This window comes from Pristis pectinata, chromosome 1 (genome assembly GCF_009764475.1).
Source record: "Pristis pectinata isolate sPriPec2 chromosome 1, sPriPec2.1.pri, whole genome shotgun sequence".
Classification (NCBI taxonomy): Eukaryota; Metazoa; Chordata; class Chondrichthyes; order Rhinopristiformes; family Pristidae; genus Pristis; species Pristis pectinata.
In genome coordinates this window covers 34,850,202-34,972,847 of record NC_067405.1, presented here as the reverse complement: position 1 = coordinate 34,972,847, position 122,646 = coordinate 34,850,202, and the positions used below count along the sequence as shown (strand labels likewise).

Sequence of the window (122,646 nt, the reverse complement as noted above, 5' to 3'; positions counted from 1 at the left end):
TGTTCTTGTGAATGCTGCTTATATGATGCTATGTGCCTGTAATGCTGCTGCAAGTAAGTTTTTCATTGCACCTCTGCATACATGTACTTGTGCATATGACAATAAACTCGACTTTGACTTTGGAACTAGGGTGGGGCAAATGATCACATTATTCACTGCGATAAGCCTAATTCAGTTAATTTGTTGTGACTCCATTTTAACACCATTTTCTACAAGTGATCTTATATGGAAGGACTACATCCAATTTTATGAGGCACTTCTGGCAGTGAAATATTATTGCACATAAGGCCCAAGGTGTTGAGTGTGATAGAAAAAGTTTTGCACATTTTATGCAAAGAATAACCTTTCCTGTTACTGCCTGCTGCCAGATATAAGAACAGTGTCTCTAAGTACAGCAACAGGGAGGTGGATGGTGCAGAAGAGGGAGGAGTGTGAGAGTGGGGTGAACAACAGAGACATTTTGTAATAAAAACCCAATCCCTCAGATTCTACAGCAGCAGAGTCAGTTTCCATTAACACCCAGCTCTCCAGTTAAGGCCTACTTCACTGTGAGTGACCACGAAGGAATGTTATGCAAATAGCTTCAAACTGTGTGTTGCTTGCTATTTAATGAAACTACAGATGCTTGATGGTCTCAATGAATATGCATGTTATGTGCCAAGTGAAGCCAGGTTGAATTTGTGAACGTATGCTCTACATATGTTTCTGATAAAATTCACTCACATAATATGCAAACACATCAAGCTATGCTGCAAGATTTCTGGTTCAATGTTTCACATTATGATTAAATACCTGGGAGCAACACACAGGAAATCTGCCCTCCTCGTGTTTCCCATGCATGCACGGTGCTCTGTGAGTTGCAGGGAGACTAAAACAATACCTGACAGAAGCAGCAAACAAGGTGACCATCAGCTTCTTTCTGTTTGTGGTGAGAAGAAGAGAAGAACGGTGAGAGAAGATGGCAGAGCTGGACCTAGAAATTCCTTTGCACAACTCTGATTAAGAATGGTGAAGCCCGATCTACCATCTGGAACTACCTGTCCTGAATGCAGAAGAACTTTCAGAGCCAAGATTGGACTCATAAGCCACTTGAGAGCCCATAAATAGATCAATGGAACGAAGACCATCATCCTCGACCTCGAGGGATAGCCACGACAACGATATTGAAAATCAACTGAATCCAGAGTAGAACAATATTGCTCTCATTTCTGAGTATCTTGGCACCCCCCTTGGGAAATACAACTCCTGACTTTTTGCAGGACTTTTATTTTCCTTAATTCTTCCCCAGTTTAAAACCCCCCAAATGACATTAACATTAGTGTGACATGCAAAATTTGTTTCCCATGTGATTCTCTTTCTCATTGATCTGAAAAATGTAAGTTCTTCTTTAATCTAGAATAACTCTAGTTAACCTATTCTGTTCTGCTGAAACAGTGCTACTTAAATGACTGATACACAAATGGGCTCTCTGTCCTCACTGAGGTCAGTGACCTCCTGTGACCTCAAACACAGCCTCACAAGTGTGCTTGAGCTGCTTTGCCTGTGGTGATCAAGGTTCTGGTAGCTCACAGCTTTCTAGCCTCAGGATCAAGGCAGACTGCTGTTGTTGACCTCCATCTCATCTCACGGTTTGTTCCTCATTGCTCCATGGGGGACGTCCCCAAACTCTATAATCAAGGAGAAAATTTCATCTGAAATTCAATAAAGACTGCAGATGCTGGAACTGTGAAACAAAACCAGAAAATGCTTGAAACACTCAGCAGATCAGGCAGCACCTGTGGAAAGAGAAACACAGAAATAACATTTTAGGTCAGAGACCCTTTGTCAGAACTGGGAGAGATAAAAGGAGTAATTTTAAATTGCAGTGAATGTGATGGGAGGTATGAAAAAGACAAAGGGAGTATCTCTACTAATATGAGAACAGGTTTGAATAGTCCTGTGATCTTAGGGAGGTCAGAATTATAAAGGGTGGAACATGAGTTGAAATCCAAGTGGGCCTCACAGGTGGATAGAGCAGTTAAGAAGGCCTATGGGATGTTAGCTTTCATAAGTCGTGGGATTGAGTTTAAGAGCCGCGAAGTGATGATGCAGCTTTACAAAACTCTAGTTAGACCGCACTTAGAGTACTGTGTTCAGTTTTGGTCGCCGCATTATAGCAAGGATGTGGAGGCATTGGAGAGGGTGCAGAGGAGATTTACCAGGATGCTGCCTGGATTAGAGCGTATGGAATATGAGGAGAGGCTTAAGGTGCTAGGGCTTTATCCACTGGAAAGGAGGAGGATGAGAGGAGACATGATAGAGGTGTATAAAATATTGAGAGGAATAGATAGAGTAGACAGCCAGCGCCTCCTTCCCAGGGCACCAATGCTCAAGACGAGAGGGCATGGCTTTAATGTTATGGGTGGGAGGTTCAGAGGAGATGTCAGGGGGAGGTTTTTCACCCAGAGAGTGGTTGGTGCATGGAATGCACTACCTGGGGTGGTGGTGGAGGCAGATACATTGGACAGGTTCAAGAGTTTGTTGGATAGGCACATGGAGGAATGTGAGATAGAGGGATATGCGGGAGGAAAGGTTTAGATAGTGTGAGGGTGGTTTGATGGACGGCACAACATGGTGGACCGAAGGGCCTGTTTTGTGCTGTATGGTTCTATGGTTCTATGGTTCTATGGTGAGTTGGAGCAAGAGACACTTACTAAGGAAGGAGATATGGCTGTGGAAGCGAGTTTTGGTCAAAACCTTATTGAACAATGGAAGGGAAAGAGAATCAATTGAGGGTGAACAAGGCAAAAGAGACAGATAGAAATCCCAAGGGAGAGCAGAGGCGAACTTTTTCAAGGTTAGCATTTTAAAGATTCCTAGATCATCGATGGGTTCATTTTGAACATACCTGTGTTCCTGGGTGCGTCTGTTTTTGGCAATCTGTGATCCCAATATCATCCTTGACACTTTCTCTGCTTTTCGGCCTACCACAGCAGGCAGAGCATTTGCCTATATTGCAGGCTCCCCTAAAGTACAGGCACTCATAGACTCTACTTGCAACCTTAAATAGACCTTTCTGGCAACCTTCTTCCGGAAGGACCTGGCTTTAGCCCTGGAGGACCTCTGTTGTGCTAAAACACACTGGAAACATGTTCTTTCTGCACTGGTTTTCATCAACCTGTCTATATTCCTCTGGCCTCCTGTGAGGATCTCCCTCTGCAGAGATGACATCTACAAAGCTAAATGACAACAACTTTGAGAACGTATAACAGGTCAATAGAGAATGGCTCTGAAGATGACTGTGTCAGTTTCAATATGGCATTACCAAGACATATCCAACTATGCTGTTCTGTGAACCTCACACTTATAGATCCTGATTTTTAAGTGATTTCCACAGATAGTGTTAGAGTCTTAAAGTTGTCTTAAAGTTATTAAAAAGTAGTAAAGCAATTTCTAGCCCCTTAGAGTTCACCAAAAAATGCTCTGGCAATTTTTATAAATTGTTGCACATATGAGGTTAAACCCACAGAGTTCCCAGATTTATCAGCAATGATCCTAATTGAACTATGTATCTTGTCCGCAGTTTCCAATGATGAACAGACCATACTTACATTAACACTCTGAGCTCTTCTACTGCATCTTGTCTGTTCAGTAAGAGTAATACACAGTAGTAGTCCTGATGAAGGGTCTCGGCACGAAACGTCGACTGTTTATTTCCCTCTGCCTGACCTGCTGAGTTCCTCCAGCACTTTTTGTGTATTGCTCCAGATACATCTAGCATCAGCAAAATTTCTTGTGTCTCTGCTCAGTAAGAGTATAAAGGGCTTAGACACAAAGTAAGATAAGGTACAGACCAACTATTACCTGCTTGTATGGTGGAATATGGTCAAATGGCTGAAGACTCTAATCCTATTCCTACTGCCTACAACTTTCTTTAGAGTAGCTATTCTTGGATAAGCGATAATTTCAACTTACTAAACTTCAGGAAGGATAAATGAAGAATAAAACCTTCATTTCTGGGCCCTGTCACAAGCCTCAAATCCTTAACGTTTTACCCTATCCAGTCATGTCTTAGGCTGATCTGGACAATCCATAATATTGGAATCTTACTTAGGCTCAAGCAGAGATTCTCTCCTCCATCACAAAGACTGCCCCTTTGTAACAACACAAGCCTTCTCTCTGACTTCAGCTCGTTTGCTGCTGGAACCCTCAGCCCTGCTACTTTTAGCCCCAGATACAACATTGCTCTCCTGCCTACACTCCCATCTTCCTTTTCAGATCTCACAACACTTTTCTGCCCAGAGCTAACCAGACACCAAGTCATACTAAATTATTCCTTCACTCTTTCTCAATTTAAATTGGCCACTGTCCCCATGGCACCACTTTCCCTACACCCAAACCATGACTCAAAGAATTCTAATTCTCATGCATAACTTCCTTCATGGCCTTATTTCTCCTCACATCTGTAAGCTTTCCCAGAACATACATCCCCTGAGTTTTCTATTCCTCTGACACTTGTCTTTTGTACATTTCTTATTCCTTTTGCTTCATCGTTTGCTGCCTAGAATTTCCTTTACTAATGCTCCCACCATGCTTCCCTCCTTTAGGACCTTCTTTAAAATTTACTTCTGACCTAGCCTTTGCTCACTTACAGTATCTCCTTGTTTGGCCCAGCAGTCACTTCTGTAAAGCTTTTTGAGATAATGTTATGCTGAAAGCATTTAAGATGCTGGTGAAATATGAAATATCTTTGTAAAAGTGGGATAAATTCTAAGAAAGAAATAATTGACTGAAACATGCTGAAGTCAAATCTGAAACAAAGCTTCAAAACAAAGTCTCTTCCCCTCTGCAGAATGGACTATTTTCATATGTTCATAAAGCTTTTTGTGAGCCAAATAAATATTTCTTCCCAGCAAAATAACATTGACAATGGAGTTGCAGACTGTAATGGCCTTTTGGCAGCTACCAGTATCTAGAATTACTTCTGTTTTGTAGTTGTCATGTGAGAAACTTCCATCTTTCAAATATCTAAACCAAACTGCTTTTACTGATGTTTCCAGCTATGCCTAGTGCTTCTGGCAATTAAATATTTAATGCTTTAAAATCACTTGTGGTGGGTGGATGTGGCGGAGACTTGTAAAACAAAAACAATGTGAGGGAGCAATAGATGTTTGGATATAAAGAAAATCAAGGGATTAGTGTAGGAATGGGGCACTGAGTTGGAAGGTCAACCATGGTATCGATGAATTTCTGAGCAGGCTTGAAAGGCCAGATGGCCTATTTCTGCTCCTACTCTGGTAGAGCAAGTGCAAGGGGCTAAATGGCCTACTCTAGCTTATCCTTCCTATTTCTTATTTTTTGTCCTTTTTAGATGCAGTTTAACTTCTGCATTGTTGCTTTTTTCCCCCGATTACAAGCCTTTTGCCATTGTTTATAAAGCCTTGTCACACTGATTTCTAACCTGCTAACAATCTTTCATACGAGGAGATATTGTGTAGGCTAGGCCTATTTTCTCCAGAGTTTTGAAGGATGAGAACAAACCTTATTGAAATGCATAAGATTCTTAGAGGGTTTCACAGAATGGATGTGGAGAGGATGTCTTCCCTGGTTAAGCAGTCTATAACTAGCCGTCACAATCCCAAAATTGTGATAGGCCATTTAGGACTGAAATTGAGGAGAAATTTCTCCACTCAAGAGGGTGAATTTCTTTACCTCGAGAGGGCGTGGAGGGTCAATTATTGAATGTGTTCAAAAACAATCAGTAGGTTTGAGGGCATTAAAGAAATCAAAGCACATGGGAATAGGGCATTAAATGAAGCTTGAGGTAAAGGATTCGCTATCGGAGAGCATGCTTGGGGAACCAAAAGGCCTAATTCTTCTTCTATTTCTTATTTTCTTTTTACCATTGTCATAATAGCTATATTATAGATATAGGTGTACTCGTAAGTTTGCCTTTGAGTCTGGAGTATTATAGGCAGTGGGCAAAAAAGATAAAAATAGAGTAGAAACAGCTGGGACAAGTGAAGAGGGAAATTATGCATGGTCTCAGAGAGCATTTATCCCACTTAACTTACTGTGGAGTATCATGTCAACCACCTTCACTTTACCAGGGAGGCTATCATTGAATAATGTTACCTGCAGTTGTCACAATTAAAGCCTCAGATCACAGCATAAGTGCTGCCTTTGATTATCAAGATCGTTATAATTGCAGGCCTGAAAGTAGTTTAATGTTCCACACAGATATATTTGGTTGTGGCTAGGTGTCAAAAGTAGGAACAGCTCTTCCAGGAGAATTGTTGAAAATCATTTGTAGAGGTTCTTGGTAGTAGAAATGCTGCTTTAATTACCCTACAGCATTGCTGTCAGTGTCGACATTTCCAATATAAAAGGGAGAAGTGAGTGTCTGCAAATTATTATTTCTTTTGAAGAAATCAGAGATGGATGAGTCTGTGTTTTATTGGCCTCAGAGCTCACACAAATGGAACCACAAATATTTCAGACTTTGGCTCCAATTTAAGGTTATGACTCTTTCTTCTGAAAAGTTACACAATTTTGCTGCAATCCAAGAAGTCATCCTTAAAGAATTTCAATTCTTACGTTAAATGGAAAAAAAAAATCAGAAGGTGGTACAAGTGGAACAAATGACTGAAACACTTTTGCTGGAAACAATTTTCCAGTCAGGCTTTCTAAAATTGTTGTAATTTCCAAGCAATGTTGACTGTTCAACCTTCTTTTTCTTTTGACTAGATATGATATAATATTTTAAGTTATTATTATATATAATATAAACTGCATTCCTGGTGACTGATGCAGTCACAATGACAACATGTTTGTTACCTTTGAATTAATGAGTGAAAATGACTAACTACTTTTTGGTGTAGTGTATAGTATTTATATTGTGTAGGTTTGTCACACTTTTTAAATTGATCAATTTGAAGGTACATGAAATTTAAGAATAAGATTTACAACAAGGAAACGGAACATTTGGCCTAATAGTTCTACACCAGGGTTAAGTATGACATGTGCCCTCCTCCCTTTCTCTCTATAACTCCCACAACAATTTTTTCTGCTTTAATAAAGCAGAAAAATCTGGATATATTCGGCAGATCACACAGCAACTGTGGAAAGGAAAACAGAGCTCACATTTCAGGCCAATGATCTTTCACTAGAATTGATTCTTTTCTTTCTCACCTCGTTTCCTCCTATGTATCCAAACTAATGGTCTCAACTATTTATTGTGGTCGTGAGTTCCACATTCTAATTGCCCTCTGGATCTCTTCTATAGTTATGGTCTTTGGTTCTAGCCTCGCCTGCAAGTAGATACGTCCTCTGTATTTCTGTGATATCAAACTTGGTCAGACATCCAGGAGTCACCCTTCAGTTTTTTCTGTTATCAGACACTCATTAAAAATTATGGTACTGAAGAGGCTCACAGCAGGAAATATGGTTCAGGTCCACTGTGTCTGAAGAATCACTATTGATCCCATTACTACTTCCAAGCTCTTGGCCTGTAGTCTTGCAGATCACAGCACATCAAGCACTCATCCAGATAGGATTTCAATATTGTTAGGTTTTCTGCTTCTACTGCCCCTTCAGATGTTATGATCCAGACCCCCAGAACCCATGGTAAAATATAAAAAAAATGTTGGAAACACTCCGCTGATCAGACAGCATCCGTGGAGAGAGAAACAGAGTGAACATTTACCATGCACCACAGCCCTCAGGACTCCAGTCTGTATCGGAACTGAGTGGTTCTGATAAAAGTTTGTTGAACTGAAACACTTCTCTCTGCTGTGGGCAACATGAAATAGCAGAGTAGCCTTCTGCATTCCTCAAAGTCATCCTAACCCCCACGTATCATTCAGTTTCCTTGGTCTTCACCTATCAAGACCCTTCTTTATTCTCTGCATCTTCCCCCTTTTCTGCAGCTTAAAAGATGTTTGATTTCTAATCTTTATCAGTCCTGATTGAAAAGTCAATGTTCTCAGACATTGATCCTGTTTTTCTCTCTCTATTGATGTCGCCCGACATGCTGAGCTTTTCCAGTATTATCTTTTTATTTCAAATTTCCAGTATCTGAAGTTTTATTGCTTTTGAATTGTGAAATGAACTTCACATTTGTTCCTAATGGCTTTTGCTGCTGTGTTGGCTTTTGTCTCAAACTTGGCAAAGTGAGGAATTTTAGAGTGAAAAGGAAAGAGATTATGCTTTACTAACTCATTATGTCAAACTCTGCTTTTTTTCAACAGGCATATAATAATTGTTAGAGACAAATATTGGCCAATGTTGTATTGAGAATATCTCTGACATTGAATTAATATGTTCAAATGGCCTGAATGCCAATGTAAATGGTCCAGAAAAATATGAATGCCAAGATTGTTTAGTTGAAATGCAATACAAGAGCTAACAGGATAGAAGTTTTGGAACACTCCCACTTTTGAGGTTTTCAATATCATTCATTCACCGCTGGACATGTTGTCTTCAGCATAGTGCTCATTTGCTGCCTGCCACCAGACAGCTCCAGAGAGTAAAAATACATCTCTAGTGGAGTAACATATTTAATTATATTGCAAACAGCAGTTGAGTTTGTGCTTCTGAGAAGAGTCAGAAGCCACATCTGCAGAAGATACCCTCATCTCCAAGCAGCCATGTGCAGGGTAAAAGGGCGACATGAAGGCATCATGACAACAGTCACATCCCTGCATGAGGCACTGATAATCATCACGGTCGGAAGAACAGTCATAAGAGCATTGTACTTGCTGTTCACTAAAGTGCCAACCATGTCCTTATATTTGGGAATCCTGGGCACCACCCTGCTATTCCCACTTATGCTTTGGGTAAGTGATAAAATTGTTGCCGCCTGTTACCTACTGAATGAAAGCATACACTGCAGACTGAATCTGTTGTAGCTAGGAATGAACTGTTCATAAATAAATCAGGATTGCAGTCAATTTCACTGCAATTGGCTGAAGATTTTGCTGCAAGCAAGGTCATAAATCTGTTGCAAACTACCTGAAGGAGTACAGTCCCTGCACTGTTCTTATGACAAGTACATCACCTATAAGCACTCTCTCATTTGCTCTCCCTGCAGCTCTCCCTCCAACCTGCCTTCTTTTCCACAAGCTACACTTGAGAATCCTAAAATGAACCCCATCATGGCAAAATAAATCTCCAGAAGCCACTTATCATTGACAACATGGTGAGACTACCGGCAGTTGTCAATGATCTCACCCAGCTCACCAGAATAAAGGATTCTAGTTTTGGAGTGCAGCATCCTGGCAGCTGAGTCTTGTGGAGTGGTTAGGTTAGGCTGTGTAAAAGCCCAGTGTTGGGTGGATATAATTGGTTGTAACAGATGTCAATCAGAAGGAGTTGGGACAGGAGGTAAATGAGAAAAAGATAACAGTGTGATCAGGAGAAGAAGGGATGAATTCAGAAAGGAAGGAGGTCATGTGTTACACTATTTGTTTCATCAATTGAACAGTAAACATTGCCTGGATAGAACTTGAAAGGATAATATGGAAGGGGAGATTTGTAAACTGAATTTGCAGGTCTTCCTTTCCATTGAATCTAGTACTATTAGGGGTTTGTGAAGCTCAATTGCACTATCTGTATTCCGCACAAGGAATGCTTGATATTACTGACAATAAAGACAAAATTTCGCTTCAGAGGTTAGTTAATAGCCAACATTATTGATGTGTCTGCAGTTGTACATAGGCTCAGCCAAGCAAGAGCAACAGGCCCTGGGGACAATAGTGAACCAAATGGGCTTTATCGACAATCAGGTAGTTTCACAGTCATTATTATTGATGTTAATTTGAAATTTATTTTATTATTCAAATATAAATTTCAAGCTGGGATTTCAGCTACATGTCTTTCCCAGGTTATGATTGCCCAACTTATGGACAGCTCCTACGTACAAAATAGTGTTTGGGAGACAGGTGGAAAAGATGGAGATGGATTTGTTGGCTGCGGTGCGGCTGCAGACATCTTTTGCCAGGTGGGAAGGAGGCCTTCCTTCGTGCATTCTCTCCCCACCCCCGAGCCACGACTATCAGGGGCTGGGTTGAGCTGAGCAGAGCTGGGAGTGCTGAGCAGACTTGCTCACTCAACAAACGACCTGCTGGAGGAACTCAGCGGGTCGAGCAGCATCTGTGGGAGGAAAGGAATTGTCGACGTTTCAGGTTGAAACCCTGCACCAATCAAGGTTTCAACCAGAAACGTCGACAATTCCTTTCCTCCCACAGATGCTGCTCGACCCACTGAGTTCCTCCAGTAGGTTGCTTGTTGCTCCAGATTCCTGCTTCTGCAGTTTGTTTTTTCTCATCTCAGACTCGCTCACTCAGCGAGTCAGTGAGGCCAGCTGACAGCCACCCTTCCCTCGCCTGCTCAGTCTCCCATCACTGCTGTTTCTGTTTAGTTTCAACATGAGCGTTTCAGGTACAAACAGTTCTCAGGAACAGAACGCTGTTGTAACCCGGGGAGGACCTGTAGTGTCTTTGGATCAATATTACAGGTCATTAGATACTGGTCCACCGACCACAATCTGACTCTGACCTCACGATCTACCTTGTGACCTTGCACTTTATTGTCTGCCTGCACCGCACTTTCTCTGTAGCTTTGACACTTTACTCTGTACTGTTATTGTTTTTACCTGCGCTACCTCAATGCGCTCTGTATTATCTCAATGTAACTGCGGTGTGTAAAGAAATTACCTGTACGATCGGTATGCAAGACAAGTTTTTCACTGTACCTTGGTACAAGTTACAATAATAAATCAATATCAATACCAATACCTAACCACCATACCACTGTATTCCCATCCCTGCTCTTGGTCTTCTTCAAGTAAATTATCTGTTCATATAATTGCAAATGCGACATTTGGATAGTTAGACTATCTATGCTCCTTATAATTTTATAAACCTCCATAAGGCTATGCCTCAGCGTCCTATGTTCCAGTAAGAATAAGCCCAGTCTATCCAATTTTTCCTTATAATTGTAGCCTTCCATTCCAGGCAACATCCTGGTGAAGAGAAAAAAGAAAGGTAGGCTAGGAAAGGGAATAAAAGAAGAGGCATGGCGATGGGGGGGGGGTGCAGTTTGGTTTATTTAAAGTAGGAGAATTCTCTTTTTTTGTACCTTTCCTTTCCCCATGGGGTGCCTGCATCCATAACTGTGACCCATCCCCCGGTGGATCTGCTCTCCCCTCCTCCCCCGCATCTGCCTATCACTATCTCCTACCTGAACCTACCTATCACCAGCTTGTGCCCACCCCGCCTCTCCTTTTTTGTCCACCTATCACTGCTCTGTTTCTTCACCCCCCCCCCCACTATGTACTGGGCTTCCCCTTTTCCTATCTTCAGTCCTGAAGAAGGGTCCAGACCTGAAACGTTGACCTTCTGTTTTTCTCCACGGATGCTGCCTGGCCTGCTGATTTCCTACACCATCTTGTTACTTTTTTCATCTAGATTCCAGCATCTGCAGTCCTTTGTTTCTCTAGAATCCTGGTGACGCTCTTCTGCACTCTCTCCAATGCTACCACACCCTTCTTATAGTGTGGTGACCAGAAATGTACACAATACTCAAGTGTGGCCTAATCAATGTTTTGTACAACTGCAACATAATGTTCCAACTCTTATACCCAATGTCTCGGCTTATGAAGGCAAGCACATCAAATGCCTTCTTCACCTCCCTGTCTACTACTGTTACCACTTTCAGGGAGCTGTGGACTTGCACCCCAAAGTCTTTCTATACATCAATGCTTCTAAGACCCCTACCATTTACTCTATATGTCCTACCAGAATTTGACTTCCAGAAGTGCATTACCGCACACTTGTCTGGATTAAATTCTATCTGCCACTGATCTGCCCAATTTTCCAGCTGATCTATGTCCCACTGTATCTGTGGTCAACCTGCTTCGCTACCCAAGACTCCCATCAATTTTCATATCATCTGCTAGCTTACTAATCATTGCTGTGGTTCAAAGGTGTCTTTTGCTATGTAAAAAACATCTGTAATGAGTAAAGGATGTTTTCAAATATGTAGAGTAAGAATTGGAATAGTACTCTAAAGGGATGTATAGTCTAAAGGTTAACTTACTATACAAGTTATTCCCATGAGTTAACAAAATGTAGTATAATCATTTAAATCATTTAAATAATTAGCTTAAAATTAAGAATATGTAAAATGAACTCAAAAACAATTTAAAGGCACTCTAAGAGGGAGAAAGAAAGAAAAAAATAGCTGTTTTAATACAATTGTTATATTTTTCACCAGATGGAAAAGTGGATTTATTTTAGCAACATAGAATTAAAGATTGCTTCATTTTTCAGAGATCACATGTGCCTTTAAGTACACTAATCTTAGATGTCTGTGGTCTGTGGCCTCCCTCCCTCTCTACAGACTTTGCAAATTATGACTATTAATTGATTGAAAATATTTATTTTCTACAATTTTGTCAGTGTTCTTCACAGTTCAGTTGTACTTTTTCGAAGCTCATTTCACAATTTAGATGGAGATTCAGAAATTACAAATGGAAGTCATTCAGCTCATTGTGCATATGTTAGGTATTTGAAAGAGCTTTCTAGTCATACCATCCCGCTGCCACTTCCCCATACCACTGCACACAAATATTTAGCCAATTCCTTTTGGAATACTATTATTAAGTTGCCTTCTACAACTACTTTGTTCCAAGTCTTAACAAATCTCTGCATAAAAATATACTCCATTTTCCTCTGATTCTTTTACCAATGGCTTGAAGTCTTGTGCTCTCGTTACCAGCTCTTCTGCTGTGGGAAACAGTTTCTCTTCATGATTTTGAATGTCTCCATCACTTCTCCCCTTAGCCTCTGCTGCACTAGAGACATAAACACAATTGTAAGATGTGTTAACATAAAACCAGCCACTGCTGATCTGTTGAAATCCTGAAATCAAGTTCTTTATAAAATTCTGCTGGAAATAGCATGTCGTTTCTGAGCATAACTGTATAATGTAATTTTCATTTCTGAAGAATGTTGCCAACATGTCCAGCAAACTAATCTCTGTTTAGCTTTAATGGATACAAATTTGCAAAATATGCCTTAAGACAGATCACTTATGTCAAAGCTGCAAAAAACACATGGGTAATAACTATCCAATTGCAATTGGTTAGTTTCAATATCCTGGAGGTAAGCCAAGAGTTAAATAATACTTCAACCAATATTGCCTTTCACTCCTCTGGATCTTGTCTAACTGTGACTAGATATTTTGTTCAATTTGAATTGGTTACTGTGATATGATTCAAGAACCAGACTTGGTATGATAAAAATCTCTAGACAACATCTAAACGCCGATCAATTTTTTTTTTGCAGATAATTATAAAGAAATAGTTAAAGCACATGTAGAATCGTAATAGAATAAGCTCATCATAATATTATTAATAGTGGTTTGGTTACTGATGATTTAGCTAGTACTGAATAACTAAGCAACACATTTTTAAACCAAGTGTATTCTTATTTTCAGGGACTTGAAAAATTATACCAGGGTTTGAAGAGCTGCAAGCTGAGCACATAATCTGAAGTATGCAGACATTGGCTCTTTGCTTTCCCTTGGGGTCTCTTAAATAATGCATTGGTCTGAGCGGGATATTGGAGATTTTGTATCCTTCAGCTATCTGTTATCTGATGTGTGTCAGACCATCATGCTGGATGCTCATTAGTTTAATGAGTCCTTGGAAATAAATTTCTACTTTTATTCATCTCATAAATACCAGACTGCTTTTGTTGCAGTAGATATTGCTACAACATCAATAAAAGAATCATTGGTAAGAAAATACAAGAATTGTTAAACCATAGCTTTACAATTACAGTATTATGGTTAATTTAGTTATTTTCCTCAGATTTAACATAATGTTCAAATTAAATAAATTGTATAATCATTGCATTTTACAGCTTTTAAATTTGCTTGTTCAGTATAATTTAGCATCATGTATGAAAAATAATTTATTACAATGAACTAGAGTAAGGAAATAGTATTTATATTACACAATATAATCTCTGAAAATGGCAATGAAGTCTATTACTGAATATCTAAGAGACATAATAAAATGTCTATTTTGCTGTACCCTTATTAAAATTATTTTTTAAATTCAAAACAAACTCTACTGAGGAGCCAACCTACCCAAGGTTATTTGTTAACTTAGCACAATGGGAAGCAGTAGTGTGTGGAAATATTCACTGATTAACAGTGGGCTAGGTAAGCTCCAAATACATGCAATTTCCTTGTACAGCTAGTATGTTGTATTTGGATAACACTTTCTGTTCCAGTTTCATTTAGTTGGAAAGATACACCACCAATACATTACTAATGTGTATGCCACATATGTAGCATTGAATTGGCAAGGGACTCTGTGTATACATGATCTAGCTTTTCTCTGTAACTTAATGCTCAGAGAGCAAAGCTCTGCATTTATTGTAAATTCTAAAAAGTTGCAGAACTTTTCAGACCTTGGAAGAGGAGAGGTGCCAATTTGCAAAGCAACTGGTGGTTTATTTATTAAGTGTTATTTTTAAATGGACTGACGCCAAGGTATGTCTGCATTCATTTTTCCGAGCATTTACTTAACATAAAATTGGTTTCCAAGCAATATTGTTACGTGGCATTATTCCATACAAGGAAGTGATGGGATTCACTCTCTTCCTGATCTGGTTTCCGGCTAGCTGGGAATTTTCTCACTAAGTTCAGCAATGTTTGCTGAAACTCAGCTGTGTGCCTGAAGCAAAACAAGGGAAAAAGTCTTTTAGAATGACTGTTTTCACATGACCAGGAATTTAAACAAAGTCATGTTTTTGCGCAGCTGTGGTTTAACCATGAATAAGATATATTTTATAAATACATATTTTCCCAATGATGTTTCAATTGTCTGCCAAATGTTTTAACATTTTTAAATCTTCTGATTTGTAGAAAACTGAGTGTCTGGCAGAATGCCAAATAAAGAAGGGTTCACTGAGTCTTTTGAAGAAGAGGTGGGAGTCTTGTGATCCAATTGCATCGTTCTCAAGGAATGTTCTCAGAAGCAAGTCGTTTGAGTCTTTACTTCAGCCTCTTTCTAGTGCATTGAAGTTCCTGTTGAGCGAGTTGTTTTTGATATAAGGTTTTTAGACAGGTACTGAAGAGTATTTTACATCAGCCTTTCGACAGCAGTCTAAAGTCACCAGTCAGTCAATGCCTTCATCCCCAGAATATCAGTGAGTGTAATACGAGTACTAGAGCTGGAATTTCTGCGGTAACTTTACTGAAGACATCCTGTGTTCTGACACAACAGCTTACTTGCTGAAAATATTATTTGTACAAGAATGGAAAGTGATCTAGAAACCAGAATGATGGTGAGTGAAACACAGAAAAATGACATTTTAGCTTCACCTATAAACATACAAGAAACAGAATCAGCCCAAAATGAAGTTGTTAAGGAAGACCTACAAGCTGCTCGAAGGATTGAGAGATTTTCTATCCCACTGGATGACTTAAAAATGCTGTTTGAGAAGACAGGCACTCCAAGGAATTGCAAGAAGGTAATCTTCTTTGTAATGCATTATTTTCTTAAAGGCAAATGGATAATAATAAAATTTGTCATTTCAGGATATGTTTGTAAAATATAAAAATCAGGCATTGCAGATGCTGGAAGTCTGAATTAAAAACAGAACATTTCGGAAACACTCAGCAGGTCAGAAAGTGGCTGTGCGAAGAGAAGCAGTAAATGTTTCAGGTTTAGGACTCTTCATCAGAACTAACACGAACTAACATAAATTGTTTCATGTTAATTAGGATCTATAAATCTGATAAAAATAAATATCCAACCATCTCCTGATTCAAGAGATTGTCACCTGATGTTTTTGAGCAATGATGTCCAGTTAATACAGGGATAACCTAACTGTTCCATTGGCAGTTACTAAAATAAACATTATTTTCTCAATGTTGACTTATTGCTTGGAAAATAATGTTAATTTGGATTGATCTGGTTAGTAAGGCATTTCAAAACGGACATTGTCTTCTTCAAAGACGTGTAAACGGTTTTCAGGTTACAACTGTGTTTAAAAAAAACAAAATCTCACCTAAAACTTGAAGTAGCTAGAAGCAAACCTCTTTGTACTTCAATGGAATTAGAAGTTCAATAATGATGGAAGCTTGTTAGAACTGCAAACGCCCTAAAATTTACATATTGGAATGCATGAGTCATCTGATAAGCAGATCTTGGTTGACAGCATGTATAAATTCTCTGCTTGCATCAGACTATTCAGTTTCTTCCAAACATCAAAGAACATGTACAACATGTGCATGCCCCTACAGGCCAGGTTTTACAGATCAAGGATTGAGTCAGTGTTATTTGATATGTTTTAGCTTCTTCAAGTAACTGAGTACAAAATAGCATAAGCTACCTTCATAGCTGAATAAGGAAATTTAATGTCTGCTGTGATTATTTTATCACAAAGTAGAAGGGAAGGCCTGGATTCAATCCCAGGCGTCCGTTGAACAATATTACACCCATTTGGGTGGTGGGACAAGCAATTGCAGATGGTCTTAGACTAAGAAAAGGGAGGAAAATACAACTTGACTTTCATTCTTGTTCATTGTCCTATGACCCCTGCTGGAAAAGTCATGAGTTTATTAGGTAATGGCAGAGTGAAAAAAAACATTCAGGGAATTTCTGGGAGGTTTGTTCCTGGAAATTAGCTCATTGATACTTGTTCACACACAAAACAAGGACCATATATCCCAATTAAATAAAGGTTTACCATCAGCCGTGAAAATGTGCCAGTTGAATTTCTGGTCCAATAAAATAAATGTGTGAAGTATAGAAACAATGTCAATGTTGGCAAAGGGTGGGCGCAAGGGTAAAAAAGCATCAATCATGTCTGTGATGTGAATTTTATATTAAAGGGATTTTTATGAAGTTGATATGTGTAGTCGAATTACCAATATGGTAAATCAGTGGATGAAGTTGCGCTAGAAACTCAGTTTCATTCAATTACACTTTGAAGATGATTCAATATTATTTGAACTTTGTATAATTCATTGATGAAGTATAGCAATGAACATTTCTGAGCATCCTGTCTTCACTGAAAAGGGCTCAAAGAAGAGTGAAGATTCTGGTGCTCAAATCTGATACACGAAGAGACACACAGAACTGACGGTTTCCGTCATGGGAAATAGAAAAGAGACAAGATAAATGCCTTAAAAGTTGTGAAAGAAATGAATAAAGTAGATATAATTAGAATTTCCAGACTATTAGTCTGGAATTGAACAATTGTTTTGTAGCCACATTTTGTTTTGTTCATTCAGGGGATGTGGACATTACTGGAAAGAAAGGCATTTATTGACCATTCTTATTAATAATGGTGAGCTGTCAACTTAAACCACAGCAATGTGTGTAGTAAAAATGCTTCTGCATTGTTACTCAATACAAAGCTGCAGGATCTTTAAAACCGCAGCAATGAAAGAGTGGTACTATACTTGCACGTCAAGTTTTATAACTTAGGGTGAAGCATGCTGGTGGTGGTGTTCCACTTTCCTATTGCGTATCCTTTTAGATAATGGAGGTTATGAGGTGTGGAGGTGTCCTGAAAGAAATCTTAACAGGTTGCTGCAGCACATTTCAAAACGGAACAAACTACACCATGGTACACTTGTGAAAGGAGTGAATATTTAAGGTAATGGTTGGTGAGCTAATCAAGTAAACTTTTTCCAAGTTGGTGACATGCTTCTTGAGTCCAACTAGAACTTTCTCCCTAACAGCATTGTGGGTATATCCACATCTCAAGGACTACAGCAGTTTAAGAAGGTAGCTCAGCACCATCTTCTCAAGGACAATTAAATGCTGGCTCTGCCTGAAAACCCTATGTTCCTTGAATGAATGAAAAATAACTGGAGTTCTACTCATCCAGAAAAAATGAGGAGTTTTCCATTGGATTTCTGCCATGCTTTTGAGATAATGGAAAAGCGATTGGGAATTTAGGGAGTGAATCACTTGCTATTCATTCCCATCCTTCAAACTGCTCTTGTAGTCACCCAGATTGGGCCAAATATGGCTGGTCCTGTTGGCTTTCTTGTCAATGATGCCCCTTAGGATGTTGGTTGTGAGGGATAAGGTGATCAAAATACTGTTGAATATCAATGAAAGTCAAGTAAACTATCTTGTGTTGCAGGTGGACCTTGTCGACTACTTGTGTACTACAATTGTTACTTAAAGTGTATCAATTTCTTTTTATCTATCTATCTATCTATCTATCTATCTATCTATCTATCTATCTATCTATCTATCTATCTATCTATCTATCTATCTATCTATCTATCTATCTATCTATCTATCTATCTATCTGCCTATTTATTTATTTATTTATTTATTTAAAATTTACTTACAGCGTGGTAACAGGCCCTTCCAGCCCAACGAGTCCATGCCACCCATTTTAAACCCAAATTAACCAACCCGTACGTCTTTGCAATGTGGGAGGAAATGGGGAAACAAACATAAATAATTGTTTACCTATTTTAATAGACAGTTAAGAATCAATCACAGAGATGCAACAGTTAGTGCTGCTATATCACAGCTCCAGAGACCTGATCCTGACCTCGGGTCTGTATGTGTGGAGTTTCCACATTTTACCCCTGATTGTACAGAATTCCTCTGGTGAGTCATAAAGTCATAGAGTAAACAGTATGGAAACAGGCCCTTCAGCTCAACTCGTCCGTGCCAACCAGAATGTCTACTTGATCTAGTCCCATATGCCTGCATTTGGCTCACATCCCTCTAAATATTTCCTATCCGCATACCTGTCTAAATGTCTTTCAAATACTTTAATTGTACTCACCTCTACAGCTTCATCTGACAGCTTGTTCCATGTACCCACCACCTTCTGTGTAAACAAGTTATCCTTCAGGTCTCTTTTAAATCTTTCCCCTTTCACCCTAAACCTGTGCCTTCTAGTTTTAGACTCCCCTATCCTGGGGAAAAAAAAACTGCGACCATTCACCTGATCTATGGTCCTCATGATTTTATATGCCTGTATAGCCTCCTACACTCTGGGTAAAAAGTCCCAGACTTTCCAGCATCTCCTTATAACTCAAGCCCTCCAGTCCTGCTAACATCCTCATGAATCGTTTCTGCAACTTTTTCAACATCATGACATCCTTTATATAGCTGGGCAACCAGAACTGCACACAATACTCCAAATGTGGTCTCACCAATGACTTGTACAGTTGTAACATACTGCCCCAACTCCTGTTCTCAATGCCCTGATCGATGAGCACAAGCATGCCAAAAGCTTTCTCCACCAACCTGCCTACCCCTGTTCCCTCTTTTAGGGAGCTATGTATTTGTACCCCTAGGTCTCTGTGTTCTACAACACTCCCAGGGCCCTACCATCTAATGTGTAAGTTCTGCCCTGGTTTAACTTACCAAATCGCAACACCTCACACTTGCCTGAGTTAAATTCCATCTGCCATTTTTTGGATCACTTCCCCAGTTGATAACCCTCTTCACTGTCCATGATACCACCAATATTGGTGTCATCTGCAAATTACATTCTTGTCCAAATTGTTGATATAGATGACAAACATCAATGGACCCAGCACCAATCCCTGCAGCACACCACTAGTCACAGACCTCCAATCTGAAAAACAACCTTCCATAACCACTCTCTGACTCCTTCCACCAAGACAATTTTGTATCCAATTGGTCAGCTCACCCTGGATCCCATGTGATCTAATCTTCTGGACTAGCCTACCATGTGGGACCTTGTCAAAGACATTACTAGAGTCCACACAGACATTGTTCACTGCCCTGTCCTCATCAAATTCTCTTCATCACCACTTCAAAAAACTCAATCAAATTTGTGAGACATGATTTCCCAAGTGTAGCACCATGCTGATTATCCCTAATCTTTCCACATGCTGGATAATCCTCTCCCTCAGAATCCCCTCCAATAACTTTCCCACCACTGATGTTAGGCTCACTGGTCTATAGTTTCCTGGCTTAGCTTTACAGCTCTTTTCAGATTTGTTACCCTCCAGTCTTCTGGTACCTCACCTGTGACCTAAAGGTGATGCAACTATCTCTGCCAGGGCCTCTGCAATTTCTTCCCTAGCTTCCTACAATGTCCTGGGATACACTTGGCCAAGAAAGGTTATGGACCCATCTCCTCAAATTTGATGCCCACAATTTAGAGTCATAGAGTTACTCAGCACAGAATCAAGCCGTTCAATCTCACCAGGTCCATACCAACCATCAAGTAGCATCTATATTAATCCCATTTGCTAGTACTCGATCTGTATCTTCAATTATAGCAGAAAATACATTCAAATAAGGCCAACTTAGCAATCAACACTGCTGAGGAACTGCTAGGTTTTCCTTTTGGCAGAGGCAAAAGGTTATGAAGGACTTAATATGCAAACAAAGATTGTAACAAATCTCCCAGTAATTGCTGGTAGGTTATTAGCAGTGACCAAAGCTGGGTTCTTTGTATTCCAAAGGAATGAAGGATGCATTTCATAGCAAAACAGTTTTATGTTGAAACTCTAAATATTTGTCATGTGATACATTTCTATTATAGATCAAACTTTTTTTAAATTTCCTGTAAAAACATTGATTTATTTCCTTGCAGCACTGAACAAATGAGTTTATGTGTTTAAAACTCCAGCCTATAAAATTTCAATGTATATCTTGGTTGCCAGATATTACCTTACACAGCAGAACTGGTATTACATTAATCTTAAGTGAAATTTGCCTTCAGACATTTAAGGCAGTTACAATGCTTTTTGATTCATTGTGTGTTGCAAAATAGTTTCACAGAGAAGGCAGCATTAACCCTATCCACCTAAAGGAAGCAAGCTGAAATCACTCCGTTAACTTGCTGCCTTTGCAGCTGTGACTTTGCTTACTTTTCAGAGCAAAGCCAGAGGGTTTTATTTGACACAGTCATGTCTTTGGAACCTGATAATAAATTTCATTTGTCAGCCTGTATGGAAGCGTAGTAAGTTTCCTGCCAGGCCAATGCAGTGAGAAATCAAACTTGAGCCAGAAGAGACTCTTAAAAAAAAGGTAAGTCAAATTTCTTTATGGGGCCAGGAGGAGTGGGAGTTGGCATTCTGCCTTTGGGTCGTGATAAGTTACACCATCTTCCACCAATTTTTCTACCCAGATTGCATAGGAAGTCAGCTGACGATTTAAATGAAGCCAGACGCTGAAGTATTCTCAGCCCTTTTGAGTTGTTGCTCTAAGTTAGTTTTGAACCGAAGCCAAAAGCCAACCACTGAAAACTAGTCTGAACTAATAAATAGGCAAATGTTATCTTCTTGTATTAAAGTTTCCTGAAATTAAAAAGTATAATAAATGTGTATTATTCCTCTGGCTAATTTTCTCCATTTTATGAAAAGGTTGGAAAGCATTAATAGTAGGCACATTAAAACTGTTGACTTTGGCATTGCTAATGCTGTCCATCTATGCTACTGTGGACACTGGTTGATTAAACACAGCAAATGGTTTCTGATTTTCCTTCTGGGAAACTCTGGACTGAGATGCAAAGAAATTCACACTCATTTATCCATTTTTTTTCCACATGGTTCTTCTATACAACAATAAGAGCCAGCACAACGTTCATCATAAAATAAAAATAATTATCTCTCATATGTCAAGAATGACAATCTCTAAACACTGAGAAGGTAGTTGCTCTTCATGTTTCTGAAAAAGGAGTTTTCCAGTTATTTTCTAATTGTTTTACTTTTCCCATAACTGTCATCTATTTCACTTGGTTCAGTTTCTATAAATTTTAACGATGATAGACAATGCTACAAAATTAAAGAACCAAATTTCAATTCCAGAACTATCATTTGTGTTCAGTCCTGTGCTAGGTAGCAAGTAAACTCTGTGCATTTCAACAATTCCTCAGTAGCATTAACAATGTCTGACTTCTGTACTTCTGCGAATGAAATAGTGGAATCAATTTTTTAGGATGAGAGGAGATAAAGTTAACACATCAGAGAAAAAAATAACATTTTAATTCACTTACCTAAATCCCAGGTTTTAAGTGTATAAGAATAAACTTCCAAAGCATTGATTCCAACCCTAGCAGTTTAAAGCATCTCCCAAAGAATGTTTATCACATATTGTGTCCTAAGAATCCAGCATAGGTTCTGCATTTTGTATTAAAATGCCATCTGTGCTAAAATAATTGCACCACCAAATTTTAACCACTAATTATTTACTTAGACTTGTGCTATGTAAATACTGCTGAGATAAACACTTGATGAATACCATATGTCCATAGGTATCAGGCATTAGTGAAATTACATGTGTTTCCTCTTATCTATTCCTCTTCACAATGCTGTAACTTCAGGAAATATATTGCAAAAGGAACCTTGAGGCCACAGAGACTATGGTCTAGTCCATTGCTTCCCTGGATTTGCGCATAAAAGAGACATGGGCCCATTGGATAAAGCTATGTAGAAAGCCAACATCCTTTCCTTAATTCTTCTTCCTACCATAATTCCACCAAAATCTGACTTGCTTATTTAGCTGGGAGAGAAGCCTGCAATGGAATCTACACTGCAAGTACTGTCTTAAGGCTATTTGATACAACCATACTTGTAATAGAAGAACTCAAAAATAGACAGAAATAGAAAAGTTAATTTCACCTCAGAAGGCTGCACATTTAATTAGCATGTACTATTTTGTCTATGGCAGACTTGAACCAACATTCAGTTTTCTAGGGGTGAGACTATTGAAGTTTTTCATTACTTCTCAAGGGTAATTGGGCTAATTTCCACAGTCTCTGCTTAAATCTCAAATTTACTCGGCCTGGCTTATCACATGCTTGCTTTGGCATTTCTGTGTTTCCAGAACTGCAGGATCAATCATGGAGCAAATGAACATTTTGACTGCACATTGCTGAGTAAGATCCAATTATGATTGCGGGTGATGTGTTGCTCACTCCTATTAAATGACTTTCAAAAGCTCTTTGTTCCACAAAGAACTCATTTGGATATACATTCTGTTCTTAGTCAGGCCCTCTACCTAACTTTGAACATTTTTCCAGTGCCTTGTAATTCTTATTGGTGTGGTCTTTCCTGGCCCTTTGTGAACTGCTTTGACATGTTAAAAATGCTAAGATAGTGCAAGTGATAAAGCAAGCATTCATTAGTTTCAGTTAGCCCTCCATCAGAACTGGTCTAGATCTCGGGCTAAGGATCAAGAGGTGTGGACTTCAACCCTCATCAAGGGAATTAAAATTCATTTCAATAAGCATGGACTAAAAAGCTAAACTCAGTAATTATGACTATATAACGATGGATTGTTGTGTAAAAACCAGGTGGTTCACAAATGAAGGAAGCCTTTTATCCTTGTCAAATTAGCCTATTTGTGTCCAGACTGAAAGCCATGTTTTATCTTTTAACAGAACAGAAGTAGTCCCTTTGATCCTTTCCAGAGGAGCAATCTCAATAGTCCCATTTCTCCTCTCATTATTTCCCTGTACCCCTGCAGGTTAGTTCCTCCCACACACGTCCATCAACTCCCCTTTGATTATTTTTGCCTTTAACCTATTTACAGCAGATGTCTTCATGATGTGAAAGGAAATGGGAGCACCATCATCTCTCATCTGTATTTACCATGGAGAATGTCAAGGAAGCTAAGGAATTAAAGGAAATGAATAGTGCTATCTTGGAACATATCCACATTAAATATTGGTATTGGTATTGGTTTATTATTGTCTAGAAGTGTAGGGAAGGCTGGTTTGCCTGATAGACTGAGCTGTGTTCACAACTCCCTGCAATTTCTTGCAGTCTTGGGCAGAGCAGTTGCCATACCAAGCTGAGATGCATCCAGATAGGATGATTTCTATAGTACATCTATAAAAATTGGTAAAATTCATCAGGGACATGCTGAATTTCCCTCGCCTTCTGAGGAAATAGAGGTGCTGGTGTGTTTTCTTGGCTGTAACATCCATGTGTCTGGACCAGGACAAATTGTTGGTGATGCTTACACCTAGGATGCTCTCAACCATCAGCACCATTGATAAAGACAGGGGTGTGTACTCCACCCCACTTCCTGAAGTCAATGACTAGTTTTTTTGTTTTGCTGACATTAAAGGAAAGGTTGTTGTCTTGACACCATGCCACTAAACTCTCCATCCTGTACTCCACCTCGTCATCGTTTGAGATCCGACCACTACAGTGGTGTCACCTACAAACTTGTAAATTGAGTCAGAGCAGAATTTGGTCAGACGGTCGTGATTGTATAGGGAATATAGCAAGGAACTGAGGATGCAGCCTTGCAGGGCACTGGTGTTGTGGGTATTTATGGAGGAGGTGTTGTTGCTTATCTTTGCTGACAACCCAGGACACCTTATGTTTATAACTAATTAGCCACTGGATTCCCTGGTCATCCTCAACAAACCAGTCCCAGTTCCTTTTGATAGAGAAGTGCAATCTCTTCACAAGTGCCACTTATGGTGGACTTCAAAACAGTTAAGTTGATGTTGGATGCTCCATGTCTGCTCTTGGCTGGGAATCCACAGTTTGACTCTGAGGTTTTGTCTAAGAAGAGCTCCCTTTGAAGAGTCCTTGAGGGCTAGAGAACCACAGGACAATACAGCACAGGAACAGGCCCTTCAGCTCAAAATGTCTGTGCCTATATAAACTTCACTTCTGCCTACATGTGGTCAATATCCCTCGATACCCTGCCTGTTCATGTGCCTGTCTAAATGCCTCTTAAACATTGCTATCATCCACCTCCCTTGGCAATGTGTTCCAGGCATCTCCTACTCATTGTGTAAAAGATTTGCCACATAAATCTCCTTTAAACTTTCCTCTTCTCACCTTAAATCTTTGCCTTTTAGTATTTGACATTTCCATCTTGGGAAAAAGGCTGACTATCTACCATGTCTATGCTTCTCTTAATTTTATATACTTCGATCAGGTCACCCCTTACCCTCTGATGCTCCAGAGCAAACAATCTACATTTGTCCATCCTCTCCTTATAGCTAATCCAGGCAACCTTCTGGTGAACCTCTTCTGCACCTGCTCCCATACCTCCATATCCTTCCTGTGATGCAGCAATCAGAACTGCACACAATACTCCAAATAGAGTCAGAGAGCAATGCAGCACGGTTACAGGCCCTTTGGCCCAGCTAGTCCATGATAACCACATTGTCCACCCAGCTTGTCCCAATCTCCTATGTTCGGCCCATATCCCTGCAAGCCCCACCCCTCCATGTAACTATCCAAGTGCTTCTTAAATGATACTATTGTACCTGCCTCAACCACCTCCTCTAGCAGCTCATTCCATGTACTCACCACCCTCTGTGTGAAAAAAGTTGTCCCTCAGGTTCCTTTTAAATCTTTCCCCTCTTACCCTAAACCTATGCCTGCTGGTTTTGGAGTCCCCTACCCTGGGAAAAGACTGTTACCATCCACTTCATCCATGACATTGATCTTGTGGCAATGTTTCCATTGTTGCTGATGGTCTGGGACCAGGCTGACGGAGATAACAGAGTGGATTAGGCGCTAGTCAGTATCTGTTGTGGCACAGGTGATGAGGATATCTTTGTGGTCCCTTACTCAGATAACAATATGATCTAACAGCCTCCCTCAGATCCCCTCTTATTCTCTTAATCCTCACCTTAAACCTATGCCCTCTGATTTTAGCTGTCTCCATTATAGGCAAAAGTTTCTCTCTATCCACCCTATCAATGTTCCTCATAAATTTGTATACCTCTGTCAGGTCCCCCTCAGCTTCCTCCACTCCAAGGAAATCAATCTTGGCCCACCCGATCTCTTCTCCTAACTGAAATGTTCCATCCCAGGTAACTTGTAAATCTCCTCTGTACTGTCTCTAGTGCAAACACATCCTTCCTATAGTGTGGCAACCAGAATGGCACACAATACTCCAGCTGTGGCCAAACTAAAGGTTTATAATGTTGAGCCATGACCTTTATAGTCTTATAAAGGTGAGTATTCAATAGCCTTCTTTACCACCTTATCTTCCTATGCTGCTACCATTAGGGATCTATGGGTATGTACACCAAAGTCCCTCTGTTCTTCAATACTCCTTGTGGCCCTACCATACTCCCTAACCCTACGCTTAATTGACCTCCCAAAATTCATCACCGCAAATTTATTGAGATTAAATTGAATCTGTCTTTGTTCTGCCTTATATACCAGCTGATCAATATTGTTCTGTAATGTAAAACTAACCTCCTTACTGTCAACAACACCACCAACTTTCATGTCATCTGCAAGTGCTGTCAAATATGTAAGTCTGAGACTTACTGACAGATTCAGAAGGCAGCAGTATGAAGTGCTGATTAGATTTATGGAAAGGGAGTTAGTTTTGATTATTGGAGGATTGGGGCATCCATCAGGCAGTTCATGAGGAGTGTGGTGTTTAAGAACAGTAGGTAAGTAATGGGATTTGTTATAATGGAATCCCATTCTGGGATAAAAAGAAGATGATATTTGTTTCTAACTTCTCAGGCCCTTTCTCCACCATCCAGTACTGGGTCAGCAGAAGTTTCATCCCACTACTATTGGGAAGTCATAAGCTCTGTTCCCAAGCTACCAAAGCCATCCCTCTCCCTGACAACTACCTGAAGCTAAACGACACGGGCTTCAGCTGGGGTGTCACTTTTAATCCTGAGGCAGGCTTTGGACCACACATCTGTGCAGTCATTAAAATCACATATTTCCGACTCCATCAAACCTACTCAACTAATCCACTGCTGAAACCATCAACCAGACCTTTATTACTTACTTTTTACACACATTCCTGGTTGGTCTCTCGTATTCTACTCTCCATAAACTAGATCATTAAATGTTCTGCTACTCTTGTACTAACTCCCACCATTCACCCATTCTGGAGTATTTTTGTTATATTAAAGGAGCTAGATATATAAAAATTGCATGAATGCTGTTAACTCTACAGATTTAAAGAAAGGAGAGTGGCAGGAAGATGTTTGGTTTCAGCATAGTGATTCTGATGAAATGTGATACATTTTATTACAATGAGAAAATGGTTCTCTTTCAAATTACCTGGAACAGAATGTTTCATCAATATTAGAGGTCACATAATGCAGTTCTTAAATGTTGTACTCAAGCACCTTCCCCTCCAGCAGGGCAGTATGCCCTTGGAACTGAATGTGTTATTTGAACTTCGAGTTGATATTCTGGTAAGCAATCAATGTTTAAGCCATCAATTATCCTAAATGGTAGCAAGCAGTCACATTAAGTACCCTATATATGTAATAGAAATTGCAAATAAACCACATGACTTTGTGTACAGATAATCTCTATGCATGGAAGTTTCCAACAAACAGCTTGGACTTTGAACAAAGTACCTGATACTCAAATAATAGCTCTGAATAAATTAATGGCTGCATTTTTGTTCTGGAATTCCAAATGCAACATGTTTCAAGGTCATGAAAATATCTTGCATCATTATTTTTGAGTATACAGCTAATAGATTTTGAAGTAACATACTAACTATTGCACAAAGTAGCATTATTTTCCTAGTCTACCCATATTTTGACATTTGCAATTTGATAATTTCCATTTGCCCATGCTAGGCCAAATCACATTTGTACTGGTCTGCATAATCAAACACATTCCTTTCAGTTGAAAATATAGTCTGATTACTTTTAAAATGTTTTCCTACAACTGCTATGCATTTTGCATGGACACACTACTCTGATTTTTTTTAATAAATACTTTGTTTTATTGATGACTTACATTGCTATGTTTAACATTCTAATCATTATGTAATTTCACAGTTTTTCAGGTATCTTTTATCAGTAAATTCAGAACTTGAATGCAGGAAGTGTAATTATTATAGGAACAATAATTTTAACTGGCTGGATACAATAACTTTTCAACAATTAAAAAGGAAAGACTTTATTTTATCTATACACAGATATATATATATATATATAAATATATATATATATAAAACATTTCACAACCCCAGAATAATTCAGTATACTTCAAAGCCAATAAAAAAATCGTTTGAAGTGCAGTTACTGTTATATAGGAAACTTGACAAGCAATTTACATACAGTAATGCGATATTCAGATAGTCTACTTTCAAATGTGCTGTTTGAGATTTGAATATTGGCCTGGTACTGGAGAACTCAGATGGTCTTGTTTGAACAGTCCTGTGGGATCTTTTACATCTTACATGGCTGGGGGCTTGGTGTGAAAGAGCACTGCATGAAGTGCCAGAATAGAATGTGCACAAGTCTGTCGTATGGGACCTGAATCCAGGACTTTCTGACTCAGAAGCATGTGTGCTACCAACTGACACAAGGCTATCACTATGCTATGAGATGTTTACCTTGTCAAATCTAAACAACCAGCAGGAGAGTTAAGATGTTTTGTGATGGTCTTCAGAGATGGATATTGGCAAATAACATTGGTTTAAGATAATGAAAAGAATCCAAAATAGGTCAGTATTATAACATATCAAACAAACATAGTTGCAGTGTATAACCCAATAATAATATTACATTTGGAGCATAGAGGGGATTTACTTCAGACCCCGTTTCCTTGATGTTGTGTTTGTTTTACAGCTGACATGCCAATGAATATGGTGGATGGTGTGTAGATGCACAAACTGCACTGGAAGTGCTCTGAATGCCTGATGGGTAAAGGCTGAGATACAGGAAGGGATCCTTGGATTATTTAAAGAAAAAGCTTTCATGAAAAAAATGATACAGGGTTAAAAATGAAATTTGCAGTATGGTTACAGCCTTCACCAGGCATTTAGGCTTATCTTATTCAGCTTCAGTTGTTTTAGTTTAGAATTCCAATATTATTTGTTTAGAAAGAATAACATTTTAACTCTTTTCTGCCATTCAATCACCGCTAGGATGCACTTTACAAAACTTGTTGAAGGATTGTAATTTTAGCTTCCTGTGTTCTTTTGCCACTTGAGATAGATATAAATAAGAGGAGTCAACATCTTTTTTATGACCCCTCCCTATAATCTGGCTGTCCTTCCTCATGTTGTTTGGAATAGCCACATCTACTGACTGGAATTCTTTGAAGTGACACTAATATAAACAATGGATAATAAAAAAATATTTCGACTAATACTCATTTGAAGAAGATGTGCATATACAGATTAATGCTTTTTCCACGGTAACAGAGCTAGCCAGATAGTCAAAGCCACTTTTTTCCCCACAATTGTAGTAAATGATGACATGATTCCAAATAAAATGTAGGCCTCTGTCACTAATTTTAGATAAAATATTAAAAGTGCATAAAATTCTATCACATAACCAAATTAAATTGAGTGTAATAGGCCAGCTGGGTCAACGTAGAACTGCTCATTGCTGCCAAATATTGATGAGACCCTCTCCAAAATTTAACTGCCCAATTAAGTCTGTGTTTCTCATTATTTGTTTTTTTGCATTTTTTTACACTGATGACACAATCTCCTATTCCACATTAATTAATGGAATATTGGATTATTTAAAGAAAAGGCTTTCATGAAAAAAAGGTTACAGGATTAAAAATGAAATTTTCAGTATGGTTACAGCCTTCACCAGGCATTTAGGCTTATCTTATTCAGCTTCAGCTGTTTTAGTTTAGAATTCCAATATTTATCTGTTTAGAAAGAATAACATTTTAACTCTTTTCTGCCATTCAATCACCGCTAGGATGCACTTTACAAAACTTATTGAAGGATTGTAATTTTAGCTTCCTGTGTTCTTTTGCCTATTTGTAATTGCACACAACATGATGTGTTGTGTTTAGGTGGTTAAACTTTCATTGGTTAAATCCTAACATCTTCTCTCATGTTCCCTCTGACAAAACAGTATTCTAATCAATAACCAAATGCAATAAAAGGATTATGGATTTTAATTCTGGCTGGATATAATAATTAACTTTTTTTACAATTAAAAAGGAAAACACTTTCATTTATATAAAACTTTCCACAATCTTAGGATTGTGGAATTCCACTCCTGAGTACATTAAAGGCAATACAGAAAGATTTTAAAATGCTGTTCTTTTTATGCAGAGAATGCAGCAACTAATTTGCGTGCAGTAATGTAATCTTCAGATAATCTTCTTCCAACTACACAAATTAAGGGTTGAATATTGGTTTAGTACTTGATAACTCATCTGCTCTTCTTTGAATAGTCCTGTAGGATCTTTTACTTTTGCATAGCTGGGGCCTTGGTTTGAAAGAATACTGCACAAACCTGTGGATCTGAACCAGGACTTTCTGACTTAGAAGCATGTGTACTACCAGCTGACGAAAGGCTATCATTGTACTATGAGATGTTTACCTAGTTAAGATTAATACACTGGCAAGACATTCAAACTGGTTTGTGAAGATCTTCAGAGATGGATATTGGTAAATACTATTTAAGATAATGTTGAAGATAATGAAAAGAATCCAATATAGGTCAGCGTTATAACATATCAAAGATTATGGTAGCATGTAAGCCAGAAATATTATTATCTTTGGAGCATTAGAAGAGATTTACTTCAGACCCCAGTTCCTTGATGTTGTGTCTGTTTTACCACTGACTAATCATTGAACAGAGTGGGTGATGTATAGATGCACAAAACTGCACTGGAAGTGCTCTGTATGCCTGACAGGTAAAGGCTGGGAAAATGTTATGGAGTGTTTTGTTATGCACTTAAAATTTCATCGGTTAAATCCAGGGATCTTCTCCCATATTGCTTCTGACAAAATAGTATTCTAATCATTATCTAAAAATATTAAAAGATATATGGGTTATTGCATTTGTTTAGAAAGATAGAAACAGTATGAGACCATTCAGCCCTTCAATATGATCATGGCTGATTATCAAAACTGAGTATCCTGTTTTTGCTTTCTCAATATATCCCTTGATCTCTTTAGCCATTAGAACTGTTTCAAACTCCTTTGTGAGTAGATTTAACGATTTAGCCCCAATGCTTTCAATGGTTGAGAATTCCACAATTCACCACTGTATGGATGAAGAAATTTCTCTCAAGATCAGTCCTAAATGGCCAACCCTGTTTCCTCAGGCTGTGACCAGTGGTTCTGAACATCCCACCACTGGGAGCATCCTCCCTGCATCTATCCAGACCTGTCATCAGCCCTCTTTTGTCTAGTTCCAAATCACCTTCCTTACTTATCAGTCCAACACTTGCACCTTTTGTGCCTCAATGTATCACTCTCCAGCCTCTATCTCTACCTTTACCATCCCATCCCCCCATGGCCCCTTTTTACCCTGCCATGTCTGTTTCCACACAGCCTGAGCCCTAGCCTCCATTTCCCAGCTCCACCCCTCCACTTCCCCCACCTGGCTCTATCTGCCCATCGTCCCTCACTCCACCTATACCTACCCGTCACCTACTGGCCCCTGTCTCACCCCTCCCCTTCTTCCCTTTCTACTGGCTACACTCCCTCAATACTCTTAGGCCTGATGCAGGGTCTCGACACGAAATGTGAACCATTCCTCCTCCCCCCCCCCCCCCCCCCAGATGCTCTCTGGCCTCCTGAGTTCCTCCAGCAGTTTGATTTTTTGTTCCAGATTCTAGCATCAACAGTCTCTTGTGATCCCAGGAATCAGTCTAGTGAACCTTCACTGCTCTCCCTCCACAGGAAGAACATACTTCCTCAGATAAGGAGACCAAAAGTGCAACCAATACTCAAGGTGTGGTCTCACCAAGGCCCTTTAAAATCGTGATAAGATGTTCTTGCTCCTGCATGCAAATCCTCTCACTTCAAAGGACAATATACCATTTGCATTCTTAATTACTTGCCATACCCGCAGACTTACTTCCATTGGCAGGTCTCGATTCCCTTCCCTTTTTCATAATCTGTCACTGATTTTGCTACCGACGTGGATAACCTCACATATCCACATTATATTGCATCTGACCACCACGTAACCATTTGCTCAACCTGTCCGGATCACACTGGAGACTCCCTGCATCCTCCTGACAGCTTGCACTTGTTTTGTGTCATCTGCAAACTTACAGATATTACATTTAATTTGCTCATCTAAATTGTTGCTATATAATGTAAATAGACTCTTCAGAGACTCGTAGATTCTTAAAGGATTCTTCTTACTATATATTTTAATAAACTCTTGAAAGTTTAAACAGAAAGGAAGCTCTCCAAACTGTTCTGTTCTGCAACTGTTAAATCATGGCACCTGTAATTCAGGTCCATTAATCACCTTTAATCCATATCCCTTGACATGTCTACTAAAAAAAAGACCATCGATCTTGGCCTTGAGAATTTCAATTATTACTGCAAACATGGTCCATTGGGAGAAGACTAGAGTTACACTACAACTAATGTGTGTATTAGGATATTGTAATCAGATTTCACTCACAAATGGCATTGCTCCAAAATGCTGTCCTCTTGTTTTGGATTTTCCCAACAGACTAAAGTTTGTCTCTTTCTTTATTGAATCCATATATATCATTTTAAAAGCATCAATCAGATCATCATTCAACATTCTCAGCTCAAAAGGAGGGAAATTCCTGTTTACTTAAACCATTCTCAGTATAAACCCCTACAATCCTGGTAACAATTTGGTGAACCCATACTGTAACTTGTCCAAGATGAGTCAGACATGGCTGGGAAAAGGTATTACACAATGTGCCCTGTTAGTTACACTTGAAAGTCCATGTTTTTGAATCTTAACAGTTTAACTCCTAAAGTTGAAAGTGTGAAGTGATAACGGAGTAAGTGGGAAATTGGGAAGGTGAATGAACAATGAAGAGTGGAACAATGGAACAATGAATCTTAACAAATCCATTGAACTAAAAAGGAGAGTGAATTTAAATAGGTCAATGTCAAAATGGGTACAGGAGAAAAATATATGACGATGGGAGCTCAGGAAAAATTAAGCATAGAAAAACAAGATTCTAAAAATATCCTAAAACAATTCACAATGTGAGGGAATATTGCTAAGTTATAAGTTATTGACAATCATTGTTAAAACACCATTTATACTGAAACTTATTTGACTTAACTTTAGATAGCAAGTTTCATGGGAAATGAATTGGGAAGTGCACAATGAAAATCAGGAGGAGTTTAAGTGTGAGATGTTCTTTCAGGAGCCAATGGTAGTGTGTTCATAGCATCTTCTCCAATGAAGACTGTTGCAAGGTATCTATTTAACTCCTCTGACTTTTCCTTGTTTCCCATAACTATTTCCCCAGTCTCATTCTCCAAGAGGCCAATGTTCACCTGGACCTCTCTCTTCATTTTTATGTAGTTAAAGAAACTCCTGTTCTCAGTTTTTAAGTTCCTCAGTAATTTGCCCCCATAGTTTATGTTCCCTCTCTCTTTCTTATTCGTTTCTACTCCTTTGCTGGATTCTGAACTTACAGCAGTCCCCAGGTCTTCTGTTAACTTTTATCTCATATACACTTTCTCTTTCAACTTAATGCCCTCTTTAACTTCCTAAATTCACCATACTTGGTTCATCCCTCCCTGAAAATCTTTCTTCCTTGCTGGGATATATTTTTGCTGAGAGTCATGAACAACTTCCTTAACTGTCTGCAACTGCTTGCCTACTGTCCTTCCTGTTAATCTATCTGTTGTCCACTTTAGCCAACACAATCCTCATTCCATTGTAATTCCTTTTATTGAAGTTAAATACAATTACTCCAACCCAAGTTCTCCCACTCAAACTGAATATAAAATTCTGTCATGCTATGATCACTACTTTCTAGAGGATCCTTTACTCTGAGGTTATTTATTAAACCTGCCTCTTTCTTTTCCTTTTTCAATCTTTTTATTAATTTTCAGATTAATACAGATTAATACATATAACATTGGTAATTATACATGTAATACAAAGAGATCGGGAGGACAATCATGACATATATAATCATAAAGAATAAAAAAAAATTCTAGGCCCCACGGTTTCTTGGTAAATGAATATATTACAAAAAGAAAGTCAAAAGGAGAAAGAAAAAGATTTATTATATAAAAAAAGCCCCAAATTGAAAAAAAATTGTAAGTAATAAAACGAAACAAACTAAAACAAAAATTTCAAAAGAAAAAAAAAACTGGACTGATATTTCTCAATGAACAAAGAGCATTATTATGTCATCAAATCCACTCCTCTAAATTCAAAGATTATTGAAAAGGGATCTGTATCATATGAAAATATTGAATACATGGACTCCAAACTTCCTCAAATTTAAGCGAAGAATCAACAGTGCCACTCCTGATTTTTTCTAAGTTTAAACATGATATGGTTTGAGAAAACCATTGAAAAGTAGTGGGGAGTATTGGATCCTTTCATTTAAACAAAATGGATCGCTTGACCATTGATGTAACAAAGGCAATCACATGACAAGCAGCAGCAGATAGATGGCCAGATTCCATCATTGGTAATCCAAAAAGTGATTGGGTGACTTTGTAAATCAATATTCAATACAGTTGAAATAATGTTGAAAGTGTCCTTCCAATATTTTTCCAAAAGTGCCTCTTTACCTATTACCAGATTCAAGTTAACCTGTTCCCTGGTTAGCTCCAAAATGTATTGCTCTAAGTAACTATTCTGAGTGCACTCTATGCATTCACTTATTCCAATTAGATTAATCCAATCTAGGTGAAGATTAAAATCCCCCATAATTATTGCATTACACTTTTTACATGGTCCCACTAATATTTTTTCCGATAATGCAAAAACTGATTGGGGGTCTATACACTACTCCTTCCAGAGTGTTATTTCCCTTGTTTTGTTTTTACGTCCACCCAGATGAGTGTTAGATGTCTCTAGGGGTGCAGAACGATGAGGGGGGATCTCATTAAAACCTATTGAATACTGAAAGGCCTGGATAGAATATATGTGGAAAGGATGTTTTCCTTAGTCGGAGAGTCTAGGATCTGAGGGCACAGCCTCAGAATAAAGATACATCCCTCTAAAACTGCAATGAATTTCTTTGCCACAGAGGGCTGTGGAGGCCAAGTCATTGGGTATATTTAAGGCAAAGATTGATAAATTCTTGATTGGTAAGAGGGTTAAGGGTTACAGGGAGAAGGCAGGACAATGGGATTGAAAAATTCAGCTGTGATTGAAAGTTGGAGCAGACTCAATGAATTGAATGGCCTAATTCTCCTCAAAAGGAAACAGGTCTCCAACTTGTTAACACTGATTGAGGATTTTCCCAGACTTCCAGTAGCAAAAGAGCATGGCTTGTACCTTCAGATGAAATTATGTGAGGAAGGGACTGGGAGTAATGGAAATTCTTAACATGTTGCTGCACTTTCCATCCAACTAAGCTTACATGGGCAACCCAGCACAGTGACCCCGGGACAAGTCTGCTCCAGGTGGCTGCCAACCAATGGGCCCACAGGGATCCCAGTCACAGACTGCAGATCTCCAGGTAGATCTACTCTATTTTGTTAGCCACCAACTCAAATGTGGAACCTCTGCAGAAAGGTCACAAAGAACCAAAAAGCACAATTTTCAGTTAACCTAAAACATAACACAGAATGCTAAATGAAGATTGTAAAAATGTACATATCATTAAAACAGAAGCTGAAATAGCACAAATAATTTCTTAAAACTGGGAAGTTAAACATTCATAATGCTTTGAAATTAAAACGCAGACATATTAAATTTCAGAATCAAAGGTTTGTTAAGTCATAATTATGTCTTAGTACAGCATTAAAAACTCATTTAACATTGTGACTCATTTAACAGTGTAAGATTTTCAGGGTATTTTATGACAGGACAAATTTGCAAGTGGTTTGAATTCTTGCCACTCTCATAATTTTCATTGATTTGCGGTGGAAAGTCTGCATACACTGCAGTCCACAGAGGTGTGCTGAAAGCAATTTCAAGATTTTTGCTTTAAAAAACATGTGCTGTAATTCCAAAGGCTCTGTTGCTTCCTGCATAGTCATGATGGGCATATATAGTTTCACTGGCATTACCATTGTATAATCAGGACCTGCATTTTTCTTCCAATATGAATAGAATTTAACTAAGGTAAAAACACTTGAGAACAGATATACATTTCTGAAGGTGAACTGAAAGGCACTTGTGTTCTCTTCTCTTGATCATGTGAATGCTAAGGATAGAAAATGTATTTTAAAAGAGTTGAAAATCTTACAAGCAGTTATCTAATATAATTGCATGTAATGTAAATAGAAACCATAGAATAATTATATAGTTTATGAAAAATTAAAAATAATAAATAATCTGAGTACTCCATCATTTAACATTCATTAAAAACTTTTATATTGGTTAATGAGACATCTGAAAATTAACAAGTAATTATGTATTTCTATACTGTGTTGAAATCTGTTGATGAAAGTGCTTTCTAAAATAAATGTTCAAGAATAATTTTAACTGGGTCGTGCATTCATCTCTACATCAAGGTCAACATATTTATAAATCATTACATCACTCTGGGCCAATGGGGAGCATTGGTTTACAGCATGAGGCAGCAATTATTTTAGTGAGGATGTAGATGACCTCGGAACACCGTAGTGCAACCGTTATGGCACTGAACATTCTCCATGGAGAGCAACAATTCAAATGTTATTTTAATTTTGACTTGAAAGTATCAAAAAGAACTGCCAACCTAAAATAAATTTTAAGGCACATGTTTTTTTAAACCATTTTGTTTATTTATTATTGGATGCAATGTGATCCTCCCCATTACCCACTAATAGCTACAGTCTTAATGAATAAAAACTGTTTCTAAGGCAACAGGAATACCAAGTGCTGAAGTGTACATACAAATATGTATTGCAATAAATATGTTGCTGTGCATGGACACTATTATTTCAGAAAAACAAGACACTTCACTATATGCCTATAATTCTGTGAACAAGGCAATGAACAGCAAACTCTCACCAGATTGAAAAATTCTCATTGAGACATGTAAACTATAAGATCAATGGCAACCAGACAAGCATGTTAAAGTCCTTCACACTTCACGCCAATGACCATTTTGGTTGCAGGTCCATCGCAGCAAAATCCATTAGTGTTCAAGGCTCAAGGCCCAAAATATCAGGCATGGTCCTTACACATTCATGTACTGCATGCACCATTGCAGAGAGGGAGTGCACAGAGAAAAATCTCAGGGCGAAGTTTGGGGCCACAATGATGGGATGATTGAGGGACAGGGGAGGGATTGTCAATCTGTGCTCTGGAGGGGTGAGCAAGGGGCTGGGATCAATGCCATTAAAGCATAGCTGTTCTGAGGATACTCGATGATAAACATATTAGTATAATGTTATTATAATTGGATCAATGTAGAAATGCAATTTGCAACTGGAAGTGCCCTGTTGAATATTTGAGTGGTGTGTCAACAAAGAAATCATGATAATTGTGTTTCATCCTGGAAGTAGCCGGTTTTCATTCATGTAGTGCTGAGAGAGAAAACAGCACTGTATGTATGGATTTCTAGTCCGAAGAATCCCAGATGGGATGTTCACATTTAAATAGAGGAAGCAAAACAAAGACTGGGCCATAGTAATGGGATAAGGGAAGAGATAAGATACAAGTAAAACAAAACCTCTATATTGGTTTTATTTCTAAGGAAATGAGACTTCACACTTATAAAACTAATTTCACAACCCCAGAGAGGTTGTTTGGCACTCATTATCACTTATAATTGCACTGTTAAAATCTCACCTATTCTTAAATGCACAAGACCTAACCTGTCCAGCAATTTTTAGTACTGTAAATTACATATTCACATCATTATAGTGATTTCAGCTCCATCTGTCAGTGAAGACTACTGGTGCCCATCTTATAGAGGAGAAGGTGCTTTGAGCAAAACATTTTGATTTCTACATTTTAACTGTGTGCATGCAGTTCTGTGTTTACTAAGAGATTATAGCAATCTCTTAACTAATTAGTCCTATTAATGGACAGGCACAAACAAAAGTCTACAAACACTCGGATTTCCAATTAAACACAAACTTATCAATGAGAATGGTGATTAAAAACAGCAACCCACCATAGAATTAATTAAAAAAACAACTATTTACAGAATCAGAATACCTCCTAAAACATAGAAAGATGATAATTTTAAACACATGTTTATATAATTTTAGTTTAATCTCTAACAGTTTACAAACAATGTAGCAAAGAGGATAATTTTCACAATAATTTGGTTGCCATGTTTTCCCTCCCTTTCCTTTCCTCCTCGTCTGAAAGTCTAAGGTCCCACTTGTCAGCCCTTATGCAAATAAATATTTTTCACTTAAATCTACTCAACAGGTTCTGTCTAACTATTTAAACACTGAGATAATCAGAGTTGAGCCCAGTTTTGGCTCCATACACTATCCACGTCCGTTCTTCCATAAGGAATCACAGAGGAATAATTAGGACCTGATATGACAGGAGTCAGAACTTAATAGCTATTCTTTACCACTCCAGCAGGGATCAGCTAGACTGTAAGCTGATGATCCGCCATCACCAATGGAAATAATGAGGAATTCTATATTTTTAAATCTTTTAATTTGTTTCCTTCAAATATATACCTCAATAAAAAGTTGTGTTTGATTTTTTGCCACATTATAAAACCTTAATATGACAAATCCCCATCTAACTATTACTAAAAGATAATGTTTCAATGTAAACAATTTTTGTCATATTGTGAGTGTATTGTAGGGCTGTGGGAAAGGAAGAGGTGACTGAGGCTAATTGGATACATACACAAAAAATGCTGGAGGAACTCAACAGGTCAGGCAGCATCCATGGAGGGAAATAAACAGTCGACGTTTCGGGCCAAGACCCTTCATCAGGACTGGAAAGGAAGAGGGCAGAAGCCAGAATAAGAAGGTGGGGGGAGGGGGAGGAGCACTTGCAGGCAGGTGACAGGTGAGTCCAGGTGATAGGTGAGTCCAGGTGAGAGGGGGAAGGTAGGTGGGTGGAGGAGGAAGGGGAAGATGTAATAAGCTGAGAGCTGATAGGTAGAAGAGGCAAAAGGCTGAAGAAGAAGGAATCTGGTAGGACAGGGCGGTGGACCATGGAATAAAGGATGGATGACAGGAGATGGGCAGGTCATCAAGGCAGGGGAAGGAAGCCACAGGAATAAGGGAAGACAAAGGGGGGGGGTGGGGGAGAAAAAGAAGGGGTGGTGTTACCGGAAGTTAGAGAAATCGATGTTGAGGCCATCAAGTTGGAGACTCCCAAGGTGAAATATGAGGTGTTGTTCCTCCAACCTGTGTTTGGCCTCAACGTGGTAGGAGAGGAGGCCATGGATAGACATGTCGTGATGGGAGTGGAATATGGAATTGAAGTGTGTGGCCACTGGGAGATCCTGGCTGTTGCGGTGAATGGAGTGAAGGTGCTTGACACAGCGGTCAGCCAATCCATGTCGGGTCTCACTGATGTACAGGAGGCCGCACCGGGAGCACCAGATGCAATAACTGACACCTTCATAATAAATGACTCTAACTGGATAATTCTTTTAAAGAGTTGGCAATGATACAGTATACCCTGGCCACTGTCTTGTATCATTCCATGATTCCTTTGCTACTATTGATAATATATTAAGTAAAACACCGAAGTATTCTGGAATCAGGGAGGGAAAGGACTGGTACTTCAGCTGCCACTCAAGATAATAGTTTGGAATAAAAATAGAAAATACTGGAAACACTCAGCGGGTCAGGAAACTTCTGTGGAAAGAGAAACAGAGGTGACATTTCAGGTCAGTGACTTTTTGTCTATTGGAAGGTTACCAACCTGAAACACTAATTCTGTTTCTCTCTCCACAGAAGTTTCCTGACAGATGACAGACGTAGAGAGAGAAACAGAATTAATGTTTCAGGTTGGTAACTTTTCATTAGACAAAATGTCACTGATCTGAAATGTCACCTCTGTTTCTCTTTCCACAGATGCTGCCTGACCTACTGAGTGTTTCCAGTATTTTGCTTTTATTTCACATGTCCAGCCTTTGGAGTTGTTTGATTTCATATTTGATTTCATGTTTGATGACAGCCTACAGATCAAAGACTAAGACAAGAAACAAAAACAAAGCAGAAAGGAGGTGTTCATAGCTTGGAATTTAATTCAGACAATGAGGAACAGGTATTGTACAATATTTATGCTACAATTCATCACAGCAGCAGACAGACAACCTTTTGAGTAAAGTCATTAATAAACAACAAATGCTTGAGATTTGATACAGTTCGATAACGAGTCAGGACACTTACTCAAGATGGTTCAACTGGATTCTACTGATGGTAAGCACTGTAACACTGGAAACATATCAGTGTAAGTACAGCTACCCATCATTGTAGCAAATTATGAAAACAGGCCAACTTTGATAAGAAAGAACTGATTGAGATGACTAATGTTAGATTGGAGAATGTTTATGCATTAAAACTTCCAAGTCACATTTGACATATCCTCAGAAACGTGTGAAATGTTTTGAGATAACTACATTGGTATAAGATACAATGCCCACACTCACATCAGACTGGATGCAAAACTGGTTTGGTCCAGGTTCAGACGTGTCCAGTATGCTCTAGATAATTAAGTTGAAATGGAATTGGAAAGGCTGGAACAAAATGGTGTGCTTGTGAAAATGGACCAGGGTGAACACACCAATAGTGTCTGAGAAAGGCAAAAGTATGTATGAACTCTAAAGTCACCCAATTTGAAATTGTAGATGGTGAACAGAATCCACTATCCATGAAAGATTTGTAGAGTTAGCAGGATCAAACTATTCATAAAATTGAACTTCTCCCATGCTTACACATGATTGAATGTTGACAAAGGTAGTTTGCAATACTCAACCATCAAAATGCACAAAGGTCTCTATTTACACATAAAGTTACCCTCTGGGGTCAAGTCCTTGTCCAAGATTTTCCGGGTGGCCAAGGATTGGATCACGAAACAAAACAATCTGTTAATTATGATCAGAGAAAAAAAATCTTCTGATTTTGAAGAACGTCTTCAAGAGGTTACATGAGCATAATATAAGATATGAAGCTTAAGTGAAGAAAATGCAACATAAAGTTGTGTCTCTTGGTTTGGATGTTGATGACAAGGCTACAACCAATGAAGAAAAAAGGAGAGACAATCATCAATGCATCAAAGTGTGAAAATATAGCAGAATTAACATCTTTCCTGGGAAATATGCAATATTATGGAAAATTTCTTCCTGATCTAGAGATGATGCTCACACCATTGTGTCACTTGAAAAGTACCGAGGAGCAAGAAGCCACAAATTGCATATGATAAAAAAGCTCAGGATTCATCAAGTTATGTGCAATCACATAATGAATAAAAGACAAGAGAACCAGTTGCTTTCACTTCCAGACTCTCGCAAGGAACAGGTGCACTTATGCACAAATTAGGAAGAAAGCACTTGGAATGGTATTTGGAACCAAGAAATTCCAAATGAAAAGCAATGATAAAGGACACCAGATATAGAAGAACCAAGGACGCAAAGATGGGCTATCCTTCTACACAATATGATGACACAGTTCAGTACAGGAGTTCCAAGCAGAGCGCCACAACAACAAAAAAAAATCAGTGCAGAATTAGTGTAAATGGGTGTTTTATGGTCATGCATTACAGGACGTACATTTAAGGTGAGAGGGGGAAGTTCAAAGGAGATGTGTGGGGCATTTTTTTTTATAGTGGTAGGTGCCTGGAATGGTCTGTCGGGGGAAGTGGTGGAAGTATAAACGATAGTGGCATTTATGAGGCTATTAGATTGACAAATCAATGTGCAGGGACTGGAGGGATGTGGATCATATACAGGCAGAAGAGAATTAGTTTAATTCAGCATCGTGTATGGCGCAGACATTGTGGGCCAACTGGCCTATTCCTGTGCTGTACTGTTCTATGTTCTATGGTCAGTGTGGACTCAGTGAGCCAAAGAACTATTTCCCTCCTGTGTCATTCTTTAACTCTATGACCACTGTGGATACTCCGTTGTCATGCCTACAGGGGAAGTTTGAATTTGGAAGTAAAATTGGATCTACACATTGGATGTGGTCAGTAAGCACTTTTCATTGACTGATTCTAAGATCACAGGCAATACCCAGAAAGACTCAAATGTTGAAACAGGTTAATGAACAGGCATTGGATGGATGGATTAAATTTAACCAATGTACAGATGAAGAACTGAAATAGTTCTAAGGGCATCGCAATGAGTTGTTATCTGAGTAACAGTGGCCATGGAGTGGGAACATTGATTACTTTAAATGAAAAGGTTTTCACTGAGTTTCATACTGAACACACAGGAATAATCATCATGAAACTATTTACAAGAAACTTTCTTTACTGACCATGTTTGGAGACTGGCCTTGAATCATTGGTAAGGGAATGAAATATTTCCCAAAACTATGGGAAAATGCCATGAAAAATTCCTTTGTTTTCATGAGCATGGCCTGCTTGACCTATTTCAGAGAAAACCTGCAGACTTTTGTGAAACAGGAACTAACTAATTTCCTGTAACTGAGGGTGAGTCACTCAAAGAGGATAGAAGTAAAACATCCAAAAACATCCAAATACATCCAAATGCACCACTGAATGTACTAGAGAGGAACCGAGATCTATATGTGCAAGTCATGGCTTGTTTCTAATGATAGCTGATCCCCTCTCCTCCCTCCTACCCCAGTTTCAATCTGCTCCACTCTCAAACTTTATGGAGCAGAACAGTATCAAATATACTCCTGTTCCTGTAACCAAGTGGTTATGCCTCTGAGAATTTCTGATGAGGAGACTGAGAACATGCTTGGGCCTTGTTCAACCAAATGTGGCTTGCAGTGCTGAACGGAAGCAATTCAGTCAGAAAACGTTGCTATAGCACTAGTCAGCAGGAACATAATTTCAAGCAAAACAATTGCATTCATATCCTCAGCCTCCTTGGTATGTCAAAATCACAAAGTAGAAAGTAGGAAGCAAAGTAGAGATTTGTGTAGCCAAGAAATATTTGGTTAAAATTAGTGACAAAATCTGAAGGGTTCATGTAGATCAAATGATCTCTGTTAGCAATGCACTGAATATGGATGTCAAAATAATTGATCATGAAGTTGTGTCTGAGATGGATCTAGCCACAGACTTTAGGAAGTACCATATCCAAACTAGTCTCACAAAGAAACAGAACTCTTTGAGTTCAAATCCAGAACCAAACATTTCAGAAATTGATTAAACACTAATATCAAAAGGACAGAATGGAGGTACAAGAGACTGTTGATGCTGGAATCTGGAGCAGTCCCAGTCCAGATGAAGGGGTCTCTACCCAAAGTGTCAACCATCAACTGTCCATTTCCCTCCATAGATGCTGCCTGACTCGCTGAGTTCCTCGGTGATTTTTGTGTTGCTCTAAGGGGAGAAGATTACTACGAGTTGTTTATTATATATACAGGCCATCCCTGGGTTACATACCTGACTTATGGACACCCCTACATATGAATGAGCACTCTTACTATAATTAAATTCAAAGGTCTGGCGTATATACAAATGTTTGTTCCAATGAGCAGCAGAACTAATATCCTATCCCTCTCCACTTTTATTCTTTCTTATTAGTCTTGTGTGCTTTTGATGCCATTCATTACAATTCTGTGGAGAATTGGTTACCATATCAAGTGATTTTTGTGTAGTTTCTGACTTATGGACAAAATCAACTTGTGTATGTCTGTAAAAATGGAACCCATTTGTTACCTGGGGATGGCCTACGTATGTATATAGATAAGTTACTTGTACCTAGACTTTGAAAATGTAAAAGGAGTAAGGACTCCTTTAAGGTTAATTTGTAAACATGGCTACACTGTAATTTTTGTATATATGTATGTGGACACATTGTTATCATGATGGACAAAAAAGTAACGATGACACTAACTGGAATATACAGACTGTAGCAAGAGGTTGAAGACTCAACAGGCAGATAGGTTAAGTGTTCTGTCTTGCAAATAACCTTTGCCTCTGTTGCTACATACTATCCCTTAGTGTATCTGTGAATATTCTGCAATTAATCCCAATTGATACCCCATCAGGAACTAAATTTTGGTGGACAATGGGGGTGACTCTGGCTATGAAGCCTAGTTCTAAAATTTTTAGAGGATACACATTGTCAATATTTAATCATGTAGAATAACAAAGTGGGCAAGTTAGGACAATGACATATGGTAAACCTAGAATGAGATCATTGGACACAGTTGAGAAGAAGATGGGAAAAGAAAAATTATGCTGAAACAATTCTGCAGAAAAATTCTCCAATTGACTTTTTTAGCTCCTAGCTATTTGGAGGCCCATTCTATTCTAAAGCTTATTAGTCATATTAATCAGAATGCAGGTTAAAAGCTGTATAATCCATTGCCGGCTTCTCTATCAAAAGCAGATTTTTTCCAAGAACTGCAGTGTTGTTCTTATTCCTGAAGACTTGGTCATAGCATTTACAGTCTGTAGCAGATGTTATATTTGCATTTAAGTACATTTATTTCATGGTTTAATATCTGTTTTGTTGAAAGCATTGATGACTGCTGTCAAAGTCCATAATTCTAAACTACTGATTTGCTTAGGGTGACACTGAAATTGAAGCTTGGAGATTATTACGATTTGGAATTTGGAATAAAAAGTTTATGAAGTTGTGGACATTGCCAAATGGGGAGGGGCAGGAGGGATAGTCAAGAGTGAGGAAGACTGCAGATCTTCTTCACTAAGATGTTAATAAACTTACAAAATAGGGAAATGATTATGTATGAATTGTAACAAGTATTAAATATTATGTTTCAGTAGGAAAGGAAGTGCATTCAAATATTACTCAGAAAACAATTCAAATGAGGAGGAAGGACAAAGAAATTTTTGAGTATGAATATAGAAAACATTTTAAATAGTCATGCAGGTAAATAAAGCTACTTAAAGCAACCAAATACTGATAATTATTTTTAAAAAAAGAATAGAATAGAACTGTAAGGAAGTTCAAATTGAATCAAACTTTGTTTGGGCCACACTTCCTGTATTGGATACTATTTGTATTGCCATACTAGAGGAAGCATATAGACAATGCAAAACAAAAGAATTTATTTACAAGGATCTTACCAGAATTGCAAGGATATACCTGTAAGATAAGAATGAACAGGACAAATTTAATCATTGCAATAATTTGATTTGCAATAACCATAACTCCATATTTGTTAGCTGAAATTATGCTAAACATTTTTTTATCCTACAGTATTAAATGAATGTTGTGAGTCTGCAGCTTAGTAAAAGGAGCATAGATTTGGGTTTTTACCATTTAACTACCCAGACATAGTTATACAGGTGGCACAGCAGTGTAGAGGTTAGTGTAATGCTATTACAGCGCCAGCGATCCGGTTTCTATCCTGGCTGCTGTCTGTAAGGAGTTTGTACGTTCTCCCTGTGTCTGCATGGGTTTCCTTCGGGTGCTCCAGTTTCCTCCCACATTCCAAAAGACATACAGGTTAGGAGCTGTGGACATGCTATGTTAGCACTGGAAGAGTGGCGACACTTGTGGGCTGCCCCCCAGCACATTCTTAGTAATGCAAAAAGATGCATTTCACTGTGTGTTTCAATGTACATGTGACTAATAAATAAGTATCTTATTTTATACCAAATCTAGATAAATAGGGTTAAAACGTATTGTATACACATGGGCACTACTTACAAAACAGTCAATTGAGTTGTGAGCTGTTATCACCCCTGTTCTACTATTCAGATTCATTCACATCCATCTTGAATGAAACATTCTGAGCAGTGACTAAGTATTGACAATACACTGAGCAGCTCTTGTCATCTCTCCCACCCACAGAATTTAGATAGGGTTTGTGGTGGCCGAGTGCCTGTTGGTTATGACTACGAATGAGCAGAATACCAGATACATCTCTGCTTGCCCATTTTTCTCTCCTCAACCTGAGTTTGCTTATCATTACCATAATGTCACCTACATCTCTCAGAGTATTCAACAGACATGGTCAAACTTGAGACCTGGATGTACGTCCAAGTTTTCATGTTGATTGATTCTACAATCTGGTATTTCCAGGTAAGTTGGAATGCTAATTTTAAATTTAATTAAAGATATTTGCCAGTTGTATGGTAGTTTTAAGTATACAATTGGTAATGTAGCCAACATACCCCATTCAGTAAATCCCAAAATAGTAACCTATGAAATCCATCAGTTGGGAAGATTTATAACCTGATGCAGGGTTTCGACTTGAAATATCCTTTCCCCCCACAGATGTTGCTTGACCGGTTGAGTTTCTCCAGTAGATTTTTGTTGCTCCATATTCCAGCATCTGCAGTCTCCTGTGTTGTCAAGATTTATAACCTATAGGCTAGACCTTACGCCTAGGACTGCCACGTCTGTGTTTTGAAATTAATTGGGACTATTTTCTCCATGAAATATCCTTTGCCTGAGGTTTGAATTTATTTTTCCACTTATTTGATTTGCTTATACATACTTCACTTTTCTTTGTTAAAATCTTCGAGTGTAAAAGGTTGACATGATGGTGCAGCTATCAGTGCTGCTGCCTCACAGCTCCAGTGACGCAGCTTTGATCCTGACCTCAAGTGCTGTCTGTGTGGACTTTGCAGACTCTCTCCATGACCCTATGGGTTTCCTCCAGTGTCCTTCCATATCCTAGATTGGATTCAGAATTGGATTGCCCATAGAAGAGGGTAGTAATGGAGGGGTGTTGTTCTGGCTGGAGGTCTGTAACCAGTGGTGTTCCTCAGGGACTAGAATTGGTACCTCTGTTATTTATGATATATATAAATGACTTGGATGAAAATACGACATTGTGGCAATCACCGAGTCATGGCTTTATGATGGATGTGATTGGGAACTGAATGTCCAGGGGGACACAGTGTATAGGAAGGATAGGTGGGTAGGCAGAGGGGGAGGTGTGGCCATGATGGTTAGTAGTGATATAAAATCAATAGAAAGGAAGGACATTGGGTCAGAGGAGGTGGAATCCTTATGGGTGGAGCTAAGAAATAGCAAGGGTAAAAGGACAATAGTAGCAGTCATATATAGGCCCCCTAATAGCGGTCAGGAAGTGGACGATAAGTTGCAGTTTGAGATAGAAAAAGCATGCCAGAGTGACAATGTGAAGATAATTATGGGGGATTTTAACATGAAGGTGGACTGGGAAATCCAGCAAGGCAGTAGAACTCAGGAGAGGGAGTTTGTGGAATGTCTAAGGGACATTTTTCTGGAGCAACTTGTTGAAGAGCCCACCAGGGGATCGGCTGTTTTGGATTGGGTGCTGTGTAATGAACCGGAGGTGATTAGGGAACTAAAGGTAAAGGAACCACTGGGAACCAGTGATCACAATATGATTGAGTTCTGTTTCAGGTTTGAGAAGGAGAAGCTGATAACTGGTGTATCGATATTTCAGTGGAACAAAGGAAATTACAATGGTATGAGAGAAGAGTTGGCCCAAAATTAATTGGAAGAGTAAGCTAACTGGAGGACGGCGGAGGAGAAATGGAAGGAATTTCTACAGGAAATAAGGAAAATGCAGGATAGATATATTCCAAGAAAAAGGTTTTGAATGGAAAAAAGGCACAAATGTGGATAACAAGAGAGGTGAAGGCTAAAATAAAAGCAAAAGGGGCGGCGTACAAAGAAGCAAAAATTAGTGGGAAAACAGAAGACTGGGAAGCTTTTAAAAACCTGCAGAGAGAAACTAAGAAGGTCATTAGGAAAGAAAAGATGAATTATGAAAGGAAGTTGGCGGATAACATTCGAAAGGATACTAAGAGTTTTTTTAAATACATAAGGTGTAAAAGAGAGACACGGGTTGATATAGGACCAATTGACAACGGTGCAGGAGGTATTGTAATGGACGATAGAGAGATGGCAGAGGAATTGAATGAATATTTTGCATTGGTCTTCACCGTGGAGGACATCAGCAATGTGCCAGTTAGTCAGGAGTCTCACGAAATGGAACTGAGTTCAGTTAAGATTACTAGGGAGAAGGTGCTAGGAAAACTAAATTGGCTAAAGACTGATAAGTCTCCCAGACCGGATGAGGTGCATCCCCGGGTTCTGAAGGAGGTGGCTTTAGAGATAGCGGAGGCTTTGGCGATAATTTTCCAGGAATCGATAGATTCCTGCATGGTTCCGGAGGACTGGAGGGTCGCAAATGTAGTTCCGTTGTATAAGAAAGGTGGGAGGCAGCATAAAGGAAATTACAGACCCATTAGTCTGACGTCAGTGGTGGGAAAATTATTGGAATCTATCCTCAAGGACGGGGTTACGGAATACCTAGAGGCGCAAGGCAAGATAGGTCCTAGCCAACATGGTTTTGTGAAGGGAAGATCCTGCCTGACCAACCTATTGGAGTTTTTTGAAGAAATCATAGGTAGGGTGGACAAGGGAGAGGCGGTAGATGTTGTGTATTTAGACTTTCCAAAGGACTTCGATAAGGTGCCTCACAAGAGACTGATTAATAAGATGAGAGGTCATGGAATTACGGATAGCAGAATGGGTGGAGCATTGGCTGGTTGGCAGGAAGCAAAGAGTGGAAATAAAAGGATCTCGTTCTGGTTGGTTACCGGTTACTAGTGGTGTGTCGCAGGGGTCGGTGTTGGGACCGCTCCTTTTTACCATGTACATCAACGATTTGGATAATGGAATAAATGGTTTCGTGGCTAAGTTTGCGGATGACACCAAGATAGGTGGAGGAGTAGGGAGTATTGAGGAGATAGGAAGGTTGCAGAGGGACCTAGACAGTTTAGGAGAATGGGCAAGGAAATGGCAGATGAGATTCAATGTTGAGTAATGTGCAGTTGTACACTTTGGAAGCAGAAATAAGCGGGCAGATTATTATCTAGAAGGGAGAGAAATTCAAAGTACGGAAGTACAAAGGGACTTGGGGGTACTCGTGCAGGATACCTTAAAGGTTAACCACCAGGTCGGATCGGTGGTAAAGAAAGCGAATGCTATGTTGGCATTCATTTCGAGAGGTATAGTGTATAAAAGTAAGGAAGTGTTGATGAGGCTCTACGGGCCACTAGTGAGGCCTCATTTGGAATATTGTGCGCAGTTTTGGGCCCCACATCTTAGGAAGGATGTGCTGACGTTGGAGAGGGTTCAGAGGAGATTTACAAGGATGATTCCAGGAATGAAAGGGCTTACGTATGATGAGCGTTTGTGGGCTTTTGGACTGTACTCACTGGAGTACAGAAGAATGAGAGGGGACCTCATAGCAACATTTAAAATGTTGATAGGAAAGGACAGAGTAAATGTGGCTAGGCTGTTTCCCTTGGTGGGTGAGTCCAAGACCAGAGGGCACAATCTTATAATTAGAGGGTACAGTTTCAAAACAGAGATGAGGAGTATTTCTTTAGCCAGAGGGTGGTGAATGTGTGGAACTCCTTGCCACGTACAGCAGTGGAGGCCAGATCAGTGGGGGCGTTCAAGGAAGAGATAGATAGATATCTAAATAGTCAGGGTATCAAGGGATATGGGGATAAGGCCGGAAATTGGGATTAGAATAGGTTTTTTTTCCCCATTCCTTTTTCCCTTTTCCTTGGAGCAGACTCGATGGGCCAAATGGCCTGCTTCTGCTCCCTTGTCTTGTGATCTTGTGAAAATGTAGGTGGGTGGTTAGTAAGTTTGCGTATGATACAAGGATTGGTGGAGTTGCAGATAGTGAAGAAGGTTGTCAAATGATACAGCAGGATATAGATCAGTTACAGATATGGGCAGAGAGACGGCTGATGGAGTTTAATCCAGGCAGGGGTGAGCTGTTGCATTCTGGGAGGTCAAATGTAAGGGGAAAGTATACACTTAATTTCAGAGCACTGACTTACAGAGGGATCCTGAGGTCCCTGAAAGTGACCATGCAATTAGATCGGGTGGTGAGGAGGACACATGGCATGCTTGCCTTCATTGGTTGGAACATTGAGTATAAAAGTCGGGAAGTCACGTTGCAGCTGTCTAAACCTTTGGTTAGGCCGCACTTGGAGTATTGCGTTCCGGTTGCCCCATTGTAAGAAGATGTGGAGGCTTTGGAGACAGTGCTGAAGAGGTTGGCCAGGATATTGCCTGGACTGGATAGTATTAGGTGTAAAGAGAGGTCGGGCAAACTTGGATTGTTTTCTCTGGAGCATCTGAGGTTGAGGAGAGACCTGATAGAGGTTTATTAGTTTATGAGAGGCATAGATGGGATGGACAGTCAGAGTCTTTCTCCCAGGGTAGAAATGTCAAATATAAAAGGACATTTGAAGTGAGAGGAGGATGGCTTAAAGGGCAAGATTTTTACACAGAGAATGATAGGTGCCTGGAACGGGCTGTCAGGGGAGGTGGTGGAAACAGATACGATTGTGGCATTTACGAGGCACTCAGACAGACATTGATTATGCAGGGAATGGAAGGATATGGATCACGTGCAGGCAGGAGAGATTTGGTTTAATTTGGCATTTTGCCCGCTGCGGACATTGTGGGCGGAAGGGCCTGTTGCTGTACTGCACTGTTCTATGGAAACTGAAATGACTGACTGAATTTTTTAAATCATTGATGTATGTCCATGGCTCATTGAAAGTGGCTACACAGGTAGACAGGGTGGTTAAGGAGGCTTATGGAATGCTTGCTTTCTTTAATCGAGGTATTGAGTACAGGAGTCAAGAAGTTATGATGCATCTCTATCGAACTCTGGTTAGGCCGCATTTAGAGTATTGCATGCAATTCTGGTCACCTCACTATAGGAAGGATGTCGAGGCCTAGAGAGGGTGCAGAGGAGGTTTACCAGGATGCTGCCTGGATTAGAGGGCATGTGCTATCAGGAGAGGCTGGACAAATTTGGGCTCTTCTCTCTGGAGCGGCGGAGGCTGAGGGGTGATCTGTTGGAGGTATATAAAATTATGAGGGGCATAGATAGGGTGGACAAGCAATATTTTTTTTCCCATTATTGAGCGATCCAATACCAGAGGGCATATATTTAAGGTGAGAGGGGGTAGGTTCAGAAGAGACGTGAGGGGTAAGCTTTTTACTTAGAGAGTGGTGGATACCTGGAATGCATTGCCTGATAGGGTGGTGGAGGCAAATTTATTGGGGGCTTTCAAGAGGGGCTTGGATGGACACATGAATGAGAGGAAAATGGAGAGATACAAGCATTCTGTAGGTAGGAAGGATAAGCTATGTCGGCACAACATTGTGGGCTGAAGGGCCTGTTCTGTGCTGTACAGTTCTATGTTCTATATCGGCAACCTTCCATTTCTTAATCTTCTAGGTATTCATTAATGTATAACTAGTCAATATTATGGCTTTATCCTCTACATATGATCTGTTATTTATTTGCTCTTGTTGTGGTAGAAGGTATGGTCATAATCCTAAGGAAAGGCAATGTATAATTTTGCATCAGCTGTACTAATCAATATACATATGCTTTGATTTCTCCTGTTAACAGCAGAGCTCATTAGAAACATCTTTCCTATTCATGAATAATTGTGCATGCTCATTGGAAGTACTGCAAGGACTTTGGAAGAGAAAATTTGAACTTCAAAGGCTCAACCTCTAACAGGGCACAAACAACATCAAATTACCATTTTATATCTCATTGCAGCTAATGTCCTTCAGGGAAGGAAATCCACCATGCATACATAGTCTGGTATATCTGTAACTTCAGACCCACTAATGTGATTGGCTTATTGTAGCTTGTGTAATGTTAACATTCTGAGAAGTTTAGGAGCAGATTTTCTTTATACCATCTGGGAAAATGTGGGTGAAAGAGCACATATTGAAAAGACTTCAAAGGAAAAGAAGCTTTTATTTAATGTATTTTAATATAAAACAGACATCTGATCCAAGAACCTATCAGCAAATAATAAAGGAAATAAACAGAATATCAGTAGGCCTCAGATCAGTGTTGAAATTTACTGTAGAGTGGTACAGTAGGGAGGCAGTTAGCGTGATGCTATTACAGTGCCAACGATCAGGGTTCAATTCCCGCCACTGTCTGTAAGGAATTTGTATGTTCTCCCTGCGACTGTGTGGGTTTCCTCTGGGTGATCTGGTTTCCTCCCACATTCCAAAGATGTACAGGTTAGTAGGTCAACTTGGGTGTAGTTGAGCGGCATGGGCTCGTTGGGCCGGAAGGGCCTGTTACCATGCTGTATAAATAAAGTTTAAAGTTTTACTGTACCCTTCCAATAAACTAACAGGAACCTGGCACTCCTGTTGATTCTTTGGATGCTTTTAGTAAAATACAGGCTTTCCAGTAATTTGGTTAATGCAGCGATCATCGATAGCCTGCACAACAGTGAAGATATCTATATTAATGGATACTGATCCTAGCTACAAATTTCTTAGAACTGTGTTCAATATATTCTTTGAATTATTGTGCTTTCATTGGTGTTTTGCAATAAACCACAGACATTCCCTCAATGTTATTTGGTAAGCAGGTCAGTTGCTAATTAAATCGTCAAGAATTGGCTCATTAGGGAGAGGTTCAGTTTGTTTTTTGTCTACTTCGCTGGCAGTTAATTATATATTTCAATAGATCATTTTCAGTTAAGGAAAGAAGTATAACAACTGTATTGAAGAAGAATCGGTGGGGCAATTCTGTGAAATCTCCATTTTTTCTCCATTCTTGATTCAGTTGGGTAAAACAACTTCTTTCCTTTACCCCATGCATCCACTGGAGATGCAATACCTGCTCTTTTGCCTCCCTCCCTTCAGACTGACATAAGCTCTTTCCAGGCAAAGCAATAACTTACTGCATTCACTTCTCACAATGTGGCTTCCTTGGGGAAACCAAATGCAGATTGGATGACTGCTTTGCAGAGCACCTCTATTCAGTCTACAAGAGTGACCCAGAGCTTCCAGTTACCTGTTGCTTTAATTCTCTTTCCCATTCCCACTTTGACCTTTTGGTCTTTGGCCTCTTGACATTGTTCTCATGCAGTCAAAGGAACAGCATCTCCTGCTCTGAATAGACACAATGTAGAACTCAGAACTCAAAACTGAATTGAAGTGTTTCAGATAATCAACCCCGTATTTCACACTTCCTGCATGCACAGCTATTTTTGCTCTTCCTGTAATTTCAGTTTTAAGTGGTCTCTTTCTATGCACTCTCCCCAAACGTAGCTTTTGTTGTTCATCACGCTTTACCACCAAGAGTAATCCTGCTGAGAACAAGAGGAACCACTGTTTCCAACATGTACATGTGCTTGGCTGAGGAGCTAAAGATGCAAAGCGACTGCCTGTGGGATTTGGACTGAATGCCTCTAAGATAGAACCCTGCCTAAACCGTCAAAGCTTTTGCCCTGCAATCCCTTCAGTCCTCTCTTTGAACACAAGCCTTCCCTTCTGGGCTCTGCCCCAAACTCCCTATACCGGACCTGCACAAAACTTTCCCTGAAACTGTAGAGATATTTGTTTTCTCTGTTCTTGCCCCTGCCCCATTCGCCACACTAATTATAAACCATAATTGTTAAGTTCACTCGGAGCACAGCCCTGTCCTGCCATCTCCTAATATTACCGTGCCCCCTAGGGGACCCATGTTTCAAAATCAATGCAGTGAGCAATCTTGTGCCAGGCTTTTTATATTTAAGTGTATTCTCAGTTTTCTTTTATTGAAATTAAGTTGCTTGTCTGATTTGCATTACAGCATGCATCACGTGCAGCTGTATCAGGACTCTGCCTTAGTAATTAATCGAAACAGAGGTTCCCAAATATTTCTTCATTGCCTACTCCGTTCCAGATTTGTCAACTGCTCATCTTTCCCTACGCACACACATTTTGTATGTTAGTCCCTTAAGGGCCAAATGTTATGTCATTTCAATAGTCCTTAAAGCTGTCCGGTTCTTACTGTCATCTATGAAAATCGTGCGTCATTTCGTCTTTTCAATGACTGACTTATTTAACAAGATAGGCATTGACAAATCCTATCTATTGTACCCCAACTTGCCATTTTCCCAGTTTATAATCAACTATGTTGGCTATATCCAATCACATTGAATCATGATTGGAAGAACACGCCTAATAAGAGTCATTCCAATTACTAACTCACGATCAATGCATTTCTCAGTTTTAATTAAAAAAACCTTTGAGAAATGGAACACCACAGAACACCAAAAAAGACAGGACGTATGATATAATTATTGTAATAATGCATAACATAAACACTTTTAAACCATAGAACCATACAGCACAAAACAGGCCCTTCGGCCCACCATGTTGTGCCATCCATCAAACCACCCTCACACTACCTAACCCCTTCCTCCCACATATCCCCCCATCCCACACTCCTCCATATGCCTATCCAACAAGCTCTTGAACCTGTTCAATGTGTCTGCCTCCACCACCAACCCAGGCAGTGCATTCCATGCACCAACCACTCTCTGGGTGAAAAACCTCCCTCTGACATCTCCCCTGAACCTCCCACCCATAACCTTAAAGCCATGACCTCTCGTCTTGAGCATTGGTGCCCTGGGAAGGAGGCGCTGACTGTCTACTCTATCTATTCCTCTCAGTATTTTATATACCTCTATCATGTCTCCTCTCATCCTCCTCCTTTCCAGTGAATAAAGCCCTAGCACCTTAAGCCTCTAGCTTTAATGTGCACTCTCCATTGCCCAATTTAAACAATGAATTAATGGTACAAAAGGATTATATAATCTACATAGCACAGTTTCATATTTTGTGTTTGTAGTTAAATAAGCGGTTTTCATATTCTTTTTGTTCAACTATGTGTTCTGTACGAATAGGAAGAGAGCTAAGGCAAGAAGTATATGCAAGGTTTGTTCTTCAATATAAGTTTTGTTTTTTTATTTTTTAAGTGTGAAGTGCTATTTGTTATTCAGAGTCATTCATGCCCCTTCTCTCAGAAGCTTAATTGTATTTCCATGTGTTCAAACAAAGACAAACACACCAAACATTTGGAGATCTGGAGTTATGCGCATTGATCATCTCAATTAAGGTAAATATTCAAAATCTTACTGTATAATGAAAATTAAATCTGCATTACACGGTTACTTCATCATAGCTCCCAATGATTTTTTCTATATCTTCAGGAATATAGATGTACCACAGCTTGGAGCCTCTGGTTTAAAATGCAAAAGGATTTGGGCATTGTTGTTAGGTTATTTTTCAATTGTGTTCCTATAGCCTCAAAACGTGCCACAAAAGCTCTTGTTCAATAATTACTGGCCTATTTTTTTTTCAAGGTAAAAGGTGTGTAGTAAAGAGAGATATCTGGATTAACTGCAATTGGCCTGTTACATACTTGGCTTAAACAAGGACGTATGCCTCAGAGCTGCTGGGGAAACATATGATTTTTTTTCTCAGGCTGGACTCTGATATGGAGCTGTCCAATCTATTTCTGGTCTAATGGTTCTGTATTCCTTAGTCCAGGAGCAATGGATATGTTTTCTGTGCTAATCAGAGCTGTAGTATTCCATCAAAAACAGGTGCAAGTCTAATGGATTACTATAAGTACTGATAGGGGACACCATAGGAATAAAAATGCAAATATGAAAGTTTGAGGAAGTGCATTTATTACCTTGTAATACTTGCAAAAAAGTGGACCAAATTTCGGATTTACACATAGATGACAACATCATGCCCATGCAAATCAAGACAAAACAATTTAGCACTGTAGAGTAGTTATGGTGCAGAAGGCGGCAATTTGGTCTACTGAGTCCATGCCAACTCCTTGTAGAGCAATCAAGTCAGTCTCATTTTCCCACGCTTGCCCTGTAGTCCTGAAAACCTGAGTTGACTGTTTCCACCCTCACATGAAGTGAATTCCAGATCATAACCACAATGCAAGTTATCTGCTAATTTAAAGAGTACCTTGTGTAATTTTCAGAAGAAACAATACTTTGATAAGAAATCACATTTGGATCAAAATGACTCTTTTCTAAAATAAGATTGTGGGAAAATCATTGACATAGGAATAATTAGCAAAGTAGTAAAAGCTGTGTGTACAGAGGATTGAACCAGGCTTTTATTAAGTCATCCAATCATAGTTAATAGAACAATATTTACAATGAGTAGTATCAAACCAAAAACACAGAAGTGCATTCACCCAACATGCTGGTGCTACTTCTCTATAAAACTATCCAATGTTCGAGTCTTTTCAAGAACATACATGCAACATAGAACACTACAGCAAAATACAGGCCATTCGGCCCGCAATGTTGTGCCGACCTTCACACCTCGCCTAAGACTATCTAACCCCTTCCTCCTGCATATCCCATAAGAGTAGTAGTTTCCTCTTTCTAAGCATGCATCCATCTTCCTTTTTGAAATTCCTGTTGAATCTGTGTCCAGTGCCTTATCAGGGAGTACATTCAAAATCGTAACAACTTCCTGTAAAACTTGCTCAAATGTTCTTTCGTTATTTTGCCAACTATCTTAATCCTCTTGCTTTGGTAACTGATCCACATGCCAGGGTATCAAAAACCTTCATGATCTTGAAAACTTCTTTTAACTCTTATGGAAAACAACCCTGACTTCTTCAGTGTCTCCATATAACTGGTCCATCATATGTGATAGTAATCTAATGCACCTCTTTTGCACTTTTTTCTCTGACCTTCAAATCCTGTTGTTCTTTTTTTTAAGATGTTTTTTAATATATAGAGCCATTTAGCTTATTTCACCTTCAGCTGCACACAGGAAATCTATTTCTAACTTGTTCTTGCTGGTGGGAAATCTAAGGTAGTTGAAAACCTGGGTTTCATTTACATTCCAGTGCCAAATGGATGGCTTGCTTCAAATCATTGGTAATGGAAGGATGAGAAATTTTCCAAATTTGGTGCTGTGCTGTCGAAAGTCAGATCCCGGTGACAGAAAATAATCCCAGATTGGAGAGGACTGGAATTTTTTTTCTCTGTCCTTGGGATCTAACGTACAAATTGTAGTTCCAGTAATATTTGATTAAACCCAGTGTTTGATAAGCACAGGTATTGATACCAAGAACTTTCAAGCTCTTGTATAGCTTTGTAGAGCTACCTGCTTTAAAAACAGGCGTGCTAATTTAATGCAAAAATAAGTTCATGCCACTGTTCAAAGCAATATTTGCATTTTATCACTTTTAATCATTTTAACAATGATTAAAAATAACACAATTATAATACAGTATCAGATATGACTAAAACTGATTGAATGACATTTTGAAGTGGTGACATTTTCCTTTCAATAAAGTCAGGTTTTGTTTAGATTGGATGTTTAATCTACTATCAGTGAGAGACTTGAAATATTATTTACGTTGTCAATAGAGATGTAAAGGAACTAGAGCAATGGTTGGTGCCTAAACAGTCCGCTGAAGGAGAACATCCAATGAAATTAGGATTTTTCAGCAAACGACAACCTGTAATTATCTCCATACATTGAGTAATTGAAGGGTGTCTGCCTTCCACCTTCTCCACCAACTCCCTCCAATCCCTGTTTCTCTGCAATGCATACGGTGTTTGAGTATTGAATCCAGGACTGCATGCTGCTCAAACATGCCTGCTTCAGATGGGTGATTTGTACCATTACTAATTACAGATCACATTAGAGAGAGATGATCATTTTTGATTTGGTTACATGATCACAAAACAATAATTCTATCAGTTTACAGATATATTAACATCTAAAATTTGAATTAGTGGACTGGACCATAGTCAGGGATTCATCTTTGGATCTGGATGAATATGCCACGGTCATCACCGACTTCATCAAGACCTGTGTGGATAAGTGTGTGCCTTCAAGAAGCCCTGGATGAACCGGGAGATTCACAGTCCGCTGAGGGCTAGATCTATGGCGTTCACAACTGGCAATCCAGAACCCTACAGAAGTCCTGGTCTGAGCTACGGAAGGCCATCTGTCTGTGAAGTTACAGACAGAATTGGATGCACAACAGCTATGGCAGGGTTTCACAAGGTGAAACCTAAGAGCATAAATGGCAGTATTGCTTCACTCCATGATGAGCTCAATGCCTTTAATGCACGGTTTGAAAGGGAGAACAACACCACGCCTGTGTGAATCCCCACAGCATCTGGCAACCCTGTGATCTCTGTCTCGGAGGCTGATGTCAGAATATCCTTCAAGAGGGTGAAGCCCCAGAAAGTGTCAGGCCCTGATGGTGTACCTGGCAGGGTACTGAAAATCTGTGCCGACCAACTAGCTGGAGTGTTCAAGGACATCTTCAACCTCTCAATGCTGCAGTCGGAGATTCCCACCCGCTTCAAGAGGGCATCAATCATACCAGTGCCCAAGAAGAGCAAGGTGAGCTGACTCAATGACTATTGCCTGGTAGCACTCACATCTACTGTGATGAAGTGCTTTGAGAAGTTGGTCATGTCTAGAACTAATTCCTGCCTGAGCAAGGACCTGGACCCGCTGCAATTTGCTTACCGCCACAACAGGTCTACAGCGGACACAATCTCACTGACTCTCCACTCAGGTTTGGAGCACCTAGGCAACAGCAAAACGTACACCAGGCTGCTGTTTATCAATTACAGCTCAGCGTTCAACACCATCATCTCCTCAGTACTAATCAACAAGCTTCAAAACCTGGGCCTCTGTACCTCCCTCTGCATCTGGAACCTCGACCTCCTTATCAGAAAACCACAGTCAGTGAGGATCAGTAATAACATCTCCTCCTCGCTGACAATCAACACAGGCCCACTGCTCTACTCTCTATATACTCAGGACTGCGTGGCTAGGCACAGCTCAAGTGTCATTTATAAATTCGCCGATGACATCACTGTTGTTTCCAGAATCTCAGATGGCGATGGGGGTGGGGAGGGGGTGCGGGTGGCAGGAAGTGACTAACTATACTGTATGTTCTCAGTGAAGACATTCAAGGATCTCTGAGTTGCCAAGGTTGTTATACTTTTTAAGGAAGCTCTAAGAAGATACTTATAGCGATTTCTTTGCCTTCAAGTGATCTCTTGCTATGAAGAAGTTTGGTGCAGAGTACCCGTTTTGGGCATTTGGCATCGGAGTTGAAATCGATGTGTCCTGCCCATAAGGGCTGCCTGAGCATATTTAAAGGGTCTGTGCTGGAGCTGTTGGCATGGGAGAGAATGCTGATGTTCTGTTATCCTGTCAATGGATTTGGACAATTGGTGGCTCATCACCAATCCTTTAAGTTTCCTGCTGTAAATAGTCTATGTCTCCAAAGCAAATGGGGCAGAGTGGCGGGGGTGGTGTATGGGGGAGTGGTCACAGCTTCCCAGTAAGTCAAGAGCTTAAGGGTCTGTTTGAGGTCTTGATCTTCAAACATTCTTTTCCAGTGTGATAGCACACTGGAAATGATGGTGGATTTCATCATCGATATCTGCCTTCACTGAGAGATGGTGCCTGAGATATAGGAAGTGATCCACAGTTTTCAATGTCCCATCATGGACTGTTATTGTCAGGTGGTGATGTCGTGAAGTTTGGACAGATTGATAGAGTGTCTTAAGGATGGTTTAGTGTCAGGTTTATTCTTTCTTTTTCAGTGATCAAGTCAATGATCAAGTTCTGTCTCTTTAATTGGAGCAGTCTAGCCATAAGTCTAGGCCCACGTGATCCTGAGGCCCCTTGCTGATGCATGCAGCCAATGAACAGTGACGATTATATGCAAAAATTATTGGAACACAGCCAGCATAAAGTTGGCAAATGCCAGTATTTCTATCAATAGACAAGGTATAATCAGGCATTACTATTTCTTGCATCTGTCTTTCAGGTTAATTCATTTTCTTAAGTCTGATAGATGGAAATAGTGCTGAGTAATCAGAAAGTATTAAGAAAAATGAATCGAGCAGTAAAGTTAGGTTCATTTGCAGCAAAAGGTGGCATTTTTCCCTTGTATGTTGTACATTCAATTGCCAATTGTCGATCTTGACATCAGATCCAGTACTGCTGTTGCTGCTGTCTCTTAGTTAAGATATTGTGCAAGCTTCTCACCTTTGTGCCCCAGATGATCCCCATAGTCACACTAACCTTTCCTAGCCCCAAGGGATCCTTTCTACTTTAAAGCCTACTCTCAGTGGCTCTTCTGTGAAATGGAAGGGGTCATGAACGAGCATACGAGCACACACAATAGAAGCAGGTCATTCTGTGTCTACTCTATATATAAGGCACAGTCCTCAGACTTGGTGTCACTCTTAACCCTGAAGTACACAGTCATTACAATCACATATTTCCAACATCAAATGGCATCATTGCCTCAGATAATCGACTGCTCAGATGATAAAACCATCAACCAAACCTTTGAAACTTAATTTTTCTTAGTTGACCTCCCATGTTCTAATCTCTATAAACTTGAGGTCATTAAATATTCTGCTGTTCTTGTTCAAATTCTCACCATTCATCCATCTTGGAGTACTTTTGCTATGTTAAAGGAGTAGCATATAAATATTGCATGAATGCTGTTGTTAACTTCACAGATTTAAAGAAAAATGAGTTTCTGAAAGATGTTTGGTTTCTGCATTGTGAGTTAACATAAAGATTCAGAAGAAATGAGATTATATTTCATTCAAAGAGACAGTGGTTCTCTTTCAAATTATCTGGAACAGAAGGTTTCCATGCGATTGCCTCTTAATCTATGAAACTCTAGAATAAAGAGGCTATTTGCTTAACCTCTCCTTGTGGGACAAACCTGCCATTCCATCTATCACAATTATCTTCTTCCTTATATAGCAAGACCACCCTGTACATAATATTTCAGATGAGATCTCACTAGTGTCATATATATTTGCAACGTCTTTACACTCACACTTAAATTCTCTTGTAATAAAGTCCGACATACGATTTGCCGCCTTAATTGCTTGCTGTACCTGCATGTCAACTTTCAGTGATTCACTTAAAAGAATAATCAAATTCTTCTGAACTCCAACACCTTTCAACATCTCACCTTTTGAAAATACTCTGCTTTTCCATTTTTTCTATCAAGGTGCATGACTTCATGTTTTTATACTTAATATTGCATCTGCCACGTCCTCACCCATTCACTTAGACTGTCTATTTCCCCTGAAGCTTCTTTGCATCCTCCGCACAAGTCCGCAGCTTTCTTGCATCAACGAACATGGATATATTGCACTTGATTCCTCCATCCAAATTATTAATATAGATTGTGAATAACTGGGGACCCAGCACTGTTCCCTACAGCACCCAGCTTTACACAGCCACCTAACCTAAAGGTGAACCATGTATTCCTACTACTTTCTGTCTGTTAGATAATTTTCAATCTGCGCCTGTATATTCTATGCACTGTAATTTTGTTCAATAACCTCTTGTGTATCACTTTATTGAGTGGCAACCAGGCCTTTGATGGCAGAACCAGAGGTGCTCCATTAGCCTTCAACAGCTCACTGCTGTTAATGTCAACTTTCACTATTTTTAAATTCATTGGCATTTAGAAATAATGTAATTAGACTTCAGTACTTAAAACACATACAGATATGTTAAAATAAATTAAACCAAATTAAAATTAGCTAAAATGTTACATTTCTGTAAATTATTTTAAGTCAAACACAAAATGAAATAAAGTAAATAAAAAAAACTTAACCTAAACATCCTTTTTAATGAAGGTCATCAATCCCAATCAAATGGGTAGGACACTGCTTCATGGGACCTTCAGCTGCCTCTGTTGCAGAGCACAGAGCAGAAACTGAAAACCTACTGACGAGTGGAGGGCTGGTGGGCAGTGGCTCTCTATGAACAACTGCCCACAACAGAGCACAATATGGGGTACTAAAGCAAGTGCCGCCTTGAAGTAAAAGAATCCAGGGCACTGTTTTCAAAAACCGCTTAGAAGATCAATCTAGTGTCCTGCCCTACAGTTCTCCCTATAAAACAGAACTGAAAACAGAATGTCTAGCTGTTAACACGTTGCTGTTTGTGGCAGCTTGCTCTACACATACTGACCGCCTTGGTCCATTGCAATAACGACAATGCTTCAACTAGAAGGTACTTCATTGGCTGTAAAAAGCTTCTGACCACAGGGAGTTGTGAACTGTGTATAAATGTATGTCTTTCTTTATTTCCTCCAGTTTTGATGAAACTTTAATCTTGTGCTTCTGGTATGAGATTTTAGTTTTCATATTTGTAAAATAGGTTCTCTTTTCTCACACCTTGTTTACATTAACACATATAATGCCACAAATCTTATGAATGGTTTCATAATTTTTTTCCAGTAGCTTAATATCTCTTAGTAAAATGAACACATAACTGATTATTCTCAAAATATATTTGCTCATGAGCAAATAATTAACTTCAGTTATACTTCGTAAGTTACATGTAACCAAACCTAGAAATGTGTTCTTTTATACAGAATGGTATGTAGAGTTAATTCACCACACTGCTAAATTTTCATACAGATTAAATTCAGTTTAGACTTTACAATACAAATGTGTTTGTTTGCAAAGTAACATACTATCTGTCTTGGCACAAACTTTTAAAATAATTTTTATTCTGAAGAGTTGATATTGGCAAGATTACACTGTTCAGAAGTCTTTTAAGAAACTGAGATATTCAGTTTTAAATGAATGAAATTACATTATTATGAACAATTAATTGAATGGTGGTCTTTGCATTATACATGGCACTGAATACCTATTATGTATTCAGTGATGTCATTCTTCCTGTTTTATAAAAACCTGTAACTGATCAGCAGAGATGTGTAGAGTGAGGAATTTGCCTGTAGAATATGCTTGCGCTGAAACTAATGTGGTATGCTTTGTGCCTTTTGTGTGCTTACTTTACTGAGAGCAACTGTATGATCAGTTCCTCTGATAAGGGATTGAGCTCAACATAAACCGTAAGAGGAAAACCACAGTGTTTCCAAATAGCTCTTAACACTTTTTTGTTTCTTTATTTCTTTTACAGGAATTGAGAGGTGGAGGTTCACCCTTTCTGCCATCAAAGCAACAGCTTGGAAATCTTCCAGATTGTAGAGTTAGTGGAGACCTGGAGAAAACAATGGATGGCAAGGAAACAGGCAACAGTAAGGGTAGGTGCTCTAAAATGCTTTGTCATGGCAAATCTGTCTACAGAATGTCAGATTATTTTTGAACTGCAAATTTTTCTGTTTTGTTTTAACTCTTAATGGTGGTAAAAGAGTTCTGTTTTCTTTTACATTTAATTGTCCGTAATTCCCTGAAAGTGTGTGTTTTGATCACTTTGTCTTAATAAGGATAAGATCTACTTCACTCTTAACCAAGGAGCTATTTTCTACCTCATCAATACTATAATTGCCCCATCGCTGCCTTTAGCTTCCAGCTAGAAAAGATTTTTTTCCCACTCTCCAGTGCAAAAAAGGGCTGATTTCTACTTATCATTTTATTCTGACTTTAAGACAAAGACCAAGAACTCATTGCAGGCATTATTCATACAAACTGGTACTATAATGTTTAATTTGGTTTCTTGAACATAATAACATTTCTAACCAATGGGTGCTTCAGACTTGAATAGTTTTTCCTATTTATTGGTCGAGAAAATGCCCCTTCCCAGTTTTTTGACATAACAACAGAATTCTGGGTCACCGAATGTTCTTTGTGAAAATTGCATAAAGAGGACTTCAGCTGTGAGGTTCACAGAGTGGTAATGTTGGATTCCCCATTTCCCTGTGTAATGGTGTGCTGAGACTGACATTGTCATTTTCAGCTTAACCTTCTCCGTTGCTGTATTGCACGTTCTCACTGTCCTCAACATGTAGCACAGCAGCCCAGCTCCTAAAGGGATGTGCCACTATACAAGCAATTCTTCTGGCTTCAGGGGAGTGTTATGACTGAATGCGAAAGTGATGGGTGGAAGATGGGAGAGTGTTCTAAGGAGGGCAGAGGGACTTAGACAGGCTGGAGAAGAACAGAGTCTGCTGGTGTTGTGCTCTTTGTGCATGGGACCACAAAGAACCACAGCATCGCTGCCAGTTGCTCTTGGTAGGAATTTGCCAGGTAGGTCCCTATGGGAACATGAATGCCACCTTTGAGAGCCTGCACTTTGAGGAAGTCTGTAATGCAGTCAAATGCTCCTGCCTATTCCTGTGGGCTGAAGGTACACTCCTTGAATATGGAGTTTGGGTCACCTTCCTAATGCAGCAGTGTGCAATAAGCTCTGAGATGTGGCCTGAAATTCTTATGAGGCTAGCAAGTGGAGAAGAACTGTGACCCTCACTGACACAGGCAAGGCAGCCAAGGCACATGTCTGAGGTTGCATTTGAGTCATAAGAGGTCACAGATCTCAGTGAGGACAAAGAATATAGATTGAGCGTTGGTCCATTAAATATCAGTTTTGGGGAAATCGGTTTAGCTAGAGCTGAAAGATTTGTGAGCAAATAAGAACTGTTGTGTTTTTCATTCCTGTGAGGTTAAAAATCTCACCATAGATGAACTTTTGTGTTGCACTATTGTTAACATAATGTGGAGTTTTGTATTGCAAAGAAGAGAATAAAAATCCCTTCAAAAAAATGAGGAAAGAGATTTCCCATCGTGTGTTAAGGCACTCAGAAATGTGCATAAAATTGTTCTACTCCAAGTTAACCCAACCTTTCAGTGAGAGAGCAGCATCTTTACTAGAGTTTCATGAATGAATTTCTCACCCATTGTCCTTCTGTATTGTCAAAAGACAGTATTTGGCAATGTACATTTGAGCAAAGAGCCACTAAAGTATGTACCTATCTGGGACTGGTGTGCTTCTTGTCACTTTCTCATTCTAGAGGAACTTCAAAGACAACAACTACATTAGTTTCTCACTTTCATCTAGAGAACTATTGCAATTGGTCATAATGTAAAGTGATGTCTGTTCAACACTTTGGTACATAATGTTATTGTCCTTCCTGAATCTCTTAATGTAATAGTACTTAAGTGTTGGAGTTACTAAACACAGTGATTGTTACTGGTGTAAATTTAAAATAGAACGTGGCGTGTGTGTGTGTGTGGGCCTTTAAGAGATTTTGAGTGTTACAGTTAGCATTCAATTGCAGGGGAAAAGAAGCCTGATGATATTGTGGTATATGTGTTGCAACAAGTCTGTAATTGGATGATATTTTGAAAAGTAACTTTCTAAGTGATGCCAGAGACTTTTTTTGTTAAACTATGAAGTTTGTTCTCAATGGGCCTAACTCTGCAGTTTCAGGTGGAGATCAGTGGAGACCTGAGAGATAAAACCATAAGTGGTTCTCTCTTTCCCCTTTCCCCACCTCAGTCACTACTGTAGGGTAGGTTGGTAGCATTGGAAGACTAAGTAGACAGACTAACATGTCAGATGACTGAGAGATAATTGTAAAACAATGCAGGCTGGAAATGTGAAGCATCTACACACAATAGGTTATTTTCCACTGTAGTGAAGGTGGAAGAGAAGTGCTTGGAGCTGGTCATCAATCATGCACAAAGTATCAATGTGAAGCTGTCATCAACAGGTCTACTCAGCTAGTGAGATACATTTCAAGGACAATTGATTAGAAAACATTGTACCTTCAGCACTTAGACAGTGATATGTTAATATTGGGATGTCTGTATGAAATGTTGGATAAAATAGTCAATTAAGTATAATGTTGTATTGGGTAAAGTTTAGAGCTGAAAGACAAGTTGGTTCTGGAACATACAATTTTAAACTACAAAAATAAACATGAGTTCACTTAATTAAAGGAAAGTGAAAGTGTAATCCACCCGAGATTACTAAAGGGAAGCTATTTAGCTTGTATTGTGGAGTTAAGAGGGTCTGCATATTCTGCCCCTCCCAACCATATTCAAAGGCCTAACTTCCATCTTGTACAGGATAATGCTCATTTTAATTCAGGAATAACTCTGGGAACAATCTTATCAATTAGGATAAGCACACTTCCTGACATAACTGTTTAGGTGTTTGCATTCCTATTACTCATTTCTTTCCTCATCATTGTTTGTGATGATGAGGAAATGTCAGATTCTAGTCTCCTATTGACCTTTTACTAGGACTGCTCAGATCAGCACACAGAGCAACTGCAATATAAGGATGCCACGGCAACCTCACAATATCTAGGGTAAATTGTGAGGTATGACAAAATGCATTGAAAAACATCAGAAAGGCAGTTTATTAGAAAATAAGTGATGTAAGAGTCTGTATTTTGTTTTTGAGGTGTGGTGTGGGCAGGCAGTGGAGAAACAATTCAAAGCTTGATTTCTGGTGCACAAGGAAATAATTATTTGGCTGACCCACCGGGAGGTAGGAATCTGTTGCAGCAGGCGTTTTACCCAGAGTGTCCGGATCTTATAACGATTGACAGCTTCAAATGTGAAGCTGGACTCATAGTGAGATATAAACCGAAGTCTTTTTCCTGTTTCAACCGTTCCTTATTTTCATACTATTTTGCAATGCGTAAAGGCAAATCTGAGAGTTTTTTTTGCATGGAGTTGTTTTTATCCCAAGGAAATAAAAGCTAAGTGTTTCTTAAATTTTTTGTTAGCTTGGGCAATCACCAGAAGAGTTAAATATTGCGAAATGTGAGGTATTTGCTTGCTGCTTCGAAAGGATTTTTTTTAATAAACATTGTTCATAATTTAGCCTGATTATTCAGCCTATCTGAATATCATTTGTTCATCTATCACGAATGGAAATTAATACTTTTACCTCAGCAGGAGAATGAGGCATTAAGTATTAATTTCCATTTGTGAACCAGTAGCAAAATATGTTTGTTGTACAACTTGGGCATGCCACTACCTAGATAACTTTGGACTAATCTAGAATGTAAATATTTAATCTTCTCAGAGGTAAAGAGAACATAAATTCGACTTTCCTTAATCCTGGACTAACTAGGTTATCCACCTGTTTCAAGTCTTCACTACAGCTTTAGGTGACAATCATCCACAGATGATCAGTGTCCTATCATAGCATTTAAAAAACTGATTAATTCAGGGGCATGTAGGTACCACTGACAAGGCCACCATTTATTTAGGTACCGGTGAGTTACTTCTTTGAACCACTACTGTTTGTATTATGACCATACCCCATAGCACTGTCATGTAGGGAATTCCATGATTTTGGCCCAGTGATTATGAAAGAATGATGATTTTGTTTCCATGTGAGACAAAGAAGGAATTTGGTGTTACTGGTATTTTCAGAATTACAAATGTATGTCATAGAGTGGTAACAACTTTGACCTGGAGGTTGTACTGTTTGTGAGTTTGCGCTTCTGGCTTAAAACTCTATTCCAGGATTTCAGATCATAACCCAGGAAGATGTTTCAGTGCAAATAGAGAGTCCTGGAGGTAACAGCCTAGATATTCATCAGCACCACTTTTCTGACTGTAAAAATGCATTAGCAATCTCCCTAAAGCTGTTTTCATTAAAAGAAAAATCAAGGAATAAATTAATGCCAGTTCCAACAGCGAGAGACACTCCTTCATGTAATGTTACACTGTTTTAGGAACAATGGGCACTGCAGCTTGAATTTTGCATGGGTGGAGTGCTTTTCCTTACAGCTCTGACTTCATGAAGTGGCCGTGGGAGGGTTGCACATTGCAACCAGCAATCTTTCAACTACCAGAGAGTGCTAGCAAGGAATTGGTGCATGCTACAATGGTGGGTGAGAGTTCACATAGTGAACACTGGAGTCAGCCTCCCTGTGCAGAGCTATGTGGCATGAAGTTGCCAGTAAAAGCATAAGTGGCCTCCTTGAATACCTACACTTTTTGAGGATGCACAATGCAGCCAAGTGCCCCCTCTGGGTGCAAATGTAAAAGTCACATTGACCAAACATCAAAGGTTACCCACTTTGATGTCAGAGCTTATTTTGATTTTGACAATGCAGCAGGGTACCGCAAAGTGTAAATGCAGCATTTCTTAGAGACAACCTACAGGGATCCTAAAGTTTCTGAGAGTGTGGATAATGCTGACTTGACTTTGAGAATGTGGCAACCACCCATGTAATCTTGTACTTAAGGTTTGCAGGGGCCACAGATGCGGCTGCAGACTACTTTGTGGAAGGTCAGCCTGTACAGAAATTGCTCCTGCAAGAAGGTTGATTAGAGGTGTCTGTAATGCGAAACGTGGGTGGGGAAAGTTTTGGTGTCACCTCTTTTGTCAGAGCTCATTCTCATGTCTTGTGCTCATTTCTCATCTGATGAACATGGAACTATTTGTCTTTTGCAGGATTTCTTCTGGCCTTTTTGTCCAGTTAATTTAGGGAAGGGGGAAACCACTGAAGCCTCCTGGATCCCAGTCTGAGCCAGTCTACTTGAGATTTGTTTTACAGATAGTGCCGCAGCACTACACTTACTTCTGCAGCAGATGTGCCTGACCCTTTAAATAGTGTTCAGTCTGAATGATCAGTAGTATTAAAAACTGGTTCTTCCATGAGTGAACAGCAAGAGTTGCTATTTACACCAATGTGGTGCAAAATCCTGTGAGAACTCTATTTACACTATCACTGAAATCATCTAGGGAAATTGGATATCAGAAAAACAGCTCATGGTACATAAAAATCTTTCACAATAGAATGAATAACTGGCCTTACTTCTGCCACAAACATGCAAAATCAGTTAATGTTACACTAACAAAATTTTTGTCAGATATTGTGCAAATGAATTTCTAGGTTTCACTTTAATAAAATTTTGAGCCCTCTCCCTTTATGTTGGTGGAGGTGCTTAGAAAAGTTTACCTTCCTCCCTCTTCAATCAACATCCATTGATTGCCTTTGCTGGGAATTCAGTATTATACTAAAACTGTGTGCATCCGGGAAGTTACCCCAGAGACTAGATCACAAACTCAACAACAAGAAGTACTTATATAGCATATGCAGTTAAGTTTCCAAAGGAATTCAGAAGAGCATTATCAAATATATTTTGATACTCAGCAACTTATGTTAGAATAGATGTCCAAACCCTTGAGAGGCAGATTTTAAGAATATTCTTAAGGAGGAGGGAGGGGTGAATAGGCTTCAGGAGGATTTCCAAGGCCAGGTACAGGGAGTCTTGAGGTATAGCTGCCAATGGTGAAGTGGTTAAAACTGGGATGCACGGGAGGCCAGAAATTATAATTTGGTCTAATACTTCATGGAAATACTGAGGGATGCCACACCACTGAAATGTTTGCCTGTTACATGAAATTTCAAACAGAAATTCTCTTCACCAGCTCAGCTGGATGTAAAAGACCCCATGAAAATGGGCACATTCATCCCCCAACTAACACAATCAGATTGGCCTGGTCAACAGTTTTCTTGCTGCTTGAGAAGCCTTCTTGTGTGATATAGTGGCTCTTGTACTTCCCTGAATCATAACAGTCACTACAGTTTTTCTTAAGTTAACTTTTTTAGCTCTGTAAATGGTTAAGGTGTTCTGAGATCATAAAAGCTGCTACCCAGAGGCAAGTGTGATGTCCATTTCCCTTTGTGGTCCAGACTTTGAGTCTCTGCAGAACTCAATCAAGATCTAATAATCACCAACTTTTTATAAAGATTCTTGGATTTGTCAATAATAATGATTAAAAATCTTGTTTAAAACAGTATGCTTATATCAAGAAAAATGTTCTTAAATTGTCTAAAATACCTAAACATTATCTAATGTTCTTGACATACCAATGTCTCATGGCATTTTCAATCAGGAGCAAGAATATCTCCACCTGATTATCTCCTACAATGGTTTCTCATAAAAGGAAGTTGGTTGCAGGACACTGCTGCAGGAGTTCTACAGTACAGTGCAGGCCAAACTGTCTTTAGCAGTTTTATTAATGACTTCCCATGATAAGATCAGGAGTGGGGATTTTGGCTGATGATTGCACAATGTTCAACTCCATTTAAACTCCTCAGCAAATAAAACAGTTCATACTTGCATGCAGCAAGATCTGGCCAAATGTCAGCACTTGCCTGACTGATGTCAAGTAATATTCATGTCACAGAAGTACCAGGCAATGACCATTGTCAACAAGAAAGAGTCTAATCACCTCTCCCTGACATTTAATGGCATTACCATTGTCAAATACATCATTAACATCTTGGGAATCACAATTTAACAAACTCAAAAGGACCAGCCATGGGGTAGGCACTGTGGTGTAGTGGTTAGTGTAATGCTATTACAGTGCCAGCAACCCGGGTTCAATTCCCATCACTGTCTGTAAGGAGTTTGTACGTTCTCCCCGTGTCTGTGTGGGTTTCCTCTGGGTGCTCCGGTTTCCTCCCATATTCCAAAGACTAATAAAGATACCTTATGTAGCTATCGTGGCTATAAGAGTAGGTCAGAGGCAGGACACCCTGTGATCAATGACTCACGACCTGACACCCCAAATCTCTTCTGCCATTAACAAGACGAGGCTGCAGCACGATACCTGGATGGGTGCAGTTTCAACTCTCAAGCAGCTTCGTGTCATCCAGGACAAAGCTGCTGCTTGATTGGCATCCCACCTATCAGCCACAGCATTCATTCCATCCATTACCAGTGCACGTAAAGCATCTACAAAATGCACTGTACTCACTAGGCCCCTGACAGCACCTTCAAAACAAGAAATCTCTGCCATCAAGGGTTCCAGGGTATGTAAATACCAGCGCCTGTGTGCACATGAACACTGCTACCTTTCTGACTTGGAAGTATGTCGTCACTGGATTTAAATCCTGGAACTCCCTCTCAACAGCATGTGGGAGTACTATTGTTTAACAACCGACTCCAAGAGTGCTTCATAGCTTACTGAGCTGAAGGGCTGGATAATCTTTGTATCTGGTTCTTCAGCATTATACCAGCCATACCTGGCACATGTAGCATGACCCCATTCATTTCAATGGGATTGCCAACAATTGAAAATGTAATCTTAACTAATTTTTTTGTTTATTTTTCTATATTTCTCTGCACATCAATGTTTTAATTAATGAACAATAGATGAATGTGTTTTAAATTTTATTTTTAAAATTACGTTTCTTTTTTTTAAGTGATCTAAATCATGATCAATTGTGTTTAATTACCTTGAGTTGATTACCAATTACCATGAGCTGCTTATAGGCATCAAAGTGATATTGAATGGGTCCTGATTCAGGGTTTCAACCAGAAACATTGACTATTTCTTTCCTCCCACTGGTGCTGCATTACCCGCTGAGTTCCTCCAGCACATTGTTTGTTGATTTTGAATGAGGCCTCAGAACGGTTGCAACTTGCAGTCCCATCCACTTGGAGCAAAGGCCTTAAGGTAGATGGCAGCCTTTAAAGGTTAGTGTGGTTGCTGGGTGAGGCTATAGAGGCTATAGGTTGGGATGAGCATGACCCAGCCCAAAGCCTTTCACAACACAGAACACATTGCAACAAGGAATAGTAAATGGTAACTCAGTGCAGCGCACAAACCTATGAGTTTATTCACCATGCTTCTAGGATAGTTTACCCAGACTCCATTTTAGAACAAAATTCTTTTCTGTGTTTCTTAGGTGTGTACTTTAAGATTTGATTTATGTGTCACTTTCTGTACCATGCTAAATATTATTCCTATTTGGGTAAAAAAATTCAAAAGAACTGAGTGTTAGCAGATGGTTGGTAGATGCTAAAGATACTAAGTACTGTGTAAATCTCTTTGGGTAGTCATCTAGGTGAAGAGATGAAGTGGAAGTCAACTCTATGTGTATTTGTTTACTATTGTGTGATCATTATACACTGGCTGTCAAGCACTCTTGACAGAGCAAGGTCTTGGTTCAATAGCAATGTTAGTTGGAGACCCGACCCAACACACATATACATCAACACACATTTGTTACTCACTACAATCAACCCAGATGTAGCTACATTCTACTCACAAACAGATAGGCACAAATGCATGGTTTTACCCAGACCCTCTTCAATAACTTCCCCCTCATTCCCCTCCACTGAACACCTCCTCAATGCCCCCTCCCTAACATCTTCCTATTCACCCTCAGACCTGCTCTCTCTCTCACCCACTCCCTCAGCTGCTCTCTCATCCTTCTGTTCTTGTAACCCCCAGAATTCCCTCTTTCCTTTCCCCCTCACCCTTATTGAATCCCACTCATCCTGCTCTCCATCTATTATCCTCCTGGAATGAGATCCTTCCACTCACTAGTGTTCTTCAACCATGTGAAGCCCACATTAGTCCAAGGATTGGGGCCAACCAGCAAGCTACACTATCCCTGGTTGTCTGGCCAGAGAGAGCAAACTGCAGTCAGTACTACTTTAGAGGTAGAATGTTTGGAGTATCATGATAAGTCCTATGAAAATATTTTATTCTTTCACTGTGAAATCAATATAAACTGACTGATCTCATTCCTCTGTAGTCCCCAAATCCATTCCACCCACCTCCAGCTATGGAGAAGACAGTCATTTCAAACAAGTTCTAAGGGCTCAACTTTCCAACAACTCTTAGACTCATGCATCTGAATCACCTTCAATCTCCTGTTGCCACCTTTTGCACGAAAAGGAGCATTACAAGGGAATGTATTTGATATTACCTATATCATTAAACTGCTCAAAAACTTGATTAGTCACTTAATAAGATATGACTCTTTTACCAGCAGAAAGCCGATTTGTACATGGCTGTTTTAGCTCTATCACATGCTTGTTTATGGAGATAAGGTTCCATTTTGGATTGGGTCCAAAAGGCGAATTTTATCTGAAATGGTTCCTTTGTGTTAAATGGAATCTGAAAATATTCCAGAAACTATGAACACACTAACTTTTATTATAAATTAACAGTTTTTGCATTAGTTATCATTGGCAAGTTAAAAAATGAGATATTATTTATAAATAATCCAATGCACTGCAATGCAGACATTGCCAAGCTTTAACTTTCACTTTTAGTACACTTAAAATTATAAACAGCACTTTGCTTCTTTATAATTTTTAAGTAGATATTTTGAAGTCAAGTAGTATTTATTTACTTTGAGAACCATTATATGCTTTTATTTTACTATGAAAGTCTTTATTTCCCAGTTTCTCAAGATGCCAAATCAATCTTGCAATATTTCATTACATAAAATAAAAATTCATCACTTTTACATAATATCTATTGCTTTTTCTACTGTCTGATTCTCCTGATTGTAATTATCAGGGGATCTAAGAAAGAGACAATCTCATTTCTGTCCTTCAGATGACAGAATTCTAACCCTCTTAGTCACCACTTTTAGTAACCAATAGGAAGTAACACATTCATATTGTGACATCAATCAATTTTTCTTTTAAATGCTGCTATCATTGGATGCCTAATTAATTTTGAACCCATCAGTTCTCCTTTAACAAAATGAAATACTAAAGAAAAAGGTGTTACATCACTTTTGCGATTTGGTGTGATGCTGTCATTAAGCCAGCTAAGCTGTTGCCAATGTTAATGTCCTGAGAAAAAGTTCATGGGTAGGAGTCTCCTCATGCTGAAATGTTAACAATTAATACTTACTTTGGCTTGGATGTCATTCTAGTCTTATCAAAGCTGCCACTGAAATAATAATGATGCTTGGGGAGGGAAGAATCAATATATGTGATGAGATGTGACAGAAACACTGCAGAGGATGGATGTCTGTCAAGTTCTCATTGTTATAAATGATGTTGTCAGGAAAGCTCTATTTTTGAGGTGGGTGAAATTCAATATTGTTTGCTATTGCATATTGTAAAAAAATTCTACTTGACTTTCAATCTTTTTGTGACTCTGTGTTAAGCCTATTGAAACAATTTTCTTGAAACAAATACCAAGACAAAAATATCCGCCCTTTTTGATTGACTTTCTAATTGGATCACACAGAAATGGAAAGTGTGCTCCATTTGTCCAAACCCTAGATTTGTAAATTCTAAAGGAGAACGTGATTTGCATAGACTTCACACCCTCCATTTTATGCATGTAAATTGCCAAGAAATTCTATTTCTGGGTGTGCTAGACAGGCCCAGTGGGAGAGTGTGCTTTGGTTTTTGACCCTTCACTCAAAATTTGTTGTGTTCGCTGAATCTTGTGCAGCTGTAATACAGGGGCTGGTGGCCACAGACCCATCTGGCCTGTGCTATGGCCAGTAGTGATGCTACTGTTTTCAGGGAGTGGGGAGTAGCAGCTGAGGTCTGTAGTTCAGAAGATGGGCAGGCAGTAGAATGGAAAGGGACCAAGAGCTCAAACTAAGAGGGGTGGTTCAAAAGATCAGAACAAAAGATCAAAAGATGAGAAGCTCAGAGGAAGGCAAGCAGCAGTTGGATCAGGGGGTGGCAGAATGGGTGACTGCAGGCTCAAAGCTAGCTGGAGATCAGGGATGGTGATAAGGAGAGTTCAATGTAGTGAGAGGACAGGCTGTGCCAAAGGTGTAAGTAATTCACTTACTTGACAGTCATTCCAATCCACTGTTACTCTGGGAAAGCCATGTTGTTTCAGGAGTGCTCATCTACAGGCTCTCTCATGAAAACATGTTCCAAGCTCTCCTGCAATGCACAAAAAGAAACATAGAAACACCGCAGGAAAATGATGTTGTTATGAGAAAGGTTCTTTTGGATCTTAAGAATAGAGTATCTGGACACACAGTCTTTGTACTTTAAAAAGGTGGATTTTATTTACAAAGACTGACGTGGGAGCAGAATGTGAAGGAACAAATGCACACTCACACTTGGGTGATCGCAAAACGTGGGATAAGTCACAACAGGGGTGAAGGGCACACATACACGCAACAAACTAGTACAAATGATCAGGGAACGAACAAATACATTGTCCGAGCTCATCTGAATCTGGGCAAACAATGGCTCTATACTACTGGGAATCTACTTAGGATGCTCCTAGACCCCTGTGGAAGTGCACCCTCTCACCTGTGGTCTCAACCCCAGCAGCAACCAGAAAAAAGAGAGAATAACCTACATGTACCATCTTTTATAGGGCTGCAACTGGGTGGAGCCTGTTCAGGTAATTCAAGCAAGCCAATGATTCAGGGTCAAGAACAAAGGTGTGTTACCAAGCCAACCCTTAGGTGCGCTTTTAATGGGTGGGGCGGAGCCAAACCCTTGATTGACAGTAGTGTAGTTTCCGACCCAATGGGCAATGCTATCATCCGACCATGGGGGTCAGTAGTGTTGTCACTGTCATCTGAACCCTGGCCTTTCATACTACAGATATTTATTCTTGCGCCTCCCCCACCCCCGCCACCACCCCGAAGCCACAGAGATTGGTCAGAAGTGGAAGGTTAACTCATGACCAAATGTGCTTAGTAGAATTGCTGGAGTGATGTGAAATGACCTGGAAATGGCACTTTCATGATTCACTCCAGAAGAATAGTTGATTTTCAGTTGTAACACTAATTGAGCAACACTCTGCATGTAAATTTACCAGGGGATTTTCTTCCATTCTGTGTCTGTATTAGCAGGAAGGATATGTGGTAGGTTCTGTGAATGTCTGTAAATGGCAGGTTTTATATGGTACTGAATGTACATTTATAATAAATTTAACTTTTGTACAGCTGGTACATTTTATTGAAGATTATTTTAAGGGTTTTCACAGAGTGTCAACATTCTCTTTAAGGACATCCTGAATTCAGCATATTTTTCTGGTCAGTCTTGCTAGAAATATTTGATTTTACTACTTCCTTGGAATGCAAGTACAAGCATGGCTTGGATTTAAAGTTCACACACAGAATTTCTCTCAATAACCTATTGGAAATTTCTTCTCCATGAAACTTCAGTAATTGCATTATGAGACCCTGGAGTGGGGAAAAATTAGGTTGTTTCCACCAGCAATTATGCCTTTTTAAAATTTAATAAGTCCTTAAATGAATTTGAAACACTGCATATTTCAAATAAATGCCAGAAACTGACTTCAAGGCTGAAATATAATCTCAAGTTTCAGGTGACTGGTAGAAGCTGTTTGAACTTTAAGGTCATGCAATAGTCATGATCAACCTTTAACCATCCCCAACAAATGCTATTATATATACAACATACAGCTTTTTCAGTTTCTTACTGTTTGAGGTAATATCAGAATTGCTTTACTAATATTTGCATGTCTCAATTTTATACTACAGTCTGGTACATTGTGTGGTGATTAATATTCTGGTCAAATTCCCTTTCCCTTGATGCCTAGACATTTTCTGCCATTTTAGATTTTGCCATATGATCCATCCATGCTTACTTCTGCATTATGTTTGAAACTGAAGTTAATGTCCCATTATCCCAAAGGCTATTTCACTGCTGATGTGTATGTAATGTATATGTTGGCAATGTGTGCAGGAAGGGAATTGAGAGGAAGAGCAGTCTCACAAGTCCGGTTTCTTGTAGAGACATCAACTCAGCAGAGTGCTGCCATTTGTTTCAAACACAGGCAGTTTCTACTGACTGGAACACACTTTAAGAAAATCTTTATCAATTAGATGAACTAAGAATTTAAATCAAACACTCAGTATTGTGAATACATTGTTGATTTTTCCAAGATGGGAACTATAATCTACATAGCGGATAATATAAATTCAGGTAAGAATTATGATATTTATTCATGGGCTCAGTTAGAATCATGACATTTTGTGTCTTTTTTATGTGATCTTGATAGTATGAAGGTGATGACTACAGGGATTTTTAGTTTGCTCTCTCACAGATAAGGATTTAATGGTCATTCAACAATCTGAAATGGGATATGGTTCTAACTGGGAAATTATGTCATCCATTTCAGAATCGCTGCTGTGCAGTTTGTAATGTCAGTCACAGGATGCATGTAATTTTAGTTCTTTTCATCAAATGGAGTCACGAGAGACAAGGATGGCTGTGTTTTATGAAGTATTCCACACCAGTCTATTGTGCTTACTTATACAGGAAAACATTATTACTTGTTAGGACTCTAAACAGTCACGGGATAAGATTTCTACGAAAACTCAAGGTCACAAATAGTGTAATATGAAAAGCAGATGTAACCTAGTCGAAATGGTTTGCTTGACTTTCAATGTTTCAGCTAACAGTGACAAATAGAATTATAAGAGTGGAGAAATTCTGTAAGACAGGCACACAGAGGCAACTGAACTTCCCTGTTCAAGTGTTCCTCCCTGCTCCCCCCCACCCCCAAAATGTTAAATCTGTGCTAGAATTTCATGAAAATGATTCAGCGTGAAATATGCACTATCCATGTTATTCATTCAACTGTGGTTGTGGACAGCCGGAAATCGAGCATCTCACACACCATTTTGAAACGCTATCTCTTGGAGGGTAGGGGGCACTAGCAAAGTGAATAGGCAGATATTACAAGAGATCCAAATAGCGCATCCAATTCCTTCATTTCCATATTGAATACCCTGATGCACTCAGAGGCACAAACTGTGTGGTGGTCATTTCTGTCAACATTACGAAATGCATATGCATCTGCCACAGGTAGGTTGGTGAGGATGAGTTCAGAGTAGGTTTAGCCCTTGCGTTGATTCACTCACTTTTCGCCTCAACCCCAAACTGACAGCCACGTGCTTCACCACTCAGCCAGCTTGGTCAGTGTTGGTGCTACCATGCCACTCATGGTGATGGGCATTGAAATCCACCACCAAGAATGCATTGTGTGCCCTTGCTACTTTCAGTGCATCTTTCAAGTGTTGTTCAACATGGAGAAGCACTTCTTCATCAGCTGAAGGAGTGGTAATTAGGAGGAGGTTTCTTTACCCATGATCTACTTATTATCATGAGGCTTCATGAGATGTAGAGTCAATGTTGAGGACATCAGGGCTACTCCCTTCTGTCTGCCTACTACTACACCATCCCTTTTAATTGGTCTACCCTGTCAGTGGGACAAGATGTACCCAAGAACTGTAATGGAGAACATAGACATAGAACATAGAACATGGAACACTACAGCACAGTACAGGCCCTTCGGCCCACAATGTTGTGCCGATATTTTATCCTACTCTAAGATATATCTAACCCTTCCCTCCCACTTAATACCCTCAAAGAGTACTTAATACACTCAAATATTGTTTTCTATTTCCTGTTTAAAAGAGTGTGTAGCTTTAAGGGAAAAGAGTTGTTGCAAAATATCTGCAACGTTTCAGTATCTATGTGCAAGTCCAGCGTTCATGATTTATTTTCTGGAGAAGTCTGGCACATTGTCTTCAAGATATTATTCCGCATGAATATGTCAGATTGAGGCTTGACTACTTCGTGGAACAGCTCTCCCCATTTAGAAGCCAGGCCCCAGATATTTGAAAGGAAGACTTTGCAAGGTCAACTGGACCCAGGTCAATTTTCCCACATCCACATCCAGATTTGGTGCCAAGGTGAGGTCTATTCCCCCCTTCCCCACAAATACCACCCCCCCCCGCCATGCTTCTTCTCTTCTTCCCTTTCCTAGCCATTTTTTTCTCTCTCTCTTCTTATCTTTTACCCATCCCCCGGTGGATCTGCTCTCTCCTCCTCCCCCAAACCTGCCTGTCACTAACTCTTATACCTACATCTACCTATCACCACCTTGTGCCCACCCCACGTCCCCTCTTTTGTCCACCTATCGCTGCTCTGCTTTTCTCTCCTATATATTGGGCTTCCCTTTTTCTTATCTTCAGTCCTGAAGAAGGGTCTTGACCCGAAACATTGACTGCCTGCTTTCCTCCACGGATGCTGTCTGGTCTGCTGAGTTCCTCCAGAATCATCGTGTTTTTCATCTAGATTCCAGCGTCTGCAGCCCTTTGTTTCGCTGAGCTCTATCCAGACTTAGGGGCTTGCTAAGCTACTTCAGACAGCATTTAAGGGTCAACAACATTGATGGGTCTGGAGATAAACTATCCTGTGGATCATTCATTCTTTCTGTTATGGAATTGTGAAGCATTGTTCACTTTCTGATAATAAGGTATATCAATAATTAAAGCAGGTGCTTAACCTAATAGCTTTAACTTGTTTCATATCCTAGCCTATTTGATTGGTTTAACAGGTGTCAAAGGCATTTAGAGGGCAGCATGAGCCTGTCTTGAAAAATAGATTGCCAGTACAAGCAGTTGACTAGATGTAGCATCTATAGGTCTCAACACCCAAAAATAACTGGATTCATCCTTGCGAGCTGCTAAAATAAAATCAGCTGTCACCATCAAGTCTGAGAGGAGATAGAGGCAGATTTAACTGGAGCTGGTCTCCAGTTAATTGCTTCAATAAGAGGGATTTTTTGTTTTTAGTGGACACAAGTTAGAAACACTGCTGGTACAGGATTAAAGAGGAGCCTCTTCTACATAAGTTGCTGACATACATATCTTACCAATCAAAGCTCTGTTGAATTAAAAAGGTATGTATAAACATCCTGATGTACACTGTTTTCATTAGTGCCTTAGCTTTTCTTTCTCTGTTTAATGTGTGTACCAAGATTTGAGTTTATCAGGACAAAAATGAAGGATTTTAATATCTTTTTAAGAACACTATTGTGTTTATCTTTTTTTTTCAAATTGCATTTTAGATTCTATCTTTGGAAATTGCATTAAATTGAAAACACATGGCCAAAAGTTGGCAACAAATTCTCAGTTATTCTATAACATTTGCACTGTTAATCCTGGTCTTAATAATTTCTACAGCTAGGAAGATGGTAACATCACAGCCTTTGATCCAAAATGGTTCTAATTGCCAAACCGATTTTGACTATGGCAATTTGCTAATTTGCGAAACCATTTTTTTGAAATTAGTAATTTTTAGCTTATTTGAGTTGATTCTTTTTATTTTTGCTGCATTTTATAAGAATTATATTCTTTTCTATTACTGCACACCCTTCCACAATGTTGTACTGTTTGAAAAGTAAAGGAGACCAATAGTATTTAAGCACTCTGTACATGCAATAAATTAGAACACATTGGGTAAGAATTTGGGTTCCATAACACTTTTGTTTAGGGCATTACAAGTGCCCTTAGAGCTGCAAATAATGTGTATATTTGGAAAATAATCAGAGGGTTTTTTTTTGGTGAAAGCATAGGTGAGAAGCAGAGAGAGAAGGCAGATCAGTACACTTGTGGAGAGCTGACCTAACCTTCAGAGATGCCATTTTGGAGCTCTGCACACTAGCTAATGCTTTCTCTTAATCTCACACAGCTGAATACGCAGTCAGCAGCAAGAAAAATTCCCTGCCTTATTCCCAATCAGTGCTTTCCAAATATAGTTTAGTTAATGATTAATTTCTTTTAAGTTTCTTCAAGAGAGTTGTGCTTTCAAATTGGTATGTATCTGCAGGGATGGTGTGCTAATGAAGGATGTTTTTTAATTGATCCAAAGGACGTGGGCTTTGCAGGCTGAGCCAGCATTTCATTGCTCATCCCTAACTGCCTTTGAGAAGGTGGGGGTGAGCTGCTTTCTTGAACCACTGCAGTCCTTGAGGTGTGGATATAACCATAATGCTGTTAGGGAGAGAGTTCCAGGAATTTGATCTAGCAACACTGATATATTTCCAAGTCAGGATGGCGTGTGGCTTAGAGGGCAATTTCCAGGTGATGGTGCTCCCATCCTTTTGCTGCCCTTGTCCTTCAAGCTGGTAGAGGTCATGGGTTTGGAAGGTTCAGTCTAAGGAGTCTTGGTGAGTTCCTGCAGATTGTACAAATTGCTGTTGCCTTGATTTGAGGGCTTATTGATGAACAGTTGCTTGGGCAGAGGTGCATCCAGGAGAACTAAGTACTGCAGTGTTGAAACAATGCTTTTTCCACTTAACTGCCCTGAAGAAGCTCAGATGTACTCGTCATGGGGGATGCCAGGTCTCGTGGTTGCCTGCTACATGTTGCTCAGCCTCACCATTGGGAACAGATAGCCTTCACCATCAGCTTTATGTTGAATAGGAAGGGGAATGGAAACCCAGGGAGACCTGTCCTGCCCAGGCTGCATCAATCTGAGAGTGGTATCATTATGTAACCTCAATATTCCCTCACCAGCAGTCCTACAGCTCGATTCCTGCTTTTTCTGACCATCAGCTTGGCCACATTAAAAAATAAAAGTAGACACAAAATAAACATTTCAGGCTAAATTTTATCTTATAATTTATCTTGAATTTTATCTTAAAATTTAGCCTGAAATGTTTATTTATGTATATCTTATCCTATCTTAAATTAATGAATGAATTATTGCCATATTGCATGCAATAATTGACTAATCCATACTTACCATATTTCTGCATGACGTAGAAAAAGGCCATTGTAGCCCATCAAGTCTGTGCAAGCTCACAGAGTAATCCCATTGCTGTAACCTATTCTCCACATCTTTCAATCATCGCTCCTCCTTCCCCAGATTCTGCCATTCATCTACACACTAGAAGCAATTTACAGTGGCCCATTAAACTATCAACCCGCACGTCTTTGGAAAATGGGAGGGAATAGGAGTACTTTAAAGTCATAGGGAACACCTGCAAACTCCACATAGACAGTACCAGATTGAACTCGAGTCACTGGAGTTGTGAGGAAGCAGCTCTACTAACTGCTTTGCTGTGCCACCTGAATCTTCTTTTGACCTTTTAGTGCCTGCCCTTGTATTTTTCCCTCCCTGATGCTATTCCAGTGGCTGCACTTTGGATAGCGGAAGGCAATTGAGTTTCAGGGGAGGAGAATGCAGATATTCCTGGAAAATGGTCTCAAGCAGTTCTGAGCCTGAAAGGTCCGTCTCTGGACTGTATCGTCTCAGCAGGTAATCACAGTGTGGGCAGACTGGCTAATGGGATGAAATGAGAGCACTGGCAGAATGGCAGGGATGGGAGGTGCGAGGGCGACAACAAGTCTGTCCTCTGTGGAGTCACTGCCTTGCTTGGAGCTGTGAGGCAGAAAACCTAGTTATCCCTCGTGACAGCCTGAAAGCCTATTTGCACGTTGTCATCAACTATGATGGGAACATTTGGAGTCCGGATGGCAGCAAGGCAACCTCTCTTGACAGGAGCCTAATGCAACATGTAGATATTAGGAGGTTTCTGTTGTGCTGCATTGAAAGCTAAGCTATCAGCTGCTGCATTGCGATTGTTAAGCATTGTGTTGATAGAGTTATTCAGCACTTCTTTGCTGGAAAAGATGGGCCCCAAGATCTGCACAAAGCCCTGTGCTGATTGCTTCCTTAAAGCCAGTATCTTGACACTGAACTTGGGCTTTCTCGAATCTTTCCAATGCACTAAACATTTCACTCTATGTACCCATTAATCTTCTTCTTTAACTTGCCTCATCAAATTTCTTATGAGCTGCTTGGTAGCAGACCTCCTGTGCAACCTCACCCTTCAGCAAGCTAATGCCTGTGCTATTCTTGTGTTCTCCTTGGCTGAAGTTCATCGTGCCCAGTGTCTCACCACTTGAATTTCTTGTCCCACTGCCATCCTCTAAATTAAGCGCAGTCTCGATGCCTGAGCACTGGTTGCAAGCGTTAATTCAACTGAGTGTGTTTTCTTCATCAATGCCTTGTTATTGCTGCACTACTTGGACAGATCGCATTTAGACTCAAGAGTCATAGCGAGATACAGCACAGATTCAGGCTCTTCAGTCGGCCAAGTCTGTCCATCAACCATCCATTTACACTAAGCAAATTTTTTATTCTGCTCACATTCTTATAAACTCCCTGCGGATTCTACCATTTACCTACACACTAGGGGAATTGTACAGTGACCAATTAACCTGCCAAGGAACATGTCTTTGGGATGTAAGAGGAAGTTGGGACACCAGAGGAAACCCATGCGGTCGTGGGAGAATGTGCAAGCTCCACGCAGACAGCACCCAAGGTCAGGATTGAACCCAGGTCTCTGGTAATGCAAGGCAGCATCTCTACTAGCTGTGCCATTGTGCCACCTACTTAACTGTCTGAAAGGCGAAAGAGTCTAGGACGATTTTGGTGTCCGGGGTATTGGAAAAAGTAAGAGGTGGTTGGTAACACTGTCTGCAGCTTGTAAATCAGTAGAGAGTGTGGACTATGGAGGAAGTGACTCACAAGAAGGAACACTATGTGTCAGGTTATAGATATTACTGATAGTTTTAGCCTCACCACTGTCATATCCTCAGCAATGACTGTCCTATTAATGGTCAGAACCTTCTCTGCCTTAAGGGTTGGTACCCACTTGCATTGTCTTTAGCCCTCTGGCTAGTTTCTGCTGTTTTTACTTGTGTGCCAGTAGTTCTGCAACATTCAGTGAGCATCATGCTATATTTAGGTGTGGCTACTTTGACTGAATAGTTAGCCTGTAAAAGAGTGAGTTCAGCAGTGTCTGAGGATGAACTGAAACATATGAAGGCTAGTTATGTGTCCTCGTTAATGGAGACTGGCGGAAGGTGAGTGGACACCAGCAGAGTTTCATTTGAAGATCCATTCATTGCCTTTGATCACTCATCTGAGGTCCCCAGACTTGTTCCAGCACTCCACTCAGATGCCTGGGGATTGCCTCTTGGCATCAATCTCCGTGTGCTCTCTCCCCTGATAGTCTGGTGGGCCCCCTGGCCCTGAGGATACAGGACATCCTTCCTACTTTTGTACCTTCCAATTAATCCTCCAGTGCAGCATCTGATACCTTTGGAGACCAAGCTCTCCTGTATTCTACCGTTCTTCCTAGATCCATTTCCAGCAGGGTAGCCCACAACTACAATGCACTGCAACTTTAAGTGACACTGCCTATTTTAACTGAAGCTAGCCTCTTGTGAGATTGGCTGGACCTAACAGCAGTGGGTGGAATCAGCTGCACGGTTAGCTCTGTCTGAATACTGGAATAGTTGAAATAGCAGGCACTTATCAAGAGGAATGGGATAATTGCACATCCTGATAACTCTGTTCTTAGGACGATTGAATTTACATTTTTATTAATTCCTCCAGATGAGCAAGAACACCAATAAGATTTATATAACATTTTTAACATGGTAAAATGGAACTGTGAACTTCATAGTGCAATCAGATAAAAGTTGGCATCACCTTAGTAAAGGATAATTTACTCCCTTACTCCCCCAGATGGAACTTGCGACTGTAGGCTCAAAGCAGTACCTTAGTGCCCTGCAATATGCTGGTGCACCAAGTGAATAGTTCTCTTGCAGTCTTTAAGCTAACAGGTATTGTTTCTTTTCTCACTGACATTAATTAGTCATTCTATTGAAGTATGTAATCTACAAGAAGCTTTGATATAGCTTAGATTCTTGTTCCTGTGCGCAGCATCAAGCATTCAGTCAGGAAGAAAGAAGTGACAGAACGATAACAAGTTTAGCACTCAAGTGTTGAATTATTTGTGAAGATGTAATTCTATAATACCAGACCACGTGAGACTTCAAGAAAAAAATGTCATCCACTCCTATACACATCATAGTTTCTGGCTCTGATCAGTAACTTTCTTGCTGTTTCAATGTACAAAGATAATGAATACTTGATAAACATGTTGAACTTGGATTAATCTGAACATCATTTCCTTGAGTGTATGTTTGTAATCAATTAACTTTGATATCAAAATCACAATAACATTATTAAAAAACATCTAAGAGAATATATGACTTTTTTTAAAATGTCTCGTACAAATGCAGTGACATGATTGGGTATCATCGAACTGGTAATTCATCCAGGATGGAGTGGCCATGCCAGTCAACCATTGAAAGGTCTGCCACAAAGTGAAGCTGCTGTTAAGCATCAATGTCCTGCATCTTTCAGTTTATGTGGGGCTTAGAAAGCTGCTAAATAATGTGAATAGAATGGCAAAACTCACTTTTTTAAAAAGTGATTTTTAAAGGGCTTGATGATTATGCTATAAAACGTTATTTTTGTGCTGGGAACTGTGTTCAATTTCCCGTGTCACATAAGCCCTGAACTCTACTGCCAATTTGTTATTACTTGTAATTTTTTTATTGAAATATATGACAAATATGTATTCTTGATAATTAGAGAAAAACAACTTTTTCTCAAAAACTTACATTTCTCCCAATAAATTAAAAAAACTCATGAGTATTTTTGTTTTTTTAACTGTCTGATCATTTGCTCAAATACGTGACCTTTACTTTTTAAAACAGTGACAAAACTGATAGCTTATTTTAAGAGATTGCTGCATACATATCAGATGTAATAGTATTAACATGATAGGTTTGCAGTTGCATGCTGGTCATGACTTCAGAGAAACTCGAAAGGATGGTTAAAAGTTTTAAAATGGAACACACAGTGTTCCATGGTAGTCATGCCAGTGCACACACTTCCACTGTGTATTTGAAATACCTGTAATTTATGAATTATTTTAAGCAACAAGGGAAAAAAAGCTAGATTTTATTTGCTAAAAATTATGTAGTTTTGCAATTGTGATGGAGTGAATCATAAAATTATCTTTATTAAATAGTGTCTTTGTCAGCACTTTTTTTAATGATCTCTGCACAAATCTTTACAGGCACAATGTTAGAATCATGTAGTTTACAATACTGTTAGAAACATATACTTTACAAAACTTCTTTTCAATTTTTCTACTTGTGTGATCATTTTATTCTGATCTAAGGTAGTAACCTATTTTAAAATAACAGAAGCAACACATAAATATTAGCTTTCAACTAAAAATTCCTTTGTGTAACTTTTATGAATTATCGACTAGCTCTTAATATTCTTTATTGCTTGGCTCATGTGGTTATGACAGAGAAGTGGGTCGCTGAACAAGTTTGCAGTTGTCTCCCCAAAGTTTTGGGGGTGTGGTGGGTGGAGGGGAACACTTATGGTTAATTTACAACTGTACGTTGTCAGTCAAAATATGAGTTTCCAAGCTATTGACATTGATGAATTGTCTCAGGTATTGAGCAGGGTTGCACCTTCAGAACATTGCATAGATTAACAAAACTATTGTTTTATTCATTAATTAGAAAAGTAAAAAAAATTCGTTTGATGCAGACAAGAAATTGTAAACTAAAAATTTTATAAATGTGGGTGCTGCCATCTATGGTGGATTTTACATTGCTCTACTCAGTTAATTTTTTTTGAAATAGAGTGGCTGAAGTGGAACCAATAACATAAGTTGATATCAACTTGTATTGTACAGTAGGAATTCTAGGAACATGTTGGTGTGATTCATCAATTGACCTACATTCACTTAGCTGCATATAAATACTGTTTTTGATTAATCGTAGTTTAAAGGTAGAAAATTTGTTGGGGAACACATCTGTAGGATATTCCATGGCTTTCTGTGTGCATCTGTGCCTACTTGAAGATATACATACTAAACTGCCTCTATTGGTACTTCCACATCCTCAGAAGCTTCCAAGTTTTCCATTGACAGCAAACTATTAGAATTGAGGGTACAGAATTGAAATATTAAGTTTCACTCTATGATTTACAGTACATGATGCAGGTCATAGGTAGAATGTCATGTTTTTTTTCTCTTAAGGACAACCTCCCCATCATTTAAAACATGGTCTTTCATCCTATCTGGATGTATCGTGGCTTGGTACAGCAACTGCTCTGCCCAGGACTGCAAGAAACTGCAGAGAATTGTGGACACAGCCCAGCGCATCACGGACACCAGCCTCCCCTCCTTGGACTCTGTCTTTACCTCTCGTTGTCTTGGTGAAGCAGCCAGCATAATCAAAGACCCCACCCACCCGGACATCCTCTCTTCTCTCCTCTTCCATCGGGCAGAAGATACAGGAGCCTGAGGGCATGTACTACCAGACTTAAGGACAGTTTCTACCCCACTGTGATAAGACTATTGAACAGTTCCCTTATACAATGAGATGGACTAAGACCTCACGATCTACCTTGTGAGCTTGCACCATATTGCACTGCACTTTCTCTGTAGCTGTGACACTTTACTCTGTATTGTTATTGTTTTTACCTGTACTACATCAATGCGCTCTGTACTAACTCAATGTAACTGCACTGTGTAATGAATTGACCTGTACGATCGGTATGCAAGACAAGTTTTTCACTGTACCTCGAATAATAAACCAATACCAATACTTTGTACTCTCATTCAATCATACGCATCTACTTGAATACAACATTAACAGCTGCAGTATAATGTAATCTTAAAAAAATGTTTAGTTTCTCGAAAAAGAATGAAACATTTTTGACTTGAAGGAAAATTTCTAATTTCAATGCCTGCCTACATATCTGAGACGTGGGTATGCACAGGATTCAAAGACTGCAGAAAGTTATTGAAGAGGCACAAATGTGAAATATGCAACACTTTGCACCAAGCAACTTTTGAGCCATCCTCGATAGAGGTGATACTTTATTTTTAGCCGCATTCCTTCAAATACAAGCTTTTTCGCTATCTGGTCTGAAGCCATGGAAATTTCTCATGTGTAATACTACATTGCCTGGCTGATTCTGCCCACCTCTGACACAACCATTGTCAAAGACCGGATGAGCCAGATGTGGTATCGGATGGAGAAGTGGCAGCCTTTTCTATTTGTTTGCATTAACCCCAACATTGGGTCAATTTTCCAAGAGCCTTCAACCAGATGTCTTCCCACTTGCAAAGCTGAGACTATGATATCAATACCATTGGATGTTTACAAACATACATTCCTGGAATACAGGCCAGGAAAATATGATACAAGAGAAGAAATTTTTCATTTGTGCCTCTAATCAAATCAGTGCCTAGAGGGAGGAATTTTTGAGTGTTTCAAATCATTCTTTGGGCTTGCAGTGTTCATTCAAATCTGAGAATGCTATGGTCAACAACATGTACTATAATAGATGGCCTGCCAGTAGAAAACCTGTGAAACTCATAGTCGAACTATTGCTCTAAAATGAGTTGAAACTTTAAGGGCTTAAGGCAAGATTTCCAATATCAATGCCTGTCTGCATTTCTGAGACATGGGCATGCACAAAGTTAAAACAAAACTTGCAGCAAGGTTGCAGAATGATATTGGAGATGAACAGATGTGGACCAAGCAACCTTTGGGCACTCCACGGTGTAGCCAATTCTCTTGTTACATTCCAACAAGTATCTTCTTCTCTAATATTGAAATAGACTTTATTGTAGTACCTGCAAAGCTACAAGTTTCTGTAATTTGTTTTAAGTAAATGTGTAATCTAACAATTAGATGGTGGGAGGAATTTCAGAATAATTACAGGAAAATAGATGAAAAATAAAAGCTAATCCCTGGATAATATAAAAACTTGGTCAGCTTTTGTGAGCTAATATAGTTTTCCTTTTTTCTCCTAAAACTTACTCTGTGTGGAGGTTTAAATTCAACGAAAGATACAAAAGCTTTGAAAATCAAATCTTTTGGAATGTATAAAATAATACATTGGAATGTATAAAATAATTCCATACCTACAGTTTGTTCAAATTACTTCCACATTATGCTTTTTTATCCATCCTACAAATTAAGCACATTGCATTAACCAAGTTATTTTTCATTGTTACTTGGTTGCTTGGAAGATTCCACTGCCTGCAAATCCATGATATCCTCGTCTTCTGTGCTTGGTTTGCATACAGATAATTGTGATGCATCTTGCAAAATATTTCCCTACATAAACATTGCTAACTATTAGGAGGTTAACCACACAGACAACTTCAAAGGATGTCTTATAAAGCAAAAGAGGTCTCCTACATCTTCATTTGCTTTTATCTCCCCATACGATGAGGGGTTGGGAGGTTGTGTTAAAGGGTATTGAGTGCTGGTGTTGTGACCCGTGCCAACACATCCAGTATTTTGCTTTAGTAACTTAATGAGCATCATTATACAAGTCTTGAAATGCATTTGTGTTCACATTTCCAGCTGCTGTCACATCTGATGAGCCTAGCCAGGCTGACAGTGTGCCTCTCGATATCCAGGAGACTGTTTCACTTAAGGAGAGATTGGCAATGTATCAAGCAGCTGTTTCCAAGAAGGACAGCAGCTGCCCTTCAGTTGCCGTAAGTATCGTTCTTGCTGGTTGTTCTGTGTATTTACAAAGCTGATCAGTATTTAATGTCCTTAGCATGTTTTTGTCTTGTTCAAAGACAGATGTATGTGCTATTTAATAACAGTCAAGCTTGACCAGAAGTATGGATGACCTGAATCTTGTTGTTGCAGATGAGGGGCAGCTGCAGGTTTTTCTTTTCTTACTGGGTCGAAGAAGATTGAGTGCCTTGTTTGAAACCTAGTACCAAAGGAAATGCATGCGTGTTCTTGGTCTTATTTTAGTTTAATGGAATCTTTTTTTACGTTATACTTCTCATATGAAATGGAAGGAGGTCACTCAGCCCATAGATTCTATGTAGGCTCTCAAAGCAATCCCATCAATCTCACTCCCCTATTTTGTTTCTCTTTGATCTGTTCTTTCTTATATGTCCACCAGTTATTCCTTGTATCTTCTACCACCCACCTACCTAACTTGGGGTAATTTTAAGCAGCCAACTAGCCTACCAGACATTGTTGGGAAGTGAGAGGAAACTGGAGCACTCAAGGGAAATCTACACAGATGTAGGGAGAACAGGGATACTGCGGACAGAGGCGAATGGAGGTCAAGGTTGGACTTTGGTTGCTGGAGCTGTGGGACAGTAGCATCAACTCCTTTATCTTTATCAGATTGATACATGGCAAAAAATGTAAATACTTCAGTTTGTCTCATACACCATATATAAAATATTTTAAATTTAAATAGATATATGTATTTCCATTGTTTTGACAGAATATTTTAAAAGAGAAAAGTATTATTCACCCAAACTGCTGCTTCTTTCCTTAGGCTTTTGCTAAGATCAGACCACAGATTATTATTATTTCCAATATGAGTTGGAAATAGTCCTCTAAGGCATTTCACAGGTGATGAATTATAGGTACTTTCTCTCTGGGTGGAAGGTTATTGTACCCATAACAGGTTCATCTAAATCTTTTAATCAGTAATAGAGTTCTGCCAAAAACAGTTGTAGAGAATATGACTCATACAATAACGGAATTAAACGTGATGCCATTTTCCTCTCACTGGGAGTTTGAATATTTGTAGTGGCAGATATTGCACAATTTTTTTTTGTAATATTAAGTCTAGTTGATAAATTCTGGGGTTAATGCTTCAAAACACTACACATTCACACAAGCTTCGCATGAACAATTGGGGTGAAACTAGTAGTGGGTGGGCAAGTGAAATAAGTGATAGTGAATCAGTAGCCATTTTGTAATCCAGGTCAATAACTGGTTGAAAGATGGAAAGATAAGATTTCTTTATTAGTCACATATACAATGAAACACACAGTGAAATGCATTGCGTAGAGTGTTCTGGGGGGCAGCCCACAAGTGTCGCCACGCTTCCAGCGCCAACATAGCATGCCCACAACTTCCTAACCCGTACGTCTTTGGAATGTGGGAGGAAACCAGAGCACCCGGAGGAAACCCACGCAGACACGGGGAGAACGTACAAACTCCTTACAGACAGTGGCCGGAATCAAACTTGGGTCCCTGGCACTGTAATGGCGTTATGCTAATCGCTACACTACCATGAATTCTTAAATGTTCTGATTGAGAGCTAAGACACACATTTCTCTGTGCCCAGGGCTGTGAAGGAGGTAGAGTCGGAGACAATGTCTGCCATCCTCCAAAATTCCACAGATTCTAGAATGGTTCCAGCAAGCGGCTCGGTAGCAAGTATAACCCCACTTTTTAAGAAAAGGAGAGAAAGAGAGAGCAACGGGGAGCTGTAAACTTGTTAGCCTGAATCAGTAGAAGGGGTAATGCTGGAATCTTTTATTTTAAAAGTGGTCACAAGGCCCTTTAAAAATAATGGGGCTGAGTCAGTGCCTATTTTTCTAAAAAAAAATCATGTTTGACAAAGTTATTGAATTTTTTGAGTTTATCTAGCAAAGTAGATAAGGGTGAACCAGTAATGTGATGTAATTAGACCTTTCAAAAGACCTTTGATAAGGAAACACAGAAGAGATTATTAAACAAAATAAGAGTGTGTGGCATTAGGGGTGATATACAAGTATGGATTGAGGATTGGTTAGCAGACAGAAAACTGAGAGTAGGAGTAAATGGATTTTTTCAGAATGAGAGGCTGCAGGGATCTGTGGTGGGGCCTCAGCTGTTTACAATCTATATCAACGATTTGGATATGAGGGTCAAATATAATATATCCAAGTTTGTTGATGATACAAAGTTAAATGACAGTTTGGGCTATGAGAAGATATTCATAGGGACTAAAGCAGGCTAAGTGAATGTGCAAGGAGATGACAGATGGAATATGATGTGTAAAAATATGAGGTTGTTTATTTTTGCAGAAAAAAAATAGAAAGGTAGAGTATTTTTAAAATCGTGTGATAGTGAAAGGTGTTGTGCTCAGTGGGTCCTGGGTGTCCTTGTGTGCAAATCATTAAAAGTTAACATACAGGTTCAAGAAGCAACTAGGAAGACAAATGGTATGTTGGCCTTTAGCAAGAGGATGTGAATGTAATAGTGGAGATATCAAGCTCCAGTTATACAGAGCTCCAGTCAGGCAGCATTGTAAATACTATGTCTGCTCTCTACATTTAAGGAAGGATATGCTTGCGATAGAGAGAGCATAGCAAAGGTTCATCATTCATTGTAAGAGGAGAGATTAAAACCAATCTTGCCTTTTATTCTTTTGTCTTTAAAGGAATGAGAGGGGTACTCACTGAGACATAATCTTAAGGAGTTTGACAGTGTAGATGTGCATTTGATGTTTCTACTGGTTAGGATGTCTAAAACCAAGGTTCACAGTCCTAGAGAGCAAAGAATCTTTTCTAATTCTCTATCTAAGAGACCTGTGGATGTTCAGGCACTAGATATATTCAAGGTAGAGGTCATTAAATTGCTAGGTCTCTGTATATGGAAGCAACATATCTCTGCTCTCACATGCATATACTCTTGCTACAGGCCAACATACCATCTGCCTTCCTAGTTACTGAGGGAACGAAAGAATATGAAGTTAGCATAGGGAAGTGGCACTGAGGTACAAGATCAGCCATGATCTCATTGAATGAGGGGGTAGACACAAGGGGCCAAATGGACTTATCCTGCTTCTATTTTGTCCCTGTGTCTCTCTAGTCATGCCAATCCAGTGGATCTTATTGTGGAGAAGACACAAGGGGCAGAATGGGCTACTCCTGCTTCTATTTCTTATCTTCTGGCCACAACTTTTTATCATGACAGAGGCTGGAAGGGTGATGTGGGTTTGGAACTTACTGTGTGAAACAGTGGTAGAGGCAGAAATCCTCACACTAAAAATACCTGAATGTTTGTATGTGAAGCACTGTGAACTGCAGGGCAATGGGAAGGTGGGATTTGGTTGGATAGCTCTTTTATGACTGATTCTATGAGAAAGTTATACAGTATATCTTGACGAAGCAAAGTTAGAAGGCACATGAGGTGGGATGAAATAACACAGGCATGAATGAATTAACTGACACATGAATATGCAGGGAATTGATCACATACAGACAGAAGAGATTTTGTTTAATTCAGCATCGTGTTCGGCACAGACATCACGGGCCGAAGGGCCTGTTCCTGTGCTGTAATGTTCCATGTTCTATAAAATTATGGCAGAAGGATTTCAATGTGGAAAAATATTACGTGCTTCAATGGAAAATAAGCTACTGATTTAAGTTGCAGTGTCAATGTTACCTTCATTGTGTCTGCATTTTACTCTCCCATTGTTTCCACCAAAAAAAAATCTCAAGAAGCTTCCAATTATCCTTAGACTTGTGCTGCAGACTGGTGGTGTTCACCCAAGGTGTCATTTCGGTAGATAACCCTTCACAAAAAGCTGAGAGTTGTGAATGTATTTTAATTTACAAAGGGACTTACAGCAGCGTAACGTTTCTTTGCCACCATTCTGTCAGGGTCCAGAAGAGGAAGCGCGAGCTCTGCCTGGCGGTCTAGCAAGCGTGAAGAAACAATTTGAATCACAAGGGATTGCCTCTTCACACAGTGCTGCTGCTCACTACCACTACCAGCAGCGATCTGTGCAGGTAATTGGCTGCAGATGTGAATCAGAGTACAATTAATGCCAGCTGTATATTTCAGCTGACACCAGATAAAATTTCTCTTGGGTTAGATTTTAAAATTTTCAAAGCAATTTTAGATTTTTCACAAAATACTGAAGACAATGATCTTTAGATCAGATTTTGGTTGTTTTCTCCCTTTCTTTATTTCACTGGTAGCACATTGTGAAGTCCTGCATCAGACATTTTAGAGCATAACCAAGGCTTGCACTTCAGTAAAGTACTGAAGGAGTGCTCCTTGTTAGAGCCAGATTCCATCCTTCAGGTGGGACATCAAGACTGAAATATCATATACTGACCAGGTGAATGTAAATGGTCCCATCACACTATTTCAGTTTTCCCAGTGTCCTATACAACATTTATCCATCAACAAGTGAGTAAAACACACTTTCTGCCATTTATTAAATAATTGTGCACACATTGGTTAGTAATTTTCTGCATTACAGTATGTGATTATACCTTTAATGTATTGCATTGGCTGTAAAGCTTTTGACTGTCTGAGTTTTTTTTATATAAGTAGTAATCTTCCCCCCCCCACCCCCCCCCCCCCGAGTCAACCTCGTTTGAATTATCTTTTTTCCCTTTTCTGGAAAATACAACAAACTTGTTAGTATTAATGGAAATGTGCAGTCATTTTGCTTTTGTGGTTGTATGTGTATTTTAAAAAAAGCATTGTCACAACATTCCAGGGATAAGAGGCAATAAGGTGACATTATCAGCATAGTATAGTTCACACTGTCACAGCCAGATCCAACTATAGATAATTGATTTACCACCTTATTGGTTGATTCCTGCTGAGCTTTCCACCCCTTGAAAAAAAAGCACTGAAAAAGGTCTAATGAATTAGGAGAATTGGGAAATGGATTAAAGAAAATGAAAATTTAGACTTAATATTTGCAAAATGAACAGGAGAGAAAAAACATAGGAGAATTGAACAGAGCTGGTGTCAAATGTAAAAGTGGCCCCTTCCCAAATTAATATTGGATATTTGATAACAAGAAGTATCACCAGATGTTAACCTCCCTGATATTCCTCTTGGCCAAAGATTTTCCTCACTCATGTGTCCAATTCCTTCATCCTCTTCCTTTCTCGCCCTTTCCCATTTCTATCTGCCCATCTCCCACACACCTATCCACTTGGGTTTCTTCTCCCCTGGTCCAGTTTTGGTCTCCAGGGTTAAGGAAGGATATCCTGGCTATAGAGGGCGTGCAGCGTAGGTTTACGAGGTTAATTCCGGGGCTGTCGGGACTGTCTTATGCTGAGAGGTTGGAGAGACTGGGATTGTACACGCTGGAATTGAGAAGATTGAGAGGGGATCTGATTGAAACATACAGGATTATTAAGGGATTGGACAGGATAGAGACAGGAAATATGTTCCAGATGTTGGGGAAGTCCAGTACCAGGGGGCATGATTTAAGAATAAGGGCTAGGCCATTTAGGACAGAGGTGAGGAAAAACTTCTTCTCCCAGAGGGTTGTGAGTTTGTGGAATGCACTGCCTCAGAGGGCAGCGGAGGCCAATTGTCTGGGCACTTCCAAGAAGGAGCTAGATAGGTTTCTTATAGATAGGGGAATCAAGGGATATGGGGACAAGGCAGGAACAGGATATTGATTGTTGAGGATCAGCCATGATCTCAAAATGGCGGTGCAGACTCGAGGGGCCGAATGGTCTACTTCTGCTCCTATTGTCTATTGCCCTCCCCTATGCCTTTCCCCATCTGGTTCCACCTGCTCATCATCCTGCCCTTATCTGGTTCCACATCACTTTCCAGCCTTGTCCCTATTTTCCTCCAGCTTTCCCCCCACCTGTCCCTATCTACCCATTGTTATTATCTTTTCTTCTTTATCTGTTTCCACCTATCACCTACCAGCCTTCGTCTCGCAACTTCCCCTCCCCCATCTGGTTCCAACTGCCCATCATCCCCCAGCTCACCTGCTTTCATCTATCACTTACCAGCCCATATCTCATCCCTCCCTCTCACCTCTTTATACCGGCTATCTTGCCTCTGCACTCTCAGTCCTGACGCAGGGTCATGACCCAAAATGTCGGCTTATCCCCTTTGCCTCCACAGATGCTGCTCCACCCTCTGAGTTCCTCTAGCAGTTTGTTTTCTTTGATCATCCTCGCCACACTGATTCTTCAAGTTCTCTAACAATCTTGACACAAAGAATCCTCATGATTTTGACTCTCCATGTGCAGAATCATGGTAGATCCAATGTGTAATTTCAACAAAATTGCTTGAACTATTCGTATAAATATTGAAATGTATAGATAAAAATATCTAGGCAGGGAGAAAATATAATAAACTAAAGAACAAAAATTCTTTATTGAGCATCAAAGACCCACTTGAGGAAAGCATTATAAAAGAATTATAAAATAATTATATGGAACACAGTCACAATGGTTTCATTGGGAATTTGCCACTGGCACTCTCCATTTGGAGTTGGAATTAACTGAAGGAGCATGAAAAGAGTATTAAGCCTAGGACTAGACTGACCAAATCGAACTGTCTGCTGAAAGGAAATGAGGCACAGCACAAGCGATCACCACACGTTTCCTTTCCGCTCCCCCACGGATCTTAATTCTGATTGTATACTTCCACTAACAATAGCCTTCTTTTGTTACTTGTTTCAATGTGATTTCTGAAAACTATGCTCCACCAATTCTCTGGTAGTTATTATACAGCTGCTAACTTCATTTTCTTTCCACTTACCTTAAAGAATTTAAGTGAAGACCTTCCTAATTCTTTTTTTGTTCTTATGGACAATTCTCTGAAATGTGCTGGTATAACTTGAGATAAGCAGATGTTAGAAACCTTACAATGTAATTCAAATCCGGAAAGGAAAAGTTCCACATGTGATCATATAAAAGTAGTTGATTAATGTATTATTATCTTTTGTTAAAAACAAACTGACATTTACTGGAAAATGTTTATACAATGCTGTGATCCTGGTTTTGGAAAGACCAGACCCACTGATCAGAGAGATACTAACATCAAGTTGGCTTAAATTCAGAAATTAATTCAAAGAATATTTTGCATTTATGTAGAATATACTTAAATTTATTGAGACCATCTATACATTATACTTGAGAAATTGTACAATTGAAATTTTCTTTCTAATTCTTAATTTTATGTCTTTGAGTAGTCTGAAGTGTTTAACTGGGCCTGGTTTCTATTAATGCATTTAATGTACTTATCTGACTCCTTGAGTTTTAAAATGGTTTCAGCAAGGATAATAAGTATGTGAAGCAGCTCAGGTAAAGATTATGGTCCAACTTTCAGTTTTGTTCTCTGCAGTGAAAATTTCCAGCCAATTGTTTCACAGTGAAATGACTGTTTAATAACCGTTTAATAATGCAGAGGTACATGGTCATTATTAAGTTGGGTGAAATCTAGGACAGAGTTTGCACATTGATAGGCTTGGAAAAGTGATCACTCTAGTGATGTTGAATCTGTAACAGTCCTCATTTGGGAAAAAAAACACCAGTTGCTGTACAAAGGCACAAAGACTACCTGTAGCAAGTAAATTAATTCCGGTAAAATGAAGTCCTTGTACTCATGAGACGAAAAGCACTTTACAGTGTGCAGAGTGGCTACTAGGATTAATGGCATGAAGCTAAAGACAAAGTATGTTGCTACTAATTATTGAGTCCCAGCAATAAGAAAACAAACCCTGTATCTATCTCTTGAGTCATGATGGAGCACAGTGCAAAAATGCCAAGGATTTATGAATTAACCAAATAATACCCAAATACACTTAGAAGCATAAAGGAAAGCTCAGTGGGAAACAAAGACTCTAACCATTCTGCTCCAAGAAGAGCTCAGCTACTAGCCTCCCACATTGCCAAAGTTTTGCTTCAGACAGTTTCCTCTTTCCTTTATGCTGTCTGTGATCTTTCTTTGTTGTTGTTCTTACCATGCTGGCTGTTTGTTCAGTTATCATCCCCTCAGCTGGACTTTCATACCTGCATTGTCTCACAAGATGTTTTCAATTCATCATTACTTCTTTTCCCCAATATTTAATTGGCCCCCTTATTTCCAAATAGTTAGTCTTCTTGCCATTCCTTATACTTACAATGTTTTTTCTTATCATATCCGACCTATTCTATTCATTTGCTTTAGCTTCTCTGCTTGTGTATGCTGCTTACTGCTTTAAATGTTGTAGAAGCAATCACTAGAGACGTGAAGGCTGTGTTGAAAAACGTGAGGGAAGAAAGACACAAGGATGGGCCTAAGTAACTGAGTAAGATGGACTATATTAATACTATGGAAAGATCTGAGGGTAATAAAGAAGAGCAACATTACATTATCAATGAAATTTCAATCATGACTTGTAGTTTGGATGCTCTCTGTGCTGTGATGTGGATGAACATTGGATTAGATCCCTTTCTCCTGAACCTTCACCAAAATGAGGTCCATGTACTGAAGCCACCCTAGCTTTGCTCCCACATGCAACTTCACTATATGCCCATCCCTTGCTACACCCTACCCTAGAATCCAGAATGTGGTTTTGCCATGATAAGTTCTACTCATGGCCCTTTCCCCTGTTGAACTAAGCATGTTGGTTACAAACATACCTTTTAAAAGTTGCTCTTTTCAATGCAGTCTCTTTGTTATGCTTTGTCTTGCTGTGAGAGTTTTATTTTCTAGCCAGAAATAATCGTTGTGCTCTGTGCGTGACTCAGACAGATTACCTTTGCTAAAAACAGCCAGAATGCAAGGTAGTGGGTTTTGGACACTGATCTGTAAGATTACAATTTCATCTTGCTCTAGTTTAGAGTGTACTGAATGAAGAATATGTTCTTATTAGGTCAAGAACTGAGAGCCACTGTTTTGGATGTGGAGTCAGAAGTAAAAGAGATTAACTTGGGCAAAATGATTTTACTTGGAGAAAACATTGTGGGAGTCTGAGGAAGAATGTGTCTGATTTGGATTCTTGTTTGAATCAAACTAACATTAGTAGACAAATGCCCATATCTGTGCAGCAAATTTTGTTCTCAAGTCCAAAATGTGATAGTGACATTTAAGAAAGATTCTATTTAAAGTTTTATTTTGATGCCTTACATTGATCTTTTAAATACATTTTAAAAAATATATGTTAAATTCCTTTAGATTCATGCCAGAAATCAATTGTGATTTCTGCCCATTTGTTCCCTTGACCCAACAGGCCAGAATGGTTGCAAAAAATAAACTGCTGGAAGAAGTCAGTGGGTCAAGCAGCATCTGTGGAGGCAAAGGGATGGTCAAGACCTTGTATCTGGACTGAGTTCTTCCAGTAGTTTTTTTTCTCCAGTTTCAGCCTCTGCAATCTCTTGTGTCTCGAGGCTAGAATGGTTTTCATTGGTGTTCCAGTCCAATGCATACTAGGTGATTAAAACCTTTTTCATGTTTTCTATTTCAATTCATAGCAAATTTACAATCCATGCTATGCCTAAAGGAAAAAAAACATAAGTGGAGGCCGCACAGTTCCTGCACTGGAAGGGAATTGTCTAAAGCAATCCCCAAGCTGATCTTTCATGCCACCTAGTGGTAAAATCCATCATGGCTAACTGGTTGATTGCCCAGATGAGCAATGAAACTTGAGTGGGGGGTGTGCGGAGGAGGGTGTTGGGGGGGTGGGGGGGAACATTTCTTTTGAGACTCTTGTGCAATTTCATTAATTCTCTACTGTCATCTGTATTAACGTGTGCAGAACCTGGCCACATGTTCCTAAAGAAACATTTCTGCAACATTAAACTTTGCTTCAGTAATTGCTTTAAATACTGTACATTGTGCAGGTATTTTCATCAATATAGTGTGAATGCTTCTTCTGCACTGTGGATAATACAAGAATGGTAATTTCTAAAAATTATTTTTACAAATTGTATGTCAACATTTAAAGACCTCTATGCATACATTACAATGTAAAATTACTATATTTAAAATAAAACAAATTCTTAACAGTAAGCATAAAATCATGGAAGAGTACAGTCCTTATGGCCTACCACATCCATGCTGATTGTGATGCCTGGCTACACTAATCCCAGTTGCCTGCATTAGATCCATGTACCTCTACTCCCTTCCCATACAAGTACCTGCCCTAATGCCTTTCAAACATTGTAATAGAAGCTGCCATCATTACCTCCTCTGGCAGCTCATTCCAAATATTCACCATCCGCTATGTGAAGAACTTGTCCGTCAGGTCTCTAGTACTAAGGAAGCAGTATTTAAGAAATCAATACCTTACCTATCTGAATATGACCTCAGCAGTATTATTCTGGTTTAGAAGGGCAGAGTATGCGTTTGCAGAATTGAGTCTTTTTCATATTTTGGTCAACTTTATGGTTTACTATATTAATACTACAGAAAGATCTGAGGGTAATAAAGCAGAGCATACAATACATTAAAAAAAAGATGTCATGCCTTTGGCACAGGTAGTATTCTCAGCTTCCGCGCTCTCAGGGCTGAGCCTCATGTGGCAGATGCACATATTGGGAATTTTAGTCCCTTGGTCAACATTATTCTCTCAGCAAAAATAACATACGCATTGGACAAGTATCCAGCTTGTTCCAGACGTGCGGTATGGAAATGCTGACTGTAATGACAAGTGAACACAAGATATTAAGACAAACTTTAAATTTAAATGATCATTTTGGCTAATATCACCAAACATCTTAGCCAACGCATGAACTTAAAGAATTTAAGCTTAAAATTTCTGAGAAGTATTCAGCCTGAGCTACTAGCTAATTTGCTGTAGTAACTGAAATTCAAAAAAGGGCAGATGCTGGAAATCTGAAATAAAATAGAAAATCCCAGAAGTGCTCAGCAGGTCAGGCAGCTTCTGTGGAAGGAGAAACAGAGTTAATGATTCAAGTCAAACAAACTTCATCAGAGCTACTTGACCTTCCAAATATTTCTGGCATTTTCTCTTTTTATATGCTGTAGTAATTCTCTCTCCTCCCCTCAATTAATGGCCTTGTAAATCATTGAGAATGGCATTTTGTAATGGAACTCCAAAAGATGCCATTGGGGAATTCTAAATTCTGAAGTCATTTCAAGTATTTTATAATCATACATTAAAAATTTTATTTCCTGTGTCATTTCCTTTTTCATGATGTGGACATATGGATGTACATTTGAAAATGCTTCCATGTAAAATGAAAACTCCTGTGCTCCCATTAACTCTATGGCAATTTGGCTGGGAGAAAATAGATTTTTTAAATGTAATATTTAAAAAAAACAAGAACCTATTTGAAGTAAGATTTGAGGAATTATACTGCATATCTTGGTCAAAATATCACCCATCCTCGTGTCTTTTTCCTTGAAAACTGTGGGTCTTCATTCTTAATATGCAAGATTAAAGGAGGTGATTATTAAATATTGAGTCTATGTGTTTTCTTGGGATTGGCATTAATTAATGCAGTCAGCTAATTCAGGCCGAAGCAAATAAGCCCTTGTACCCCAAGGTGGTCAAATTAAATGTTCTTTGAAATTCCAGGAATAATTTGCATTCTGTTTGCATTTCAACCACCCAGATGGAATTGCAATTACTACTACTTTCAGGAGCCTTTCAAAAATAACATTTGAAATGTTAATATATTCAAATTGTCACACTGTGGAATACAGTTCACTAATTTGGTCTCCTTGATTGTCAAACTATTAAAGCAAACATCTGGAAAAGACAATAGGATTTGTATATTAACCCATCTGTCCACCCTTTGGAATTAGGAATGTTGTGCTCCCGTTTTTGGTTGTGTAAAATAACTCCCCTCCCAAGGGCACATTATGGTGGGGGTCGGGTGGAGGGTGGGGGGAGACTCACATCTTTCATTCTGAATGACGATCAGGATTCCACGAGTGTGTGGAGATTTTTGGCACTCTTATTACCTGCCTCTTGCTTGTCATTAGTAACAACTTGATTACCATCAAGTTAGTTACCATCAAGTATTCTGCTAAGAATATGTTTCATAAAGGTTATTTTTACTGTTTTATGAACTAATATTATAATTGCAGAAGTATCTTGCTGTATCTTACTTCAAATAGGCAGTTTTAATATAAATATATATGTAAATATAATTTACAGTATGATATTTGCACATAATTATTATATGTGTAAATATATAATAATATATTTACGCATTTATAATACAATATTAGACTCATGGCATTTTTCTCCCTTTAAATATAAATAACATAATTAAATTATACAGATGTACTGCATGAACCTTGATCAAATGATAGAAGAAAGGGTAGGAACGGAAAGAGAGAGGATATTCAGTCAATGCTTCTTGCACATCAGTAAAAGAATGGGCCCATTTGAAGGGAAGTGGCTGCATCACAGGAGATTAATTTGTTTTACAATGATTCAGCCTTTGAAAATGTTGTGTGGAGCAGATGGTTGTGATGGGTGACTGGGTACTAGTTAGCATTCTATGCGGTGTTACAATGACATTTTGTCAAATGGAAGTGTAGCATTACCCCAGTTACTTGGTGTCTAGTAATGCACAAGACATGACAGCAGAGATAATTCCCTAGTTCCCTTGATGCTGCATTCTTCCAGAGCTCTGGAAGCAGCATTGAGAGGGCTGAAAGCATTAGATGAAGGGCTGAAAATATTGGCTGGAGGGCAGGAAGCATCAATCAGAGGGCTGGCAACAGCAGACGGTGGATAAGAGAAACGAGACATCCTTCTACAGTGCCTGGGAACCTTGGAACTGGATGAGGGAGAAAACTGTACAGACAAAGGAATGTAGCAGGTTGAGACTATGCAATAGTATCAAGCCCAATTTAGCAATTGTTGAAGTTTGTAATCTGTAGTAGTCAGCATAGTGCACAACAGGCAATGCACAATCATCAGCCTTGACATCCCCTGAAAGATGTTCGATTGAATGTGGGGACCAATTTCTGACCCACTGACTTTTGCAATATTGGGAATAGTGTTTAGTGGGAAAGAAAATAAAAATGCTGTTGAAGAAAAATAATTACCTTTTTGATCTATGCATGACAGTGCTAACTGGGAATGTGCCACAGGAGAGGTAATGTTGCTAATCACGAGCCATGCAGCACTCAGGTTTCTGAAAGCTGTCCATGCTACAAGCTGCAAAACCCTACCAAAGTAACAGTAGCAAGTCTCCATTTGCACTGTGTTCCAGTCAATTTGTTGTCATAGGATGTGCAGAGTGCTCTAGAGCTTATCACAACCATGTTTTCTGTAGGCAAGTATCATGCCGGAAAAATATTGTTTTTGAAGTGCTTTAAAATGGACCAACATTTAGTAGGGAAACTATTATATTTCAAATAGAAAAGTAAATGTCAGAAAATCCCAAAAAGGTACTTCTCTTAAGGCATTGCAGACATGACAGTTTTTATTAAAGACAATTTAAGACCTCTTTTATTTGTGCAACGTCCTTTATTTAAATTTCTTGTGAATCCAGAGGCAAAAAGGACTGGCATAGTTGTGATTGAATTCTACCAAATATTTAAATATATTTGCATTATATGAGATTTTGGTGAGACCTGTCTGGCAAATAAATGAAAGGACCTGATCTGACTCAACTGCATGGCAGATGGCTGCAAGTTGTTAAGGAAGAGTGCAACATTTTCCTCCAAGTTCAGTGTTCCTGAACCAATTTTTCACCTACTTTCCAGGTTCGGTAATCTCTATAGCCACAGGAGCTCGAAGGTGTAGTTGAAAGGAAGATGAGTTGGAAAAGCAATAACACTTTTCTTATTTTGAATAGGTTGTCCATCTGTACTCTTGTACTTTTGAATTGAAGTAAGTTACATAGCTTTCTGGTGTTTTATTTGACCATGGTTATTTTCACTGATCACATTGCTGAGTAATTCTTTTTGCAGTAATGGCATGAACAAAAGCTGTTAATAAAGGTAGCAAGCTTTTCCTCTGTAAAGAGTTTTCATGTTCATGTTACACTGTGCATTTCAGGATGTAACAACCACCAATGAAATTACAGTGAACAGCAGCACCAGAAAAACAGAACAGGGAGATGACCCACTGCAAGCCAATGAACACTTATCTTATCAAACAGAAACGGTAATAACTGCAGTACAACTCTTGGATATGGTTATTTAAATTTAAATTGTAGTCTTCGTTGTTCTGTTTTTTGAAATTTAATATTATGGATTGATTAAAAAGCTTGATGATCTGACTTGGGTTTGAGTAAAATGTCTGGTTTATGAGAGCTAGAAGTCAGAAAATCTAATCATTTCACTTTGTAAAATGTACTGCTGCTCTAAAATTGTGGATTGACTTTAACTAGTAGCAGTTTAAATTACCTGGATTACACAGCTCTATGTTTATTGTATTTTCCTTTATTTTAAAAGTAATGAGTACCATTAAAACTCAAGTATTTCTGCAGGTCTCTGTTATTGAGCAGAATACTCAGCAATCAAGTGTGGTGGAAAATTTTGAAAATCACTTCAATGGTAAGTGCACATAATTGTATTATGTGTGACAGAAACACAAGGATGATTTATTTATTCCATGCTTAATTCACTTTGACATCCAAGTTGTCACAAAATATTGCAATGTGCAACTTGCATGCTGCTCAACAGAAATTGAAAATCAAAGCTTGATACCAATTACCACAACGTCTAACTCTCAAGATGACAGAATTTGCTATACGCACAAGAAATTCCTTAGCATCAAATTCCCATGTTTTCTTTATGTAAGTGTGGTGTAGCGATGGAGGAGACACTGGATGTTGAGGCAGAGTGTTGGGATGGGAATTTCTGATGTAGTGCAGTGAATGCATCTTATGCCCATCCCCTCTCACCCTACCCCTAACACCTGGTCAATTTGTCTGTGAGCATTTGTACATTCTTCAAGATTCCTGCCAAATGTGTTACAATGAAGCAAACTACAGTCTAATCTGCATTTACCCCAGAAACAAATTGCCACAATTTATAAAAGTGATTGTTAATTTTGCCCAGTTTTGTCTGTCTTGTTTGCCACTCAGCTCAAATTTTCGGAAATTCATATTGCGTTTTAGGTAGGGCTTAAGCATCTTGCATTTCAAGCACTCAGTTCTATTAACTACCTTCATTATTCTGTTAACATTGTAAATTGTTCTTTATTCGATCTAATAATATCTCAGTCTTGACCACAGATGAAACAGCACAAGATATTCTATGTAATATTTTCCTGTCTGCTAACTTCTGCATGAAAATAACAACATTGTACTTTGTATCCTATGACCCCTTGGTACACGAGTAAGACTACATTTAATATCGGGGTCTTGGATCCGGCATACAGGTTTTTAAATGGATTTGATAGAGGTAAAAGTACGTTGTCTAATACTATTGGTTAGTTCTTTCAAAAATGAAGGATATTGAAAACCATTTCTAATTTCATAGTCATAGAGCACTACAGCACAGAAGCAGGCTCTTCAGCCCATCTAGTCCATGCCAGCTTAGTTTTCTGCCTAGTCCCATCTACCTGCATCCAGACCATAGCCCTCCATACCTCTCTCATTCATGCACCTATCCAAACTTCTCTTAAGTGTTACAATTGAACCTGCATCTACCACTTCCGCTGGCAGCTCATTCCACACGCGCACCACCCTCTGAATGAAGTAGTTCCCCCTCAGATTCCCCTTAAATATTTCACCTTTCACCCTAAACCTATGTCCCCTAGTTCTAGTCTCACCCAACTTGAGGGGAAAAAGCCTGCATGCATTCACCCTATCTATACCCCTCGTAATTTTGTAGACCTCTATAAGATCTCCCCTCATTCTCCTGCGCTCCAGGGAATAAAGTCCTAACCTATTCAACCTTTCCCTATAACTCAAGTTCTCAATTCCAAGCAACATCTGTGTAAATTTTCTCTGCACTCTTTCAAGCTTATCGATATCTTTCTTGTAGGTAGGTGACCAGAGCTGCACACAATATTCTAAGTTTGGCCTCACCAATGTCTTGTACAACTTCAATATAACATCCCAACTCCTGTACTCAATGCCCTGATTTATGAAGGCCAATGGGCCAAAAGCTCTCTTTACGACCCTATCTTCCTGTGACACCACTTTCAAGGAATTCTGGATCTGTATTCCTAGGTCCCTTCGTTCTACCGCACATCTCAGAGCCCTACCATTCACTGTGTAAGTCTTACCCTGGTTTGTCCTTCCAACGTGCATCACCTCACACTTGTCTGCATTAAATTCCATCTGCCATTTTTCAGCCCATTTTCCCAACTGGTCCAGATCACTTTGCAAGCTTTGATAGCCTTCCTCGCTGTCCACTATGCCCCCAATCTCGGTGTCATCCGCAAATTTGCTGATCCAGTTTACCATATTATCACCTAAATCATTAATATAGATGATAAACAATAACAGACTCAGCACAGATCCCTGCGGCACACCACTAGTCACAGGCCTCCAATCAGAGGGACAACCATCTACTACCACTCTCTGGCTTCTCCTGCTAAGCCAATGTTGAATCCAAATGACTACCTCATCCTGAATGCCAAGCGACTTAACCTTCTGGACCAACCTCCCATGCAGAACTTTCCTTGATTTACTTAAAAACATATTGTTAGGTCAAGGTAAGAGCATAAGAAATCAGCCAGGGGCAGACCATTTGGTCCCTATGCTTTGTCTGCCTTCAGCAAGACCATGGCTCATGGCTGATCTGTTAGCTCAGCACCATTCTTCTGCACTAACCTCATATACCTTGATTCCCTCAATACACAAAATTCTATCTATCTTGTCCTAAATATACCCCAGTGACTGAGCTTCCACATTCATCTTGGATAAAGATGTTCAAAAGTTCACTGCTGTCAGGTTGAAGATATTTCCTCACATTTCAGTCCTGGAAGGTTAACACCGTACCTTGGACTGTGACTGTTGGCTCAAAACACGCCGTCTGGGCGAACAACATCTCTGCAAACCCCACATGAATTCTGTATGCTTCAATGAGATCACCTAGCTCTGGAGAGTGTAGGTCAAGTCTGCTCAATCTCTCCACAAAGAACAGTCCCCTCATGCCAGGGATCAATCTGGTAAACCTTTGTTGCACCCTCTCTGTCACAAGTACATCCTTCTTTAGGTAGGGAGTGCAGACCTGTTCACAATGTTCCATGTGTGGTCTGAGCAGAGTCCCAGGTAATTTCAGTAAGACTTCTGAACTCTTGTACCTTATCCTTCTGCAATAAAGGCTAACATATTTTTTGACTTCCTAATGGCTTGCTATACCCGCATGTGCAAGGATACCCAGGTCCCTCTGAATACCTTCCAATTTCCCACCTTTAAAAAAAGTACTCTGCTTTCCTATTTCTTCATGATGTATGACTTCACATTTTTCAACACTATATTCCATCTGCCATCTCATTCAACCAATCTGCCTACATCCCACTGGAGCCACTTTGCAACCTCCCGAAATTTCAAACTCCCACCCAGCTTTGGATATGTGATACTTGTTCCCCTTGTCCAAGTAATTGATGTAGATTGTGAACAGCTGGGGCTCCAGCACCAATCCCCTGACACCCCATTTGTCACAGTCTTCCATTTCAAAAGCAACCCGTTTACTTCTGCTCTCTGCTTTATGTCCATTAACTATTTCGCAATCTACTCCAGAAGGTTAATGACCTCTTGTGTGGACTTATTCTGATAGCGTGACACTTAGTTCTAGACTCACCATCCTCCTGCATTCAAGTGCATTTAAATATCAGTGAGACCACATCTCATGTATCCGAACTGAAGAGAATAAGGCCTAGTCTACTCATTCTCTTCATACAGCAAACCAGAGTAGTGAACTTTTGCTACACTCTCTCAGTGATAAATACTTCCTTTGTCAGATAAGGAGATCAAAATTTTACACAACATAATAGGTATGGTCTCACTGAAGCTCTTTTCAATTGCAATACAACATTGCTCATAATAAAGGCCGACACACTATTTGCCTTCCTAAATATTTACTGCATCTACATACTGGCTTTCAAGGATGTCTAGATCCCTTCCAACATCAACATTTCCCAATTTGTCACCATTCGGAAAAATACTCTGCCCTTCTGTTATGTGCACCAAAGTGGATGACCATACATTTTTCCACATTGTATTCCATCTGTCATGTTTTTTGCCCACTCACATTGCTTGATTTTATCCCAATAAAACCACTTTACATCCTGTGCCCTACTCACACTCCTATTTAGTTTTCAGCAATCTTCAGCAATCTTGGAAATATGACCTAAGACAGACAATTCTCAAAAAAAACTCTCAATTTTCTGTATCATGATTTCTCTTTCATTCATCCAAGTGGACGATACCCAATCCTATTGTTCTTTTCTAAGTGTTCTGATGCCACTTCCTTAAATATAGATGCTAACATTTCCTTTTCTACTGATGTCAGGCTAATTGGTCTATAGTTCCCTGTTTTTTTTTGTCTCCCTCCTTTCTTAAATTATGGGATTCCATTTCCAACATTGGATTCGGCAGAATCCATCAACTTTCCTGTATCTCATCCAAGTAAATATCTCTTATTTTAAGCCTATACACAGTATTTGGCTTAATGAAACCAATCATGATCCCATTCTCAACCAATGTCGATGGATGTTGACATTGAAATAAAGCTTGCTGGCAAACAATCTGTAGGAAATTGATTTCCCATATCAAGTCCATTCCCATCAACAAAAAAATTCAGGAGGTTAAACCTTTAATCTATATCACTGTGATTTTCCTCAGCGGTTCATTGGTTCTACCATCAGAATCTTGGCAAAAACCCATTTACAAACGGAGTTCCATCTAAGTTATTATGACAAACATGATAAGTTTGAATAAATATCCTGGAGTGTATTCTGGTGTCTTGCTAGGTAGTTAATGATTCACAGGGCTTTGGGAGCGGGGCTGATTCTACATTATTAAAGAAAAGTTTAATGATGCCTGCAGATAAGTGGAAGGGATGCCATGTTAATTAAGTGAAAGGATGAGAAAGTTGACAATATTTGACATAGACATGGACATCATGAAACTGGGAGTATAGGACTGTTTTTTGGTAAAACCTTTCTAAATTAAAATGAACTGAATTCCCATTTTTCTTCCATTTAAGCTTAAATATGTGAAGAAATGTTGTTGAAAAGGATAGGATATATAGAAGTGATAACTGGGAATTTGGGAACATTTGAATTTTATATTCTCCTATTACAAGAAAGTGTTTCACTTATATTTGAACAGTAGATGGAATCTCTGAAGATGAGATGCCCAAAGTCTCCACTCGAATGTTAAAGCAGCAGTTTGAAAAATCAGCCCAGCCCACCCAAATGGCAACAAACACCACCAAACAGATTAAGGTACAATGTACTGTGCACTTAAATGTATGCATGTTTACAAAAATGACTATTGATACTGTTTGCCTACTGATAAAAATTATTAATACAAAAAATTACACATTGTAAATGCAGTGGTTTCATCTGAAAAAAAAGGAGTACTTATTCTAACTTTGTCTTGCTTCCTTTTCTAATTCTTTAACATTTCTTTTCTCTGCTGCATATCATTATTTTTTCCACTTCCTATCATCATGTCAATATTAAACACTGCCCTTTCATCATTTTCTCCTACGTAAAGTATTTTTTGTTCCATTAAGTCATAAAATTAGGTGTACAAAGAAACGGTTGTGGAGAATTTAAGGATATTTTGAAGGAAGCACAAAGGTAAGAAATCACTTCCACACTGTGTTGCTTCATTAGTTACAACTGCCAGGAAATAAGGAAACCTAACTTTAATATCTGCAGCAGAGAAGCCTTTTGAAGAAATAACACAATATTGCAAAAGTGTTCAAAATTTCTTTGTGAGATTAAAATAGAACATTTTGTGAAATGGACTGATGATAATGGTGTTGTAATGCATTGCATGGAGATTGACTTGAAGCAGATTTCCAAACAGCATGTTGAATATCAGCAACAGAATACTCTGCCTAGTTCAACATGCTTATTGACTTTTCCATAAAGGCAGAACATAACTTCCAAGATATGGAGTGGCCTCAAGTTGTTTCCACTTCCAACATTTCTACAACAGTGGGCAAGATTACCGAAGTTGCAACATTAAGAGAAATAGACAGTGCAGCTGCTTCATTTTCCGTCAGCTCCAGTAACCGCGGGAGTATGGAAGAATTCCCCCCTCCTCCACCAGATTTACTAAATACACCACCTGAAATAAATTCGTCACAATCTCCCGAACCATCTCCTTTTTCAAGAAAACAAGTCATTCCCAAGGACTTGTATACAAAACAAAGAAACCTGTATGAGCTTAAACGTTTATATAAACATATTAATCCAGAGATGAGAAGGAACCTGGAAAAGGAATTTATTCAGGAGATCAGTGAGATTGTAACAAATGAAACTAAAGATAATGATGTAGTGGGAGATGTGCAGCAGGCTCGATACGTTTTCGAACACACTGGTCTCAGCCCTCAGAAATGCATGAGCCCAGAAAGAGAGTATTTAGAATGGGATGAGATCCTTAAAGGAGAGGTGCAATCCATGCGCTGGATGTTTGAGACTCAACCCTTAGATTCTATCAAGGATGAATCCCCTAATGAAAGCAGTGGAAAATGGATTTCACAGCAAGAAATGATAGCAGGAGGTGATGTGAAGTACACAACATGGATGTTTGAGACACAACCTATTGATGCACTTGGTGTAAGTCCTCTTGAATCTGCAGAACGCACTGGCAAGATTCCTGAATTAGCCAGAGGAGATGTCCGCACTGCCACTTGGTTGTTTGAAACGCAGCCGCTGGATTCAATGAATAAGATGTACCAGGAAAGTGACCAGACCACAGAGACTTCTGTCACTAAAGATATCACCGCTGGTGATGTCAAAACCGCAAGGTATTTATTTGAAACTCAGTCTCTTGACACACTTGGGCACTTGGATTCAGTAGATGAAATGAACTTCCTGCAGTTAAAAACTGAAGTTGAAGAAATAAAAGGAAATGTGAAGAAAACATCAAAGTTGTTTGAAACATTGCCCCTCCATGTTATTAGGGACCAGTCTGGTCATGTGCTGGAAATCAAAACTGTTAAAAGAGAGGAGATTGAGAGAGGAGATGTCAGGACTGCTCGCTGGCTGTTTGAAACAAAACCTTTAGACATGATTAATAAAGATGTTTCAAGCATAAAGGTTGTATGTGGGATCTCCAGGGAGGAAGTTAATCAAGGAGGAGTGAGCAGGGCTAAATGGCTCTTTGAAATGCAGCCATTGGACAGCATCAAAGAGGAGATAGAACCAGATTCTTCTATCAAATATAAAGAAGAAATTCTTGGTGCTGATGTTAGCAAACAATGCTGGATGTTTGAAACCCAACCATTTGACTCACTAAAAGACAATGATAACGCAAGGCCTGTAGAAATGGAAGAGATAATAGGAGGTAATGTACGTTCAACAAAACATTTGTTTGAGACTGTTCCTATGGATGCTTTAAAGGACAGCCCAGACATAGAACACCTTAAAAGTACAATTGCTTCTGAAGAAGAAAAAGGGAACGTGAGACATCAGACTTGGGTTTTTGAGACCCAACCACTTGAGATGATTGGGGAAGAGAAAGAAAAATGTACAAAATTAATTCACCTAGAAGAGATCAAAAAAGGTGATGTGAGCAATTATAGACAGGTGTTTGAAACAATGAATTTAAGTCATGTTGATGAATCTAAAAAAATTCAAGTGGATGGTGTAATCAGTGGTGCTGTACGGTCTAATCGAACTTTATTTGAAACAACTCCTCTGTATGCCATACAAGATAGTGCTGGACACTATCATGAAGTTAAAACTGTGAGGAGAGAAGAAATTGTGAGGGGTGATGTTCGAACATGCAGATGGATGTTTGAGACGACTCCTATTGATCAATTTGATGAAAGTATTCAAAAGTTTCAAATTATCAAGGGGATATCTAAAGAAGAAGTACAATCTGGTGATGTGAAAACAGCTAAGTGGCTCTTTGAAACACAACCACTTGATGCCATCAAATATTTCAGCAACATAGAAGGTGAAGAAATTGTTACAAAACAGCTTGATGACATCAAAGGAGATGTACAAACCTGCCGATGGCTGTTTGAGACACAGCCAATGGATGCTCTCTATGAAAAGGTAGAAGTTAAAAATGAAGTAAATGAGATCCAGAAAGGTGACGTAAAAACTTGTACGTGGTTATTTGAAACACAGCCTTTAGATGCAATAAAAGATCATTCAGAAACAATTATCACAATGCGAACCATTCAGCAGGAAGAGATACAGGGAAGTGATGTTCGATTAGCCCGGTTTCTGTTTGAGACTGAACCTCTGGGAAACATACAAGGGGAAAAGAAGGAAGAGTTTAGACAAATAACTGAAATAGATATTCAATCAGGGGATGTATCTCGTAAGAAATGGATCTTTGAAAATAAGTCTCTTGATTTGATTAACTCCAGTTCAGAAGAAACTTTAAAGAAAATTAGATCTATGACAGCAGAAGATATTCAGAAGGGTAATGTCATTAATTGTACTTGGCTTTTTGAAAATCATCCAATAGATACCATAAGAGAAATATCTGAAGAAAAAGAAAGTCTTCGCACAGTCACAGACGTTCAGGGTGGGGATGTTGGTAAAGGACGTTTCATTTTTGAGACCTTTTCACTGGATCAGATTAAAGAAGAATCATCAGAAACTACAGATTTCAAGAAATTTAGTATGGATGAAATAGAAAAAGGAGATGTCAAAAACTACACTATGTTGTTTGAAACCCAGCCACTATACGCCATCAAAGACAAGGAAGGATGTTATCATGAAGTGACGACTGTTCGGAAAGAGGAAGTGATCAGTGGGGATGTGCGGGGTACCAGGTGGTTGTTTGAAACTAAGCCTTTAGACTCAATTAAAGAAAATGATGAAGTATATATCATTAAAGCTGTGACACAAGAGGATATTAAAAAAGGTGATGTTACTTCTGCACGTTGGAGATTTGAAACACAGCCACTGGACAAAATTGCAGATCACGAGAAAGTAATCCCTAAAACAATCTGTGATGTGCAAGGTGGTGATGTGAGATCAAGTACCCAGCTATTTGAATCCGATTCCCATCAAAAATATGTTAGAACAGTAAGTGTCAGTGAAATTCAACATGGTAATGTTAGGACAGCCACCTGGCTTTTTGAAACTCATACCATTGACGAAATAAAAGGAGAAGATTCAGAATATAAGAAGATTGAGACAGTTGGGCGAGAAGATGTACAAAAAGGAGAAGTAAAACAGGCCATTTGGCTTTTTGAAAAGCAACCACTGGACAGCATACAGGAAGTTAATGAAACATCTACAAAAATAATTCAAGAAGATATTCCACAAGTAGATGTTAAAACTACAACCTGGCTTTTTGAAACTACACCTCTGCACCAATTCAATGAAAGTCCAGCAGAAAGGCCAGAAATAATAGGGAAAAATATTGAGGAAACCCTTAAGTCACTTTATGATTGCAAAATTCTTCAATCCCAAGGAATCCTTATTGAAGCAAATGAGGTTGGAAATGTCAAAATGGCTAAGTATCAACTTATGAATCAAACCTCCCCAGAGATACAAAAAGAACAGATCGTCAGAGGAGATCTCCAAAATATCATGATGAAATTACTATCCAAGAAAGAGACTCCAACGAAGGGAATTACTGTTGACGATGATGAAAAAGGCAACATCCATTTAACTACAGCACAGCTTTTGAAGAGAACAACAGACATTAATGTAAATAAAGAGGAAATAATTGGTTGTAATATTCAGCAAGTAATCAACAATCTTTTAAATCATGACACCAGTGCAAAGAAGGGAATTCTAATTCAAGAGAGTGAAAAAGGGGACATTAGAATGACAGTTTATTCTCTTCTCAACAGGCCAGATCATACTAAAGTCTACCAAGATGAAGTCATTAAAGGGGATGTACAAGGGGCAATTGATAAGCTTATAACCACATCTCAGAGCAGTGGATTTTCACAGAAAGTTAAAGTAAATGACACAGAAAAAGGAAATGTTCAGTTTTATACAACATGCATTGAATCAGGTGCATTAGACTACCTTAAACTCCTTCAGCAGGAGACTGATGAAAGTGCTGTAATTCAACAGGAGCCCAACGAAATAATACATGGTGATGTTGAAGCTGCCAAACAAATGCTTCAGGCGCAGCAAATGCAAATTGAACGTACAGTTGCAGAGTCTGAAATTTTGTCTGGAGATGTCCAAAGTGCAATGTTGGCTTTTACCGCAGAAAAGCAAAGTACATCTGCCAACGTAGAAAAAGAAGAAATTATACCTGGAAATTTAAAGGCAGCTTTGGATTCTCTCAATCAGGCCATAAATCAACCTGTACTTGTAGAAAAGGAACCGATTGTACGAGGCAATTTATCTGCAACTCTCAAATCTCTTGAAGAAGCAAAATGTCAGAAAAAATACATTGAAAAGTTTGATGTTATCCCAGGGGAGATTAAAAGCACCCCAGATCCATTAGAAAAGTCATTAATTAGTAGAGTTAAAGAGGATGAGGAAGGTGTGGTGTGCAACGACCTCCAGAATGTTTCAAAATGTTTGGAAGAGGCTCAAAGCAAAATGAAGCACGTTGAAAAAGAAGTCATAATGAAAGGTGACTTTCAAACCAGAATGGCAAATGTAATGGAAGCAAGTTCTGAAAAGGTGGCATTCCCACATCAGGTGAGCAATAAAGGAACTGTGAAAGTAAACCAAAAACTACCAGACCCCCCACAACAACTTCATGCCAGTACACCAGCAGATGGTCAAGATACCACTGCAGTCCGCCAAGAAGGCCAGAAAAAGATATATGTAGCAAAAAGTATTGATAAAGAAGATGCACAGGCCTGCATAAAATCACACTTAGCAGCTCAAGAGCAAAATAACATGAATATTACTAAGCACATTAACACAGAAATACAGGCAAAACAGAACATCAATCAACCTGTGAGTACTCAAGATGTTAGTATGGGAGTAGATAAGTCAGTGAAAAGTTACACAAGAGAGAAAATTCAAACTGTTTTACCACCTGATAAGCAACATCAAAATGAAGTTGTTAGGAAAGGCAGGAAAACAATCTCAGACGTGCACACAGCCACAAATACTTCTGAATATGTTGGTTCTCAAAATGTACAAGTGACCAGAATCAAATCTACAGTTGATAGTAAAGAACTGTTTCGTTCAGTTGACAGACAAACACCTAAGCAGTTTGTTCCAGTTTCAACAGATGTTCAGAGAACCTTCCAGTCGCCAAAAATTTCTGAATTTATTGACATGTCAAATACTGAGATTTGTGCAGGATCTGATATCGCCACTGGACAAGTGGTGAGCTCTCAAATCAATCAGAGCACTAATAATATTCAGCAAATTGCACAGACAACCTATCCAAAAATTCAGACTTTGCCATCTCAGTCAATCACAGAAAATGATGTAAAAGCTAAACATGCAATTAAAAACATCAAGGAGTTGCATAAAACTGACAACCTTAGACAGGGAGTAAATAAAGGACTTGTACCTATGATCAAATCTGGGACATCTTTATTAGAAAAATCAAGAGTGTCTACAGATGGCATGAGCAGTAAAACTGAAAACACTAGAAGGGAAGGATTAAGCCATGTGAAAAAGAGAAAAAAGACCATGCCGGAAGTTCAATTTTCAGCTCAAACGTATTCTTGTGCTGAACCATCTCTTCCTCCCCCTCCTCCTCCACCTGTAGAAGACGATGGTCAAATGTTTCCTCTCCCACCACCTCCTGTAGTCCAAATAAAGCCTGAGATGTATGAAACAGAACTTCCTCCTTCTCCTCTCCCTCCTCCACCTCCTCCCCCTGTTACTCCCACTATAACTCTTGCCCAGGAAAAGTTGATCGCAGGACGCCTTCCTCCATCACCTTTACAATCTGAGTTGAATTTACTATCACCACCACCCTCTTGCCCTCAATCCCCTTCACAACAAAGAAGACTTGTTAACAAAGCATCAAAGTTGGAGTCCACATCAAAAATGCCACATCAAACATGTCTCAAACCATATGAGCAAATCAAGAAGAAAGCACCACCCATTTCAAATTCAAATGCAATTACAACAGAGGAATCTACATCATCAAAGCTGGATACTCAACAGCAGAGCCAGGAATTCACACATGAAAAATCCATTCAGCATTCATCGAGTTCACAGACTGTACAATCTCCGTTCCCTCAGACAGCAGTAAGGCCTGTTCAAAAATCGTCCCAGCCAAGGGGAGGAAAATCTCCTTCTGCTATCAAAAGAGTTTATGTGCCACCAGCTCCTTCATCTAAAACAGAAGTTGTAAAACCACAATCTAAACCGTTTGTCAGGAAATTTAAAACTCCTTTGATGATAGCTGAAGAAAAGTACAGAAAAGAGAGAGAAGAAATGGAAAAAAAATAAAGCAGCAAAAATGGCTTGGCCTGTAAATACTGGAAAGGTAGTAACAGAAGAATCAAAGTTCCCAGCAAGGGTTGGATCCGAAAATGTGAAGCCTTCAGTTTTGTCAACTGCAGCTGCTGATCATCATCTGAATTCCTCTGTTGTTCAGTTAATGGAAACAGTAAACACGCCTACTGCTGAGAGACATGCCCCTCAACCAAAACCAGCAGGTCCCACTGCTGAGAGACATGATTCTCAACCAAAACCAGCAGGTCCCACTGCTGAGGGACATCCCCCTCATCCAAAACCAACAGGTCCCACTGCTGAGAGACATCCCCCTCATCCAAAACCAGCTGATCTCACTGCTGAAAGACATGACTCTCAACCAAAACCAGCAGGTCCCACTGCTGAAGGATATCCCCCTCATCCAAAACCAGGAGGTCCCACTGCTGAGGGACATCCCATTCATCCTAAACCAGGAGGTCCCACTGCTGAAGGATATCCCCCTCATCCAAAACCTGCAGGTCCCACTGCTGAGGGACATCCCGTTCATCCAAAACCAAGAGGTCCCACTGCTGAGGGACATCCCATTCATCCTAAACCAGGAGGTTCTACTGCTGAGAGATATCCCATTCATTCAAAACCAGGAGGTCCCATTGCTGAAGGATATCCCCCTCATCCAAAACCAGCAGGTCCCACTGCTGAGGGACATCCCATTCATCCTAAACCAGGAGGTTTTACAGCTGAGGGATATCCCCCTCATCCAAAATTAACAATGCCTCCTGCTGCGGATGGGATATCCTCAAAAACAGTGACCTCTGCTTCTTCCTCCCAGTCAGCAGTGTTGTCTGCTTCAGAGCAGTTACATCGTATCTTAAACAATTCTGCAGATGTAATGATTAATAAGGAAGCAATGTTAAATGCTCTTAAAGATTCAGTGAAAGATATTGGCTTGGAAAATATTAAACAACACAAGGCGGTGCACAAAAAGGCACAAGTACAATCTGGTAATCTAAAATCTCAGTCAATATCTGTGCCAAAATTTAAGGTTAAAACTATTCAGCTCCCCAAAGATGTTCAAAAAATGCAGGAAAAGAGAGAAAATATATTGCCATACAAAATGGAGCAAAAACAAATTTTAAAAGCAGAAGAAAATATAAGTCAAGAGCAAGTTGCTATTAAACAACAGTTTCAACAAATACAAAATGACCTTGTTGGTATGGCAAAACAAGAGCAGCTTAACTTCACTGTTCATGATGAATATAGTCATTCAGCGACTGAAGAGAGAGACTGGAACATTGAAAGGATGGCAATTTCACAAACACTTCCAACAAACATGATATACGATCATGTGAAAAATAAGAAAGAGGTACAACATAATCAGCAGTCATACAGAGCTCATTTAAAAGAAACTCAGAAAATGCAACAAAAGAAAGTAAATGAGGCCATATATAAAGAAGTGAAGAATGAAAAGGGGCAGAAGCATTATGTTAAGATGCAGGAAGAAGCAGTTCCAAAGATTCAAGAACAAGATCCACAGAAAGGTGATTGGAAGGAAAGAGCTATTGGAAAAAATCAAGTCGAAACTAAATACAACACCTTTCAGCAAAAATCTAATGCAATAAATGCAGGTAGTGTGCATGGGCTGGTCCCTGCTCACATGGAGGATATAAAACAGGAGAGCAAAGAAAGCAGAGAAATGGCTGTGTACGAAAAGGAATTTGATAAAGGAGCTGCAAAATATTATGTAGAAATTAGTGATAGTTACCGAAAGCGTGAGGAACTGCAAAACATTTTATTCAGATTAATTCAATTTGAAAGAGATAATGACAATATAGATTTAAATGCCATGAAAACCTTTTTGGAAAAGGTTCCAACCTGGCTTACTGATGGCCATGAATTAACAATGAAAGCTACCAAAGGAAATAATTTGCAAAATATGAAAAAGGAACTAACACAGATTAAAAAGAAAGCATTACTTAAACTCGCATATTTCGATGAATCAATACAAAAAGCATTGATATCTATTTCTGGTTTAAAACTGGAAAATGAAATGTTTCGTTCTGCCTCGCCTTCACAGAAGATATCCAAGATAAGTATTGGCTCTTGCAAATTAGATAAGCACGGGAAAGACAATGTAGAAGAGCAAGCATGTGAAAGTAAAAGGGAACAAGTGAATGAAAGTAGATTTGTAGAGCAGAGAGCCCAATCTCCAGCAAAAAGAATGGTATCACCATCCCCTTCTTACATCACTATTGAGTCAACAGCTAGACGCACAGAATCACCTCTTAGAACTGTTCCCTCTCCTCCACTTCCTCAGAAAACATACAGTACACCATCTCCAGTCCAAAGGGAAGCTACACATACACCTCCATTACCAATGCGCAACTCAGAGATGACAACATCCAGAATCCGCACATCTTCAACATCATCCTCTCCAACAAGGGGCAGGCGTTATGATCAGCTTGTCAAACTTAAAGACACCACTGCGAAACTGTCACAGGGAATTTCACAACCTGCGCAGCCTACGTATGTTCAGATACCAGAAAAGAGGTCAGAAATTATTCCATCACCAGCAACTCTTCGACGTCAGTTAAAGATTGACACACCAGTTTCAGATATGTTACCTAAATCTGAATCTCCTGTAACTTCTGTTACAGTTAAAGATATAACAGAAATGTTTGAAGAAGCTAGAAGATCAGAAGAAAACAAAGTTTATACACGTAAGGATCCCATAGACATTCCAGAACGTTTGGGCTCTGACACAGAGGATACTGAATCTGCTGCTAGCAAACAGCGAGTTCAGATGCCGCAAGTAGACCTTTCAGAACTTGTCAATAAATTTGAAATGCCAGATCAAACAAATTATTTTCAAAAGGAGCAGGTCACATCCACTGAAAAAGTAGGAAGTGAGTATAAAGATGACTATTTCGGAAGAACAAATGAGTTAGAAGAAATCCCAAAATTTGATATAAAATCTGTTAAGCCTGTGTTTGAAAGTTCTGGACAAATATCTATTCCTATAAAACATGAAAATTCTCCAAGGGATAGAAAACCTCTGAAAAAATCTCAACATTCTCAGAAAGTCAGAGATGAAATTAAGAAGTCAACACAATCCATGTTGTATCCTGAAGCAATTAATAAGCAATTTGCATGTGTGGATAACTTTGAAACTGAAGCAATCGGCTCAAGAACTAGCATTCAACACTCTGAAGTGTTTTCAGGTATTGATTCCAGGCATGCTCCACCAACCTATGAAGATGTCATTTCAGGGCAGACTTTAGACATATCAACTGATAAAACGCCAGAAGAGCTGCTGAAGAATTTTCAAAAGACGTGGCAGGAAAGTGAACGTGTATTCAGGAGTCTTGGTTACAAAATCTCAGACACCAGTGAAACCATGTGGCAAGAAGATGTACTTCAGGAACATATGGCTTTGACTGGTAATCTGCATGAAAGTGTGGAGATAAAATTTAAAAAGCAACAAAACTAATTCCTCAAAGTAAGATCAAAATTCTTCTGGAATTAATACTAATTGTATTTTTTTTTAACTGATTTGCTGTGCTGTTTTATACTATCACATTTCTAATGTGAACATAAATACTAACACTGATCTAAACAGGTGAGATTTCCTTGGTATTGACATTTAGCTAATAATTCAACAGGTTAGATATTTCCATATCAAGCTAATTTGATCACTTCTGGGTAGCAGATTCGAAAACTTACATTTTTATAATCTTAAAACATCCAGAACAAATATCTTAGAGTGCTTCAAGAACAGTGAAAAATAAATGCACACTGAATAAGAAAGAAAATAATGATATAAGAGGAGGACTGGAAGTAAGATTGGAGAAGAAATTTTAGGACAATTTTTGAAAGCAGGATGGAGGCAAAAGGGCAAAGGTTATGAGGATGTGAATGAAGTTGGTGAATGAGTAGCTATTGATAGTGGAGTAGTGGAAATAAGGATCAGGGTGCAGGACGGTGCTAGAAGAGAAGTGAGCATATAAAACATCATTCTTGGAGAAAATCAGAATGGCAGGAAGCAAAGAGGCCATTAAGACTCTTAATGGTAAGGAAGAGAATCTTAAAATCAATTCTCTTTGTTACTGATGGAGACTTGTACACACTGTGGTCATCAGGATCGGAACCAAGGATACCAAGAAACCAAGCATACACTTCTTGTAAACCATTGCAGAAATATCCTCATAATCACAATTCTATGCCGTTTCTCCATTAATAAATTGAGGGTCCCTTTGAAAGACTGTTACATTTGTGGTCATCAGGACCTTACTTATACAGTCATTTGTAAAAGCTTATTTTCTTGGATTTGTTTTTAACTAAACCAGCTCAAATTTTGATTATATCCTTACAGAATTTTTTTATATCTCCTTCAGACTGAGGGATCTTTAAGCTGAGGATAAACATTTTCCATTTCTGATATCAGTGCCAACATCAAACATTTCGAAAGAAGATATCGCTATTGTTAGCATTCAGGGTTTATGCATTTCCTTTATAATCAATGATTCAAGAGCAAACTGGATTGGTGATGGAATTTCTAACTTTTTGTGATATCCGCTTTTGAGGACTCACTTGGTATAAAGCTATTATATAAAGCATAATTGCAAATGCAACATCATCTGGTTCAAGTTAGACTTCTGGCTAAAATTCTTGGTCTTGAACTTTGTGTCTTGAATGATGGGTAATCAACAGCTACCATAGATCACCTCTTTGCAGTTGATGGCTGAGGATCATTTTTAAGCTCTTCAAGCATAGGTCAAACAACATTTAACCTGAATCCTTTACTGCACCCTCCTCCATCAACTGTGTTTCAGGTGGCTATCGTCTAATATTTCATACCTTGAAGGAATACAGTTGCATCAACTGCCTCATGTGAAATAAACCAAAGAAAGGATGAAGTGCCTTTGAACAATGCAACTAATAATAAAAAGGCCTAGATTTTGCATTTTCTAAGTGCCTATTAGGCTGCTATTGTTTCATCAAGAGGGTCAGTAACAACCAATCTTTGCTTTTGTTTTGACATTGAGGATGATTTTTTCCAGTGTAGTTTTGTGGGGTCTGAGATGACTGATAAGGCCCATGTGGGATCTGTGGATTCTGTCACAGGCTGAGGAGGAGGTGCATGATAAAGTGAGTGTGTGGGTAGTTGGGACCAGATGTGCTGCTTCTGCTGTTTCTACTAGGCCTCTATGCACTCCCAGTGAAGAGAAATGAGAAGCTTATTGTCTTCTTGGATATATTCTAAATCTCTTTTGGTGAAGCTCACCCTCCCATTATCTTCCATTGATTATTCTTATTTTCCAACAATTGCCTTTTAATGATTTATATACTGGCGGAGTTAAATCTGTATGCTCATCATTTTCTCCCCAGTGCTTCCTACTTAGATTGTATTCCCATATGCATTCTTGCAAGAAAGTTATGTTACATCATTCTTTCTATGTTAAGTGATATTTGCTATTGGCTTGCCAAAATGTTCCTTTTTAATTTTTGTGTTCTAGTCAGAGTACACAGTATCTCCTGCCTTAATGTCATTTAAATCCTTGGATGTACCAGCCTAAAAATTGGCCCCACTTGCACATTATTTTTTGTGTAAATCACACATACTAGCAGTCTTACTCAGAATAAATTACATCAGTGATCATTTCCTGGTGAAATAATGCACATTCAGAAATTGTCCTGAGCACTTCTGTTGGTAATTCAGCTCCAGTGTGACCAAGGCACACATAATGACGTAATGTAGAGTATAGCACATTTTCTCTAATTCTGGAGCTTTTAATGACAGAAAAATTAGGAGCATGTCATGCAGGGTTGGAAATAGAATGACAGTTTAAGATCTGGCAGCATTACGTCAATGTCTTGCACTCAGCAATTCCCAATCTCAGTGTCCAATTGTTAGCATTGTGTAAAATGATTCAGTGGTGCTCCCTTCACAGATCACAGTGTCTATTCAAATCACTTCTGGGCTCCACAGTGCAACGACTGGGTCCTTGATCAGGCTGCACCTTGCAGTGGTTTGGGGCCACTTGAGATACAGGAGTCGATCAGGCCTCCGTTTCATCTCACCTCCGTGTCAGACATTTTTGCCACCACTGTGTTTGCCTTGAGAAGAGTTCTTTAATCATGAGTACACTTACCAGCACCTGGTACCAACAAATTCTGCATGCAGCTCTAGACAGGAACCACAGTGGTCCCATTTTAATGTACTGAATGGCACAGCACACCTTTCATAGGAGTTTTGTCCAAATTCACAAATGTTTGCAGGGAGTAAGCATTCGCACTACATATTTAGCACAAATGTATCGAGCACATCAAAAGGCAACTTCTCTCCATCCCAAACTGATGTATTATTTTAAAAACATTTGACAAGATCAAACTGAAAAACATTATTTTTTCTCAGAAAATATTGTTTATGTGAGCAACAATTTTCAGCAGAAAATCATAAACCTTAGTCATCTGGATACCATTTTGAACATTACGCCTCTGGTAAGGTATATGGTTTTGGATAACAGTATATATTCATCAGAATAGGAGAGTTTAAAGGCTGAATTATGAATATATAGCTTGTTTGAACAAATTTGGAAAGCTTAAGATGTTTGAAATTATAAAGAGATTTGTTGAAGAAGTGGAGACACAATACCGTTTGGTGGGAAATCCAGAATAAGATGACATGATCTTAAAATTAGAACTAAGGATTTTGGAAATCTGGAGCATGTCCTCAAAATGCAATAGACAATGGGTCAAGGGAAATTTACAAGATTAACATTGCTGTACTTTATATTAGTTAATAACATAAAGTGCATGAAATAAAAGCAAGTAAATGAAATAAATCATCCATGTTAGAAGTGAATGGCAAAACAGCTGGCTGAGTTTAATGATCTACATTTTTCTAGTTTTTATTTATTCACTGACTGGATATGGAGCGTTATTGTCAAAGCCAACATTTAATGTCTATCCATCATGACCTTGAGAAAGTGATGATGAAGTGTGTGACTTAGAGAGGAACTCAAACATTATAATGTTTCCATGTACCTTCTCGCTGTCTCTTCTAGATGGTAGGTCACAAATTTAAAATTAGGTTTCAGAGAAGCCATGTTAAATAGCTGCAGAATATTTTGTAGATTGTGTACACTCCATCACTAAGGACCCTCACCACCTGGGACATGCCCTCTTCTCATTACTACCATTGGGGAGGAGGTACAGGAGCCCTGAAGACCCACACTCAGCAATATAGGAACAGCTTCTTCCCCTCCGCCTTCAGATTTCTGAATGGTCCATGAACACCACTTCATTATTCTTTTTTTTTGCACTGTTTATTTATTTTGTAATTTACAGTAATTTTATCTCTTTACACTGCACTGCTGCTGCAAAATAACAAATTTCATGATATATAAGTCAGTGATAATAAACCTCATTCTGATTCTGACTGCAACTATGGTGCATCAATTGTAGAGTGAGTGAATCTTCATAGTTTTACACAAATTTTCAATCAAGCCACTGTTCTGGATGTATTAAGCCTTAAGAATGTTATTGTAGTCGCATTCATCCTGTCATAGACAGTATCCTATCATACACCTGGCTTGTATCTTGTTGCTGATGGAAAAGCTTTTGTGAGTTAGGAAGTGAGTTATTTGTCACATAATATCAGGAGTCTGATGTGTTCTTATAACCCTAATATTTATGTGATTCCTACTATTAATTTCTGGTG

The 122,646-nt window shown here is 39.1% G+C and overlaps 1 protein-coding gene across 1 annotated transcript; it reads left to right on the top strand.

Annotated features, from left to right (window-relative positions):
• The first annotated feature begins 14,685 nt into the window (after positions 1–14,685).
• Positions 14,686–118,413, top strand: xirp2b (xin actin binding repeat containing 2b). The gene is given in 10 exon segments (XM_052027785.1): positions 14,686–15,527; positions 62,725–62,848; positions 88,358–88,494; positions 92,413–92,541; positions 102,498–102,605; positions 102,931–102,997; positions 107,734–107,849; positions 108,507–114,932; positions 114,934–116,019; positions 116,110–118,413. Coding segments are annotated over 10 exon segments (10,713 nt in total). The 5' UTR covers positions 14,686–15,311.
• Positions 118,414–122,646: the final 4,233 nt, after the last annotated feature.